Source organism: Pan troglodytes, chromosome 3 (assembly GCF_028858775.2).
Source record: "Pan troglodytes isolate AG18354 chromosome 3, NHGRI_mPanTro3-v2.0_pri, whole genome shotgun sequence".
Taxonomy (NCBI): domain Eukaryota; kingdom Metazoa; phylum Chordata; class Mammalia; order Primates; family Hominidae; genus Pan; species Pan troglodytes.
Genome location: NC_072401.2, coordinates 80,449,886 through 80,594,064, shown reverse-complemented (window position 1 = coordinate 80,594,064; position 144,179 = coordinate 80,449,886).

Here is a 144,179-nt window from a genome sequence, read left to right as displayed (position 1 = left end):
ACAGCAGTTTTGAAAGACTCTTTTTGTGTAATTTGCTTGTGGAGATTTCAAGCGATTTTAGTCCGTTCATAGAAAAGGATATATCTTCCAATAAAAACTAGACAGAATCATTCTCAGAAACTAATTTCTTATGTGTGCGTTCAACTCACAGACTTTAACCTTTCTTTTCACAGAGCAGTTTGGAAAAACTCTGTTTGTAAGGTCTGCAAGTGGATATTTGGACCTGTTTGAGGCCTTCGTTGGAAACGGGATTTCTTCATATAATGCTAGACAGAAGAATTCTCAGTAACTTCTTTGTGTTGTGTGTATTCAACTCACAGTGTTGAACCTTCCTTTAGACACAGCAGTTTTGAAAGACTCTTTTTGTGTAATTTGCTTGTGGAGATTTCAAGCGATTTGAGGCCGTTCATAGAAAAGGAAATATCTTCCAATAAAAACTAGACAGAATCCTTCTCAGAAACTAATTTCTTATGTGTGCGTTCAACTCACAGAGTTTAACCTTTCTTTTCATAGAGCAGTTTGGAAACACTCTGTTTGTAAAGTCTGCAAGTGGATATTTGGACCTCTTTGATGCCTTCTTTGGAAACGGGATTTCTTCATAGAATGCTAGACAGAAGAATTCTCAGTAACACTTTTGGGTTGTGTGTATTCAACTCACAGAGTTGAACTTTCTTTAGACAGAGCAGATTTGAAACTCTCTTTCTGTGGATTTTGCAAGTGGAGATTTCAAGCGCTTCGAGGTCAATGGTAGAAAAGGAAATATCTTCGTACAAAAACAAGACAGAATCATTCTGAGAAACTCCTTTGTGATGTGTGCATTCAGCTCACAGAGTTTAACCTTTCTTTTCATAGAGCACTTTGGAAACACTCTATTTCCAACGTCTGCAAGTGGATATTTGGACCTCTTTGAGGCATTCGTTGGAAACGGGATTTTTTCATATAATGCTAGACAGAAGAATTCTAAGTAACTTCTTTGTGTTGTGTGTATTCAACTCACAGAGTTGAACCATCTTTTAGACTGAACCGATTTGAATCACTCTTTTTCTGGAATTTGCGTGTGGAGATTTCAAGCGAATTGAGGCCAATGGTAGAAAAGGAAATATCTTCGTATAATAAGAAGACAGAATGATTCTGAGAAACTACTTTGTGATGTGTGCATTCAGCTCACGGAGTTTAACCTTTCTCTTAACAGAGCAGTTTGGAAACACATTGTTTGTAAAGTCTCCAAGTGGATATTTGGACCTCTTTGAGGCCTTCGTTGGAAACGGGATTTCTTCATATAATGCTAGACAGAAGAATTCTCAGTAACTTCTTTCTGTTCTGTTGATTCAACTCACAGAGTTGAACCATCTTTTAGACAGAGCCGATTTGAAACACTCTTTTTCTGGAATTTGCGTGTGGAGATTTCAAGCGAAATGAGGCCAATGGTAGAAAAGGAAATATCTTCGTATAAAAAGAAGACAGAATGATTCTGAGAAACCACATTGTGATGTGTGCATTCACCTCACGGAGTTTAACCTTACTCTTCATAGAGCAGTTTGCAAACACTCTGTTTGTAAAGGCTGCAAGTGGATATTTGGACCTCTTTGAGGCCTTCGTTGGAAACGGGATTTCTTCATAGAATGCTAGACAGAAGAATTCTCAGTAACTTCTTTGTGTTGTGTGTATTCAACTCACAGTGTTGAACCTTCCTTTAGACACAGCAGTTTTGAAAGACTCTTTTTGTGTAATTTGCTTGTGGAGATTTCAAGCGATTTGAGGCCATTCATAGAAAAGGAAATATCTTCCAATAAAAACTAGACAGAATCATTCTCAGAAACCAATTTCTTATGTGTGCGTTCAACTCACAGAGTTTAACCTTTCTTTTCATAGAGCAGTTTGGAAACACTCTGTTTGTAAAGTCTGCAAGTGGATATTTGGAACTGTTTGAGGCCTTCGTTGGAAACTGGGTTTCTTCATAGAATGCTAGACAGAAGACTTCTCAGTAACATTTTTGGGTTGTGTGTATTCAACTCACAGAGTTGAACTTTCTTTAGACAGAGCAGATTTGAAACTCTCTTTTTGTGCATTTTGGAAGTGGAGATATCAAGCGCTTCGAAGTCAATGGTAGAAAAGGAAATATCTTCGTATAAAAACAAGACAGAATCGTTCTGAGAAACTGCTTTGGGATGTGTGCATTCAGCTCACAGAGTTTAACCTTTCTTTTCATAGAGCAGTTTGAAAACACTCTGTTTCTAACGTCTGCAAGTGGATATTTGGATCTCTTTGAGGCCTTCATTGGAACGGGATTTTTTCATATAATGCTAGACAGAAGAATTCTCAGTATCTTCTTTCTGTTCTGTTTATTCAACTCACAGAGTTGAAGCATCTTTTAGACAGAGCCGATTTGAAACACTCTTTTTCTGGAATTTGCGTGTGGAGATTTCAAGCGAAATGAGGCCAATGGTAGAAAAGGAAATATCTTCGTATAAAAAGAAGACAGAATGACTCTGAGAAAACACATTGTGAAGTGTGCATTCACCTCACGGAATTTAACCTTACTCTTCATAGAGAAGTTTGGAAACACTCTGTTTGCAAAGTCTGCAAGTGGATATTTGGACCTCTTTGAGGCCTTCGTTGGAAACGGTATTTCTTCATAGAATGCTAGGCATAAGAATTCTCAGTAACTTCTTTGTGTTGTGCGTATTCAACTTACAATGTTGAACCTTGCTTTAGACACAGCAGTTTTGAAACACTCTTTTTGTGTAATTTGCTTGTGGTGATTTCAAGCGATTTGAGGCCGTTCATAGAAAAGGAAATATCTTCCAATAAAAACTAGACAGAATCATTCTCAGAAACTAATTTCTTATGTGTGCGTTCAACTCACAGAGTTTAACCTTTCTTTTCACAGAGCAGTTTGGAAAAACTCTGTTTGTAAGGTCTGCAAGTGGATATTTGGACCTGTTTGAGGCCTTCGTTGGAAACGGGATTTCTTCATATAATGCTAGACAGAAGAATTCTCAGCAAATTCTTTGTGTTGTGTGTATTCAACTCACAGTGTTGAACCTTCCTTTAGACACAGCAGTTTTGAAAGACTCTTTTTGCGTAATTTGCTTGTGGAGATTTCAAGCGATTTGAGGCCGTTCATAGAAAAGGAAATATCTTCCAATAAAAACTAGACAGAATCCTTCTCAGAAACTAATTTCTTATGTGTGCGTTCAACTCACAGAGTTTAACCTTTCTTTTCATAGAGCAGTTTGGAAACACTCAGTTTGTAAAGTCTGCAAGTGGATATTTGGACCTCTTTGAGGCCTTCGTTGGAAACGGGATTTCTTCATAGAATGCTAGACAGAAGAATTCTCAGTAACACTTTTGGGTTGTGTGTATTCAACTCACAGAGTTGAACTTTCTTTAGACAGAGCAGATTTGAAACTCTCTTTCTGTGGATTTTGCAAGTGGAGATTTCAAGCGCTTCGAGGTCAATGGTAGAAAAGGAAATATCTTCGTACAAAAACAAGACAGAATCATTCTGAGAAACTGCTTTGTGATGTGTGCATTCAGCTCACAGAGTTTAACCTTTCTTTTCATAGAGCAGTTTGGAAACACTCTGTTTCTAACGTCTGCAAGTGGATATTTGGACCTCTTTGAGGCATTCGTTGGAAACGGGATTTTTTCATATAATGCTAGACAGAAGAATTCTAAGTAACTTCTTTGTGTTCTGTTTATTCAACTCACAGAGTTGAAACATCTTTTAGACTGAACCGATTTGAATCACTCTTTTTCTGGAATTTGCGTGTGGAGATTTCAAGCGAATTGAGGCCAATGGTAGAAACGGAAATATCTTCGTATAATAAGAAGACAGAATGATTCTGAGAAACTACTTTGTGATGTGTGCATTCAGCTCACGGAGTTTAACCTTTCTCTTCACAAAGCAGTTCGGAAACACTCTGTTTGTAAAGTCTCCAAGTGGATATTTGGACCTCTTTGAGGCCTTCGTTGGAAACGGGATTTCTTCATAGAATGCTAGACAGAAGAATTCTCAGTAACTTCTTTGTGTTGTGTGTATTCAACTCACAGTGTTGAACCTTCCTTTAGACACAGCAGTTTTGAAAGACTCTTTTTGTGTAATTTGCTTGTGGAGATTTCAAGCGATTTGAGGCCGTTCATAGAAAAGGAAATATCTTCCAATAAAAACTAGACAGAATCATTCTCAGAAACCAATTTCTTATGTGTGCGTCCAACTCACAGAGTTTAACCTTTCTTTTCATAGAGCAGTTTGGAAACACTCTGTTTGTAAAGTCTGCAAGTGGATTTTTGGACCTGTTTGAGGCCTTCGTTGGAAACGGGATTTCTTCATAGAATGCTAGACAGAAGAATTCTCAGTAACATTTTTGGGTTGTGTGTATTCAACTCACAGAGTTGAACTTTCTTTAGACAGAGCAGATTTGAAACTCTCTTTTTGTGCATTTTGCAAGTGGAGATATCAAGCACTTCGAGGTCAATGGTAGAAAAGGAAATATCTTCGTATAAAAACAAGACAGAATCGTTCTGAGAAACTGCTTTGTGATGTGTGCATTCATCTCACAGAGTTTAACCTTTCTTTTCATAGAGCAGTTTGGAAACACTCTGTTTCTAACGTCTGCAAGTGGATATTTGGACCTCTTTGAGGCATTCGTTGGAAACGGGATTTTTTCATATAATGCTAGACAGAAAAATTCTAAGTAACTTCTTTGTGTTCTGTTTATTCAACTCACAGAGTTGAACCATCTTTTAGACTGAACCGATTTGAATCACTCTTTTTCTGGAATTTGCATGTGGAGATTTCAAGCGCTTCGAGGCCAATGGTAGAAAAGGAAATATCTTCGTATAATAAGAAGACAGAATGATTCTGAGAAACTACTTTGTGATGTGTGCATTCAGCTCATGGAGTTTAACCTTTCTCTTCACAAAGCAGTTCGGAAACACTCTGTTTGTAAAGTCTGCAAGTGGATATTTGGACCTCTTTGAGGCCTTCGTTGGAAACGGGATTTCTTCATAGAATGCTAGACAGAAGAATTCTCAGTAACTTCTTTGTGTTGTGTGTATTCAACTCACAGTGTTGAACATTCCTTTAGACACAGCAGTTTTGAAAGACTCTTTTTGTGTAATTTTCTTGTGGAGATTTCAAGCGATTTGAGTCCGTTCATAGAAAAGGAAATATCTTCCAATAAAAACTAGACAGAATCATTCTCAGAAACCAATTTCTTATGTGTGCGTCCAACTCACAGAGTTTAACCTTTCTTTTCATAGAGCAGTTTGGAAACACTCTGTTTGTAAAGTCTGCAAGTGGATTTTTGGACCTGTTTGAGGCCTTCGTTGGAAACGGGATTTCTTCATAGAATGCTAGACAGAAGAATTCTCAGTAACATTTTTGGGTTGTGTGTATTCAACTCACAGAGTTGAACTTTCTTTAGACAGAGCAGATTTGAAACTCTCTTTTTGTGCATTTTGCAAGTGGAGATATCAAGCACTTCGAGGTCAATGGTAGAAAAGGAAATATCTTCGTATAAAAACAAGACAGAATCGTTCTGAGAAACTGCTTTGTGATGTGTGCATTCATCTCACAGAGTTTAACCTTTCTTTTCATAGAGCAGTTTGGAAACACTCTGTTTCTAACGTCTGCAAGTGGATATTTGGACCTCTTTGAGGCATTCGTTGGAAACGGGATTTTTTCATATAATGCTAGACAGAAAAATTCTAAGTAACTTCTTTGTGTTCTGTTTATTCAACTCACAGAGTTGAACCATCTTTTAGACTGAACCGATTTGAATCACTCTTTTTCTGGAATTTGCATGTGGAGATTTCAAGCGCTTCGAGGCCAATGGTAGAAAAGGAAATATCTTCGTATAATAAGAAGACAGAATGATTCTGAGAAACTACTTTGTGATGTGTGCATTCAGCTCATGGAGTTTAACCTTTCTCTTCACAAAGCAGTTGGGAAACACTCTGTTTGTAAAGTCTGCAAGTGGATATTTGGACCTCTTTGAGGCCTTCGTTGGAAACGGGATTTCTTCATAGAATGCTAGACAGAAGAATTCTCAGTAACTTCTTTGTGTTGTGTGTATTCAACTCACAGTGTTGAACCTTCCTTTAGACACAGCAGTTTTGAAAGACTCTTTTTGTGCAATTTTCTTGTGGAGATTTCAAGCGATTTGAGTCCGTTCATAGAAAAGGAAATATCTTCCAATAAAAACTAGACAGAATCATTCTCAGAAACCAATTTCTTATGTGTGCGTTCAACTCACAGAGTTTAACCTTTCTTTTCATAGAGCAGTTTGGAAACACTCTGTTTGTAAAGTCTGCAAGTGGATTTTTGGACCTGTTTGAGGCCTTCGTTGGAAACGGGATTTCTTCATAGAATGCTAGACAGAAGAATTCTCAGTAACATTTTTGGGTTGTGTGTATTCAACTCACAGAGTTGAACTTTCTTTAGACAGAGCAGATTTGAAACTCTCTTTTTGTGCATTTTGCAAGTGGAGATATCAAGCACTTCGAGGTCAATGGTAGAAAAGGAAATATCTTCGTATAAAAACAAGACAGAATCGTTCTGAGAAACTGCTTTGTGATGTGTGCATTCATCTCACAGAGTTTAACCTTTCTTTTCATAGAGCAGTTTGAAAACACTCTGTTTCTAACGTCTGCAAGTGGATATTTGGATCTCTTTGAGGCCTTCATTGGAACGGGATTTTTTCATATAATGCTAGATAGAAGAATTCTCAGTACCTTCTTTCTGTTCTGTTTATTCAACTCACAGAGTTGAACCATCTTTTAGACAGAGCCGATTTGAAACACTCTTTTTCTGGAATTTGCGTGTGGAGATTTCAAGCGAAATGAGGCCAATGGTAGAAAAGGAAATATCTTCGTATAAAAAGAAGACAGAATGATTCTGAGAAAACGCATTGTGATGTGTGCATTCACCTAACGGAATTTAACCTTACTCTTCATAGAGCAGTTTGGAAACACTCTGTTTGCAAAGTCTGCAAGTGGATATTTGGACCTCTTTGAGGCCTTCGTTGGAAACGGGATTTCTTCATAGAATGCTAGACATAAGAATTCTCAGTAACTTCTTTGTGTTGTGCGTATTCAACTTACAATGTTGAACCTTGCTTTAGACACAGCAGTTTTGAAAGACTCTTTTTGTGTAATTTGCTTGTGGAGATTTCAAGCGATTTGAGGCCGTTCATAGAAAAGGAAATATCTTCCAATAAAAACTAGACAGAATCATTCTCAGAAACTAATTTCTTATGTGTGCGTTCAACTCACAGAGTTTAACCTTTCTTTTCACAGAGCAGTTTGGAAAAACTAAGTTTGTAAAGTCTGCAAGTGGATATTTGGACCTCTTTGAGGCCTTCGTTGGAAACGGGATTTCTTCATAGAATGCTAGACAGAAGAATTCTCAGTAACACTTTTGGGTTGTGTGTATTCAACTCACAGAGTTGAACTTTCTTTAGACAGAGCAGATTTGAAACTCTCTTTCTGTGGATTTTGCCAGTGGAGATTTCAAGCGCTTCGAGGTCAATGGTAGAAAAGGAAATATCTTCGTACAAAAACAAGACAGAATCATTCTGAGAAACTGCTTTGTGATGTGTGCATTCAGCTCACAGAGTTTAACCTTTCTTTTCATAGAGCAGTTTGGAAACACTCTGTTTCTAACGTCTGCAAGTGGATATTTGGACCTCTTTGAGGCATTCGTTGGAAACGGGATTTTTTCATATAATGCTAGACAGAAGAATTCTAAGTAACTTCTTTGTGTTCTGTTTATTCAACTCACAGAGTTGAACCATCTTTTAGACTGAACCGATTTGAATCACTCTTTTTCTGGAATTTGCATGAGGAGATTTCAAGCGAATTGAGGCCAATGGTAGAAAAGGAAATATCTTCGTATAATAAGAAGACAGAATGATTCTGAGAAACTACTTTGTGATGTGTGCATTCAGCTCATGGAGTTTAACCTTTCTCTTCACAAAGCAGTTCGGAAACACTCTGTTTGTAAAGTCTGCAAGTGGATATTTGGACCTCTTTGAGGCCTTCGTTGGAAACGGTATTTCTTCATAGAATGCTAGACAGAAGAATTCTCAGTAACTTCTTTGTGTTGTGCGTATTCAACTTACAATGTTGGACCTTGCTTTAGACACAGCAGTTTTGAAACACTCTTTTTGTGTAATTTGCTTGTGGAGATTTCAAGCGATTTGAGGCCGTTCATAGAAAAGGAAATATCTTCCAATAAAAACTAGACAGAATCATTCTCAGAAACTAATTTCTTATGTGTGCGTTCAACTCACAGAATTTAACCTTTCTTTTCACAGAGCAGTTGGAAACACTCTGTTTGTAATGTCTGCAAGTGGATATTTGGACCTGTTTGAGGCCTTCGATGGAAACGGGATTACTTCATATAATGCTAGACAGAAGAATTCTCAGTAACTTCTTTGTGTTGTGTGTATTCAACTCACAGTGTTGAACCTTCCTTTAGACACAGCAGTTTTGAAAGACTCTTTTTGTGTAATTTTCTTGTGGAGATTTCAAGCGATTTGAGTCCGTTCATAGAAAAGGAAATATCTTCCAATAAAAACTAGACAGAATCATTCTCAGAAACCAATTTCTTATGTGTGCGTTCAACTCACAGAGTTTAACCTTTCTTTTCATAGAGCAGTTTGGAAACACTCTGTTTGTAAAGTCTGCAAGTGGATTTTTGGACCTGTTTGAGGCCTTCGTTGGAAACGGGATTTCTTCATAGAATGCTAGACAGAAGAATTCTCAGTAACATTTTTGGGTTGTGTGTATTCAACTCACAGAGTTGAACTTTCTTTAGACAGAGCAGATTTGAAACTCTCTTTTTGTGCATTTTGCAAGTGGAGATATCAAGCACTTCGAGGTCAATGGTAGAAAAGGAAATATCTTCGTATAAAAACAAGACAGAATCGTTCTGAGAAACTGCTTTGTGATGTGTGCATTCATCTCACAGAGTTTAACCTTTCTTTTCATAGAGCAGTTTGAAAACACTCTGTTTCTAACGTCTGCAAGTGGATATTTGGATCTCTTTGAGGCCTTCATTGGAACGGGATTTTTTCATATAATGCTAGATAGAAGAATTCTCAGTACCTTCTTTCTGTTCTGTTCATTCAACTCACAGAGTTGAACCATCTTTTAGACAGAGCCGATTTGAAACACTCTTTTTCTGGAATTTGCGTGTGGAGATTTCAAGCGAAATGAGGCCAATGGTAGAAAAGGAAATATCTTCGTATAAAAAGAAGACAGAATGATTCTGAGAAAACGCATTGTGATGTGTGCATTCACCTAACGGAATTTAACCTTACTCTTCATAGAGCAGTTTGGAAACACTCTGTTTGCAAAGTCTGCAAGTGGATATTTGGACCTCTTTGAGGCCTTCGTTGGAAACGGGATTTCTTCATAGAATGCTAGACAGAAGAATTCTCAGTAACTTCTTTGTGTTGTGTGTATTCAACTCACAGTGTTGAACCTTCCTTTAGACACACCAGTTTTGAAAGACTCTTTTTGTGGAATTTGCTTGTGGAGATTTCAAGCGATTTTAGTCCGTTCATAGAAAAGGAAATATCTTCCAATAAAAACTAGACAGAATCATTCTCAGAAACTAATTTCTTATGTGTGCGTTCAACTCACAGAGTTTAACCTTTCTTTTCATAGAGCAGTTTGGAAACACTCTGTTTGTAAAGTCTGCAAGTGGATATTTGGAACTGGTTGAGGCCTTCTTTGGAAACGGGATTTCTTCATAGAATGCTAGACAGAAGAATTCTCAGTAACATTTTTGGGTTGTGTGTATTCAACTCACGGAGTTGAACTTTCTTTAGACAGAGCAGATTTGAAACTCTCTTTTTGTGGATTTTGCAAGTGGAGATATCAAGCGCTTCGAGGTCAATGGTAGAAAAGGAAATATCTTCGTATAAAAACAAGACAGAATCATTCTGAGAAACTGCTTTGTGATGTGTGCATTGATCTCACAGAGTTCAACCATTCTTTTCATAGAGCAGTTTGAAAACACTCTGTTTCTAACGTCTTCAAGTGGATATTTGGATCTCTTTGAGGCCTTCATTGGAAACGGGATTTTTTCATATAATGCTAGACAGAAGAATTCTCAGTAACTTCTTTCTGTTCTGTTTATTCAACTCACAGAGTTGAACCATCTTTTAGACAGAGCCGATTTGAAACACTCTTTTTCTGGAATTTGCGTGTGGAGATTTCAAGCGAAATGAGGCCAATGGTAGAAAAGGAAATATCTTCGTATAAAAAGAAGACAGAATGATTCTGAGAAAACACATTGTGATGTCTGCATTCACCTCACGGAATTTAACCTTACTCTTCATAGAGCAGTTTGGAAACACTCTGTTTGCAAAGTCTGCAAGTGGATATTTGGACCTCTTTGAGGCCTTCGTTGGAAACGGTATTTCTTCATAGAATGCTAGACAGAAGAATTCTCAGTAACTTCTTTGTGTTGTGCGTATTCAACTTACAATGTTGAACCTTGCTTTAGACACAGCAGTTTTGAAACACTCTTTTTGTGTAATTTGCTTGTGGAGATTTCAAGCGATTTGAGTCCGTTCATAGAAAAGGAAATATCTTCCAATAAAAACTAGACAGAATCATTCTCAGAAACTAATTTCTTATGTGAGCGTTCAACTCACAGAATTTAACCTTTCTTTTCACAGAGCAGTTTGGAAACACTCTGTTTGTAATGTCTGCAAGTGGATATTTGGACCTGTTTGAGGCCTTCGATGGAAACGGGATTACTTCATATAATGCTAGACAGAAGAATTCTCAGTAACTTCTTTGTGTTGTGTGTATTCAACTCACAGTGCTGAACCTTCCTTTAGACACAGCAGTTTTGAAAGACTCTTTTTGTGTAATTTGCTTGTGGAGATTTCAAGCGATTTCAGTCCGTTCATAGAAAAGGAGATATCTTCCAATAAAAACTAGACAGAATCATTCTCAGAAACCAATTCCTTATGTGTGCGTTCAACTCACAGAGTTTAACCTTTCTTTTCAGAGAGCAGTTTGGAAACACTCTGTTTGTAAAGTCTGCAAGTGGATATTTGGAACTGTTTGAGGCCTTCGTTGGAAACGGGATTTCTTCATAGAATGCTAGACAGAAGAATTCTCAGTAACATTTTCGGGTTGTGTGTATTCAACTCACAGAGTTGAACTTTCTTTAGACAGAGCAGATTTGAAACTCTCTTTTTGTGCATTTTGCAAGTGGAGATATCAAGCGCTTCGAGGTCAATGGTAGAAAAGGAAATATCTTCTTATAAAAACAAGACAGAATCGTTCTGAGAAACTGCTTTGTGATGTGTGCATTCATCTCACAGAGTTTAACCTTTCTTTTCATAGAGCAGTTTGAAAACACTCTGTTTCTAACGTCTGCAAGTGGATATTTCGACCTCTTTGAGGCATTCGTTGGAAACGGGATTTTTTCATATAATGCTAGACAGAAGAATTCTAAGTAACTTCTTTGTGTTCTGTTTATTCAACTCACAGAGTTGAACCATCTTTTAGACAGAGCCGATTTGAAACACTCTTTTTCTGGAATTTGCGTGGGGAGATTTCAAGCGAAATGAGGCCAATGGTAGAAAAGGAAATATCTTCGTATAAAAAGAAGACAGAAAGATTCTGAGAAACCACATTGTGATGTGTGAATTCACCTCACAGAGTTTAACCTTTCTCTTCATAGAGCAGTTTGGAAACACTCTGTTTGTAAAGTCTGCAAGTGGATATTTGGACCTGTTTGAGGCCTTCGTTGGAAACGGGATTTCTTCATATAATGCTAGACAGAAGAATTCTCAGTAACTTCTTTGTGTTGTGTGTATTCAACTCACAGTGTTTAACCTTCCTTTAGACACAGCAGTTTTGAAAGACTCTTTTTGTGTAATTTGCTTGTGGAGATTTCAAGCGATTTGAGGCCGTTCATAGAAAAGGAAATATCTTCCAATAAATACTAGACGGAATCATTCTCAGAAACTAATTTCTTATGTGTGCGTTCAACTCACAGAGTTTAACCTTTCTTTTCATAGAGCAGTTTGGAAACACCCTGTTTGTAAAGTCTGCAAGTGTATATTTGGACCTCTTTGAGGCCTTCGTTGGAAACGGTATTTCTTCATAGAATGGTAGACAGAAGAATTCTCAGTAACTTCTTTGTGTTGTGCGTATTCAACTTACAATGTTGAACCTTGCTTTAGACACAGCAGTTTTGAAACACTCTTTTTGTGTAATTTGCTTGTGGAGATTTCAAGCGATTTGAGTCCGTTCATAGAAAAGGAAATATCTTCCAATAAAAACTAGACAGAATCATTCTCAGAAACTAATTTCTTATGTGTGCGTTCAACTCACAGAATTTCACCTTTCTTTTCACAGAGCGGTTTGGAAACACTCTGTTTGTAATGTCTGCAAGTGGATATTTGGACCCGTTTGAGGCCTTCGATGGAAACGGGATTACTTCATATAATGCTAGACAGAAGAATTCTCAGTAACTTCTTTGTGTTGTGTGTATTCAACTCACAGTGTTGAACCTTCCTTTAGACACAGCAGTTTTGAAAGACTCTTTTTGTGTAATTTGCTTGTGGAGATTTCAAGCGATTTCAGTCCGTTCATAGAAAAGGAGATATCTTCCAATAAAAACTAGACAGAATCATTCTCAGAAACCAATTTCTTATGTGTGCGTTCAACTCACAGAGTTTAACCTTTCTTTTCATAGAGCAGTTTGGAAACACTCTGTTTGTAAAGTCTGCAAGTGGATATTTGGAACTGTTTGAGGCCTTCGTTGGAAACGGGATTTCTTCATAGAATGCTAGACAGAAGAATTCTCAGTAACATTTTCGGGTTGTGTGTATTCAACTCACAGAGTTGAACTTTCTTTAGACAGAGCAGATTTGAAACTCTCTTTTTGTGCATTTTGCAAGTGGAGATATCAAGCGCTTCGAGGTCAATGGTAGAAAAGGAAATATCTTCGTATAAAAACAAGACAGAATCGTTCTGAGAAACTGCTTTGTGATGTGTGCATTCATCTCACAGAGTTTAACCTTTCTTTTCATAGAGCAGTTTGAAAACACTCTGTTTCTAACGTCTGCAAGTGGATATTTCGACCTCTTTGAGGCATTCGTTGGAAACGGGATTTTTTCATATAATGCTAGACAGAAGAATTCTAAGTAACTTCTTTGTGTTCTGTTTATTCAACTCACAGAGTTGAACCATCTTTTAGACAGAGCCGATTTGAAACACTCTTTTTCTGGAATTTGCGTGGGGAGATTTCAAGCGAAATGAGGCCCATGGTAGAAAAGGAAATATCTTCGTATAAAAAGAAGACAGAATGATTCTGAGAAACCACATTGTGATGTGTGCATTCACCTCACAGAGTTTAACCTTTCTCTTCATAGAGCAGTTTGGAAACACTCTGTTTGTAAAGTCTGCAAGTGGATATTTGGACCTCTTTGAGGCCTTCGTTGGAAACGGGATTTCTTCATATAATGCTAGACAGAAGAATTCTCAGTAACTTCTTTGTGTTGTGTGTATTCAACTCACAGTGTTTAACCTTCCTTTAGACACAGCAGTTTTGAAAGACTCTTTTTGTGTAATTTGCTTGTGGAGATTTCAAGCGATTTGAGGCCGTTCATAGAAAAGGAAATATCTTCCAATAAAAACTAGACAGAATCATTCTCAGAAACTAATTTCTTATGTGTGCGTTCAACTCACAGAGTTTAACCTTTCTTTTCATAGAGCAGTTTGGAAACACTCTTTTTGTAAAGTGTGCAAGTGTATATTTGGACCTGTTTGAGGCCTTCGTTGGAAACAGGATTTCTTCATATAATGCTAGACAGAAGAATTCTCAGTAACTTCTTTGTGTTGTGTGTATTCAACTCACAGTGTTGAACCTTCCTTTAGACACAGCAGTTTTGAAAGACTCTTTTTGTGTAATTTGCTTGCGGAGATTTCAAGCGATTTGAGGCCGTTCATAGAAAAGGAAATATCTTCCAATAAATACTAGACGGAATCATTCTCAGAAACTAATTTCTTATGTGTGCGTTCAACTCACAGAGTTTAACCTTTCTTTTCATAGAACAGTTTGGAAACACTCAGTTTGTAAAGTCTGCAAGTGGATATTTGGACCTCTTTGAGGCCTTCGTTGGAAACGGTATTTCTTCATAGAATGCTAGACAGAAGAATTCTCAGTAACTTCTTTGTGTTGTGCGTATTCAACTTACAATGTTGAACCTTGCTTTAGACACAGCAGTTTTGAAACACTCTTTTTGTGTAATTTGCTTGTGGAGATTTCAAGCGATTTGAGGCCGTTCATAGAAAAGGAAATATCTTCCAATAAAAACTAGACAGAAACCTTTCTTTTCATAGAGCTGTTTGGAAACACACTGTTTGTAAAGTCTGCAAGTGGATATTTGGACCTGTTTGAGGCCTTCGTTGGAAACGGGATTTCTTCATATAATGCTAGACAGAAGAATTCTCAGTAACTTCTTTGTGTTGTGTGTATTCAACTCACAGTGTTGAACCTTCCTTTAGACACAGCAGTTTTGAAAGACTCTTTTTGTGTAATTTGCTTGTGGAGATTTCAAGCGATTTGAGGCCGTTCATAGAAAAGGAAATATCTTCCAATAAAAACTAGACAGAATCATTCTCAGAAACCAATTTCTTATGTGTGCGTTCAACTCACAGAGTTTAACCTTTCTTTTCATAGAGCAGTTTGGAAACACTCTGTTTGTAAAGTCTGCAAGTGGATATTTGGAAATGTTTGAGGCCTTCGTTGGAAACGGGATTTCTTCATAGAATGCTAGACAGAAGAATTCTCAGTAACACTTTTGGGTTGTGTGTATTCAACTCACAGAGTTGAACTTTCTATAGACAGAGCAGATTTGAAACTCTCTTTTTGTGGATTTTGCAAGTGGAGATTTCAAGCGCTTCGAGGTCAATGGTAGAAAAGGAAATATCTTCGTACAAAAACAAGACAGAATCATTCTGTGAAACTGCTTTGTGATGTGTGCATTCAGCTCACAGATTTTAACCTTTCTTTTCATAGAGCAGTTTGAAAACACTCTGTTTCTAACGTCTGCAAGTGGATATTTGGATCTCTTTGAGGCCTTCGTTGGAAACGGGATTTTTTCATATAATGCTAGACAGAAGAATTCTCAGTAACTTCTTTCTGTTCTGTTTATTCAACTCACAGAGTTGAACCATCTTTTAGACAGAGCCGATTTGAAACACTCTTTCTCTGGAATTTGCGTATGGAGATTTCAAGCGAAATGAGGCCAATGGTAGAAAAGGAAATATCTTCGTATAAAAAGAAGACAGAATGATTCTGAGAAACCACATTGTGATGTGTGCATTCACCTCACGGAGTTTAACCTTACTCTTCATAGAGCAGTTTGGAAACACTCTGTTTGTAAATTCTGCAAGTAGATATTTGGACCTCTTTGAGGCCTTCGTTGGAAACGGGATTTCTTCATAGTATGCTAGACATAAGAATTCTCAGTAACTTCTTTGTGTTGTGTGTATTCAACTCACAGTGTTTAACCTTCCTTTAGACACAGCAGTTTTGAAAGACTCTTTTTGTGTAATTTGCTTGTGGAGATTTCAAGCGATTTTAGTCCGTTCATAGAAAAGGAAATATCTTCCAATAAAAACTAGACAGAATCATTCTCAGAAACTAATTTCTTATGTGTGCATTCAACTCACAGAGTTTAACCTTTCTTTTCACAGAGCAGTTTGGAAAAACTCTGTTTGTAAGGTCTGCAAGTGGATATTTGGACCGGTTTGAGGCCTTCGTTGGAAACGGGATTTCTTCATAAAATGCTAGACAGAAGAATTCTCAGTAACTTCTTTGTGTTGTGTGTATTCAACTCACAGTGTTGAACCTTCCTTTAGACACAGCAGTTTTGAAAGACTCTTTTTGTGTAATTTGCTTGTGGAGATTTCAAGCGATTTGAGGCCGTTCATAGAAAAGGAGATATCTTCCAATAAAAACTAGACAGAATCATTCTCAGAAACTAATTTCTTATGTGTGCGTTCAACTCACAGAGTTTAACCTTTCTTTTCACAGAGCAGTTTGGAAACACTCAGTTTGTAAAGTCTGCAAGTGGATATTTGGACCTCTTTGAGGCCTTCGTTGGAAACGGGATTTCTTCATAGAATGCTAGACAGAAGAATTCTCAGTAACACTTTTGGGTTGTGTGTATTCAACTCACAGAGTTGAACTTTCTTTAGACAGAGCAGATTTGAAACTCTCTTTTTGTGGATTTTGCAAGTGGAGATTTCAAGCGCTTCGAGGTCAATGGTAGAAAAGGAAATATCTTCGTACAAAAACAAGACAGAATCATTCTGTGAAACTGCTTTGTGATGTGTGCATTCAGCTCACAGATTTTAACCTTTCTTTTCATAGAGCAGTTTGAAAACACTCTGTTTCTAACGTCTGCAAGAGGATATTTGGATCTCTTTGAGGCCTTCGTTGGAAACGGGATTTTTTCATATAATGCTAGACAGAAGACTTCTCAGTAACTTCTTTCTGTTCTGTTTATTAAACTCACAGAGTTGAACCATCTTTTAGACAGAGCCGATTTGAAACACTCTTTTTCTGGAATTTGCGTGTGGAGATTTCAAGCGAAATGAGGCCAATGGTAGAAAAGGAAATATCTTCGTATAAAAAGAAGACAGAATGATTCTGAGAAACCACATTGTGATGTGTGCATTCACCTCACGGAGTTTATCCTTACTCTTCATAGAGCAGTTTGGAAACACTCTGTTTGTAAAGTCTGCAAGTAGATATTTGGACCTCTTTGAGGCCTTGGTTGGAAAAGGGATTTCTTCATAGAATGCTAGACATAAGAATTCTCAGTAACTTCTTTGTGTTGTGTGTATTCAACTCACAGTGTTTAACCTTCCTTTAGACACAGCAGTTTTGAAACACTCTTTTTGTGTAATTTGCTTGTGGAGATTTCAAGCGATTTGAGGCCGTTCATAGAAAAGGAAATATCTTCCAATAAAAACTAAACAGAATCATTCTCAGAAACTAATTTCTTATGTGTGCGTTCAACTCACAGAGTTTAACCTTTCTTTTCACAGAGCAGTTTGGAAACACTCTGTTTGTAAGGTCTGCAAGTGGATATTTGGACCTGTTTGAGGCCTTCGTTGGAAACGGGATTACTTCATATAATGCTAGACAGAAGAATTCTCAGTAACTTCTTTGTGTTGTGTGTATTCAACTCACAGTGTTGAACCTTCCTTTAGACACAGCAGTTTTGAAAGGCTCTTTTTGTGTAATTTGCTTGTGGAGATTTCAAGCGATTTGAGGCCGTTCATAGAAAAGGAGATATCTTCCAATAAAAACTAGACAGAATCATTCTCAGAAACTAATTTCTTATGTGTGCGTTCAACTCACAGAGTTTAACCTTTCTTTTCATAGAGCAGTTTGGAAACACTAAGTTTGTAAAGTCTGCAAGTGGATATTTGGACCTCTTTGAGGCCTTCGTTGGAAACGGGATTTCTTCATAGAATGCTAGACATAAGAATTCTCAGTAACTTCTTTGTGTTGTGTGTATTCAACTCACAGTGTTGAACCTTCCTTTAGACACAGCAGTTTTGAAAGACTCTTTTTGTGTAATTTGCTTGTGGAGATTTCAAGCGATTTTAGTCCGTTCATAGAAAAGGAAATATCTTCAAATAAAAACTAGACAGAATCATTCTCAGAAACTAATTTCTTATGTGTGCGTTCAACTCACAGAGTTTAACCTTTCTTTTCACAGAGCAGTTTGGAAACACTCTGTTTGTAAGGTCTGCAAGTGGATATTTGGACCTGTTTGAGGCCTTCGATGGAAACGGGATTTCTTCATATAATGCTAGACAGAAGAATTCTCAGTAACTTCTTTGTGTTGTGTGTATTCAACTCACAGTGTTGAACCTTCCTTTAGACACAGCAGTTTTGAAAGACTCTTTTTGTGTAATTTGCTTGTGGAGATTTCAAGCGATTTGAGGCCGTTCATAGAAAAGGAGATATCTTCCAATAAAAACTAGACAGAATCCTTCTCAGAAACTAATTTCTTATGTGTGCGTTCAACTCATAGAGTTTAACCTTTCTTTTCATAGAGCAGTTTGGAAACACTCAGTTTGTAAAGTCTGCAAGTGGATATTTGGACCTCTTTGAGGCCTTCGTTGGAAACGGGATTTCTTCATAGAATGCTAGACAGAAGAATTCTCAGTAACACTTTTGGGTTGTGTGTATTCAACTCACAGAGTTGAACTTTCTTTAGAGAGAGCAGATTTGAAACTCTCTTTTTGTGGATTTTGCAAGTGGAGATTTCAAGCGCTTCGAGGTCAATGGTAGAAAAGGAAATATCTTCGTACAAAAACAAGACAGAATCATTCTGAGAAACTGCTTTGTGATGTGTGCATTCAGCTCACAGAGTTTAACCTTTCTTTTCATAGAGCAGTTTGGAAACACTCTGTTTCTAACGTCTGCAAGTGGATATTTGGACCTCTTTGAGGCATTCGTTGGAAACGGGATTTTTTCATATAATGCTAGACAGAAGAATTCTAAGTAACTTCTTTGTGTTCTGTTTATTCAACTCACAGAGTTGAACCATCTTTTAGAGTGAACCGATTTGAATCACTCTTTTTCTGGAATTTGCGTGTGGAGATTTCCAGCGAATTGAGGCCAATGGTAGAAAAGGAAATATCTTCGTATAATAAGAAGACAGAATGATTCTGAGAAACTACTTTGTGATGTGTCCATTCAGCTCATGGAGTTTAACCTTTCTCTTCACAGAGCAGTTTGGAAACACTCTGTTTGTAAAGTCTCCAAGTGGATATTTGGACCTCTTTGAGGCCTTCGTTGGAAACGGGATTTCTTCATAGAATGCTAGACAGAAGAATTCTCAGTTACTTCTTTGTGTTGTGTGTATTCAACTCACAGTGTTGAACCTTCCTTTAGACACAGCAGTTTTGAAAGACTCTTTTTGTGTAATTTGCTTGTGGAGATTTCAAGCGATTTTAGTCCGTTCATAGAAAAGGAAATATCTTCCAATAAAAACTAGACAGAATCATTCTCAGAAACTAATTTCTTATGTGTGCGTTCAACTCACAGAGTTTAACCTTTCTTTTCACAGAGCAGTTTGGAAAAAATCTGTTTGTAAGGTCTGCAAGTGGATATTTGGACCTGTTTGAGGCCTTCGTTGGAAACGGGATTTCTTCATATAATGCTAGACAGAAGAATTCTCAGTAACTTCTTTGTGTTGTGTGTATTCAACTCACAGTGTTGAACTTTCCTTTAGACACAGCAGTTGTGAAACACTCTTTTTGTGTAATTTGCTTGTGGAGATTTCAAGCGATTTGAGGCCGTTCATAGAAAAGGAAATATCTTCCAATAAAAACTAAACAGAATCATTCTCAGAAACTAATTTCTTATGTGTGCGTTCAACTCACAGAGTTTAACCTTTCTTTTCACAGAGCAGTTTGGAAACACTCTGTTTGTAAGGTCTGCAAGTGGATATTTGGACCTGTTTGAGGCCTTCGTTGGAAACGGGATTACTTCATATAATGCTAGACAGAAGAATTCTCAGTAACTTCTTTGTATTGTGTGTATTCAACTCACAGTGTTGAACCTTCCTTTAGACACAGCAGTTTTGAAAGACTCTTTTTGTGTAATTTGCTTGTGGAGATTTCAAGCGATTTGAGGCCGTTCATAGAAAAGGAGATATCTTCCAATAAAAACTAGACAGAATCATTCTCAGAAACTAATTTCTTATGTGTGCGTTCAACTCACAGAGTTTAACCTTTCTTTTCATAGAGCAGTTTGGAAACACTCAGTTTGTAAAGTCTGCAAGTGGATATTTGGACCTCTTTGAGGCCTTCGTTGGAAACGGGACTTCTTCATAGAATGCTAGACAGAAGAATTCTCAGTAACACTTTTGGGTTGTGTGTATTCAACTCACAGAGTTGAACTTTCTTTAGACAGAGCAGATTTGAAACTCTCTTTTTGTGGATTTTGCAAGTGGAGATTTCAAGCGCTTCGAGGTCAATGGTAGAAAAGGAAATATCTTCGTACAAAAACAAGACAGAATCATTCTGTGAAACTGCTTTGTGATGTGTGCATTCAGCTCACAGATTTTAACCTTTCTTTTCATAGAGCAGTTTGAAAACACTCTGTTTCTAACGTCTGCAAGTGGATATTTGGATCTATTTGAGGTCTTCGTTGGAAACGGGATTTTTTCATAGAATGCTAGACAGAAGAATTCTCAGTAACTTCTTTCTGTTCTGTTTATTCAACTCACAGAGTTGAACCATCTTTTAGACAGAGCCGATTTGAAACACTCTCTTTCTGGAATTTGCGTGTGGAGATTTCAAGCGAAATGAGGCCAATGGTAGAAAAGCAAATATCTTCGTATAAAAAGAAGACAGAATGATTCTGAGAAACCACATTGTGATGTGTGCATTCACCTCACGGAGTTTAACCTTACACTTCATAGAGCAGTTTGGAAACACTCTGTTTGTAAAGTCTGCAAGTGGATATTTGGACCTCTTTGAGGCCTTCGTTGGAAACGGGATTTCTTCATAGAATGCTAGACATAAGAATTCTCAGTAACTTCTTTGTGTTGTGTGTATTCAACTCACAGTGTTGAACCTTCCTTTAGACACAGCAGTTTTGAAAGACTCTTTTTGTGTAATTTGCTTGCGGAGATTTCAAGCGATTTTAGTCCGTTCATAGAAAAGGAAATATCTTCCAATAAAAACTAGACAGAATCATTCTCAGAAACTAATTTCTTATGTGTGCGTTCAACTCACAGAGTTTAACCTTTCTTTTCACAGAGCAGTTTGGAAACACTCTGTTTGTAAGGTCTGCAAGTGGATATTTGGACCTGTTTGAGGCCTTCGTTGGAAACGGGATTTCTTCATATAATGCTAGACAGAAGAATTCTCAGTAACTTCTTTGTGTTGTGTGTATTCAACTCACAGTGTTGAACCTTCCTTTAGACACAGCAGTTTTGAAAGACTCTTTTTGTGTAATTTGCTTGTGGAGATTTCAAGCGATTTGAGGCCGTTCATAGAAAAGGCGATATCTTCCAATAAAAACTAGACAGAATCCTTCTCAGAAACTAATTTCTTATGTGTGCGTTCAGCACACAGAGTTTAACCTTTCTTTTCATAGAGCAGTTTGGAAACACTCAGTTTGTAAAGTCTGCAAGTGGATATTTGGACCTCTTTGAGGCCTTCGTTGGAAACGGGATTTCTTCATAGAATGCTAGACAGAAGAATTCTCAGTAACACTTTTGGGTTGTGTGTATTCAACCCACAGAGTTGAACTTTCTTTAGACAGAGCAGATTTGAAACTCTCTTTTTGTGGATTTTGCAAGTGGAGATTTCAAGCGCTTCGAGGTCAATGGTAGAAAAGGAAATATCTTCGTACAAAAACAAGACAGAATCATTCTGTGAAACTGCTTTGTGATGTGTGCATTCAGCTCACAGAGTTTAACCTTTCTTTTCATAGAGCAGTTTGGAAACACTCTGTTTCCAACGTCTGCAAGTGGATATTTGGACCTCTTTGAGGCCTTCGTTGGAAACGGGATTTTTTCATATAATGCTAGACAGAAGAATTCTAAGTAACTTCTTTGTGTTCTGTTTATTCAACTCACAGAGTTGAACCATCTTTTAGACAGAGCCGATTTGAAACACTCTTTTTCTGGAATTTGCGTGTGGAGATTTCAAGCGAAATGAGGCCAATGGTAGAAAAGGAAATATCTTCGTATAAAAAGAAGACAGAATGATTCTGAGAAACCACATTGTGATGTGTGCATTCACCTCACGGAGTTTAACCTTACTCTTCATAGAGCAGTTTGGAAACACTCTGTTTGTAAAGTCTGCAAGTGGATATTTGGACCTCTTTGAGGCCTTCGTTGGAAACGGGATTTCTTCATAGAATGCTAGACATAAGAATTCTCAGTTACTTCTTTGTGTTGTGTGTATTCAACTCACAGTGTTTAACCTTCCTTTAGACACAGCAGTTTTGAAAGACTCTTTTTGTGTAATTTGCTTGTGGAGATTTCAAGCGATTTTAGTCCGTTCATAGAAAAGGAAATATCTTCAAATAAAAACTAGACAGAATCATTCTCAGAAACTAATTTCTTATGTGTGCGTTCAACTCACAGAGTTTAACCTTTCTTTTCACAGAGCAGTTGGAAACACTCTGTTTGTAAGGTCTGCAAGTGGATATTTGGACCTGTTTGAGGCCTTCGTTGGAAACGGGATTACTTCATATAATGCTAGACAGAAGAATTCTCAGTAACTTCTTTGTGTTTTGTGTATTCAACTCACAGTGTTGAACCTTCCTTTAGACACAGCAGTTTTGAAAGACTCTTTTTGTGTAATTTGCTTGTGGAGATTTCAAGCGATTTTAGTCCGTTCATAGAAAAGGAAATATCTTCCAATAAAAACTAGACAGAATCATTCTCAGAAACTAATTTCTTATGTGTGCGTTCGACTCACAGAGTTTAACCTTTCTTTTCACAGAGCAGTTTGGAAAAACTCTGTTTGTAAGGTCTGCAAGTGGATATTTGGACCTGTTTGAGGCCTTCGTTGGAAACGGGATTTCTTCATATAATGCTAGACAGAAGAATTCTCAGTAACTTCTTTGTGTTGTGTGTATTCAACTCACAGTGTTGAACCTTCCTTTAGACACAGCAGTTTTGAAAGAGTCTTTTTGTGTAATTTGCTTATGGAGATTTCAAGCGATTTGAGGCCGTTCATAGAAAAGGAAATATCTTCCAATAAAAACTAGACAGAATCATTCTCAGAAACTAATTTCTTATGTGTGCGTTCAACTCACAGAATTTAACCTTTCTTTTCACAGAGCAGTTTGGAAACACTCTGTTTGTAATGTCTGCAAGTGGATATTTGGACCTGTTTGAGGCCTTCGATGGAAACGGGATTACTTCATATAATGCTAGACAGAAGAATTCTCAGTAACTTCTTTGTGTTGTGTGTATTCAACTCACAGTGTTGAACCTTCCTTTAGACACAGCAGTTTTGAAAGACTCTTTTTGTGTAATTTTCTTGTGGAGATTTCAAGCGATTTGAGTCCGTTCATAGAAAAGGAAATATCTTCCAATAAAAACTAGACAGAATCATTCTCAGAAACCAATTTCTTATGTGTGCGTTCAACTCACAGAGTTTAACCTTTCTTTTCATAGAGCAGTTTGGAAACACTCTGTTTGTAAAGTCTGCAAGTGGATTTTTGGACCTGTTTGAGGCCTTCGTTGGAAACGGGATTTCTTCATAGAATGCTAGACAGAAGAATTCTCAGTAACATTTTTGGGTTGTGTGTATTCAACTCACAGAGTTGAACTTTCTTTAGACAGAGCAGATTTGAAACTCTCTTTTTGTGCATTTTGCAAGTGGAGATATCAAGCACTTCGAGGTCAATGGTAGAAAAGGAAATATCTTCGTATAAAAACAAGACAGAATCGTTCTGAGAAACTGCTTTGTGATGTGTGCATTCATCTCACAGAGTTTAACCTTTCTTTTCATAGAGCAGTTTGAAAACACTCTGTTTCTAACGTCTGCAAGTGGATATTTGGATCTCTTTGAGGCCTTCATTGGAACGGGATTTTTTCATATAATGCTAGATAGAAGAATTCTCAGTACCTTCTTTCTGTTCTGTTCATTCAACTCACAGAGTTGAACCATCTTTTAGACAGAGCCGATTTGAAACACTCTTTTTCTGGAATTTGCGTGTGGAGATTTCAAGCGAAATGAGGCCAATGGTAGAAAAGGAAATATCTTCGTATAAAAAGAAGACAGAATGATTCTGAGAAAACGCATTGTGATGTGTGCATTCACCTAACGGAATTTAACCTTACTCTTCATAGAGCAGTTTGGAAACACTCTGTTTGCAAAGTCTGCAAGTGGATATTTGGACCTCTTTGAGGCCTTCGTTGGAAACGGGATTTCTTCATAGAATGCTAGACAGAAGAATTCTCAGTAACTTCTTTGTGTTGTGTGTATTCAACTCACAGTGTTGAACCTTCCTTTAGACACACCAGTTTTGAAAGACTCTTTTTGTGGAATTTGCTTGTGGAGATTTCAAGCGATTTTAGTCCGTTCATAGAAAAGGAAATATCTTCCAATAAAAACTAGACAGAATCATTCTCAGAAACTAATTTCTTATGTGTGCGTTCAACTCACAGAGTTTAACCTTTCTTTTCATAGAGCAGTTTGGAAACACTCTGTTTGTAAAGTCTGCAAGTGGATATTTGGAACTGGTTGAGGCCTTCTTTGGAAACGGGATTTCTTCATAGAATGCTAGACAGAAGAATTCTCAGTAACATTTTTGGGTTGTGTGTATTCAACTCACGGAGTTGAACTTTCTTTAGACAGAGCAGATTTGAAACTCTCTTTTTGTGGATTTTGCAAGTGGAGATATCAAGCGCTTCGAGGTCAATGGTAGAAAAGGAAATATCTTCGTATAAAAACAAGACAGAATCATTCTGAGAAACTGCTTTGTGATGTGTGCATTGATCTCACAGAGTTCAACCATTCTTTTCATAGAGCAGTTTGAAAACACTCTGTTTCTAACGTCTTCAAGTGGATATTTGGATCTCTTTGAGGCCTTCATTGGAAACGGGATTTTTTCATATAATGCTAGACAGAAGAATTCTCAGTAACTTCTTTCTGTTCTGTTTATTCAACTCACAGAGTTGAACCATCTTTTAGACAGAGCCGATTTGAAACACTCTTTTTCTGGAATTTGCGTGTGGAGATTTCAAGCGAAATGAGGCCAATGGTAGAAAAGGAAATATCTTCGTATAAAAAGAAGACAGAATGATTCTGAGAAAACACATTGTGATGTCTGCATTCACCTCACGGAATTTAACCTTACTCTTCGTAGAGCAGTTTGGAAACACTCTGTTTCCAAAGTCTGCAAGTGGATATTTGGACCTCTTTGAGGCCTTCGTTGGAAACGGTATTTCTTCATAGAATGCTAGACAGAAGAATTCTCAGTAACTTCTTTGTGTTGTGCGTATTCAACTTACAATGTTGAACCTTGCTTTAGACACAGCAGTTTTGAAACACTCTTTTTGTGTAATTTGCTTGTGGAGATTTCAAGCGATTTGAGTCCGTTCATAGAAAAGGAAATATCTTCCAATAAAAACTAGACAGAATCATTCTCAGAAACTAATTTCTTATGTGAGCGTTCAACTCACACAATTTAACCTTTCTTTTCACAGAGCAGTTTGGAAACACTCTGTTTGTAATGTCTGCAAGTGGATATTTGGACCTGTTTGAGGCCTTCGATGGAAACGGGATTACTTCATATAATGCTAGACAGAAGAATTCTCAGTAACTTCTTTGTGTTGTGTGTATTCAACTCACAGTGCTGAACCTTCCTTTAGACACAGCAGTTTTGAAAGACTCTTTTTGTGTAATTTGCTTGTGGAGATTTCAAGCGATTTCAGTCCGTTCATAGAAAAGGAGATATCTTCCAATAAAAACTAGACAGAATCATTCTCAGAAACCAATTCCTTATGTGTGCGTTCAACTCACAGAGTTTAACCTTTCTTTTCATAGAGCAGTTTGGAAACACTCTGTTTGTAAAGTCTGCAAGTGGATATTTGGAACTGTTTGAGGCCTTCGTTGGAAACGGGATTTCTTCATAGAATGCTAGACAGAAGAATTCTCAGTAACATTTTCGGGTTGTGTGTATTCAACTCACAGAGTTGAACTTTCTTTAGACAGAGCAGATTTGAAACTCTCTTTTTGTGCATTTTGCAAGTGGAGATATCAAGCGCTTCGAGGTCAATGGTAGAAAAGGAAATATCTTCTTATAAAAACAAGACAGAATCGTTCTGAGAAACTGCTTTGTGATGTGTGCATTCATCTCACAGAGTTTAACCTTTCTTTTCATAGAGCAGTTTGAAAACACTCTGTTTCTAACGTCTGCAAGTGGATATTTCGACCTCTTTGAGGCATTCGTTGGAAACGGGATATTTTCATATAATGCTAGACAGAAGAATTCTAAGTAACTTCTTTGTGTTCTGTTTATTCAACTCACAGAGTTGAACCATCTTTTAGACAGAGCCGATTTGAAACACTCTTTTTCTGGAATTTGCGTGGGGAGATTTCAAGCGAAATGAGGCCAATGGTAGAAAAGGAAATATCTTCGTATAAAAAGAAGACAGAAAGATTCTGAGAAACCACATTGTGATGTGTGAATTCACCTCACAGAGTTTAACCTTTCTCTTCATAGAGCAGTTTGGAAACACTCTGTTTGTAAAGTCTGCAAGTGGATATTTGGACCTCTTTGAGGCCTTCGTTGGAAACGGGATTTCTTCATATAATGCTAGACAGAAGAATTCTCAGTAACTTCTTTGTGTTGTGTGTATTCAACTCACAGTGTTTAACCTTCCTTTAGACACAGCAGTTTTGAAAGACTCTTTTTGTGTAATTTGCTTGTGGAGATTTCAAGCGATTTGAGGCCGTTCATAGAAAAGGAAATATCTTCCAATAAAAACTAGACAGAATCATTCTCAGAAACTAATTTCTTATGTGTGCGTTCAACTCACAGAGTTTAACCTTTCTTTTCATAGAGCAGTTTGGAAACACTCAGTTTGTAAAGTCTGCAAGTGTATATTTGGACCTGTTTGAGGCCTTCGTTGGAAACAGGATTTCTTCATATAATGCTAGACAGAAGAATTCTCAGTAACTTCTTTGTGTTGTGTGTATTCAACTCACAGTGTTGAACCTTCCTTTAGACACAGCAGTTTTGAAAGACTCTTTTTGTGTAATTTGCTTGTGGAGATTTCAAGCGATTTGAGGCCGTTCATAGAAAAGGAAATATCTTCCAATAAATACTAGACGGAATCATTCTCAGAAACTAATTTCTTATGTGTGCGTTCAACTCACAGAGTTTAACCTTTCTTTTCATAGAGCAGTTTGGAAACACCCTGTTTGTAAAGTCTGCAAGTGTATATTTGGACCTCTTTGAGGCCTTCGTTGGAAACGGTATTTCTTCATAGAATGGTAGACAGAAGAATTCTCAGTAACTTCTTTGTGTTGTGCGTATTCAACTTACAATGTTGAACCTTGCTTTAGACACAGCAGTTTTGAAACACTCTTTTTGTGTAATTTGCTTGTGGAGATTTCAAGCGATTTGAGTCCGTTCATAGAAAAGGAAATATCTTCCAATAAAAACTAGACAGAATCATTCTCAGAAACTAATTTCTTATGTGTGCGTTCAACTCACAGAATTTCACCTTTCTTTTCACAGAGCGGTTTGGAAACACTCTGTTTGTAATGTCTGCAAGTGGATATTTGGACCCGTTTGAGGCCTTCGATGGAAACGGGATTACTTCATATAATGCTAGACAGAAGAATTCTCAGTAACTTCTTTGTGTTGTGTGTATTCAACTCACAGTGTTGAACCTTCCTTTAGACACAGCAGTTTTGAAAGACTCTTTTTGTGTAATTTGCTTGTGGAGATTTCAAGCGATTTCAGTCCGTTCATAGAAAAGGAGATATCTTCCAATAAAAACTAGACAGAATCATTCTCAGAAACCAATTTCTTATGTGTGCGTTCAACTCACAGAGTTTAACCTTTCTTTTCATAGAGCAGTTTGGAAACACTCTGTTTGTAAAGTCTGCAAGTGGATATTTGGAACTGTTTGAGGCCTTCGTTGGAAACGGGATTTCTTCATAGAATGCTAGACAGAAGAATTCTCAGTAACATTTTCGGGTTGTGTGTATTCAACTCACAGAGTTGAACTTTCTTTAGACAGAGCAGATTTGAAACTCTCTTTTTGTGCATTTTGCAAGTGGAGATATCAAGCGCTTCGAGGTCAATGGTAGAAAAGGAAATATCTTCGTATAAAAACAAGACAGAATCGTTCTGAGAAACTGCTTTGTGATGTGTGCATTCATCTCACAGAGTTTAACCTTTCTTTTCATAGAGCAGTTTGAAAACACTCTGTTTCTAACGTCTGCAAGTGGATATTTCGACCTCTTTGAGGCATTCGTTGGAAACGGGATTTTTTCATATAATGCTAGACAGAAGAATTCTAAGTAACTTCTTTGTGTTCTGTTTATTCAACTCACAGAGTTGAACCATCTTTTAGACAGAGCCGATTTGAAACACTCTTTTTCTGGAATTTGCGTGGGGAGATTTCAAGCGAAATGAGGCCCATGGTAGAAAAGGAAATATCTTCGTATAAAAAGAAGACAGAATGATTCTGAGAAACCACATTGTGATGTGTGCATTCACCTCACAGAGTTTAACCTTTCTCTTCATAGAGCAGTTTGGAAACACTCTGTTTGTAAAGTCTGCAAGTGGATATTTGGACCTCTTTGAGGCCTTCGTTGGAAACGGGATTTCTTCATATAATGCTAGACAGAAGAATTCTCAGTAACTTCTTTGTGTTGTGTGTATTCAACTCACAGTGTTTAACCTTCCTTTAGACACAGCAGTTTTGAAAGACTCTTTTTGTGTAATTTGCTTGTGGAGATTTCAAGCGATTTGAGGCCGTTCATAGAAAAGGAAATATCTTCCAATAAAAACTAGACAGAATCATTCTCAGAAACTAATTTCTTATGTGTGCGTTCAACTCACAGAGTTTAACCTTTCTTTTCATAGAGCAGTTTGGAAACACTCTTTTTGTAAAGTGTGCAAGTGTATATTTGGACCTGTTTGAGGCCTTCGTTGGAAACAGGATTTCTTCATATAATGCTAGACAGAAGAATTCTCAGTAACTTCTTTGTGTTGTGTGTATTCAACTCACAGTGTTGAACCTTCCTTTAGACACAGCAGTTTTGAAAGACTCTTTTTGTGTAATTTGCTTGCGGAGATTTCAAGCGATTTGAGGCCGTTCATAGAAAAGGAAATATCTTCCAATAAATACTAGACGGAATCATTCTCAGAAACTAATTTCTTATGTGTGCGTTCAACTCACAGAGTTTAACCTTTCTTTTCATAGAACAGTTTGGAAACACTCAGTTTGTAAAGTCTGCAAGTGGATATTTGGACCTCTTTGAGGCCTTCGTTGGAAACGGTATTTCTTCATAGAATGCTAGACAGAAGAATTCTCAGTAACTTCTTTGTGTTGTGCGTATTCAACTTACAATGTTGAACCTTGCTTTAGACACAGCAGTTTTGAAACACTGTTTTTGTGTAATTTGCTTGTGGAGATTTCAAGCGATTTGAGGCCGTTCATAGAAAAGGAAATATCTTCCAATAAAAACTAGACAGAATCATTCTCAGAAACTAATTTCTTATGTGTGCACTTAACTCACAGTGTTTAACCTTTCTTTTCATAGAGCTGTTTGGAAACACACTGTTTGTAAAGTCTGCAAGTGGATATTTGGACCTGTTTGAGGCCTTCGTTGGAAACGGGATTTCTTCATATAATGCTAGACAGAAGAATTCTCAGTAACTTCTTTGTGTTGTGTGTATTCAACTCACAGTGTTGAACCTTCCTTTAGACACAGCAGTTTTGAAAGACTCTTTTTGTGTAATTTGCTTGTGGAGATTTCAAGCGATTTGAGGCCGTTCATAGAAAAGGAAATATCTTCCAATAAATACTAGACGGAATCATTCTCAGAAACTAATTTCTTATGTGTGCGTTCAACTCACAGAGTTTAACCTTTCTTTTCATAGAGCAGTTTGGAAACACCCTGTTTGTAAAGTCTGCAAGTGTATATTTGGACCTCTTTGAGGCCTTCGTTGGAAACGGTATTTCTTCATAGAATGGTAGACAGAAGAATTCTCAGTAACTTCTTTGTGTTGTGCGTATTCAACTTACAATGTTGAACCTTGCTTTAGACACAGCAGTTTTGAAACACTCTTTTTGTGTAATTTGCTTGTGGAGATTTCAAGCGATTTGAGTCCGTTCATAGAAAAGGAAATATCTTCCAATAAAAACTAGACAGAATCATTCTCAGAAACTAATTTCTTATGTGTGCGTTCAACTCACAGAATTTCACCTTTCTTTTCACAGAGCGGTTTGGAAACACTCTGTTTGTAATGTCTGCAAGTGGATATTTGGACCCGTTTGAGGCCTTCGATGGAAACGGGATTACTTCATATAATGCTAGACAGAAGAATTCTCAGTAACTTCTTTGTGTTGTGTGTATTCAACTCACAGTGTTGAACCTTCCTTTAGACACAGCAGTTTTGAAAGACTCTTTTTGTGTAATTTGCTTGTGGAGATTTCAAGCGATTTCAGTCCGTTCATAGAAAAGGAGATATCTTCCAATAAAAACTAGACAGAATCATTCTCAGAAACCAATTTCTTATGTGTGCGTTCAACTCACAGAGTTTAACCTTTCTTTTCATAGAGCAGTTTGGAAACACTCTGTTTGTAAAGTCTGCAAGTGGATATTTGGAACTGTTTGAGGCCTTCGTTGGAAACGGGATTTCTTCATAGAATGCTAGACAGAAGAATTCTCAGTAACATTTTTGGGTTGTGTGTATTCAACTCACAGAGTTGAACTTTCTTTAGACAGAGCAGATTTGAAACTCTCTTTTTGTGCATTTTGCAAGTGGAGATATCAAGCGCTTCGAGGTCAATGGTAGAAAAGGAAATATCTTCGTATAAAAACAAGACAGAATCGTTCTGAGAAACTGCTTTGTGATGTGTGCATTCATCTCACAGAGTTTAACCTTTCTTTTCATAGAGCAGTTTGAAAACACTCTGTTTCTAACGTCTGCAAGTGGATATTTCGACCTCTTTGAGGCATTCGTTGGAAACGGGATTTTTTCATATAATGCTAGACAGAAGAATTCTAAGTAACTTCTTTGTGTTCTGTTTATTCAACTCACAGAGTTGAACCATCTTTTAGACAGAGCCGATTTGAAACACTCTTTTTCTGGAATTTGCGTGGGGAGATTTCAAGCGAAATGAGGCCCATGGTAGAAAAGGAAATATCTTCGTATAAAAAGAAGACAGAATGATTCTGAGAAACCACATTGTGATGTGTGCATTCACCTCACAGAGTTTAACCTTTCTCTTCATAGAGCAGTTTGGAAACACTCTGTTTGTAAAGTCTGCAAGTGGATATTTGGACCTCTTTGAGGCCTTCGTTGGAAACGGGATTTCTTCATATAATGCTAGACAGAAGAATTCTCAGTAACTTCTTTGTGTTGTGTGTATTCAACTCACAGTGTTTAACCTTCCTTTAGACACAGCAGTTTTGAAAGACTCTTTTTGTGTAATTTGCTTGTGGAGATTTCAAGCGATTTGAGGCCGTTCATAGAAAAGGAAATATCTTCCAATAAAAACTAGACAGAATCATTCTCAGAAACTAATTTCTTATGTGTGCGTTCAACTCACAGAGTTTAACCTTTCTTTTCATAGAGCAGTTTGGAAACACTCTTTTTGTAAAGTGTGCAAGTGTATATTTGGACCTGTTTGAGGCCTTCGTTGGAAACAGGATTTCTTCATATAATGCTAGACAGAAGAATTCTCAGTAACTTCTTTGTGTTGTGTGTATTCAACTCACAGTGTTGAACCTTCCTTTAGACACAGCAGTTTTGAAAGACTCTTTTTGTGTAATTTGCTTGCGGAGATTTCAAGCGATTTGAGGCCGTTCATAGAAAAGGAAATATCTTCCAATAAATACTAGACGGAATCATTCTCAGAAACTAATTTCTTATGTGTGCGTTCAACTCACAGAGTTTAACCTTTCTTTTCATAGAACAGTTTGGAAACACTCAGTTTGTAAAGTCTGCAAGTGGATATTTGGACCTCTTTGAGGCCTTCGTTGGAAACGGTATTTCTTCATAGAATGCTAGACAGAAGAATTCTCAGTAACTTCTTTGTGTTGTGCGTATTCAACTTACAATGTTGAACCTTGCTTTAGACACAGCAGTTTTGAAACACTGTTTTTGTGTAATTTGCTTGTGGAGATTTCAAGCGATTTGAGGCCGTTCATAGAAAAGGAAATATCTTCCAATAAAAACTAGACAGAATCATTCTCAGAAACTAATTTCTTATGTGTGCACTTAACTCACAGTGTTTAACCTTTCTTTTCATAGAGCTGTTTGGAAACACACTGTTTGTAAAGTCTGCAAGTGGATATTTGGACCTGTTTGAGGCCTTCGTTGGAAACGGGATTTCTTCATATAATGCTAGACAGAAGAATTCTCAGTAACTTCTTTGTGTTGTGTGTATTCAACTCACAGTGTTGAACCTTCCTTTAGACACAGCAGTTTTGAAAGACTCTTTTTGTGTAATTTGCTTGTGGAGATTTCAAGCGATTTGAGGCCGTTCATAGAAAAGGAAATATCTTCCAATAAAAACTAGACAGAATCATTCTCAGAAACCAATTTCTTATGTGTGCGTTCAACTCACAGAGTTTAACCTTTCTTTTCATAGAGCAGTTTGGAAACACTCTGTTTGTAAAGTCTGCAAGTGGATATTTGGAAATGTTTGAGGCCTTCGTTGGAAACGGGATTTCTTCATAGAATGCTAGACAGAAGAATTCTCAGTAACACTTTTGGGTTGTGTGTATTCAACTCACAGAGTTGAACTTTCTATAGACAGAGCAGATTTGAAACTCTCTTTTTGTGGATTTTGCAAGTGGAGATTTCAAGCGCTTCGAGGTCAATGGTAGAAAAGGAAATATCTTCGTACAAAAACAAGACAGAATCATTCTGTGAAACTGCTTTGTGATGTGTGCATTCAGCTCACAGATTTTAACCTTTCTTTTCATAGAGCAGTTTGAAAACACTCTGTTTCTATCGTCTGCAAGTGGATATTTGGATCTCTTTGAGGCCTTCGTTGGAAACGGGATTTTTTCATATAATGCTAGACAGAAGAATTCTCAGTAACTTCTTTCTGTTCTGTTTATTCAACTCACAGAGTTGAACCATCTTTTAGACAGAGCCGATTTGAAACACTCTTTCTCTGGAATTTGCGTATGGAGATTTCAAGCGAAATGAGGCCAATGGTAGAAAAGGAAATATCTTCGTATAAAAAGAAGACAGAATGATTCTGAGAAACCACATTGTGATGTGTGCATTCACCTCACGGAGTTTAACCTTACTCTTCATAGAGCAGTTTGGAAACACTCTGTTTGTAAAGTCTGCAAGTAGATATTTGGACCTCTTTGAGGCCTTCGTTGGAAACGGGATTTCTTCATAGAATGCTAGACATAAGAATTCTCAGTAACTTCTTTGTGTTGTGTGTATTCAACTCACAGTGTTTAACCTTCCTTTAGACACAGCAGTTTTGAAAGACTCTTTTTGTGTAATTTGCTTGTGGAGATTTCAAGCGATTTTAGTCCGTTCATAGAAAAGGAAATATCTTCCAATAAAAACTAGACAGAATCATTCTCAGAAACTAATTTCTTATGTGTGCGTTCAACTCACAGAGTTTAACCTTTCTTTTCACAGAGCAGTTTGGAAAAACTCTGTTTGTAAGGTCTGCAAGTGGATATTTGGACCGGTTTGAGGCCTTCGTTGGAAACGGGATTTCTTCATAAAATGCTAGACAGAAGAATTCTCAGTAACTTCTTTGTGTTGTGTGTATTCAACTCACAGTGTTGAACCTTCCTTTAGACACAGCAGTTTTGAAAGACTCTTTTTGTGTAATTTGCTTGTGGAGATTTCAAGCGATTTGAGGCCGTTCATAGAAAAGGAGATATCTTCCAATAAAAACTAGACAGAATCATTCTCAGAAACTAATTTCTTATGTGTGCGTTCAACTCACAGAGTTTAACCTTTCTTTTCACAGAGCAGTTTGGAAACACTCAGTTTGTAAAGTCTGCAAGTGGATATTTGGACCTCTTTGAGGCCTTCGTTGGAAACGGGATTTCTTCATAGAATGCTAGACAGAAGAATTCTCAGTAACACTTTTGGGTTGTGTGTATTCAACTCACAGAGTTGAACTTTCTTTAGACAGAGCAGATTTGAAACTCTCTTTTTGTGGATTTTGCAAGTGGAGATTTCAAGCGCTTCGAGGTCAATGGTAGAAAAGGAAATATCTTCGTACAAAAACAAGACAGAATCATTCTGTGAAACTGCTTTGTGGTGTGTGCATTCAGCTCACAGATTTTAACCTTTCTTTTCATAGAGCAGTTTGAAAACACTCTGTTTCTAACGTCTGCAAGTGGATATTTGGATCTCTTTGAGAACTTCCTTGGAAACGGGATATTTTCATATACTGCTAGGCAGAAGAATTCTCAGTAACTTCTTTCTGTTCTGTTTATTCAACTCACAGAGTTGAACCATCTTTTAGACAGAGCCGATTTGAAACACTCTTTTTCTGGAATTTGCGTGTGGAGATTTCAAGCGAAATGAGGCCAATGGTAGAAAAGGAAATATCTTCGTATAAAAAGAAGACAGAATGATTCTGAGAAACCACATTGTGATGTGTGCACTCACCTCACGGAGTTTAACCTTACTCTTCATAGAGCAGTTTGGAAACACTCTGTTTGTAAAGTCTGCAAGTGGATATTTCGACCTCTTTGAGGCCTTCGTTGGAAACGGGATTTCTTCATAGAATGCTAGACATAAGAATTCTCAGTAACTTCTTTGTGTTGTGTGCATTCATCTCACAGTGTTGAACCTTCCTTTAGACACAGCAGTTTTGAAAGACTCTTTTTGTGTAATTTGCATGTGGAGATTTCAAGCGATTTGAGGCCGTTCATAGAAAAGGAAATATCTTCCAATAAAAACTAGACAGAATCCTTCTCAGAAACTAATTTCTTATGTGTGCGTTCAACTCACAGAGTTTAACCTTTCTTTTCATAGAGCAGTTTGGAAACACTCAGTTTGTAAAGTCTGCAAGTGGATATTTGGACCTCTTTGAGGCCTTCGTTGGAAACGGGATTTCTTCATAGAATGCTAGACAGAAGAATTTTCAGTAACACTTTTGGGTTGTGTGTATTCAACTCACAGAGTTGAACTTTCTTTAGACAGAGCAGATTTGAAACTCTCTTTCTGTGGATTTTGTAAGTGGAGATTTCAAGCGCTTCGAGGTCAATGGTAGAAAAGGAAATATCTTCGTACAAAAACAAGACAGAATCATTCTGAGAAACTGCTTTGTGATGTGTGCATTCAGCTCACAGAGTTTAACCTTTCTTTTCATAGAGCAGTTTGGAAACACTCTGTTTCTAACGTCTGCAAGTGGATATTTGGACCTCTTTGAGGCATTCGTTGGAAACGGGATTTTTTCATATAATGCTAGACAGAAGAATTCTAAGTAACTTCTTTGTGTTCTGTTTATTCAACTCACAGAGTTGAACCATCTTTTAGAGTGAACCGATTTGAATCACTCTTTTTCTGGAATTTGCGTGTGGAGATTTCCAGCGAATTGAGGCCAATGGTAGAAAAGGAAATATCTTCGTATAATAAGAAGACAGAATGATTCTGAGAAACTACTTTGTGATGTGTCCATTCAGCTCATGGAGTTTAACCTTTCTCTTCACAGAGCAGTTTGGAAACACTCTGTTTGTAAAGTCTCCAAGTGGATATTTGGACCTCTTTGAGGCCTTCGTTGGAAACGGGATTTCTTCATAGAATGCTAGACAGAAGAATTCTCAGTTACTTCTTTGTGTTGTGTGTATTCAACTCACAGTGTTTAACCTTCCTTTAGACACAGCAGTTTTGAAAGACTCTTTTTGTGTAATTTGCTTGTGGAGATTTCAAGCGATTTTAGTCCGTTCATAGAAAAGGAAATATCTTCCAATAAAAACTAGACAGAATCATTCTCAGAAACTAATTTCTTATGTGTGCGTTCAACTCACAGAGTTTAACCTTTCTTTTCACAGAGCAGTTTGGAAAAACTCTGTTTGTAAGGTCTGCAAGTGGATATTTGGACCTGTTTGAGGCCTTCGTTGGAAACGGGATTTCTTCATATAATGCTAGACAGAAGAATTCTCAGTAACTTCTTTGTGTTGTGTGTATTCAACTCACAGTGTTGAACTTTCCTTTAGACACAGCAGTTGTGAAACACTCTTTTTGTGTAATTTGCTTGTGGAGATTTCAAGCGATTTGAGGCCGTTCATAGAAAAGGAAATATCTTCCAATAAAAACTAAACAGAATCATTCTCAGAAACTAATTTCTTATGTGTGCGTTCAACTCACAGAGTTTAACCTTTCTTTTCACAGAGCAGTTTGGAAACACTCTGTTTGTAAGGTCTGCAAGTGGATATTTGGACCTGTTTGAGGCCTTCGTTGGAAACGGGATTACTTCATATAATGCTAGACAGAAGAATTCTCAGTAACTTCTTTGTATTGTGTGTATTCAACTCACAGTGTTGAACCTTCCTTTAGACACAGCAGTTTTGAAAGACTCTTTTTGTGTAATTTGCTTGTGGAGATTTCAAGCGATTTGAGGCCGTTCATAGAAAAGGAGATATCTTCCAATAAAAACTAGACAGAATCATTCTCAGAAACTAATTTCTTATGTGTGCGTTCAACTCACAGAGTTTAACCTTTCTTTTCATAGAGCAGTTTGGAAACACTCAGTTTGTAAAGTCTGCAAGTGGATATTTGGACCTCTTTGAGGCCTTCGTTGGAAACGGGACTTCTTCATAGAATGCTAGACAGAAGAATTCTCAGTAACACTTTTGGGTTGTGTGTATTCAACTCACAGAGTTGAACTTTCTTTAGACAGAGCAGATTTGAAACTCTCTTTTTGTGGATTTTGCAAGTGGAGATTTCAAGCGCTTCGAGGTCAATGGTAGAAAAGGAAATATCTTCGTACAAAAACAAGACAGAATCATTCTGTGAAACTGCTTTGTGATGTGTGCATTCAGCTCACAGATTTTAACCTTTCTTTTCATAGAGCAGTTTGAAAACACTCTGTTTCTAACGTCTGCAAGTGGATATTTGGATCTATTTGAGGTCTTCGTTGGAAACGGGATTTTTTCATAGAATGCTAGACAGAAGAATTCTCAGTAACTTCTTTCTGTTCTGTTTATTCAACTCACAGAGTTGAACCATCTTTTAGACAGAGCCGATTTGAAACACTCTCTTTCTGGAATTTGCGTGTGGAGATTTCAAGCGAAATGAGGCCAATGGTAGAAAAGCAAATATCTTCGTATAAAAAGAAGACAGAATGATTCTGAGAAACCACATTGTGATGTGTGCATTCACCTCACGGAGTTTAACCTTACACTTCATAGAGCAGTTTGGAAACACTCTGTTTGTAAAGTCTGCAAGTGGATATTTGGACCTCTTTGAGGCCTTCGTTGGAAACGGGATTTCTTCATAGAATGCTAGACAGAAGAATTCTCAGTAACTTCTTTGTGTTGTGTGTATTCAACTCACAGTGTTGAACCTTCCTTTAGACACAGCAGTTTTGAAAGAGTCTTTTTGTGTAATTTGCTTATGGAGATTTCAAGCGATTTGAGGCCGTTCATAGAAAAGGAAATATCTTCCAATAAAAACTAGACAGAATCATTCTCAGAAACTTATTTCTTATGTGTGCGTTCAACTCACAGAATTTAACCTTTCTTTTCACAGAGCAGTTTGGAAACACTCTGTTTGTAATGTCTGCAAGTGGATATTTGGACCTGTTTGAGGCCTTCGATGGAAAAGGGATTACTTCATATAATGCTAGACAGAAGAATTCTCAGTAACTTCTTTGTGTTGTGTGTATTCAACTCACAGTGTTGAACCTTCCTTTAGACACAGCAGTTTTGAAAGACTCTTTTTGTGTAATTTTCTTGTGGAGATTTCAAGCGATTTGAGTCCGTTCATAGAAAAGGAAATATCTTCCAATAAAAACTAGACAGAATCATTCTCAGAAACCAATTTCTTATGTGTGCGTTCAACTCACAGAGTTTAACCTTTCTTTTCATAGAGCAGTTTGGAAACACTCTGTTTGTAAAGTCTGCAAGTGGATTTTTGGACCTGTTTGAGGCCTTCGTTGGAAACGGGATTTCTTCATAGAATGCTAGACAGAAGAATTCTCAGTAACATTTTTGGGTTGTGTGTATTCAACTCACAGAGTTGAACTTTCTTTAGACAGAGCAGATTTGAAACTCTCTTTTTGTGCATTTTGCAAGTGGAGATATCAAGCACTTCGAGGTCAATGGTAGAAAAGGAAATATCTTCGTATAAAAACAAGACAGAATCGTTCTGAGAAACTGCTTTGTGATGTGTGCATTCATCTCACAGAGTTTAACCTTTCTTTTCATAGAGCAGTTTGAAAACACTCTGTTTCTAACGTCTGCAAGTGGATATTTGGATCTCTTTGAGGCCTTCATTGGAAACGGGATTTTTTCATATAATGCTAGACAGAAGAATTCTCAGTAACTTCTTTCTGTTCTGTTTATTCAACTCACAGAGTTGAACCATCTTTTAGACAGAGCCGATTTGAAACACTCTTTTTCTGGAATTTGCGTGTGGAGATTTCAAGCGAAATGAGGCCAATGGTAGAAAAGGAAATATCTTCGTATAAAAAGAAGACAGAATGATTCTGAGAAAACACATTGTGATGTCTGCATTCACCTCACGGAATTTAACCTTACTCTTCGTAGAGCAGTTTGGAAACACTCTGTTTGCAAAGTCTGCAAGTGGATATTTGGACCTCTTTGAGGCCTTCGTTGGAAACGGTATTTCTTCATAGAATGCTAGACAGAAGAATTCTCAGTAACTTCTTTGTGTTGTGCGTATTCAACTTACAATGTTGAACCTTGCTTTAGACACAGCAGTTTTGAAACACTCTTTTTGTGTAATTTGCTTGTGGAGATTTCAAGCGATTTGAGTCCGTTCATAGAAAAGGAAATATCTTCCAATAAAAACTAGACAGAATCATTCTCAGAAACTAATTTCTTATGTGAGCGTTCAACTCACAGAATTTAACCTTTCTTTTCACAGAGCAGTTTGGAAACACTCTGTTTGTAATGTCTGCAAGTGGATATTTGGACCTGTTTGAGGCCTTCGATGGAAACGGGATTACTTCATATAATGCTAGACAGAAGAATTCTCAGTAACTTCTTTGTGTTGTGTGTATTCAACTCACAGTGCTGAACCTTCCTTTAGACACAGCAGTTTTGAAAGACTCTTTTTGTGTAATTTGCTTGTGGAGATTTCAAGCGATTTCAGTCCGTTCATAGAAAAGGAGATATCTTCCAATAAAAACTAGACAGAATCATTCTCAGAAACCAATTCCTTATGTGTGCGTTCAACTCACAGAGTTTAACCTTTCTTTTCATAGAGCAGTTTGGAAACACTCTGTTTGTAAAGTCTGCAAGTGGATATTTGGAACTGTTTGAGGCCTTCGTTGGAAACGGGATTTCTTCATAGAATGCTAGACAGAAGAATTCTCAGTAACATTTTCGGGTTGTGTGTATTCAACTCACAGAGTTGAACTTTCTTTAGACAGAGCAGATTTGAAACTCTCTTTTTGTGCATTTTGCAAGTGGAGATATCAAGCGCTTCGAGGTCAATGGTAGAAAAGGAAATATCTTCTTATAAAAACAAGACAGAATCGTTCTGAGAAACTGCTTTGTGATGTGTGCATTCATCTCACAGAGTTTAACCTTTCTTTTCATAGAGCAGTTTGAAAACACTCTGTTTCTAACGTCTGCAAGTGGATATTTCGACCTCTTTGAGGCATTCGTTGGAAACGGGATTTTTTCATATAATGCTAGACAGAAGAATTCTAAGTAACTTCTTTGTGTTCTGTTTATTCAACTCACAGAGTTGAACCATCTTTTAGACAGAGCCGATTTGAAACACTCTTTTTCTGGAATTTGCGTGGGGAGATTTCAAGCGAAATGAGGCCAATGGTAGAAAAGGAAATATCTTCGTATAAAAAGAAGACAGAAAGATTCTGAGAAACCACATTGTGATGTGTGAATTCACCTCACAGAGTTTAACCTTTCTCTTCATAGAGCAGTTTGGAAACACTCTGTTTGTAAAGTCTGCAAGTGGATATTTGGACCTCTTTGAGGCCTTCGTTGGAAACGGGATTTCTTCATATAATGCTAGACAGAAGAATTCTCAGTAACTTCTTTGTGTTGTGTGTATTCAACTCACAGTGTTTAACCTTCCTTTAGACACAGCAGTTTTGAAAGACTCTTTTTGTGTAATTTGCTTGTGGAGATTTCAAGCGATTTGAGGCCGTTCATAGAAAAGGAAATATCTTCCAATAAAAACTAGACAGAATCATTCTCAGAAACTAATTTCTTATGTGTGCGTTCAACTCACAGAGTTTAACCTTTCTTTTCATAGAGCAGTTTGGAAACACTCAGTTTGTAAAGTCTGCAAGTGTATATTTGGACCTGTTTGAGGCCTTCGTTGGAAACAGGATTTCTTCATATAATGCTAGACAGAAGAATTCTCAGTAACTTCTTTGTGTTGTGTGTATTCAACTCACAGTGTTGAACCTTCCTTTAGACACAGCAGTTTTGAAAGACTCTTTTTGTGTAATTTGCTTGTGGAGATTTCAAGCGATTTGAGGCCGTTCATAGAAAAGGAAATATCTTCCAATAAATACTAGACGGAATCATTCTCAGAAACTAATTTCTTATGTGTGCGTTCAACTCACAGAGTTTAACCTTTCTTTTCATAGAGCAGTTTGGAAACACCCTGTTTGTAAAGTCTGCAAGTGTATATTTGGACCTCTTTGAGGCCTTCGTTGGAAACGGTATTTCTTCATAGAATGGTAGACAGAAGAATTCTCAGTAACTTCTTTGTGTTGTGCGTATTCAACTTACAATGTTGAACCTTGCTTTAGACACAGCAGTTTTGAAACACTCTTTTTGTGTAATTTGCTTGTGGAGATTTCAAGCGATTTGAGTCCGTTCATAGAAAAGGAAATATCTTCCAATAAAAACTAGACAGAATCATTCTCAGAAACTAATTTCTTATGTGTGCGTTCAACTCACAGAATTTCACCTTTCTTTTCACAGAGCGGTTTGGAAACACTCTGTTTGTAATGTCTGCAAGTGGATATTTGGACCCGTTTGAGGCCTTCGATGGAAACGGGATTACTTCATATAATGCTAGACAGAAGAATTCTCAGTAACTTCTTTGTGTTGTGTGTATTCAACTCACAGTGTTGAACCTTCCTTTAGACACAGCAGTTTTGAAAGACTCTTTTTGTGTAATTTGCTTGTGGAGATTTCAAGCGATTTCAGTCCGTTCATAGAAAAGGAGATATCTTCCAATAAAAACTAGACAGAATCATTCTCAGAAACCAATTTCTTATGTGTGCGTTCAACTCACAGAGTTTAACCTTTCTTTTCATAGAGCAGTTTGGAAACACTCTGTTTGTAAAGTCTGCAAGTGGATATTTGGAACTGTTTGAGGCCTTCGTTGGAAACGTGATTTCTTCATAGAATGCTAGACAGAAGAATTCTCAGTAACATTTTCGGGTTGTGTGTATTCAACTCACAGAGTTGAACTTTCTTTAGACAGAGCAGATTTGAAACTCTCTTTTTGTGCATTTTGCAAGTGGAGATATCAAGCGCTTCGAGGTCAATGGTAGAAAAGGAAATATCTTCTTATAAAAACAAGACAGAATCGTTCTGAGAAACTGCTTTGTGATGTGTGCATTCATCTCACAGAGTTTAACCTTTCTTTTCATAGAGCAGTTTGAAAACACTCTGTTTCTAACGTCTGCAAGTGGATATTTCGACCTCTTTGAGGCATTCGTTGGAAACGGGATTTTTTCATATAATGCTAGACAGAAGAATTCTAAGTAACTTCTTTGTGTTCTGTTTATTCAACTCACAGAGTTGAACCATCTTTTAGACAGAGCCGATTTGAAACACTCTTTTTCTGGAATTTGCGTGGGGAGATTTCAAGCGAAATGAGGCCAATGGTAGAAAAGGAAATATCTTCGTATAAAAAGAAGACAGAAAGATTCTGAGAAACCACATTGTGATGTGTGAATTCACCTCACAGAGTTTAACCTTTCTCTTCATAGAGCAGTTTGGAAACACTCTGTTTGTAAAGTCTGCAAGTGGATATTTGGACCTCTTTGAGGCCTTCGTTGGAAACGGGATTTCTTCATATAATGCTAGACAGAAGAATTCTCAGTAACTTCTTTGTGTTGTGTGTATTCAACTCACAGTGTTTAACCTTCCTTTAGACACAGCAGTTTTGAAAGACTCTTTTTGTGTAATTTGCTTGTGGAGATTTCAAGCGATTTGAGGCCGTTCATAGAAAAGGAAATATCTTCCAATAAAAACTAGACAGAATCATTCTCAGAAACTAATTTCTTATGTGTGCGTTCAACTCACAGAGTTTAACCTTTCTTTTCATAGAGCAGTTTGGAAACACTCAGTTTGTAAAGTCTGCAAGTGTATATTTGGACCTGTTTGAGGCCTTCGTTGGAAACAGGATTTCTTCATATAATGCTAGACAGAAGAATTCTCAGTAACTTCTTTGTGTTGTGTGTATTCAACTCACAGTGTTGAACCTTCCTTTAGACACAGCAGTTTTGAAAGACTCTTTTTGTGTAATTTGCTTGTGGAGATTTCAAGCGATTTGAGGCCGTTCATAGAAAAGGAAATATCTTCCAATAAATACTAGACGGAATCATTCTCAGAAACTAATTTCTTATGTGTGCGTTCAACTCACAGAGTTTAACCTTTCTTTTCATAGAGCAGTTTGGAAACACCCTGTTTGTAAAGTCTGCAAGTGTATATTTGGACCTCTTTGAGGCCTTCGTTGGAAACGGTATTTCTTCATAGAATGGTAGACAGAAGAATTCTCAGTAACTTCTTTGTGTTGTGCGTATTCAACTTACAATGTTGAACCTTGCTTTAGACACAGCAGTTTTGAAACACTCTTTTTGTGTAATTTGCTTGTGGAGATTTCAAGCGATTTGAGTCCGTTCATAGAAAAGGAAATATCTTCCAATAAAAACTAGACAGAATCATTCTCAGAAACTAATTTCTTATGTGTGCGTTCAACTCACAGAATTTCACCTTTCTTTTCACAGAGCGGTTTGGAAACACTCTGTTTGTAATGTCTGCAAGTGGATATTTGGACCCGTTTGAGGCCTTCGATGGAAACGGGATTACTTCATATAATGCTAGACAGAAGAATTCTCAGTAACTTCTTTGTGTTGTGTGTATTCAACTCACAGTGTTGAACCTTCCTTTAGACACAGCAGTTTTGAAAGACTCTTTTTGTGTAATTTGCTTGCGGAGATTTCAAGCGATTTGAGGCCGTTCATAGAAAAGGAAATATCTTCCAATAAATACTAGACGGAATCATTCTCAGAAACTAATTTCTTATGTGTGCGTTCAACTCACAGAGTTTAACCTTTCTTTTCATAGAACAGTTTGGAAACACTCAGTTTGTAAAGTCTGCAAGTGGATATTTGGACCTCTTTGAGGCCTTCGTTGGAAACGGTATTTCTTCATAGAATGCTAGACAGAAGAATTCTCAGTAACTTCTTTGTGTTGTGCGTATTCAACTTACAATGTTGAACCTTGCTTTAGACACAGCAGTTTTGAAACACTCTTTTTGTGTAATTTGCTTGTGGAGATTTCAAGCGATTTGAGGCCGTTCATAGAAAAGGAAATATCTTCCAATAAAAACTAGACAGAATCATTCTCAGAAACTAATTTCTTATGTGTGCACTTAACTCACAGTGTTTAACCTTTCTTTTCATAGAGCTGTTTGGAAACACACTGTTTGTAAAGTCTGCAAGTGGATATTTGGACCTGTTTGAGGCCTTCGTTGGAAACGGGATTTCTTCATATAATGCTAGACAGAAGAATTCTCAGTAACTTCTTTGTGTTGTGTGTATTCAACTCACAGTGTTGAACCTTCCTTTAGACACAGCAGTTTTGAAAGACTCTTTTTGTGTAATTTGCTTGTGGAGATTTCAAGCGATTTGAGGCCGTTCATAGAAAAGGAAATATCTTCCAATAAAAACTAGACAGAATCATTCTCAGAAACCAATTTCTTATGTGTGCGTTCAACTCACAGAGTTTAACCTTTCTTTTCATAGAGCAGTTTGGAAACACTCTGTTTGTAAAGTCTGCAAGTGGATATTTGGAAATGTTTGAGGCCTTCGTTGGAAACGGGATTTCTTCATAGAATGCTAGACAGAAGAATTCTCAGTAACACTTTTGGGTTGTGTGTATTCAACTCACAGAGTTGAACTTTCTATAGACAGAGCAGATTTGAAACTCTCTTTTTGTGGATTTTGCAAGTGGAGATTTCAAGCGCTTCGAGGTCAATGGTAGAAAAGGAAATATCTTCGTACAAAAACAAGACAGAATCATTCTGTGAAACTGCTTTGTGATGTGTGCATTCAGCTCACAGATTTTAACCTTTCTTTTCATAGAGCAGTTTGAAAACACTCTGTTTCTAACGTCTGCAAGTGGATATTTGGATCTCTTTGAGGCCTTCGTTGGAAACGGGATTTTTTCATATAATGCTAGACAGAAGAATTCTCAGTAACTTCTTTCTGTTCTGTTTATTCAACTCACAGAGTTGAACCATCTTTTAGACAGAGCCGATTTGAAACACTCTTTCTCTGGAATTTGCGTATGGAGATTTCAAGCGAAATGAGGCCAATGGTAGAAAAGGAAATATCTTCGTATAAAAAGAAGACAGAATGATTCTGAGAAACCACATTGTGATGTGTGCATTCACCTCACGGAGTTTAACCTTACTCTTCATAGAGCAGTTTGGAAACACTCTGTTTGTAAAGTCTGCAAGTAGATATTTGGACCTCTTTGAGGCCTTCGTTGGAAACGGGATTTCTTCATAGAATGCTAGACATAAGAATTCTCAGTAACTTCTTTGTGTTGTGTGTATTCAACTCACAGTGTTTAACCTTCCTTTAGACACAGCAGTTTTGAAAGACTCTTTTTGTGTAATTTGCTTGTGGAGATTTCAAGCGATTTTAGTCCGTTCATAGAAAAGGAAATATCTTCCAATAAAAACTAGACAGAATCATTCTCAGAAACTAATTTCTTATGTGTGCGTTCAACTCACAGAGTTTAACCTTTCTTTTCACAGAGCAGTTTGGAAAAACTCTGTTTGTAAGGTCTGCAAGTGGATATTTGGACCGGTTTGAGGCCTTCGTTGGAAACGGGATTTCTTCATAAAATGCTAGACAGAAGAATTCTCAGTAACTTCTTTGTGTTGTGTGTATTCAACTCACAGTGTTGAACCTTCCTTTAGACACAGCAGTTTTGAAAGACTCTTTTTGTGTAATTTGCTTGTGGAGATTTCAAGCGATTTGAGGCCGTTCATAGAAAAGGAGATATCTTCCAATAAAAACTAGACAGAATCATTCTCAGAAACTAATTTCTTATGTGTGCGTTCAACTCACAGAGTTTAACCTTTCTTTTCACAGAGCAGTTTGGAAACACTCAGTTTGTAAAGTCTGCAAGTGGATATTTGGACCTCTTTGAGGCCTTCGTTGGAAACGGGATTTCTTCATAGAATGCTAGACAGAAGAATTCTCAGTAACACTTTTGGGTTGTGTGTATTCAACTCACAGAGTTGAACTTTCTTTAGACAGAGCAGATTTGAAACTCTCTTTTTGTGGATTTTGCAAGTGGAGATTTCAAGCGCTTCGAGGTCAATGGTAGAAAAGGAAATATCTTCGTACAAAAACAAGACAGAATCATTCTGTGAAACTGCTTTGTGATGTGTGCATTCAGCTCACAGATTTTAACCTTTCTTTTCATAGAGCAGTTTGAAAACACTCTGTTTCTAACGTCTGCAAGAGGATATTTGGATCTCTTTGAGGCCTTCGTTGGAAACGGGATTTTTTCATATAATGCTAGACAGAAGACTTCTCAGTAACTTCTTTCTGTTCTGTTTATTAAACTCACAGAGTTGAACCATCTTTTAGACAGAGCCGATTTGAAACACTCTTTTTCTGGAATTTGCGTGTGGAGATTTCAAGCGAAATGAGGCCAATGGTAGAAAAGGAAATATCTTCGTATAAAAAGAAGACAGAATGATTCTGAGAAACCACATTGTGATGTGTGCATTCACCTCACGGAGTTTATCCTTACTCTTCATAGAGCAGTTTGGAAACACTCTGTTTGTAAAGTCTGCAAGTAGATATTTGGACCTCTTTGAGGCCTTGGTTGGAAAAGGGATTTCTTCATAGAATGCTAGACATAAGAATTCTCAGTAACTTCTTTGTGTTGTGTGTATTCAACTCACAGTGTTTAACCTTCCTTTAGACACAGCAGTTTTGAAACACTCTTTTTGTGTAATTTGCTTGTGGAGATTTCAAGCGATTTGAGGCCGTTCATAGAAAAGGAAATATCTTCCAATAAAAACTAAACAGAATCATTCTCAGAAACTAATTTCTTATGTGTGCGTTCAACTCACAGAGTTTAACCTTTCTTTTCACAGAGCAGTTTGGAAACACTCTGTTTGTAAGGTCTGCAAGTGGATATTTGGACCTGTTTGAGGCCTTCGTTGGAAACGGGATTACTTCATATAATGCTAGACAGAAGAATTCTCAGTAACTTCTTTGTGTTGTGTGTATTCAACTCACAGTGTTGAACCTTCCTTTAGACACAGCAGTTTTGAAAGGCTCTTTTTGTGTAATTTGCTTGTGGAGATTTCAAGCGATTTGAGGCCGTTCATAGAAAAGGAGATATCTTCCAATAAAAACTAGACAGAATCATTCTCAGAAACTAATTTCTTATGTGTGCGTTCAACTCACAGAGTTTAACCTTTCTTTTCATAGAGCAGTTTGGAAACACTCAGTTTGTAAAGTCTGCAAGTGGATATTTGGACCTCTTTGAGGCCTTCGTTGGAAACGGGATTTCTTCATAGAATGCTAGACATAAGAATTCTCAGTAACTTCTTTGTGTTGTGTGTATTCAACTCACAGTGTTGAACCTTCCTTTAGACACAGCAGTTTTGAAAGACTCTTTTTGTGTAATTTGCTTGTGGAGATTTCAAGCGATTTTAGTCCGTTCATAGAAAAGGAAATATCTTCAAATAAAAACTAGACAGAATCATTCTCAGAAACTAATTTCTTATGTGTGCGTTCAACTCACAGAGTTTAACCTTTCTTTTCACAGAGCAGTTTGGAAACACTCTGTTTGTAAGGTCTGCAAGTGGATATTTGGACCTGTTTGAGGCCTTCGATGGAAACGGGATTTCTTCATATAATGCTAGACAGAAGAATTCTCAGTAACTTCTTTGTGTTGTGTGTATTCAACTCACAGTGTTGAACCTTCCTTTAGACACAGCAGTTTTGAAAGACTCTTTTTGTGTAATTTGCTTGTGGAGATTTCAAGCGATTTGAGGCCGTTCATAGAAAAGGAGATATCTTCCAATAAAAACTAGACAGAATCCTTCTCAGAAACTAATTTCTTATGTGTGCGTTCAACTCACAGAGTTGAACTTTCTTTAGACAGAGCAGATTTGAAACTCTCTTTTTGTGGATTTTGCAAGTGGAGATTTCAAGCGCTTCGAGGTCAATGGTAGAAAAGGAAATATCTTCGTACAAAAACAAGACAGAATCATTCTGTGAAACTGCTTTGTGGTGTGTGCATTCAGCTCACAGATTTTAACCTTTCTTTTCATAGAGCAGTTTGAAAACACTCTGTTTCTAACGTCTGCAAGTGGATATTTGGATCTCTTTGAGAACTTCCTTGGAAACGGGATATTTTCATATACTGCTAGACAGAAGAATTCTCAGTAACTTCTTTCTGTTCTGTTTATTCAACTCACAGAGTTGAACCATCTTTTAGACAGAGCCGATTTGAAACACTCTTTTTCTGGAATTTGCGTGTGGAGATTTCAAGCGAAATGAGGCCAATGGTAGAAAAGGAAATATCTTCGTATAAAAAGAAGACAGAATGATTCTGAGAAACCACATTGTGATGTGTGCACTCACCTCACGGAGTTTAACCTTACTCTTCATAGAGCAGTTTGGAAACACTCTGTTTGTAAAGTCTGCAAGTGGATATTTCGACCTCTTTGAGGCCTTCGTTGGAAACGGGATTTCTTCATAGAATGCTAGACATAAGAATTCTCAGTAACTTCTTTGTGTTGTGTGCATTCATCTCACAGTGTTGAACCTTCCTTTAGACACAGCAGTTTTGAAAGACTCTTTTTGTGTAATTTGCATGTGGAGATTTCAAGCGATTTGAGGCCGTTCATAGAAAAGGAAATATCTTCCAATAAAAACTAGACAGAATCCTTCTCAGAAACTAATTTCTTATGTGTGCGTTCAACTCACAGAGTTTAACCTTTCTTTTCATAGAGCAGTTTGGAAACACTCAGTTTGTAAAGTCTGCAAGTGGATATTTGGACCTCTTTGAGGCCTTCGTTGGAAACGGGATTTCTTCATAGAATGCTAGACAGAAGAATTTTCAGTAACACTTTTGGGTTGTGTGTATTCAACTCACAGAGTTGAACTTTCTTTAGACAGAGCAGATTTGAAACTCTCTTTCTGTGGATTTTGTAAGTGGAGATTTCAAGCGCTTCGAGGTCAATGGTAGAAAAGGAAATATCTTCGTACAAAAACAAGACAGAATCATTCTGAGAAACTGCTTTGTGATGTGTGCATTCAGCTCACAGAGTTTACCCTTTCTTTTCATAGAGCAGTTTGGAAACACTCTGTTTCTAACGTCTGCAAGTGGATATTTGCACCTCTTTGAGGCATTCGTTGGAAACGGGATTTTTTCATATAATGCTAGACAGAAGAATTCTAAGTAACTTCTTTGTGTTCTGTTTATTCAACTCACAGAGTTGAACCATCTTTTAGAGTGAACCGATTTGAATCACTCTTTTTCTGGAATTTGCGTGTGGAGATTTCCAGCGAATTGAGGCCAATGGTAGAAAAGGAAATATCTTCGTATAATAAGAAGACAGAATGATTCTGAGAAACTACTTTGTGATGTGTCCATTCAGCTCATGGAGTTTAACCTTTCTCTTCACAGAGCAGTTTGGAAACACTCTGTTTGTAAAGTCTCCAAGTGGATATTTGGACCTCTTTGAGGCCTTCGTTGGAAACGGGATTTCTTCATAGAATGCTAGACAGAAGAATTCTCAGTTACTTCTTTGTGTTGTGTGTATTCAACTCACAGTGTTTAACCTTCCTTTAGACACAGCAGTTTTGAAAGACTCTTTTTGTGTAATTTGCTTGTGGAGATTTCAAGCGATTTTAGTCCGTTCATAGAAAAGGAAATATCTTCCAATAAAAACTAGACAGAATCATTCTCAGAAACTAATTTCTTATGTGTGCGTTCAACTCACAGAGTTTAACCTTTCTTTTCACAGAGCAGTTTGGAAAAACTCTGTTTGCAAGGTCTGCAAGTGGATATTTGGACCTGTTTGAGGCCTTCGTTGGAAACGGGATTTCTTCATATAATGCTAGACAGAAGAATTCTCAGTAACTTCTTTGTGTTGTGTGTATTCAACTCACAGTGTTGAACTTTCCTTTAGACACAGCAGTTGTGAAACACTCTTTTTGTGTAATTTGCTTGTGGAGATTTCAAGCGATTTGAGGCCGTTCATAGAAAAGGAAATATCTTCCAATAAAAACTAAACAGAATCATTCTCAGAAACTAATTTCTTATGTGTGCGTTCAACTCACAGAGTTTAACCTTTCTTTTCACAGAGCAGTTTGGAAACACTCTGTTTGTAAGGTCTGCAAGTGGATATTTGGACCTGTTTGAGGCCTTCGTTGGAAACGGGATTACTTCATATAATGCTAGACAGAAGAATTCTCAGTAACTTCTTTGTGTTGTGTGTATTCAACTCACAGTGTTGAACCTTCCTTTAGACACAGCAGTTTTGAAAGACTCTTTTTGTGTAATTTGCTTGTGGAGATTTCAAGCGATTTCAGTCCGTTCATAGAAAAGGAGATATCTTCCAATAAAAACTAGACAGAATCATTCTCAGAAACCAATTTCTTATGTGTGCGTTCAACTCACAGAGTTTAACCTTTCTTTTCATAGAGCAGTTTGGAAACACTCTGTTTGTAAAGTCTGCAAGTGGATATTTGGAACTGTTTGAGGCCTTCGTTGGAAACGTGATTTCTTCATAGAATGCTAGACAGAAGAATTCTCAGTAACATTTTCGGGTTGTGTGTATTCAACTCACAGAGTTGAACTTTCTTTAGACAGAGCAGATTTGAAACTCTCTTTTTGTGCATTTTGCAAGTGGAGATATCAAGCGCTTCGAGGTCAATGGTAGAAAAGGAAATATCTTCTTATAAAAACAAGACAGAATCGTTCTGAGAAACTGCTTTGTGATGTGTGCATTCATCTCACAGAGTTTAACCTTTCTTTTCATAGAGCAGTTTGAAAACACTCTGTTTCTAACGTCTGCAAGTGGATATTTCGACCTCTTTGAGGCATTCGTTGGAAACGGGATTTTTTCATATAATGCTAGACAGAAGAATTCTAAGTAACTTCTTTGTGTTCTGTTTATTCAACTCACAGAGTTGAACCATCTTTTAGACAGAGCCGATTTGAAACACTCTTTTTCTGGAATTTGCGTGGGGAGATTTCAAGCGAAATGAGGCCAATGGTAGAAAAGGAAATATCTTCGTATAAAAAGAAGACAGAAAGATTCTGAGAAACCACATTGTGATGTGTGAATTCACCTCACAGAGTTTAACCTTTCTCTTCATAGAGCAGTTTGGAAACACTCTGTTTGTAAAGTCTGCAAGTGGATATTTGGACCTCTTTGAGGCCTTCGTTGGAAACGGGATTTCTTCATATAATGCTAGACAGAAGAATTCTCAGTAACTTCTTTCTGTTGTGTGTATTCAACTCACAGTGTTTAACCTTCCTTTAGACACAGCAGTTTTGAAAGACTCTTTTTGTGTAATTTGCTTGTGGAGATTTCAAGCGATTTGAGGCCGTTCATAGAAAAGGAAATATCTTCCAATAAAAACTAGACAGAATCATTCTCAGAAACTAATTTCTTATGTGTGCGTTCAACTCACAGAGTTTAACCTTTCTTTTCATAGAGCAGTTTGGAAACACTCAGTTTGTAAAGTCTGCAAGTGTATATTTGGACCTGTTTGAGGCCTTCGTTGGAAACAGGATTTCTTCATATAATGCTAGACAGAAGAATTCTCAGTAACTTCTTTGTGTTGTGTGTATTCAACTCACAGTGTTGAACCTTCCTTTAGACACAGCAGTTTTGAAAGACTCTTTTTGTGTAATTTGCTTGTGGAGATTTCAAGCGATTTGAGGCCGTTCATAGAAAAGGAAATATCTTCCAATAAATACTAGACGGAATCATTCTCAGAAACTAATTTCTTATGTGTGCGTTCAACTCACAGAGTTTAACCTTTCTTTTCATAGAGCAGTTTGGAAACACCCTGTTTGTAAAGTCTGCAAGTGTATATTTGGACCTCTTTGAGGCCTTCGTTGGAAACGGTATTTCTTCATAGAATGGTAGACAGAAGAATTCTCAGTAACTTCTTTGTGTTGTGCGTATTCAACTTACAATGTTGAACCTTGCTTTAGACACAGCAGTTTTGAAACACTCTTTTTGTGTAATTTGCTTGTGGAGATTTCAAGCGATTTGAGTCCGTTCATAGAAAAGGAAATATCTTCCAATAAAAACTAGACAGAATCATTCTCAGAAACTAATTTCTTATGTGTGCGTTCAACTCACAGAATTTCACCTTTCTTTTCACAGAGCGGTTTGGAAACACTCTGTTTGTAATGTCTGCAAGTGGATATTTGGACCCGTTTGAGGCCTTCGATGGAAACGGGATTACTTCATATAATGCTAGACAGAAGAATTCTCAGTAACTTCTTTGTGTTGTGTGTATTCAACTCACAGTGTTGAACCTTCCTTTAGACACAGCAGTTTTGAAAGACTCTTTTTGTGTAATTTGCTTGCGGAGATTTCAAGCGATTTGAGGCCGTTCATAGAAAAGGAAATATCTTCCAATAAATACTAGACGGAATCATTCTCAGAAACTAATTTCTTATGTGTGCGTTCAACTCACAGAGTTTAACCTTTCTTTTCATAGAACAGTTTGGAAACACTCAGTTTGTAAAGTCTGCAAGTGGATATTTGGACCTCTTTGAGGCCTTCGTTGGAAACGGTATTTCTTCATAGAATGCTAGACAGAAGAATTCTCAGTAACTTCTTTGTGTTGTGCGTATTCAACTTACAATGTTGAACCTTGCTTTAGACACAGCAGTTTTGAAACACTCTTTTTGTGTAATTTGCTTGTGGAGATTTCAAGCGATTTGAGGCCGTTCATAGAAAAGGAAATATCTTCCAATAAAAACTAGACAGAATCATTCTCAGAAACTAATTTCTTATGTGTGCACTTAACTCACAGTGTTTAACCTTTCTTTTCATAGAGCTGTTTGGAAACACACTGTTTGTAAAGTCTGCAAGTGGATATTTGGACCTGTTTGAGGCCTTCGTTGGAAACGGGATTTCTTCATATAATGCTAGACAGAAGAATTCTCAGTAACTTCTTTGTGTTGTGTGTATTCAACTCACAGTGTTGAACCTTCCTTTAGACACAGCAGTTTTGAAAGACTCTTTTTGTGTAATTTGCTTGTGGAGATTTCAAGCGATTTGAGGCCGTTCATAGAAAAGGAAATATCTTCCAATAAAAACTAGACAGAATCATTCTCAGAAACCAATTTCTTATGTGTGCGTTCAACTCACAGAGTTTAACCTTTCTTTTCATAGAGCAGTTTGGAAACACTCTGTTTGTAAAGTCTGCAAGTGGATATTTGGAAATGTTTGAGGCCTTCGTTGGAAACGGGATTTCTTCATAGAATGCTAGACAGAAGAATTCTCAGTAACACTTTTGGGTTGTGTGTATTCAACTCACAGAGTTGAACTTTCTATAGACAGAGCAGATTTGAAACTCTCTTTTTGTGGATTTTGCAAGTGGAGATTTCAAGCGCTTCGAGGTCAATGGTAGAAAAGGAAATATCTTCGTACAAAAACAAGACAGAATCATTCTGTGAAACTGCTTTGTGATGTGTGCATTCAGCTCACAGATTTTAACCTTTCTTTTCATAGAGCAGTTTGAAAACACTCTGTTTCTAACGTCTGCAAGTGGATATTTGGATCTCTTTGAGGCCTTCGTTGGAAACGGGATTTTTTCATATAATGCTAGACAGAAGAATTCTCAGTAACTTCTTTCTGTTCTGTTTATTCAACTCACAGAGTTGAACCATCTTTTAGACAGAGCCGATTTGAAACACTCTTTCTCTGGAATTTGCGTATGGAGATTTCAAGCGAAATGAGGCCAATGGTAGAAAAGGAAATATCTTCGTATAAAAAGAAGACAGAATGATTCTGAGAAACCACATTGTGATGTGTGCATTCACCTCACGGAGTTTAACCTTACTCTTCATAGAGCAGTTTGGAAACACTCTGTTTGTAAAGTCTGCAAGTAGATATTTGGACCTCTTTGAGGCCTTCGTTGGAAACGGGATTTCTTCATAGAATGCTAGACATAAGAATTCTCAGTAACTTCTTTGTGTTGTGTGTATTCAACTCACAGTGTTTAACCTTCCTTTAGACACAGCAGTTTTGAAAGACTCTTTTTGTGTAATTTGCTTGTGGAGATTTCAAGCGATTTTAGTCCGTTCATAGAAAAGGAAATATCTTCCAATAAAAACTAGACAGAATCATTCTCAGAAACTAATTTCTTATGTGTGCGTTCAACTCACAGAGTTTAACCTTTCTTTTCACAGAGCAGTTTGGAAAAACTCTGTTTGTAAGGTCTGCAAGTGGATATTTGGACCGGTTTGAGGCCTTCGTTGGAAACGGGATTTCTTCATAAAATGCTAGACAGAAGAATTCTCAGTAACTTCTTTGTGTTGTGTGTATTCAACTCACAGTGTTGAACCTTCCTTTAGACACAGCAGTTTTGAAAGACTCTTTTTGTGTAATTTGCTTGTGGAGATTTCAAGCGATTTGAGGCCGTTCATAGAAAAGGAGATATCTTCCAATAAAAACTAGACAGAATCATTCTCAGAAACTAATTTCTTATGTGTGCGTTCAACTCACAGAGTTTAACCTTTCTTTTCACAGAGCAGTTTGGAAACACTCAGTTTGTAAAGTCTGCAAGTGGATATTTGGACCTCTTTGAGGCCTTCGTTGGAAACGGGATTTCTTCATAGAATGCTAGACAGAAGAATTCTCAGTAACACTTTTGGGTTGTGTGTATTCAACTCACAGAGTTGAACTTTCTTTAGACAGAGCAGATTTGAAACTCTCTTTTTGTGGATTTTGCAAGTGGAGATTTCAAGCGCTTCGAGGTCAATGGTAGAAAAGGAAATATCTTCGTACAAAAACAAGACAGAATCATTCTGTGAAACTGCTTTGTGATGTGTGCATTCAGCTCAGAGATTTTAACCTTTCTTTTCATAGAGCAGTTTGAAAACACTCTGTTTCTAACGTCTGCAAGAGGATATTTGGATCTCTTTGAGGCCTTCGTTGGAAACGGGATTTTTTCATATAATGCTAGACAGAAGACTTCTCAGTAACTTCTTTCTGTTCTGTTTATTAAACTCACAGAGTTGAACCATCTTTTAGACAGAGCCGATTTGAAACACTCTTTTTCTGGAATTTGCGTGTGGAGATTTCAAGCGAAATGAGGCCAATGGTAGAAAAGGAAATATCTTCGTATAAAAAGAAGACAGAATGATTCTGAGAAACCACATTGTGATGTGTGCATTCACCTCACGGAGTTTATCCTTACTCTTCATAGAGCAGTTTGGAAACACTCTGTTTGTAAAGTCTGCAAGTAGATATTTGGACCTCTTTGAGGCCTTGGTTGGAAAAGGGATTTCTTCATAGAATGCTAGACATAAGAATTCTCAGTAACTTCTTTGTGTTGTGTGTATTCAACTCACAGTGTTTAACCTTCCTTTAGACACAGCAGTTTTGAAACACTCTTTTTGTGTAATTTGCTTGTGGAGATTTCAAGCGATTTGAGGCCGTTCATAGAAAAGGAAATATCTTCCAATAAAAACTAAACAGAATCATTCTCAGAAACTAATTTCTTATGTGTGCGTTCAACTCACAGAGTTTAACCTTTCTTTTCACAGAGCAGTTTGGAAACACTCTGTTTGTAAGGTCTGCAAGTGGATATTTGGACCTGTTTGAGGCCTTCGTTGGAAACGGGATTACTTCATATAATGCTAGACAGAAGAATTCTCAGTAACTTCTTTGTGTTGTGTGTATTCAACTCACAGTGTTGAACCTTCCTTTAGACACAGCAGTTTTGAAAGGCTCTTTTTGTGTAATTTGCTTGTGGAGATTTCAAGCGATTTGAGGCCGTTCATAGAAAAGGAGATATCTTCCAATAAAAACTAGACAGAATCATTCTCAGAAACTAATTTCTTATGTGTGCGTTCAACTCACAGAGTTTAACCTTTCTTTTCATAGAGCAGTTTGGAAACACTCAGTTTGTAAAGTCTGCAAGTGGATATTTGGACCTCTTTGAGGCCTTCGTTGGAAACGGGATTTCTTCATAGAATGCTAGACATAAGAATTCTCAGTAACTTCTTTGTGTTGTGTGTATTCAACTCACAGTGTTGAACCTTCCTTTAGACACAGCAGTTTTGAAAGACTCTTTTTGTGTAATTTGCTTGTGGAGATTTCAAGCGATTTTAGTCCGTTCATAGAAAAGGAAATATCTTCAAATAAAAACTAGACAGAATCATTCTCAGAAACTAATTTCTTATGTGTGCGTTCAACTCACAGAGTTTAACCTTTCTTTTCACAGAGCAGTTTGGAAACACTCTGTTTGTAAGGTCTGCAAGTGGATATTTGGACCTGTTTGAGGCCTTCGATGGAAACGGGATTTCTTCATATAATGCTAGACAGAAGAATTCTCAGTAACTTCTTTGTGTTGTGTGTATTCAACTCACAGTGTTGAACCTTCCTTTAGACACAGCAGTTTTGAAAGACTCTTTTTGTGTAATTTGCTTGTGGAGATTTCAAGCGATTTGAGGCCGTTCATAGAAAAGGAGATATCTTCCAATAAAAACTAGACAGAATCCTTCTCAGAAACTAATTTCTTATGTGTGCGTTCAACTCATAGAGTTTAACCTTTCTTTTCATAGAGCAGTTTGGAAACACTCAGTTTGTAAAGTCTGCAAGTGGATATTTGGACCTCTTTGAGGCCTTCGTTGGAAACGGGATTTCTTCATAGAATGCTAGACAGAAGAATTCTCAGTAACACTTTTGGGTTGTGTGTATTCAACTCACAGAGTTGAACTTTCTTTAGAGAGAGCAGATTTGAAACTCTCTTTTTGTGGATTTTGCAAGTGGAGATTTCAAGCGCTTCGAGGTCAATGGTAGAAAAGGAAATATCTTCGTACAAAAACAAGACAGAATCATTCTGTGAAACTGCTTTGTGATGTGTGCATTCAGCTCACAGATTTTAACCTTTCTTTTCATAGAGCAGTTTGAAAACACTGTTTCTAACGTCTGCAAGTGGATATTTGGATCTCTTTGAGGCCTTCGTTGGAAACGGGATTTTTTCATATAATGCTAGACAGAAGAATTCTCAGTAACTTCTTTCTGTTCTGTTTATTCAACTCACAGAGTTGAACCATCTTTTAGACAGAGCCGATTTGAAACACTCTTTTTCTGGAATTTGCGTGTGGAGATTTCAAGCGAAATGAGGCCAATGGTAGAAAAGGAAATATCTTCGTATAAAAAGAAGACAGAATGATTCTGAGAAACCACATTGTGATGTGTGCATTCACCTCACGGAGTTTAACCTTACTCTTCATAGAGCAGTTTGGAAACACTCTGTTTGTAAAGTCTGCAAGTGGATATTTGGACCTCTTTGAGGCCTTCGTTGGAAACGGGATTTCTTCATAGAATGCTAGACATAAGAATTCTCAGTAACTTCTTTGTGTTGTGTGTATTCAACTCACAGTGTTTAACCTTCCTTTAGACACAGCAGTTTTGAAAGACTCTTTTTGTGTAATTTGCTTGTGGAGATTTCAAGCGATTTGAGGCCGTTCATAGAAAAGGAGATATCTTCCAATAAAAACTAGACAGAATCATTCTCAGAAACTAATTTCTTATGTGTGCGTTCAACTCACAGAGTTTAACCTTTCTTTTCATAGAGCAGTTTGGAAACACTCAGTTTGTAAAGTCTGCAAGTGGATATTTGGACCTCTTTGAGGCCTTCGTTGGAAACGGGATTTCTTCATAGAATGCTAGACAGAAGAATTCTCAGTAACACTTTTGGGTTGTGTGTATTCAACTCACAGAGTTGAACTTTCTTTAGACAGAGCAGATTTGAAACTCTCTTTTTGTGGATTTTGCAAGTGGAGATTTCAAGCGCTTCGAGGTCAATGGTAGAAAAGGAAATATCTTCGTACAAAAACAAGACAGAATCATTCTGTGAAACTGCTTTGTGGTGTGTGCATTCAGCTCACAGATTTTAACCTTTCTTTTCATAGAGCAGTTTGAAAACACTCTGTTTCTAACGTCTGCAAGTGGATATTTGGATCTCTTTGAGAACTTCCTTGGAAACGGGATATTTTCATATACTGCTAGACAGAAGAATTCTCAGTAACTTCTTTCTGTTCTGTTTATTCAACTCACAGAGTTGAACCATCTTTTAGACAGAGCCGATTTGAAACACTCTTTTTCTGGAATTTGCGTGTGGAGATTTCAAGCGAAATGAGGCCAATGGTAGAAAAGGAAATATCTTCGTATAAAAAGAAGACAGAATGATTCTGAGAAACCACATTGTGATGTGTGCACTCACCTCACGGAGTTTAACCTTACTCTTCATAGAGCAGTTTGGAAACACTCTGTTTGTAAAGTCTGCAAGTGGATATTTCGACCTCTTTGAGGCCTTCGTTGGAAACGGGATTTCTTCATAGAATGCTAGACATAAGAATTCTCAGTAACTTCTTTGTGTTGTGTGCATTCATCTCACAGTGTTGAACCTTCCTTTAGACACAGCAGTTTTGAAAGACTCTTTTTGTGTAATTTGCATGTGGAGATTTCAAGCGATTTGAGGCCATTCATAGAAAAGGAAATATCTTCCAATAAAAACTAGACAGAATCCTTCTCAGAAACTAATTTCTTATGTGTGCGTTCAACTCACAGAGTTTAACCTTTCTTTTCATAGAGCAGTTTGGAAACACTCAGTGTGTAAAGTCTGCAAGTGGATATTTGGACCTCTTTGAGGCCTTCGTTGGAAACGGGATTTCTTCATAGAATGCTAGACAGAAGAATTTTCAGTAACACTTTTGGGTTGTGTGTATTCAACTCACAGAGTTGAACTTTCTTTAGACAGAGCAGATTTGAAACTCTCTTTCTGTGGATTTTGTAAGTGGAGATTTCAAGCGCTTCGAGGTCAATGGTAGAAAAGGAAATATCTTCGTACAAAAACAAGACAGAATCATTCTGAGAAACTGCTTTGTGATGTGTGCATTCAGCTCACAGAGTTTACCCTTTCTTTTCATAGAGCAGTTTGGAAACACTCTGTTTCTAACGTCTGCAAGTGGATATTTGCACCTCTTTGAGGCATTCGTTGGAAACGGGATTTTTTCATATAATGCTAGACAGAAGAATTCTAAGTAACTTCTTTGTGTTCTGTTTATTCAACTCACAGAGTTGAACCATCTTTTAGAGTGAACCGATTTGAATCACTCTTTTTCTGGAATTTGCGTGTGGAGATTTCCAGCGAATTGAGGCCAATGGTAGAAAAGGAAATATCTTCGTATAATAAGAAGACAGAATGATTCTGAGAAACTACTTTGTGATGTGTCCATTCAGCTCATGGAGTTTAACCTTTCTCTTCACAGAGCAGTTTGGAAACACTCTGTTTGTAAAGTCTCCAAGTGGATATTTGGACCTCTTTGAGGCCTTCGTTGGAAACGGGATTTCTTCATAGAATGCTAGACAGAAGAATTCTCAGTTACTTCTTTGTGTTGTGTGTATTCAACTCACAGTGTTTAACCTTCCTTTAGACACAGCAGTTTTGAAAGACTCTTTTTGTGTAATTTGCTTGTGGAGATTTCAAGCGATTTTAGTCCGTTCATAGAAAAGGAAATATCTTCCAATAAAAACTAGACAGAATCATTCTCAGAAACTAATTTCTTATGTGTGCGTTCAACTCACAGAGTTTAACCTTTCTTTTCACAGAGCAGTTTGGAAAAACTCTGTTTGTAAGGTCTGCAAGTGGATATTTGGACCTGTTTGAGGCCTTCGTTGGAAACGGGATTTCTTCATATAATGCTAGACAGAAGAATTCTCAGTAACTTCTTTGTGTTGTGTGTATTCAACTCACAGTGTTGAACTTTCCTTTAGACACAGCAGTTGTGAAACACTCTTTTTCTGTAATTTGCTTGTGGAGATTTCAAGCGATTTGAGGCCGTTCATAGAAAAGGAAATATCTTCCAATAAAAACTAAACAGAATCATTCTCAGAAACTAATTTCTTATGTGTGCGTTCAACTCACAGAGTTTAACCTTTCTTTTCACAGAGCAGTTTGGAAACACTCTGTTTGTAAGGTCTGCAAATGGATATTTGGACCTGTTTGAGGCCTTCGTTGGAAACGGGATTACTTCATATAATGCTAGACAGAAGAATTCTCAGTAACTTCTTTGTATTGTGTGTATTCAACTCACAGTGTTGAACCTTCCTTTAGACACAGCAGTTTTGAAAGACTCTTTTTGTGTAATTTGCTTGTGGAGATTTCAAGCGATTTGAGGCCGTTCATAGAAAAGGAGATATCTTCCAATAAAAACTAGACAGAATCATTCTCAGAAACTAATTTCTTATGTGTGCGTTCAACTCACAGAGTTTAACCTTTCTTTTCATAGAGCAGTTTGGAAACACTCAGTTTGTAAAGTCTGCAAGTGGATATTTGGACCTCTTTGAGGCCTTCGTTGGAAACGGGACTTCTTCATAGAATGCTAGACAGAAGAATTCTCAGTAACACTTTTGGGTTGTGTGTATTCAACTCACAGAGTTGAACTTTCTTTAGACAGAGCAGATTTGAAACTCTCTTTTTGTGGATTTTGCAAGTGGAGATTTCAAGCGCTTCGAGGTCAATGGTAGAAAAGGAAATATCTTCGTACAAAAACAAGACAGAATCATTCTGTGAAACTGCTTTGTGATGTGTGCATTCAGCTCACAGATTTTAACCTTTCTTTTCATAGAGCAGTTTGAAAACACTCTGTTTCTAACGTCTGCAAGTGGATATTTGGATCTATTTGAGGTCTTCGTTGGAAACGGGATTTTTTCATAGAATGCTAGACAGAAGAATTCTCAGTAACTTCTTTCTGTTCTGTTTATTCAACTCACAGAGTTGAACCATCTTTTAGACAGAGCCGATTTGAAACACTCTCTTTCTGGAATTTGCGTGTGGAGATTTCAAGCGAAATGAGGCCAATGGTAGAAAAGCAAATATCTTCGTATAAAAAGAAGACAGAATGATTCTGAGAAACCACATTGTGATGTGTGCATTCACCTCACGGAGTTTAACCTTACACTTCATAGAGCAGTTTGGAAACACTCTGTTTGTAAAGTCTGCAAGTGGATATTTGGACCTCTTTGAGGCCTTCGTTGGAAACGGGATTTCTTCATAGAATGCTAGACATAAGAATTCTCAGTAACTTCTTTGTGTTGTGTGTATTCAACTCACAGTGTTGAACCTTCCTTTAGACACAGCAGTTTTGAAAGACTCTTTTTGTGTAATTTGCTTGCGGAGATTTCAAGCGATTTTAGTCCGTTCATAGAAAAGGAAATATCTTCCAATAAAAACTAGACAGAATCATTCTCAGAAACTAATTTCTTATGTGTGCGTTCAACTCACAGAGTTTAACCTTTCTTTTCACAGAGCAGTTTGGAAACACTCTGTTTGTAAGGTCTGCAAGTGGATATTTGGACCTGTTTGAGGCCTTCGTTGGAAACGGGATTTCTTCATATAATGCTAGACAGAAGAATTCTCAGTAACTTCTTTGTGTTGTGTGTATTCAACTCACAGTGTTGAACCTTCCTTTAGACACAGCAGTTTTGAAAGACTCTTTTTGTGTAATTTGCTTGTGGAGATTTCAAGCGATTTGAGGCCGTTCATAGAAAAGGCGATATCTTCCAATAAAAACTAGACAGAATCCTTCTCAGAAACTAATTTCTTATGTGTGCGTTCAGCACACAGAGTTTAACCTTTCTTTTCATAGAGCAGTTTGGAAACACTCAGTTTGTAAAGTCTGCAAGTGGATATTTGGACCTCTTTGAGGCCTTCGTTGGAAACGGGATTTCTTCATAGAATGCTAGACAGAAGAATTCTCAGTAACACTTTTGGGTTGTGTGTATTCAACCCACAGAGTTGAACTTTCTTTAGACAGAGCAGATTTGAAACTCTCTTTTTGTGGATTTTGCAAGTGGAGATTTCAAGCGCTTCGAGGTCAATGGTAGAAAAGGAAATATCTTCGTACAAAAACAAGACAGAATCATTCTGTGAAACTGCTTTGTGATGTGTGCATTCAGCTCACAGAGTTTAACCTTTCTTTTCATAGAGCAGTTTGGAAACACTCTGTTTCCAACGTCTGCAAGTGGATATTTGGACCTCTTTGAGGCCTTCGTTGGAAACGGGATTTTTTCATATAATGCTAGACAGAAGAATTCTAAGTAACTTCTTTGTGTTCTGTTTATTCAGCTCACAGAGTTGAACCATCTTTTAGACAGAGCCGATTTGAAACACTCTTTTTCTGGAATTTGCGTGTGGAGATTTCAAGCGAAATGAGGCCAATGGTAGAAAAGGAAATATCTCCGTATAAAAAGAAGACAGAATGATTCTGAGAAACCACATTGTGATGTGTGCATTCACCTCACGGAGTTTAACCTTACTCTTCATAGAGCAGTTTGGAAACACTCTGTTTGTAAAGTCTGCAAGTGGATATTTGGACCTCTTTGAGGCCTTCGTTGGAAACGGGATTTCTTCATAGAATGCTAGACATAAGAATTCTCAGTTACTTCTTTGTGTTGTGTGTATTCAACTCACAGTGTTTAACCTTCCTTTAGACACAGCAGTTTTGAAAGACTCTTTTTGTGTAATTTGCTTGTGGAGATTTCAAGCGATTTTAGTCCGTTCATAGAAAAGGAAATATCTTCAAATAAAAACTAGACAGAATCATTCTCAGAAACTAATTTCTTATGTGTGCGTTCAACTCACAGAGTTTAACCTTTCTTTTCACAGAGCAGTTGGAAACACTCTGTTTGTAAGGTCTGCAAGTGGATATTTGGACCTGTTTGAGGCCTTCGTTGGAAACGGGATTACTTCATATAATGCTAGACAGAAGAATTCTCAGTAACTTCTTTGTGTTTTGTGTATTCAACTCACAGTGTTGAACCTTCCTTTAGACACAGCAGTTTTGAAAGACTCTTTTTGTGTAATTTGCTTGTGGAGATTTCAAGCGATTTTAGTCCGTTCATAGAAAAGGAAATATCTTCCAATAAAAACTAGACAGAATCATTCTCAGAAACTAATTTCTTATGTGTGCGTTCGACTCACAGAGTTTAACCTTTCTTTTCACAGAGCAGTTTGGAAAAACTCTGTTTGTAAGGTCTGCAAGTGGATATTTCGACCTGTTTGAGGCCTTCGTTGGAAACGGGATTTCTTCATATAATGCTAGACAGAAGAATTCTCAGTAACTTCTTTGTGTTGTGTGTATTCAACTCACAGTGTTGAACCTTCCTTTAGACACAGCAGTTTTGAAAGAGTCTTTTTGTGTAATTTGCTTATGGAGATTTCAAGCGATTTGAGGCCGTTCATAGAAAAGGAAATATCTTCCAATAAAAACTAGAGAGAATCATTCTCAGAAACTAATTTCTTATGTGTGCGTTCATCTCACAGAGTTTAACCTTTCTCTTCATAGAGCAGTTTGGAAACACTCTGTTTGTAAAGTCTGCAAGTGCATATTTGGACCTCTTTGAGGCCTTCGTTGGAAACAGGGTTTCTTCATAAAATGCTAGACAGAAGAATTCTCAGTAACTTCTTTGTGTTGTGTGCATTCATCTCACAGTGTTGAACCTTCCTTTAGACACAGCAGTTTTGAAAGACTCTTTTTGTGTAATTTGCTTGTGGAGATTTCAAGCGATTTGAGGCCGTTCATAGAAAAGGAGATATCTTCCAATAAAAACTAGACAGAATCATTCTCAGAAACTAATTTCTTATGTGTGCGTTCAACTCACAGAGTTTAACCTTTCTTTTCATAGAGCAGTTTGGAAACACTCAGTTTGTAAAGTCTGCAAGTGGATATTTGGACCTCTTTGAGGCCTTCGTTGGAAACGGGATTTCTTCATAGAATGCTAGACAGAAGAATTCTCAGTAACACTTTTGGGTTGTGTGTATTCAACTCACAGAGTTGAACTTTCTTTAGACAGAGCAGATTTGAAACTCTCTTTTTGTGGATTTTGCAAGTGGAGATTTCAAGCGCTTCGAGGTCAATGGTAGAAAAGGAAATATCTTCGTACAAAAACAAGACAGAATCATTCTGTGAAACTGCTTTGTGGTGTGTGCATTCAGCTCACAGATTTTAACCTTTCTTTTCATAGAGCAGTTTGAAAACACTCTGTTTCTAACGTCTGCAAGTGGATATTTGGATCTCTTTGAGAACTTCCTTGGAAACGGGATATTTTCATATAATGCTAGACAGAAGAATTCTCAGTAACTTCTTTCTGTTCTGTTTATTCAACTCACAGAGTTGAACCATCTTTTAGACAGAGCCGATTTGAAACACTCTTTTTCTGGAATTTGCGTGTGGAGATTTCAAGCGAAATGAGGCCAATGGTAGAAAAGGAAATATCTTCGTATAAAAAGAAGACAGAATGATTCTGAGAAACCACATTGTGATGTGTGCATTCACCTCACGGAGTTTAACCTTACTCTTCATAGAGCAGTTTGGAAACACTCTGTTTGTAAAGTCTGCAAGTGGATATTTGGACCTCTTTGAGGCCTTCGTTGGAAACGGGATTTCTTCATAGAATGCTAGACATAAGAATTCTCAGTTACTTCTTTGTGTTGTGTGTATTCAACTCACAGTGTTTAACCTTCCTTTAGACACAGCAGTTTTGAAAGACTCTTTTTGTGTAATTTGCTTGTGGAGATTTCAAGCGATTTTAGTCCGTTCATAGAAAAGGAAATATCTTCCAATAAAAACTAGACAGAATCCTTCTCAGAAACTAATTTCTTATGTGTGCGTTCAACTCACAGAGTTTAACCTTTCTTTTCATAGAACAGTTTGGAAACACTCAGTTTGTAAAGTCTGCAAGTGGATATTTGGACCTCTTTGAGGCCTTCGTTGGAAACGGGATTTCTTCATAGAATGCTAGACAGAAGAATTCTCAGTAACACTTTTGGGTTGTGTGTATTCAACTCACAGAGTTGAACTTTCTTTAGACAGAGCAGATTTGAAACTCTCTTTCTGTGGATTTTGCAAGTGGAGATTTCAAGCGCTTCGAGGTCAATGGTAGAAAAGGAAATATCTTCGTACAAAAACAAGACAGAATCATTCTGAGAAACTGCTTTGTGATGTGTGCATTCAGCTCACAGAGTTTAACCTTTCTTTTCATAGAGCAGTTTGGAAACACTCTGTTTCCAACGTCTGCAAGTGGATATTTGGACCTCTTTGAGGCATTCGTTGGAAACGGGATTTTTTCGTATAATGCTAGACAGAAGAATTCTAAGTAACTTCTTTGTGTTCTGTTTATTCAACTCACAGAGTTGAACCATCTTTTAGACAGAGCCGATTTGAAACACTCTTTTTCTGGAATTTGCGTGTGGAGATTTCAAGCGAAATGAGGCCAATGGTAGAAAAGGAAATATCTTCGTATAAAAAGAAGACAGAATGATTCTGAGAAACCACATTGTGATGTGTGCATTCACCTCACGGAGTTTAACCTTACTCTTCATAGAGCAGTTTGGAAACACTCTGTTTGTAAAGTCTGCAAGTGGATATTTGGACCTCTTTGAGGCCTTCGTTGGAAACGGGATTTCTTCATAGAATGCTAGACATAAGAATTCTCAGTTACTTCTTTGTGTTGTGTGTATTCAACTCACAGTGTTGAACCTTCCTTTAGACACAGCAGTTTTGAAAGACTCTTTTTGTGTAATTTGCTTGTGGAGATTTCAAGCGATTTTAGTCCGTTCATAGAAAAGGAAATATCTTCAAATAAAAACTAGACAGAATCATTCTCAGAAACTAATTTCTTATGTGTGCGTTCAACTCACAGAGTTTAACCTTTCTTTTCACAGAGCAGTTGGAAACACTCTGTTTGTAAGGTCTGCAAGTGGATATTTGGACCTGTTTGAGGCCTTCGTTGGAAACGGGATTACTTCATATAATGCTAGACAGAAGAATTCTCAGTAACTTCTTTGTGTTGTGTGTATTCAACTCACAGTGTTGAACCTTCCTTTAGACACAGCAGTTTTGAAAGACTCTTTTTGTGTAATTTGCTTGTGGAGATTTCAAGCGATTTGAGGCCGTTCATAGAAAAGGAAATATCTTCCAATAAAAACTAGAGAGAATCATTCTCAGAAACTAATTTCTTATGTGTGCGTTCATCTCACAGAGTTTAACCTTTCTCTTCATAGAGCAGTTTGGAAACACTCTGTTTGTAAAGTCTGCAAGTGGATATTTGGACCTCTTTGAGGCCTTCGTTGGAAACAGGGTTTCTTCATAAAATGCTAGACAGAAGAATTCTCAGTAACTTCTTTGTGTTGTGTGCATTCATCTCACAGTGTTGAACCTTCCTTTAGACACAGCAGTTTTGAAAGACTCTTTTTGTGTAATTTGCTTGTGGAGATTTCAAGCGATTTGAGGCCGTTCATAGAAAAGGAGATATCTTCCAATAAAAACTAGACAGAATCATTCTCAGAAACTAATTTCTTATGTGTGCGTTCAACTCACAGAGTTTAACCTTTCTTTTCATAGAGCAGTTTGGAAACACTCAGTTTGTAAAGTCCGCAAGTGGATATTTGGACCTATTTGAGGCCTTCGTTGGAAACGGGATTTCTTCATAGAATGCTAGACAGAAGAATTCTCAGTAACACTTTTGGGTTGTGTGTATTCAACTCACAGAGTTGAACTTTCTTTAGACAGAGCAGATTTGAAACTCTCTTTCTGTGGATTTTGCAAGTGGAGATTTCAAGCGCTTCGAGGTCAATGGTAGAAAAGGAAATATCTTCGTACAAAAACAAGACAGAATCATTCTGAGAAACTGCTTTGTGATGTGTGCATTCAGCTCACAGAGTTTAACCTTTCTTTTCATAGAGCAGTTTGGAAACACTCTGTTTCCAACGTCTGCAAGTGGATATTTGGACCTCTTTGAGGCATTCGTTGGAAACGGGATTTTTTCATATAATGCTAGACAGAAGAATTCTAAGTAACTTCTTTGTGTTCTGTTTATTCAACTCACAGAGTTGAACCATCTTTTAGACAGAGCCGATTTGAAACACTCTTTTTCTGGAATTTGCGTGTGGAGATTTCAAGCGAAATGAGGCCAATGGTAGAAAAGGAAATATCTTCGTATAAAAAGAAGACAGAATGATTCTGAGAAACCACATTGTGATGTGTGCATTCACCTCACGGAGTTTAACCTTACTCTTCATAGAGCAGTTTGGAAACACTCTGTTTGTAAAGTCTGCAAGTGGATATTTGGACCTCTTTGAGGCCTTCGTTGGAAACGGGATTTCTTCATAGAATGCTAGACATAAGAATTCTCAGTTACTTCTTTGTGTTGTGTGTATTCAACTCACAGTGTTTAACCTTCCTTTAGACACAGCAGTTTTGAAAGACTCTTTTTGTGTAATTTGCTTGTGGAGATTTCAAGCGATTTTAGTCCGTTCATAGAAAAGGAAATATCTTCAAATAAAAACTAGACAGAATCATTCTCAGAAACTAATTTCTTATGTGTGCGTTCAACTCACAGAGTTTAACCTTTCTTTTCACAGAGCAGTTGGAAACACTCTGTTTGTAAGGTCTGCAAGTGGATATTTGGACCTGTTTGAGGCCTTCGTTGGAAACGGGATTACTTCATATAATGCTAGACAGAAGAATTCTCAGTAACTTCTTTGTGTTGTGTGTATTCAACTCACAGTGTTGAACCTTCCTTTAGACACAGCAGTTTTGAAAGACTCTTTTTGTGTAATTTGCTTGTGGAGATTTCAAGCGATTTGAGGCCGTTCATAGAAAAGGAGATATCTTCCAATAAAAACTAGACAGAATCATTCTCAGAAACTAATTTCTTATGTGTGCGTTCAACTCACAGAGTTTAACCTTTCTTTTCATAGAGCAGTTTGGAAACACTCAGTTTGTAAAGTCTGCAAGTGGATATTTGGACCTCTTTGAGGCCTTCGTTGGAAACGGGATTTCTTCATAGAATGCTAGACAGAAGAATTCTCAGTAACACTTTTGGGTTGTGTGTATTCAACTCACAGAGTTGAACTTTCTTTAGACAGAGCAGATTTGAAACTCTCTTTTTGTGGATTTTGCAAGTGGAGATTTCAAGCGCTTCGAGGTCAATGGTAGAAAAGGAAATATCTTCGTACAAAAACAAGACAGAATCATTCTGTGAAACTGCTTTGTGGTGTGTGCATTCAGCTCACAGATTTTAACCTTTCTTTTCATAGAGCAGTTTGAAAACACTCTGTTTCTAACGTCTGCAAGTGGATATTTGGATCTCTTTGAGAACTTCCTTGGAAACGGGATATTTTCATATAATGCTAGACAGAAGAATTCTCAGTAACTTCTTTCTGTTCTGTTTATTCAACTCACAGAGTTGAACCATCTTTTAGACAGAGCCGATTTGAAACACTCTTTTTCTGGAATTTGCGTGTGGAGATTTCAAGAGAAATGAGGCCAATGGTAGAAAAGGAAATATCTTCGTATAAAAAGAAGACAGAATGATTCTGAGAAACCACATTGTGATGTGTGCATTCACCTCACGGAGTTTAACCTTACTCTTCATAGAGCAGTTTGGAAACACTCTGTTTGTAAAGTCTGCAAGTGGATATTTGGACCTCTTTGAGGCCTTCGTTGGAAACGGGATTTCTTCATAGAATGCTAGACATAAGAATTCTCAGTTACTTCTTTGTGTTGTGTGTATTCAACTCACAGTGTTTAACCTTCCTTTAGACACAGCAGTTTTGAAAGACTCTTTTTGTGTAATTTGCTTGTGGAGATTTCAAGCGATTTTAGTCCGTTCATAGAAAAGGAAATATCTTCCAATAAAAACTAGACAGAATCATTCTCAGAAACTAATTTCTTATGTGTGCGTTCAACTCACAGAGTTTAACCTTTCTTTTCACAGAGCAGTTTGGAAAAACTCTGTTTGTAAGGTCTGCAAGTGGATATTTGGACCTGTTTGAGGCCTTCGTTGGAAACGGGATTTCTTCATATAATGCTAGACAGAAGAATTCTCAGTAACTTCTTTGTGTTGTGTGTATTCAACTCACAGTGTTGAACCTTCCTTTAGACACAGCAGTTTTGAAAGACTCTTTTTGTGTAATTTGCTTGTGGAGATTTCAAGCGATTTGAGGCCGTTCATAGAAAAGGAGATATCTTCCAATAAAAACTAGAGAGAATCATTCTCAGAAACTAATTTCTTATGTGTGCGTTCAACTCACAGAGTTTAACCTTTCTTTTCATAGAGCAGTTTGGAAACACTCAGTTTGTAAAGTCTGCAAGTGGATATTTGGAACTCTTTGAGGCCTTCGTTGGAAACGGGATTTCTTCATAGAATGCTAGACAGAAGAATTCTCAGTAACACTTTTGGGTTGTGTGTATTCAACTCACAGAGTTGAACTTTCTTTAGACAGAGCAGATTTGAAACTCTCTTTCTGTGGATTTTGCAAGTGGAGATTTCAAGCGCTTCGAGGTCAATGGTAGAAAAGGAAATATCTTCGTACAAAAACAAGACAGAATCATTCTGAGAAACTGCTTTGTGATGTGTGCATTCAGCTCACAGAGTTTAACCTTTCTTTTCATAGAGCAGTTTGGAAACACTCTGTTTCCAACGTCTGCAAGTGGATATTTGGACCTCTTTGAGGCATTCGTTGGAAACGGGATTTTTTCATATAATGCTAGACAGAAGAATTCTAAGTAACTTCTTTGTGTTCTGTTTATTCAACTCACAGAGTTGAACCATCTTTTAGACAGAGCCGATTTGAAACACTCTTTTTCTGGAATTTGCGTGTGGAGATTTCAAGCGAAATGAGGCCAATGGTAGAAAAGGAAATATCTTCGTATAAAAAGAAGACAGAATGATTCTGAGAAACCACATTGTGATGTGTGCATTCACCTCACGGAGTTTAACCTTACTCTTCATAGAGCAGTTTGGAAACACTCTGTTTGTAAAGTCTGCAAGTGGATATTTGGACCTCTTTGAGGCCTTCGTTGGAAACGGGATTTCTTCATAGAATGCTAGACATAAGAATTCTCAGTTACTTCTTTGTGTTGTGTGTATTCAACTCACAGTGTTTAACCTTCCTTTAGACACAGCAGTTTTGAAAGACTCTTTTTGTGTAATTTGCTTGTGGAGATTTCAAGCGATTTTAGTCCGTTCATAGAAAAGGAAATATCTTCAAATAAAAACTAGACAGAATCATTCTCAGAAACTAATTTCTTATGTGTGCGTTCAACTCACAGAGTTTAACCTCTCTTTTCACAGAGCAGTTGGAAACACTCTGTTTGTAAGGTCTGCAAGTGGATATTTGGACCTCTTTGAGGCCTTCGTTGGAAACGGGATTACTTCATATAATGCTAGACAGAAGAATTCTCAGTAACTTCTTTGTGTTGTGTGTATTCAACTCACAGTGTTGAACCTTCCTTTAGACACAGCAGTTTTGAAAGACTCTTTTTGTGTAATTTGCTTGTGGAGATTTCAAGCGATTTGAGGCCGTTCATAGAAAAGGAGATATCTTCCAATAAAAACTAGACAGAATCATTCTCAGAAACTAATTTCTTATGTGTGCGTTCAACTCACAGAGTTTAACCTTTCTTTTCATAGAGCAGTTTGGAAACACTCAGTTTGTAAAGTCTGCAAGTGGATATTTGGACCTCTTTGAGGCCTTCGTTGGAAACGGGATTTCTTCATAGAATGCTAGACAGAGGAATTCTCAGTAACACTTTTGGGTTGTGTGTATTCAACTCACAGAGTTGAACTTTCTTTAGACAGAGCAGATTTGAAACTCTCTTTTTGTGGATTTTGCAAGTGGAGATTTCAAGCGCTTCGAGGTCAATGGTAGAAAAGGAAATATCTTCGTACAAAAACAAGACAGAATCATTCTGTGAAACTGCTTTGTGGTGTGTGCATTCAGCTCACAGATTTTAACCTTTCTTTTCATAGAGCAGTTTGAAAACACTCTGTTTCTAACGTCTGCAAGTGGATATTTGGATCTCTTTGAGAACTTCCTTGGAAACGGGATATTTTCATATAATGCTAGACAGAAGAATTCTCAGTAACTTCTTTCTGTTCTGTTTATTCAACTCACAGAGTTGAACCATCTTTTAGACAGAGCCGATTTGAAACACTCTTTTTCTGGAATTTGCGTGTGGAGATTTCAAGCGAAATGAGGCCAATGGTAGAAAAGGAAATATCTTCGTATAAAAAGAAGACAGAATGATTCTGAGAAACCACATTGTGATGTGTGCATTCACCTCACGGAGTTTAACCTTACTCTTCATAGAGCAGTTTGGAAACACTCTGTTTGTAAAGTCTGCAAGTGGATATTTGGACCTCTTTGAGGCCTTCGTTGGAAACGGGATTTCTTCATAGAATGCTAGACATAAGAATTCTCAGTTACTTCTTTGTGTTGTGTGTATTCAACTCACAGTGTTTAACCTTCCTTTAGACACAGCAGTTTTGAAAGACTCTTTTTGTGTAATTTGCTTGTGGAGATTTCAAGCGATTTTAGTCCGTTCATAGAAAAGGAAATATCTTCCAATAAAAACTAGACAGAATCATTCTCAGAAACTAATTTCTTATGTGTGCGTTCAACTCACAGAGTTTAACCTTTCTTTTCACAGAGCAGTTTGGAAAAACTCTGTTTGTAAGGTCTGCAAGTGGATATTTGGACCTGTTTGAGGCCTTCGTTGGAAACGGGATTTCTTCATATAATGCTAGACAGAAGAATTCTCAGTAACTTCTTTGTGTTGTGTGTATTCAACTCACAGTGTTGAACCTTCCTTTAGACACAGCAGTTTTGAAAGACTCTTTTTGTGTAATTTGCTTGTGGAGATTTCAAGCGATTTGAGGCCGTTCATAGAAAAGGAAATATCTTCCAATAAAAACTAGACAGAATCCTTCTCAGAAACTAATTTCTTATGTGTGCGTTCAACTCACAGAGTTTAACCTTTCTTTTCATAGAGCAGTTTGGAAACACTCAGTTTGTAAAGTCTGCAAGTGGATATTTGGACCTCTTTGAGGCCTTCGTTGGAAACGGGATTTCTTCATAGAATGCTAGACAGAAGAATTCTCAGTAACACTTTTGGGTTGTGTGTATTCAACTCACAGAGTTGAACTTTCTTTAGACAGAGCAGATTTGAAACTCTCTTTCTGTGGATTTTGCAAGTGGAGATTTCAAGCGCTTCGAGGTCAATGGTAGAAAAGGAAATATCTTCGTACAAAAACAAGACAGAATCATTCTGAGAAACTGCTTTGTGATGTGTGCATTCAGCTCACAGAGTTTAACCTTTCTTTTCATAGAGCAGTTTGGAAACACTCTGTTTCCAACGTCTGCAAGTGGATATTTGGACCTCTTTGAGGCATTCGTTGGAAACGGGATTTTTTCATATAATGCTAGACAGAAGAATTCTAAGTAACTTCTTTGTGTTCTGTTTATTCAACTCACAGAGTTGAACCATCTTTTAGACAGAGCCGATTTGAAACACTCTTTTTCTGGAATTTGCGTGTGGAGATTTCAAGCGAAATGAGGCCAATGGTAGAAAAGGAAATATCTTCGTATAAAAAGAAGACAGAATGATTCTGAGAAACCACATTGTGATGTGTGCATTCACCTCACGGAGTTTAACCTTACTCTTCATAGAGCAGTTTGGAAACACTCTGTTTGTAAAGTCTGCAAGTGGATATTTGGACCTCTTTGAGGCCTTCGTTGGAAACGGGATTTCTTCATAGAATGCTAGACATAAGAATTCTCAGTTACTTCTTTGTGTTGTGTGTATTCAACTCACAGTGTTTAACCTTCCTTTAGACACAGCAGTTTTGAAAGACTCTTTTTGTGTAATTTGCTTGTGGAGATTTCAAGCGATTTTAGTCCGTTCATAGAAAAGGAAATATCTTCAAATAAAAACTAGACAGAATCATTCTCAGAAACTAATTTCTTATGTGTGCGTTCAACTCACAGAGTTTAACCTTTCTTTTCACAGAGCAGTTGGAAACACTCTGTTTGTAAGGTCTGCAAGTGGATATTTGGACCTGTTTGAGGCCTTCGTTGGAAACGGGATTACTTCATATAATGCTAGACAGAAGAATTCTCAGTAACTTCTTTGTGTTGTGTGTATTCAACTCACAGTGTTGAACCTTCCTTTAGACACAGCAGTTTTGAAAGACTCTTTTTGTGTAATTTGCTTGTGGAGATTTCAAGCGATTTGAGGCCGTTCATAGAAAAGGAAATATCTTCCAATAAAAACTAGAGAGAATCATTCTCAGAAACTAATTTCTTATGTGTGCGTTCATCTCACAGAGTTTAACCTTTCTCTTCATAGAGCAGTTTGGAAACACTCTGTTTGTAAAGTCTGCAAGTGGATATTTGGACCTCTTTGAGGCCTTCGTTGGAAACAGGGTTTCTTCATAAAATGCTAGACAGAAGAATTCTCAGTAACTTCTTTGTGTTGTGTGCATTCATCTCACAGTGTTGAACCTTCCTTTAGACACAGCAGTTTTGAAAGACTCTTTTTGTGTAATTTGCTTGTGGAGATTTCAAGCGATTTGAGGCCGTTCATAGAAAAGGAGATATCTTCCAATAAAAACTAGACAGAATCATTCTCAGAAACTAATTTCTTATGTGTGCGTTCAACTCACAGAGTTTAACCTTTCTTTTCATAGAGCAGTTTGGAAGCACTGCAAGTGGATATTTGGACCTCTTTGAGGCCTTCGTTGGAAACGGGATTTCTTCATAGAATGCTAGACAGAAGAATTCTCAGTAACACTTTTGGGTTGTGTGTATTCAACTCACAGAGTTGAACTTTCTTTAGACAGAGCAGATTTGAAACTCTCTTTTTGTGGATTTTGCAAGTGGAGATTTCAAGCGCTTCGAGGTCAATGGTAGAAAAGGAAATATCTTCGTACAAAAACAAGACAGAATCATTCTGTGAAACTGCTTTGTGGTGTGTGCATTCAGCTCACAGATTTTAACCTTTCTTTTCATAGAGCAGTTTGAAAACACTCTGTTTCTAACGTCTGCAAGTGGATATTTGGATCTCTTTGAGAACTTCCTTGGAAACGGGATATTTTCATATAATGCTAGACAGAAGAATTCTCAGTAACTTCTTTCTGTTCTGTTTATTCAACTCACAGAGTTGAACCATCTTTTAGACAGAGCCGATTTGAAACACTCTTTTTCTGGAATTTGCGTGTGGAGATTTCAAGCGAAATGAGGCCAATGGTAGAAAAGGAAATATCTTCGTATAAAAAGAAGACAGAATGATTCTGAGAAACCACATTGTGATGTGTGCACTCACCTCACGGAGTTTAACCTTACTCTTCATAGAGCAGTTTGGAAACACTCTGTTTGTAAAGTCTGCAAGTGGATATTTCGACCTCTTTGAGGCCTTCGTTGGAAACGGGATTTCTTCATAGAATGCTAGACATAAGAATTCTCAGTAACTTCTTTGTGTTGTGTGTATTCAACTCACAGTGTTTAACCTTCCTTTAGACACAGCAGTTTTGAAACACTCTTTTTGTGTAATTTGCTTGTGGAGATTTCAAGCGATTTGAGGCCGTTCATAGAAAAGGAAATATCTTCCAATAAAAACTAGACAGAATCATTCTCAGAAACTAATTTCTTATGTGTGCGTTCGACTCACAGAGTTTAACCTTTCTTTTCACAGAGCAGTTTGGAAAAACTCTGTTTGTAAGGTCTGCAAGTGGATATTTGGACCTGTTTGAGGCCTTCGTTGGAAACGGGATTACTTCATATAATGCTAGACAGAAGAATTCTCAGTAACTTCTTTGTGTTGTGTGTATTCAACTCACAGTGTTGAACCTTCCTTTAGACACAGCAGTTTTGAAAGACTCTTTTTGTGTAATTTGCTTGTGGAGATTTCAAGCGATTTGAGGCCGTTCATAGAAAAGGAAATATCTTCCAATAAAAACTAGAGAGAATCATTCTCAGAAACTAATTTCTTATGTGTGCGTTCATCTCACAGAGTTTAACCTTTCTCTTCATAGAGCAGTTTGGAAACACTCTGTTTGTAAAGTCTGCAAGTGGATATTTGGACCTCTTTGAGGCCTTCGTTGGAAACAGGGTTTCTTCATAAAATGCTAGACAGAAGAATTCTCAGTAACTTCTTTGTGTTGTGTGCATTCATCTCACAGTGTTGAACCTTCCTTTAGACACAGCAGTTTTGAAAGACTCTTTTTGTGTAATTTGCTTGTGGAGATTTCAAGCGATTTGAGGCCGTTCATAGAAAAGGAGATATCTTCCAATAAAAACTAGACAGAATCATTCTCAGAAACTAATTTCTTATGTGTGCGTTCAACTCACAGAGTTTAACCTTTCTTTTCATAGAGCAGTTTGGAAGCACTGCAAGTGGATATTTGGACCTCTTTGAGGCCTTCGTTGGAAACGGGATTTCTTCATAGAATGCTAGACAGAAGAATTCTCAGTAACACTTTTGGGTTGTGTGTATTCAACTCACAGAGTTGAACTTTCTTTAGACAGAGCAGATTTGAAACTCTCTTTTTGTGGATTTTGCAAGTGGAGATTTCAAGCGCTTCGAGGTCAATGGTAGAAAAGGAAATATCTTCGTACAAAAACAAGACAGAATCATTCTGTGAAACTGCTTTGTGGTGTGTGCATTCAGCTCACAGATTTTAACCTTTCTTTTCATAGAGCAGTTTGAAAACACTCTGTTTCTAACGTCTGCAAGTGGATATTTGGATCTCTTTGAGAACTTCCTTGGAAACGGGATATTTTCATATAATGCTAGACAGAAGAATTCTCAGTAACTTCTTTCTGTTCTGTTTATTCAACTCACAGAGTTGAACCATCTTTTAGACAGAGCCGATTTGAAACACTCTTTTTCTGGAATTTGCGTGTGGAGATTTCAAGCGAAATGAGGCCAATGGTAGAAAAGGAAATATCTTCGTATAAAAAGAAGACAGAATGATTCTGAGAAACCACATTGTGATGTGTGCACTCACCTCACGGAGTTTAACCTTACTCTTCATAGAGCAGTTTGGAAACACTCTGTTTGTAAAGTCTGCAAGTGGATATTTCGACCTCTTTGAGGCCTTCGTTGGAAACGGGATTTCTTCATAGAATGCTAGACATAAGAATTCTCAGTAACTTCTTTGTGTTGTGTGTATTCAACTCACAGTGTTTAACCTTCCTTTAGACACAGCAGTTTTGAAACACTCTTTTTGTGTAATTTGCTTGTGGAGATTTCAAGCGATTTGAGGCCGTTCATAGAAAAGGAAATATCTTCCAATAAAAACTAGACAGAATCATTCTCAGAAACTAATTTCTTATGTGTGCGTTCGACTCACAGAGTTTAACCTTTCTTTTCACAGAGCAGTTTGGAAAAACTCTGTTTGTAAGGTCTGCAAGTGGATATTTGGACCTGTTTGAGGCCTTCGTTGGAAACGGGATTTCTTCATATAATGCTAGACAGAAGAATTCTCAGTAACTTCTTTGTGTTGTGTGTATTCAACTCACAGTGTTGAACCTTCCTTTAGACACAGCAGTTTTGAAAGACTCTTTTTGTGTAATTTGCTTATGGAGATTTCAAGCGATTTGAGGCCGTTCATAGAAAAGGAAATATCTTCCAATAAAAACTAGAGAGAATCATTCTCAGAAACTAATTTCTTATGTGTGCGTTCATCTCACAGAGTTTAACCTTTCTCTTCATAGAGCAGTTTGGAAACACTCTGTTTGTAAAGTCTGCAAGTGGATATTTGGACCTCTTTGAGGCCTTCGTTGGAAACAGGGTTTCTTCATAAAATGCTAGACAGAAGAATTCTCAGTAACTTCTTTGTGTTGTGTGCATTCATCTCACAGTGTTGAACCTTCCTTTAGACACAGCAGTTTTGAAAGACTCTTTTTGTGTAATTTGCATGTGGAGATTTCAAGCGATTTGAGGCCGTTCATAGAAAAGGAAATATCTTCCAATAAAAACTAGACAGAATCCTTCTCAGAAACTAATTTCTTATGTGTGCGTTCAACTCACAGAGTTTAACCTTTCTTTTCATAGAGCAGTTTGGAAACACTCAGTTTGTAAAGTCTGCAAGTGGATATTTGGACCTCTTTGAGGCCTTCGTTGGAAACGGGATTTCTTCATAGAATGCTAGACAGAAGAATTCTCAGTAACACTTTTGGGTTGTGTGTATTCAACTCACAGAGTTGAACTTTCTTTAGACAGAGCAGATTTGAAACTCTCTTTCTGTGGATTTTGCAAGTGGAGATTTCAAGCGCTTCGAGGTCAATGGTAGAAAAGGAAATATCTTCGTACAAAAACAAGACAGAATCATTCTGAGAAACTGCTTTGTGATGTGTGCATTCAGCTCACAGAGTTTAACCTTTCTTTTCATAGAGCAGTTTGGAAACACTCTGTTTCCAACGTCTGCAAGTGGATATTTGGACCTCTTTGAGGCATTCGTTGGAAACGGGATTTTTTCGTATAATGCTAGACAGAAGAATTCTAAGTAACTTCTTTGTGTTCTGTTTATTCAACTCACAGAGTTGAACCATCTTTTAGACAGAGCCGATTTGAAACACTCTTTTTCTGGAATTTGCGTGTGGAGATTTCAAGCGAAATGAGGCCAATGGTAGAAAAGGAAATATCTTCGTATAAAAAGAAGACAGAATGATTCTGAGAAACCACATTGTGATGTGTGCATTCACCTCACGGAGTTTAACCTTACTCTTCATAGAGCAGTTTGGAAACACTCTGTTTGTAAAGTCTGCAAGTGGATATTTGGACCTCTTTGAGGCCTTCGTTGGAAACGGGATTTCTTCATAGAATGCTAGACATAAGAATTCTCAGTTACTTCTTTGTGTTGTGTGTATTCAACTCACAGTGTTGAACCTTCCTTTAGACACAGCAGTTTTGAAAGACTCTTTTTGTGTAATTTGCTTGTGGAGATTTCAAGCGATTTTAGTCCGTTCATAGAAAAGGAAATATCTTCAAATAAAAACTAGACAGAATCATTCTCAGAAACTAATTTCTTATGTGTGCGTTCAACTCACAGAGTTTAACCTTTCTTTTCACAGAGCAGTTGGAAACACTCTGTTTGTAAGGTCTGCAAGTGGATATTTGGACCTGTTTGAGGCCTTCGTTGGAAACGGGATTACTTCATATAATGCTAGACAGAAGAATTCTCAGTAACTTCTTTGTGTTGTGTGTATTCAACTCACAGTGTTGAACCTTCCTTTAGACACAGCAGTTTTGAAAGACTCTTTTTGTGTAATTTGCTTGTGGAGATTTCAAGCGATTTGAGGCCGTTCATAGAAAAGGAAATATCTTCCAATAAAAACTAGAGAGAATCATTCTCAGAAACTAATTTCTTATGTGTGCGTTCATCTCACAGAGTTTAACCTTTCTCTTCATAGAGCAGTTTGGAAACACTCTGTTTGTAAAGTCTGCAAGTGGATATTTGGACCTCTTTGAGGCCTTCGTTGGAAACAGGGTTTCTTCATAAAATGCTAGACAGAAGAATTCTCAGTAACTTCTTTGTGTTGTGTGCATTCATCTCACAGTGTTGAACCTTCCTTTAGACACAGCAGTTTTGAAAGACTCTTTTTGTGTAATTTGCTTGTGGAGATTTCAAGCGATTTGAGGCCGTTCATAGAAAAGGAGATATCTTCCAATAAAAACTAGACAGAATCATTCTCAGAAACTAATTTCTTATGTGTGCGTTCAACTCACAGAGTTTAACCTTTCTTTTCATAGAGCAGTTTGGAAACACTCAGTTTGTAAAGTCTGCAAGTGGATATTTGGACCTATTTGAGGCCTTCGTTGGAAACGGGATTTCTTCATAGAATGCTAGACAGAAGAATTCTCAGTAACACTTTTGGGTTGTGTGTATTCAACTCACAGAGTTGAACTTTCTTTAGACAGAGCAGATTTGAAACTCTCTTTCTGTGGATTTTGCAAGTGGAGATTTCAAGCGCTTCGAGGTCAATGGTAGAAAAGGAAATATCTTCGTACAAAAACAAGACAGAATCATTCTGAGAAACTGCTTTGTGATGTGTGCATTCAGCTCACAGAGTTTAACCTTTCTTTTCATAGAGCAGTTTGGAAACACTCTGTTTCCAACGTCTGCAAGTGGATATTTGGACCTCTTTGAGGCATTCGTTGGAAACGGGATTTTTTCATATAATGCTAGACAGAAGAATTCTAAGTAACTTCTTTGTGTTCTGTTTATTCAACTCACAGAGTTGAACCATCTTTTAGACAGAGCCGATTTGAAACACTCTTTTTCTGGAATTTGCGTGTGGAGATTTCAAGCGAAATGAGGCCAATGGTAGAAAAGGAAATATCTTCGTATAAAAAGAAGACAGAATGATTCTGAGAAACCACATTGTGATGTGTGCATTCACCTCACGGAGTTTAACCTTACTCTTCATAGAGCAGTTTGGAAACACTCTGTTTGTAAAGTCTGCAAGTGGATATTTGGACCTCTTTGAGGCCTTCGTTGGAAACGGGATTTCTTCATAGAATGCTAGACATAAGAATTCTCAGTTACTTCTTTGTGTTGTGTGTATTCAACTCACAGTGTTTAACCTTCCTTTAGACACAGCAGTTTTGAAAGACTCTTTTTGTGTAATTTGCTTGTGGAGATTTCAAGCGATTTTAGTCCGTTCATAGAAAAGGAAATATCTTCAAATAAAAACTAGACAGAATCATTCTCAGAAACTAATTTCTTATGTGTGCGTTCAACTCACAGAGTTTAACCTTTCTTTTCACAGAGCAGTTGGAAACACTCTGTTTGTAAGGTCTGCAAGTGGATATTTGGACCTGTTTGAGGCCTTCGTTGGAAACGGGATTACTTCATATAATGCTAGACAGAAGAATTCTCAGTAACTTCTTTGTGTTGTGTGTATTCAACTCACAGTGTTGAACCTTCCTTTAGACACAGCAGTTTTGAAAGACTCTTTTTGTGTAATTTGCTTGTGGAGATTTCAAGCGATTTGAGGCCGTTCATAGAAAAGGAGATATCTTCCAATAAAAACTAGACAGAATCATTCTCAGAAACTAATTTCTTATGTGTGCGTTCAACTCACAGAGTTTAACCTTTCTTTTCATAGAGCAGTTTGGAAACACTCAGTTTGTAAAGTCTGCAAGTGGATATTTGGACCTCTTTGAGGCCTTCGTTGGAAACGGGATTTCTTCATAGAATGCTAGACAGAAGAATTCTCAGTAACACTTTTGGGTTGTGTGTATTCAACTCACAGAGTTGAACTTTCTTTAGACAGAGCAGATTTGAAACTCTCTTTTTGTGGATTTTGCAAGTGGAGATTTCAAGCGCTTCGAGGTCAATGGTAGAAAAGGAAATATCTTCGTACAAAAACAAGACAGAATCATTCTGTGAAACTGCTTTGTGGTGTGTGCATTCAGCTCACAGATTTTAACCTTTCTTTTCATAGAGCAGTTTGAAAACACTCTGTTTCTAACGTCTGCAAGTGGATATTTGGATCTCTTTGAGAACTTCCTTGGAAACGGGATATTTTCATATAATGCTAGACAGAAGAATTCTCAGTAACTTCTTTCTGTTCTGTTTATTCAACTCACAGAGTTGAACCATCTTTTAGACAGAGCCGATTTGAAACACTCTTTTTCTGGAATTTGCGTGTGGAGATTTCAAGCGAAATGAGGCCAATGGTAGAAAAGGAAATATCTTCGTATAAAAAGAAGACAGAATGATTCTGAGAAACCACATTGTGATGTGTGCATTCACCTCACGGAGTTTAACCTTACTCTTCATAGAGCAGTTTGGAAACACTCTGTTTGTAAAGTCTGCAAGTGGATATTTGGACCTCTTTGAGGCCTTCGTTGGAAACGGGATTTCTTCATAGAATGCTAGACATAAGAATTCTCAGTTACTTCTTTGTGTTGTGTGTATTCAACTCACAGTGTTTAACCTTCCTTTAGACACAGCAGTTTTGAAAGACTCTTTTTGTGTAATTTGCTTGTGGAGATTTCAAGCGATTTTAGTCCGTTCATAGAAAAGGAAATATCTTCCAATAAAAACTAGACAGAATCATTCTCAGAAACTAATTTCTTATGTGTGCGTTCAACTCACAGAGTTTAACCTTTCTTTTCACAGAGCAGTTTGGAAAAACTCTGTTTGTAAGGTCTGCAAGTGGATATTTGGACCTGTTTGAGGCCTTCGTTGGAAACGGGATTTCTTCATATAATGCTAGACAGAAGAATTCTCAGTAACTTCTTTGTGTTGTGTGTATTCAACTCACAGTGTTGAACCTTCCTTTAGACACAGCAGTTTTGAAAGACTCTTTTTGTGTAATTTGCTTGTGGAGATTTCAAGCGATTTGAGGCCGTTCATAGAAAAGGAGATATCTTCCAATAAAAACTAGAGAGAATCATTCTCAGAAACTAATTTCTTATGTGTGCGTTCAACTCACAGAGTTTAACCTTTCTTTTCATAGAGCAGTTTGGAAACACTCAGTTTGTAAAGTCTGCAAGTGGATATTTGGACCTCTTTGAGGCCTTCGTTGGAAACGGGATTTCTTCATAGAATGCTAGACAGAAGAATTCTCAGTAACACTTTTGGGTTGTGTGTATTCAACTCACAGAGTTGAACTTTCTTTAGACAGAGCAGATTTGAAACTCTCTTTCTGTGGATTTTGCAAGTGGAGATTTCAAGCGCTTCGAGGTCAATGGTAGAAAAGGAAATATCTTCGTACAAAAACAAGACAGAATCATTCTGAGAAACTGCTTTGTGATGTGTGCATTCAGCTCACAGAGTTTAACCTTTCTTTTCATAGAGCAGTTTGGAAACACTCTGTTTCCAACGTCTGCAAGTGGATATTTGGACCTCTTTGAGGCATTCGTTGGAAACGGGATTTTTTCATATAATGCTAGACAGAAGAATTCTAAGTAACTTCTTTGTGTTCTGTTTATTCAACTCACAGAGTTGAACCATCTTTTAGACAGAGCCGATTTGAAACACTCTTTTTCTGGAATTTGCGTGTGGAGATTTCAAGCGAAATGAGGCCAATGGTAGAAAAGGAAATATCTTCGTATAAAAAGAAGACAGAATGATTCTGAGAAACCACATTGTGATGTGTGCATTCACCTCACGGAGTTTAACCTTACTCTTCATAGAGCAGTTTGGAAACACTCTGTTTGTAAAGTCTGCAAGTGGATATTTGGACCTCTTTGAGGCCTTCGTTGGAAACGGGATTTCTTCATAGAATGCTAGACATAAGAATTCTCAGTTACTTCTTTGTGTTGTGTGTATTCAACTCACAGTGTTTAACCTTCCTTTAGACACAGCAGTTTTGAAAGACTCTTTTTGTGTAATTTGCTTGTGGAGATTTCAAGCGATTTTAGTCCGTTCATAGAAAAGGAAATATCTTCAAATAAAAACTAGACAGAATCATTCTCAGAAACTAATTTCTTATGTGTGCGTTCAACTCACAGAGTTTAACCTCTCTTTTCACAGAGCAGTTGGAAACACTCTGTTTGTAAGGTCTGCAAGTGGATATTTGGACCTCTTTGAGGCCTTCGTTGGAAACGGGATTACTTCATATAATGCTAGACAGAAGAATTCTCAGTAACTTCTTTGTGTTGTGTGTATTCAACTCACAGTGTTGAACCTTCCTTTAGACACAGCAGTTTTGAAAGACTCTTTTTGTGTAATTTGCTTGTGGAGATTTCAAGCGATTTGAGGCCGTTCATAGAAAAGGAGATATCTTCCAATAAAAACTAGACAGAATCATTCTCAGAAACTAATTTCTTATGTGTGCGTTCAACTCACAGAGTTTAACCTTTCTTTTCATAGAGCAGTTTGGAAACACTCAGTTTGTAAAGTCTGCAAGTGGATATTTGGACCTCTTTGAGGCCTTCGTTGGAAACGGGATTTCTTCATAGAATGCTAGACAGAGGAATTCTCAGTAACACTTTTGGGTTGTGTGTATTCAACTCACAGAGTTGAACTTTCTTTAGACAGAGCAGATTTGAAACTCTCTTTTTGTGGATTTTGCAAGTGGAGATTTCAAGCGCTTCGAGGTCAATGGTAGAAAAGGAAATATCTTCGTACAAAAACAAGACAGAATCATTCTGTGAAACTGCTTTGTGGTGTGTGCATTCAGCTCACAGATTTTAACCTTTCTTTTCATAGAGCAGTTTGAAAACACTCTGTTTCTAACGTCTGCAAGTGGATATTTGGATCTCTTTGAGAACTTCCTTGGAAACGGGATATTTTCATATAATGCTAGACAGAAGAATTCTCAGTAACTTCTTTCTGTTCTGTTTATTCAACTCACAGAGTTGAACCATCTTTTAGACAGAGCCGATTTGAAACACTCTTTTTCTGGAATTTGCGTGTGGAGATTTCAAGCGAAATGAGGCCAATGGTAGAAAAGGAAATATCTTCGTATAAAAAGAAGACAGAATGATTCTGAGAAACCACATTGTGATGTGTGCATTCACCTCACGGAGTTTAACCTTACTCTTCATAGAGCAGTTTGGAAACACTCTGTTTGTAAAGTCTGCAAGTGGATATTTGGACCTCTTTGAGGCCTTCGTTGGAAACGGGATTTCTTCATAGAATGCTAGACATAAGAATTCTCAGTTACTTCTTTGTGTTGTGTGTATTCAACTCACAGTGTTTAACCTTCCTTTAGACACAGCAGTTTTGAAAGACTCTTTTTGTGTAATTTGCTTGTGGAGATTTCAAGCGATTTTAGTCCGTTCATAGAAAAGGAAATATCTTCCAATAAAAACTAGACAGAATCATTCTCAGAAACTAATTTCTTATGTGTGCGTTCAACTCACAGAGTTTAACCTTTCTTTTCACAGAGCAGTTTGGAAAAACTCTGTTTGTAAGGTCTGCAAGTGGATATTTGGACCTGTTTGAGGCCTTCGTTGGAAACGGGATTTCTTCATATAATGCTAGACAGAAGAATTCTCAGTAACTTCTTTGTGTTGTGTGTATTCAACTCACAGTGTTGAACCTTCCTTTAGACACAGCAGTTTTGAAAGACTCTTTTTGTGTAATTTGCTTGTGGAGATTTCAAGCGATTTGAGGCCGTTCATAGAAAAGGAGATATCTTCCAATAAAAACTAGAGAGAATCATTCTCAGAAACTAATTTCTTATGTGTGCGTTCAACTCACAGAGTTTAACCTTTCTTTTCATAGAGCAGTTTGGAAACACTCAGTTTGTAAAGTCTGCAAGTGGATATTTGGACCTCTTTGAGGCCTTCGTTGGAAACGGGATTTCTTCATAGAATGCTAGACAGAAGAATTCTCAGTAACACTTTTGGGTTGTGTGTATTCAACTCACAGAGTTGAACTTTCTTTAGACAGAGCAGATTTGAAACTCTCTTTCTGTGGATTTTGCAAGTGGAGATTTCAAGCGCTTCGAGGTCAATGGTAGAAAAGGAAATATCTTCGTACAAAAACAAGACAGAATCATTCTGAGAAACTGCTTTGTGATGTGTGCATTCAGCTCACAGAGTTTAACCTTTCTTTTCATAGAGCAGTTTGGAAACACTCTGTTTCCAACGTCTGCAAGTGGATATTTGGACCTCTTTGAGGCATTCGTTGGAAACGGGATTTTTTCATATAATGCTAGACAGAAGAATTCTAAGTAACTTCTTTGTGTTCTGTTTATTCAACTCACAGAGTTGAACCATCTTTTAGACAGAGCCGATTTGAAACACTCTTTTTCTGGAATTTGCGTGTGGAGATTTCAAGCGAAATGAGGCCAATGGTAGAAAAGGAAATATCTTCGTATAAAAAGAAGACAGAATGATTCTGAGAAACCACATTGTGATGTGTGCATTCACCTCACGGAGTTTAACCTTACTCTTCATAGAGCAGTTTGGAAACACTCTGTTTGTAAAGTCTGCAAGTGGATATTTGGACCTCTTTGAGGCCTTCGTTGGAAACGGGATTTCTTCATAGAATGCTAGACATAAGAATTCTCAGTTACTTCTTTGTGTTGTGTGTATTCAACTCACAGTGTTTAACCTTCCTTTAGACACAGCAGTTTTGAAAGACTCTTTTTGTGTAATTTGCTTGTGGAGATTTCAAGCGATTTTAGTCCGTTCATAGAAAAGGAAATATCTTCAAATAAAAACTAGACAGAATCATTCTCAGAAACTAATTTCTTATGTGTGCGTTCAACTCACAGAGTTTAACCTCTCTTTTCACAGAGCAGTTGGAAACACTCTGTTTGTAAGGTCTGCAAGTGGATATTTGGACCTCTTTGAGGCCTTCGTTGGAAACGGGATTACTTCATATAATGCTAGACAGAAGAATTCTCAGTAACTTCTTTGTGTTGTGTGTATTCAACTCACAGTGTTGAACCTTCCTTTAGACACAGCAGTTTTGAAAGACTCTTTTTGTGTAATTTGCTTGTGGAGATTTCAAGCGATTTGAGGCCGTTCATAGAAAAGGAGATATCTTCCAATAAAAACTAGACAGAATCATTCTCAGAAACTAATTTCTTATGTGTGCGTTCAACTCACAGAGTTTAACCTTTCTTTTCATAGAGCAGTTTGGAAACACTCAGTTTGTAAAGTCTGCAAGTGGATATTTGGACCTCTTTGAGGCCTTCGTTGGAAACGGGATTTCTTCATAGAATGCTAGACAGAGGAATTCTCAGTAACACTTTTGGGTTGTGTGTATTCAACTCACAGAGTTGAACTTTCTTTAGACAGAGCAGATTTGAAACTCTCTTTTTGTGGATTTTGCAAGTGGAGATTTCAAGCGCTTCGAGGTCAATGGTAGAAAAGGAAATATCTTCGTACAAAAACAAGACAGAATCATTCTGTGAAACTGCTTTGTGGTGTGTGCATTCAGCTCACAGATTTTAACCTTTCTTTTCATAGAGCAGTTTGAAAACACTCTGTTTCTAACGTCTGCAAGTGGATATTTGGATCTCTTTGAGAACTTCCTTGGAAACGGGATATTTTCATATAATGCTAGACAGAAGAATTCTCAGTAACTTCTTTCTGTTCTGTTTATTCAACTCACAGAGTTGAACCATCTTTTAGACAGAGCCGATTTGAAACACTCTTTTTCTGGAATTTGCGTGTGGAGATTTCAAGCGAAATGAGGCCAATGGTAGAAAAGGAAATATCTTCGTATAAAAAGAAGACAGAATGATTCTGAGAAACCACATTGTGATGTGTGCATTCACCTCACGGAGTTTAACCTTACTCTTCATAGAGCAGTTTGGAAACACTCTGTTTGTAAAGTCTGCAAGTGGATATTTGGACCTCTTTGAGGCCTTCGTTGGAAACGGGATTTCTTCATAGAATGCTAGACATAAGAATTCTCAGTTACTTCTTTGTGTTGTGTGTATTCAACTCACAGTGTTTAACCTTCCTTTAGACACAGCAGTTTTGAAAGACTCTTTTTGTGTAATTTGCTTGTGGAGATTTCAAGCGATTTTAGTCCGTTCATAGAAAAGGAAATATCTTCCAATAAAAACTAGACAGAATCATTCTCAGAAACTAATTTCTTATGTGTGCGTTCAACTCACAGAGTTTAACCTTTCTTTTCACAGAGCAGTTTGGAAAAACTCTGTTTGTAAGGTCTGCAAGTGGATATTTGGACCTGTTTGAGGCCTTCGTTGGAAACGGGATTTCTTCATATAATGCTAGACAGAAGAATTCTCAGTAACTTCTTTGTGTTGTGTGTATTCAACTCACAGTGTTGAACCTTCCTTTAGACACAGCAGTTTTGAAAGACTCTTTTTGTGTAATTTGCTTGTGGAGATTTCAAGCGATTTGAGGCCGTTCATAGAAAAGGAAATATCTTCCAATAAAAACTAGACAGAATCCTTCTCAGAAACTAATTTCTTATGTGTGCGTTCAACTCACAGAGTTTAACCTTTCTTTTCATAGAGCAGTTTGGAAACACTCAGTTTGTAAAGTCTGCAAGTGGATATTTGGACCTCTTTGAGGCCTTCGTTGGAAACGGGATTTCTTCATAGAATGCTAGACAGAAGAATTCTCAGTAACACTTTTGGGTTGTGTGTATTCAACTCACAGAGTTGAACTTTCTTTAGACAGAGCAGATTTGAAACTCTCTTTCTGTGGATTTTGCAAGTGGAGATTTCAAGCGCTTCGAGGTCAATGGTAGAAAAGGAAATATCTTCGTACAAAAACAAGACAGAATCATTCTGAGAAACTGCTTTGTGATGTGTGCATTCAGCTCACAGAGTTTAACCTTTCTTTTCATAGAGCAGTTTGGAAACACTCTGTTTCCAACGTCTGCAAGTGGATATTTGGACCTCTTTGAGGCATTCGTTGGAAACGGGATTTTTTCATATAATGCTAGACAGAAGAATTCTAAGTAACTTCTTTGTGTTCTGTTTATTCAACTCACAGAGTTGAACCATCTTTTAGACAGAGCCGATTTGAAACACTCTTTTTCTGGAATTTGCGTGTGGAGATTTCAAGCGAAATGAGGCCAATGGTAGAAAAGGAAATATCTTCGTATAAAAAGAAGACAGAATGATTCTGAGAAACCACATTGTGATGTGTGCATTCACCTCACGGAGTTTAACCTTACTCTTCATAGAGCAGTTTGGAAACACTCTGTTTGTAAAGTCTGCAAGTGGATATTTGGACCTCTTTGAGGCCTTCGTTGGAAACGGGATTTCTTCATAGAATGCTAGACATAAGAATTCTCAGTTACTTCTTTGTGTTGTGTGTATTCAACTCACAGTGTTTAACCTTCCTTTAGACACAGCAGTTTTGAAAGACTCTTTTTGTGTAATTTGCTTGTGGAGATTTCAAGCGATTTTAGTCCGTTCATAGAAAAGGAAATATCTTCAAATAAAAACTAGACAGAATCATTCTCAGAAACTAATTTCTTATGTGTGCGTTCAACTCACAGAGTTTAACCTTTCTTTTCACAGAGCAGTTGGAAACACTCTGTTTGTAAGGTCTGCAAGTGGATATTTGGACCTGTTTGAGGCCTTCGTTGGAAACGGGATTACTTCATATAATGCTAGACAGAAGAATTCTCAGTAACTTCTTTGTGTTGTGTGTATTCAACTCACAGTGTTGAACCTTCCTTTAGACACAGCAGTTTTGAAAGACTCTTTTTGTGTAATTTGCTTGTGGAGATTTCAAGCGATTTGAGGCCGTTCATAGAAAAGGAAATATCTTCCAATAAAAACTAGAGAGAATCATTCTCAGAAACTAATTTCTTATGTGTGCGTTCATCTCACAGAGTTTAACCTTTCTCTTCATAGAGCAGTTTGGAAACACTCTGTTTGTAAAGTCTGCAAGTGGATATTTGGACCTCTTTGAGGCCTTCGTTGGAAACAGGGTTTCTTCATAAAATGCTAGACAGAAGAATTCTCAGTAACTTCTTTGTGTTGTGTGCATTCATCTCACAGTGTTGAACCTTCCTTTAGACACAGCAGTTTTGAAAGACTCTTTTTGTGTAATTTGCTTGTGGAGATTTCAAGCGATTTGAGGCCGTTCATAGAAAAGGAGATATCTTCCAATAAAAACTAGACAGAATCATTCTCAGAAACTAATTTCTTATGTGTGCGTTCAACTCACAGAGTTTAACCTTTCTTTTCATAGAGCAGTTTGGAAGCACTGCAAGTGGATATTTGGACCTCTTTGAGGCCTTCGTTGGAAACGGGATTTCTTCATAGAATGCTAGACAGAAGAATTCTCAGTAACACTTTTGGGTTGTGTGTATTCAACTCACAGAGTTGAACTTTCTTTAGACAGAGCAGATTTGAAACTCTCTTTTTGTGGATTTTGCAAGTGGAGATTTCAAGCGCTTCGAGGTCAATGGTAGAAAAGGAAATATCTTCGTACAAAAACAAGACAGAATCATTCTGTGAAACTGCTTTGTGGTGTGTGCATTCAGCTCACAGATTTTAACCTTTCTTTTCATAGAGCAGTTTGAAAACACTCTGTTTCTAACGTCTGCAAGTGGATATTTGGATCTCTTTGAGAACTTCCTTGGAAACGGGATATTTTCATATAATGCTAGACAGAAGAATTCTCAGTAACTTCTTTCTGTTCTGTTTATTCAACTCACAGAGTTGAACCATCTTTTAGACAGAGCCGATTTGAAACACTCTTTTTCTGGAATTTGCGTGTGGAGATTTCAAGCGAAATGAGGCCAATGGTAGAAAAGGAAATATCTTCGTATAAAAAGAAGACAGAATGATTCTGAGAAACCACATTGTGATGTGTGCACTCACCTCACGGAGTTTAACCTTACTCTTCATAGAGCAGTTTGGAAACACTCTGTTTGTAAAGTCTGCAAGTGGATATTTCGACCTCTTTGAGGCCTTCGTTGGAAACGGGATTTCTTCATAGAATGCTAGACATAAGAATTCTCAGTAACTTCTTTGTGTTGTGTGTATTCAACTCACAGTGTTTAACCTTCCTTTAGACACAGCAGTTTTGAAACACTCTTTTTGTGTAATTTGCTTGTGGAGATTTCAAGCGATTTGAGGCCGTTCATAGAAAAGGAAATATCTTCCAATAAAAACTAGACAGAATCATTCTCAGAAACTAATTTCTTATGTGTGCGTTCGACTCACAGAGTTTAACCTTTCTTTTCACAGAGCAGTTTGTAAAAACTCTGTTTGTAAGGTCTGCAAGTGGATATTTGGACCTGTTTGAGGCCTTCGTTGGAAACGGGATTACTTCATATAATGCTAGACAGAAGAATTCTCAGTAACTTCTTTGTGTTGTGTGTATTCAACTCACAGTGTTGAACCTTCCTTTAGACACAGCAGTTTTGAAAGACTCTTTTTGTGTAATTTGCTTGTGGAGATTTCAAGCGATTTGAGGCCGTTCATAGAAAAGGAAATATCTTCCAATAAAAACTAGAGAGAATCATTCTCAGAAACTAATTTCTTATGTGTGCGTTCATCTCACAGAGTTTAACCTTTCTCTTCATAGAGCAGTTTGGAAACACTCTGTTTGTAAAGTCTGCAAGTGGATATTTGGACCTCTTTGAGGCCTTCGTTGGAAACAGGGTTTCTTCATAAAATGCTAGACAGAAGAATTCTCAGTAACTTCTTTGTGTTGTGTGCATTCATCTCACAGTGTTGAACCTTCCTTTAGACACAGCAGTTTTGAAAGACTCTTTTTGTGTAATTTGCTTGTGGAGATTTCAAGCGATTTGAGGCCGTTCATAGAAAAGGAGATATCTTCCAATAAAAACTAGACAGAATCATTCTCAGAAACTAATTTCTTATGTGTGCGTTCAACTCACAGAGTTTAACCTTTCTTTTCATAGAGCAGTTTGGAAGCACTGCAAGTGGATATTTGGACCTCTTTGAGGCCTTCGTTGGAAACGGGATTTCTTCATAGAATGCTAGACAGAAGAATTCTCAGTAACACTTTTGGGTTGTGTGTATTCAACTCACAGAGTTGAACTTTCTTTAGACAGAGCAGATTTGAAACTCTCTTTTTGTGGATTTTGCAAGTGGAGATTTCAAGCGCTTCGAGGTCAATGGTAGAAAAGGAAATATCTTCGTACAAAAACAAGACAGAATCATTCTGTGAAACTGCTTTGTGGTGTGTGCATTCAGCTCACAGATTTTAACCTTTCTTTTCATAGAGCAGTTTGAAAACACTCTGTTTCTAACGTCTGCAAGTGGATATTTGGATCTCTTTGAGAACTTCCTTGGAAACGGGATATTTTCATATAATGCTAGACAGAAGAATTCTCAGTAACTTCTTTCTGTTCTGTTTATTCAACTCACAGAGTTGAACCATCTTTTAGACAGAGCCGATTTGAAACACTCTTTTTCTGGAATTTGCGTGTGGAGATTTCAAGCGAAATGAGGCCAATGGTAGAAAAGGAAATATCTTCGTATAAAAAGAAGACAGAATGATTCTGAGAAACCACATTGTGATGTGTGCACTCACCTCACGGAGTTTAACCTTACTCTTCATAGAGCAGTTTGGAAACACTCTGTTTGTAAAGTCTGCAAGTGGATATTTCGACCTCTTTGAGGCCTTCGTTGGAAACGGGATTTCTTCATAGAATGCTAGACATAAGAATTCTCAGTAACTTCTTTGTGTTGTGTGTATTCAACTCACAGTGTTTAACCTTCCTTTAGACACAGCAGTTTTGAAACACTCTTTTTGTGTAATTTGCTTGTGGAGATTTCAAGCGATTTGAGGCCGTTCATAGAAAAGGAAATATCTTCCAATAAAAACTAGACAGAATCATTCTCAGAAACTAATTTCTTATGTGTGCGTTCGACTCACAGAGTTTAACCTTTCTTTTCACAGAGCAGTTTGGAAAAACTCTGTTTGTAAGGTCTGCAAGTGGATATTTGGACCTGTTTGAGGCCTTCGTTGGAAACGGGATTTCTTCATATAATGCTAGACAGAAGAATTCTCAGTAACTTCTTTGTGTTGTGTGTATTCAACTCACAGTGTTGAACCTTCCTTTAGACACAGCAGTTTTGAAAGACTCTTTTTGTGTAATTTGCTTATGGAGATTTCAAGCGATTTGAGGCCGTTCATAGAAAAGGAAATATCTTCCAATAAAAACTAGAGAGAATCATTCTCAGAAACTAATTTCTTATGTGTGCGTTCATCTCACAGAGTTTAACCTTTCTCTTCATAGAGCAGTTTGGAAACACTCTGTTTGTAAAGTCTGCAAGTGGATATTTGGACCTCTTTGAGGCCTTCGTTGGAAACAGGGTTTCTTCATAAAATGCTAGACAGAAGAATTCTCAGTAACTTCTTTGTGTTGTGTGCATTCATCTCACAGTGTTGAACCTTCCTTTAGACACAGCAGTTTTGAAAGACTCTTTTTGTGTAATTTGCATGTGGAGATTTCAAGCGATTTGAGGCCGTTCATAGAAAAGGAAATATCTTCCAATAAAAACTAGACAGAATCCTTCTCAGAAACTAATTTCTTATGTGTGCGTTCAACTCACAGAGTTTAACCATTCTTTTCATAGAGCAGTTTGGAAACACTCAGTTTGTAAAGTCTGCAAGTGGATATTTGGACCTCTTTGAGGCCTTCGTTGGAAACGGGATTTCTTCATAGAATGCTAGACAGAAGAATTCTCCGTAACACTTTTGGGTTGTGTGTATTCAACTCACAGAGTTGAACTTTCTTTAGACAGAGCAGATTTGAAACTCTCTTTCTGTGGATTTTGTAAGTGGAGATTTCAAGCGCTTCGAGGTCAATGGTAGAAAAGGAAATATCTTCGTACAAAAACAAGACAGAATCATTCTGAGAAACTGCTTTGTGATGTGTGCATTCAGCTCACAGAGTTTAACCTTTCTTTTCATAGAGCAGTTTGGAAACACTCTGTTTCTAACGTCTGCAAGTGGATATTTGGACCTCTTTGAGGCATTCGTTGGAAACGGGATTTTTTCATATAATGCTAGACAGAAGAATTCTAAGTAACTTCTTTGTGTTCTGTTTATTCAACTCACAGAGTTGAACCATCTTTTAGAGTGAACCGATTTGAATCACTCTTTTTCTGGAATTTGCGTGTGGAGATTTCCAGCGAATTGAGGCCAATGGTAGAAAAGGAAATATCTTCGTATAATAAGAAGACAGAATGATTCTGAGAAACTACTTTGTGATGTGTCCATTCAGCTCATGGAGTTTAACCTTTCTCTTCACAGAGCAGTTTGGAAACACTCTGTTTGTAAAGTCTCCAAGTGGATATTTGGACCTCTTTGAGGCCTTCGTTGGAAACGGGATTTCTTCATAGAATGCTAGACAGAAGAATTCTCTGTAACATCTTTGTGTTGTGTGTATTCAACTCACAGTGTTTAACCTTCCTTTAGACAGAGCAGTTTTGAAAGACTCTTTTTGTGTAATTTGCTTGTGGAGATTTCAAGCGATTTTAGTCCGTTCATAGAAAAGGAAATATCTTCCAATAAAAACTAGACAGAATCATTCTCAGAAACTAATTTCTTATGTGTGCGTTCAACTCACAGAGTTTAACCTTTCTTTTCATAGAGCAGTTTGGAAAAACTCTGTTTGTAAGGTCTGCAAGTGGATATTTGGACCTGTTTGAGGCCTTCGTTGGAAACGGGATTTCTTCATATAATGCTAGACAGAAGAATTCTCAGTAACTTCTTTGTGTTGTGTGTATTCAACTCACAGTGTTGAACTTTCCTTTAGACACAGCAGTTGTGAAACACTCTTTTTGTGTAATTTGCTTGTGGAGAATTCAAGCAATTTGAGGCCGTTCATAGAAAAGGAAATATCTTCCAATAAAAACTAAACAGAATCATTCTCAGAAACTAATTTCTTATGTGTGCGTTCAACTCACAGAGTTTAACCTTTCTTTTCACAGAGCAGTTTGGAAACACTCTGTTTGTAAGGTCTGCAAGTGGATATTTGGACCTGTTTGAGGCCTTCGTTGGAAACGGGATTACTTCATATAATGCTAGACAGAAGAATTCTCAGTAACTTCTTTGTATTGTGTGTATTCAACTCACAGTGTTGAACCTTCCTTTAGACACAGCAGTTTTGAAAGACTCTTTTTGTGTAATTTGCTTGTGGAGATTTCAAGCGATTTGAGGCCGTTCATAGAAAAGGAGATATCTTCCAATAAAAACTAGACAGAATCATTCTCAGAAACTAATTTCTTATGTGTGCGTTCAACTCACAGAGTTTAACCTTTCTTTTCATAGAGCAGTTTGGAAACACTCAGTTTGTAAAGTCTGCAAGTGGATATTTGGACCTCTTTGAGGCCTTCGTTGGAAACGGGACTTCTTCATAGAATGCTAGACAGAAGAATTCTCAGTAACAGTTTTGGGTTGTGTGTATTCAACTCACAGAGTTGAACTTTCTTTAGACAGAGCAGATTTGAAACTCTCTTTTTGTGGATTTTGCAAGTGGAGATTTCAAGCGCTTCGAGGTCAATGGTAGAAAAGGAAATATCTTCGTACAAAAACAAGACAGAATCATTCTGTGAAACTGCTTTGTGATGTGTGCATTCAGCTCACAGATTTTAACCTTTCTTTTCATAGAGCAGTTTGAAAACACTCTGTTTCTAACGTCTGCAAGTGGATATTTGGATCTATTTGAGGCCTTCTTTGGAAACGGGATTTTTTCATAGAATGCTAGACAGAAGAATTCTCAGTAACTTCTTTCTGTTCTGTTTATTCAACTCACAGAGTTGAACCATCTTTTAGACAGAGCCGATTTGAAACACTCTTTTTCTGGAATTTGCGTGTGGAGATTTCAAGCGAAATGAGGCCAATGGTAGAAAAGCAAATATCTTCGTATAAAAAGAAGACAGAATGATTCTGAGAAACCACATTGTGATGTGTGCATTCACCTCACGGAGTTTAACCTTACACTTCATAGAGCAGTTTGGAAACACTCTTTTTGTAAAGTCTGCAAGTGGATATTTGGACCTCTTTGAGGCCTTCGTTGGAAACGGGATTTCTTCATAGAATGCTAGACATAAGAATTCTCAGTAACTTCTTTGTGTTGTGTGTATTCAACTCACAGTGTTGAACCTTCCTTTAGACACAGCAGTTTTGAAAGACTCTTTTTGTGTAATTTGCTTGCGGAGATTTCAAGCGATTTTAGTCCGTTCATAGAAAAGGAAATATCTTCCAATAAAAACTAGACAGAATCATTCTCAGAAACTAATTTCTTATGTGTGCGTTCAACTCACAGAGTTTAACCTTTCTTTTCACAGAGCAGTTTGGAAACACTCTGTTTGTAAGGTCTGCAAGTGGATATTTGGACCTGTTTGAGGCCTTCGTTGGAAACGGGATTTCTTCATATAATGCTAGACAGAAGAATTCTCAGTAACTTCTTTGTGTTGTGTGTATTCAACTCACAGTGTTGAACCTTCCTTTAGACACAGCAGTTTTGAAAGACTCTTTTTGTGTAATTTGCTTGTGGAGATTTCAAGCGATTTGAGGCCGTTCATAGAAAAGGCGATATCTTCCAATAAAAACTAGACAGAATCCTTCTCAGAAACTAATTTCTTATGTGTGCGTTCAGCACACAGAGTTTAACCTTTCTTTTCATAGAGCAGTTTGGAAACACTCAGTTTGTAAAGTCTGCAAGTGGATATTTGGACCTCTTTGAGGCCTTCGTTGGAAACGGGATTTCTTCATAGAATGCTAGACAGAAGAATTCTCAGTAACACTTTTGGGTTGTGTGTATTCAACTCACAGAGTTGAACTTTCTTTAGACAGAGCAGATTTGAAACTCTCTTTTTGTGGATTTTGCAAGTGGAGATTTCAAGCGCTTCGAGGTCAATGGTAGAAAAGGAAATATCTTCGTACAAAAACAAGACAGAATCATTCTGTGAAACTGCTTTGTGATGTGTGCATTCAGCTCACAGAGTTTAACCTTTCTTTTCATAGAGCAGTTTGGAAACACTCTGTTTCCAACGTCTGCAAGTGGATATTTGGACCTCTTTGAGGCCTTCGTTGGAAACGGGATTTTTTCATATAATGCTAGACAGAAGAATTCTAAGTAACTTCTTTGTGTTCTGTTTATTCAACTCACAGAGTTGAACCATCTTTTAGACAGAGCCGATTTGAAACACTCTTTTTCTGGAATTTGCGTGTGGAGATTTCAAGCGAAATGAGGCCAATGGTAGAAAAGGAAATATCTTCGTATAAAAAGAAGACAGAATGATTCTGAGAAACCACATTGTGATGTGTGCATTCACCTCACGGAGTTTAACCTTACTCTTCATAGAGCAGTTTGGAAACACTCTGTTTGTAAAGTCTGCAAGTGGATATTTGGACCTCTTTGAGGCCTTCGTTGGAAACGGGATTTCTTCATAGAATGCTAGACATAAGAATTCTCAGTTACTTCTTTGTGTTGTGTGTATTCAACTCACAGTGTTTAACCTTCCTTTAGACACAGCAGTTTTGAAAGACTCTTTTTGTGTAATTTGCTTGTGGAGATTTCAAGCGATTTTAGTCCGTTCATAGAAAAGGAAATATCTTCAAATAAAAACTAGACAGAATCATTCTCAGAAACTAATTTCTTATGTGTGCGTTCAACTCACAGAGTTTAACCTTTCTTTTCACAGAGCAGTTGGAAACACTCTGTTTGTAAGGTCTGCAAGTGGATATTTGGACCTGTTTGAGGCCTTCGTTGGAAACGGGATTACTTCATATAATGCTAGACAGAAGAATTCTCAGTAACTTCTTTGTGTTTTGTGTATTCAACTCACAGTGTTGAACCTTCCTTTAGACACAGCAGTTTTGAAAGACTCTTTTTGTGTAATTTGCTTGTGGAGATTTCAAGCGATTTTAGTCCGTTCATAGAAAAGGAAATATCTTCCAATAAAAACTAGACAGAATCATTCTCAGAAACTAATTTCTTATGTGTGCGTTCGACTCACAGAGTTTAACCTTTCTTTTCACAGAGCAGTTTGGAAAAACTCTGTTTGTAAGGTCTGCAAGTGGATATTTGGACCTGTTTGAGGCCTTCGTTGGAAACGGGATTTCTTCATATAATGCTAGACAGAAGAATTCTCAGTAACTTCTTTGTGTTGTGTGTATTCAACTCACAGTGTTGAACCTTCCTTTAGACACAGCAGTTTTGAAAGAGTCTTTTTGTGTAATTTGCTTATGGAGATTTCAAGCGATTTGAGGCCGTTCATAGAAAAGGAAATATCTTCCAATAAAAACTAGAGAGAATCATTCTCAGAAACTAATTTCTTATGTGTGCGTTCATCTCACAGAGTTTAACCTTTCTCTTCATAGAGCAGTTTGGAAACACTCTGTTTGTAAAGTCTGCAAGTGGATATTTGGACCTCTTTGAGGCCTTCGTTGGAAACAGGGTTTCTTCATAAAATGCTAGACAGAAGAATTCTCAGTAACTTCTTTGTGTTGTGTGCATTCATCTCACAGTGTTGAACCTTCCTTTAGACACAGCAGTTTTGAAAGACTCTTTTTGTGTAATTTGCTTGTGGAGATTTCAAGCGATTTGAGGCCGTTCATAGAAAAGGAGATATCTTCCAATAAAAACTAGACAGAATCATTCTCAGAAACTAATTTCTTATGTGTGCGTTCAACTCACAGAGTTTAACCTTTCTTTTCATAGAGCAGTTTGGAAACACTCAGTTTGTAAAGTCTGCAAGTGGATATTTGGACCTCTTTGAGGCCTTCGTTGGAAACGGGATTTCTTCATAGAATGCTAGACAGAAGAATTCTCAGTAACACTTTTGGGTTGTGTGTATTCAACTCACAGAGTTGAACTTTCTTTAGACAGAGCAGATTTGAAACTCTCTTTTTGTGGATTTTGCAAGTGGAGATTTCAAGCGCTTCGAGGTCAATGGTAGAAAAGGAAATATCTTCGTACAAAAACAAGACAGAATCATTCTGTGAAACTGCTTTGTGGTGTGTGCATTCAGCTCACAGATTTTAACCTTTCTTTTCATAGAGCAGTTTGAAAACACTCTGTTTCTAACGTCTGCAAGTGGATATTTGGATCTCTTTGAGAACTTCCTTGGAAACGGGATATTTTCATATAATGCTAGACAGAAGAATTCTCAGTAACTTCTTTCTGTTCTGTTTATTCAACTCACAGAGTTGAACCATCTTTTAGACAGAGCCGATTTGAAACACTCTTTTTCTGGAATTTGCGTGTGGAGATTTCAAGCGAAATGAGGCCAATGGTAGAAAAGGAAATATCTTCGTATAAAAAGAAGACAGAATGATTCTGAGAAACCACATTGTGATGTGTGCATTCACCTCACGGAGTTTAACCTTACTCTTCATAGAGCAGTTTGGAAACACTCTGTTTGTAAAGTCTGCAAGTGGATATTTGGACCTCTTTGAGGCCTTCGTTGGAAACGGGATTTCTTCATAGAATGCTAGACATAAGAATTCTCAGTTACTTCTTTGTGTTGTGTGTATTCAACTCACAGTGTTTAACCTTCCTTTAGACACAGCAGTTTTGAAAGACTCTTTTTGTGTAATTTGCTTGTGGAGATTTCAAGCGATTTTAGTCCGTTCATAGAAAAGGAAATATCTTCCAATAAAAACTAGACAGAATCATTCTCAGAAACTAATTTCTTATGTGTGCATTCAACTCACAGAGTTTAACCTTTCTTTTCACAGAGCAGTTTGGAAAAACTCTGTTTGTAAGGTCTGCAAGTGGATATTTGGACCTGTTTGAGGCCTTCGTTGGAAACGGGATTTCTTCATATAATGCTAGACAGAAGAATTCTCAGTAACTTCTTTGTGTTGTGTGTATTCAACTCACAGTGTTGAACCTTCCTTTAGACACAGCAGTTTTGAAAGACTCTTTTTGTGTAATTTGCTTGTGGAGATTTCAAGCGATTTGAGGCCGTTCATAGAAAAGGAAATATCTTCCAATAAAAACTAGACAGAATCCTTCTCAGAAACTAATTTCTTATGTGTGCGTTCAACTCACAGAGTTTAACCTTTCTTTTCATAGAGCAGTTTGGAAACACTCAGTTTGTAAAGTCTGCAAGTGGATATTTGGACCTCTTTGAGGCCTTCGTTGGAAACGGGATTTCTTCATAGAATGCTAGACAGAAGAATTCTCAGTAACACTTTTGGGTTGTGTGTATTCAACTCACAGAGTTGAACTTTCTTTAGACAGAGCAGATTTGAAACTCTCTTTCTGTGGATTTTGCAAGTGGAGATTTCAAGCGCTTCGAGGTCAATGGTAGAAAAGGAAATATCTTCGTACAAAAACAAGACAGAATCATTCTGAGAAACTGCTTTGTGATGTGTGCATTCAGCTCACAGAGTTTAACCTTTCTTTTCATAGAGCAGTTTGGAAACACTCTGTTTCCAACGTCTGCAAGTGGATATTTGTACCTCTTTGAGGCATTCGTAGGAAACGGGATTTTTTCATATAATGCTAGACAGAAGAATTCTAAGTAACTTCTTTGTGTTCTGTTTATTCAACTCACAGAGTTGAACCATCTTTTAGACAGAGCCGATTTGAAACACTCTTTTTCTGGAATTTGCGTGTGGAGATTTCAAGCGAAATGAGGCCAATGGTAGAAAAGGAAATATCTTCGTATAAAAAGAAGACAGAATGATTCTGAGAAACCACATTGTGATGTGTGCATTCACCTCACGGAGTTTAACCTTACTCTTCATAGAGCAGTTTGGAAACACTCTGTTTGTAAAGTCTGCAAGTGGATATTTGGACCTCTTTGAGGCCTTCGTTGGAAACGGGATTTCTTCATAGAATGCTAGACATAAGAATTCTCAGTTACTTCTTTGTGTTGTGTGTATTCAACTCACAGTGTTTAACCTTCCTTTAGACACAGCAGTTTTGAAAGACTCTTTTTGTGTAATTTGCTTGTGGAGATTTCAAGCGATTTTAGTCCGTTCATAGAAAAGGAAATATCTTCAAATAAAAACTAGACAGAATCATTCTCAGAAACTAATTTCTTATGTGTGCGTTCAACTCACAGAGTTTAACCTTTCTTTTCACAGAGCAGTTGGAAACACTCTGTTTGTAAGGTCTGCAAGTGGATATTTGGACCTGTTTGAGGCCTTCGTTGGAAACGGGATTTCTTCATATAATGCTAGACAGAAGAATTCTCAGTAACTTCTTTGTGTTGTGTGTATTCAACTCACAGTGTTGAACCTTCCTTTAGACACAGCAGTTTTGAAAGACTCTTTTTGTGTAATTTGCTTGTGGAGATTTCAAGCGATTTGAGGCCGTTCATAGAAAAGGAGATATCTTCCAATAAAAACTAGACAGAATCATTCTCAGAAACTAATTTCTTATGTGTGCGTTCAACTCACAGAGTTTAACCTTTCTTTTCATAGAGCAGTTTGGAAACACTCAGTTTGTAAAGTCTGCAAGTGGATATTTGGACCTCTTTGAGGCCTTCGTTGGAAACGGGATTTCTTCATAGAATGCTAGACAGAAGAATTCTCAGTAACACTTTTGGGTTGTGTGTATTCAACTCACAGAGTTGAACTTTCTTTAGACAGAGCAGATTTGAAACTCTCTTTTTGTGGATTTTGCAAGTGGAGATTTCAAGCGCTTCGAGGTCAATGGTAGAAAAGGAAATATCTTCGTACAAAAACAAGACAGAATCATTCTGTGAAACTGCTTTGTGGTGTGTGCATTCAGCTCACAGATTTTAACCTTTCTTTTCATAGAGCAGTTTGAAAACACTCTGTTTCTAACGTCTGCAAGTGGATATTTGGATCTCTTTGAGGCCTTCCTTGGAAACGGGATTTTTTCATATAATGCTAGACAGAAGAATTCTCAGTAACTTCTTTCTGTTCTGTTTATTCAACTCTCAGAGTTGAACCATCTTTTAGACAGAGCCGATTTGAAACACTCTTTTTCTGGAATTTGCGTGTGGAGATTTCAAGCGAAATGAGGCCAATGGTAGAAAAGGAAATATCTTCGTATAAAAAGAAGACAGAATGATTCTGAGAAACCACATTGTGATGTGTGCATTCACCTCACGGAGTTTAACCTTACTCTTCATAGAGCAGTTTGGAAACACTCTGTTTGTAAAGTCTGCAAGTGGATATTTCGACCTCTTTGAGGCCTTCGTTGGAAACGGGATTTCTTCATAGAATGCTAGACATAAGAATTCTCAGTAACTTCTTTGTGTTGTGTGTATTCAACTCACAGTGTTTAACCTTCCTTTAGACACAGCAGTTTTGAAAGACTCTTTTTGTGTAATTTGCTTGTGGAGATTTCAAGCGATTTGAGGCCGTTCATAGAAAAGGAAATATCTTCCAATAAAAACTAGACAGAATCATTCTCAGAAACTAATTTCTTATGTGTGCGTTCGACTCACAGAGTTTAACCTTTCTTTTCACAGAGCAGTTTGGAAAAACTCTGTTTGTAAGGTCTGCAAGTGGATATTTGGACCTGTTTGAGGCCTTCGTTGGAAACGGGATTTCTTCATATAATGCTAGACAGAAGAATTCTCAGTAACTTCTTTGTGTTGTGTGTATTCAACTCACAGTGTTGAACCTTCCTTTAGACACAGCAGTTTTGAAAGAGTCTTTTTGTGTAATTTGCTTATGGAGATTTCAAGCGATTTGAGGCCGTTCATAGAAAAGGAAATATCTTCCAATAAAAACTAGAGAGAATCATTCTCAGAAACTAATTTCTTATGTGTGCGTTCATCTCACAGAGTTTAACCTTTCTCTTCATAGAGCAGTTTGGAAACACTCTGTTTGTAAAGTCTGCAAGTGGATATTTGGACCTCTTTGAGGCCTTCGTTGGAAACAGGGTTTCTTCATAAAATGCTAGACAGAAGAATTCTCAGTAACTTCTTTGTGTTGTGTGCATTCATCTCACAGTGTTGAACCTTCCTTTAGACACAGCAGTTTTGAAAGACTCTTTTTGTGTAATTTGCTTGTGGAGATTTCAAGCGATTTGAGGCCGTTCATAGAAAAGGAGATATCTTCCAATAAAAACTAGACAGAATCATTCTCAGAAACTAATTTCTTATGTGTGCGTTCAACTCACAGAGTTTAACCTTTCTTTTCATAGAGCAGTTTGGAAACACTCAGTTTGTAAAGTCTGCAAGTGGATATTTGGACCTCTTTGAGGCCTTCGTTGGAAACGGGATTTCTTCATAGAATGCTAGACAGAAGAATTCTCAGTAACACTTTTGGGTTGTGTGTATTCAACTCACAGAGTTGAACTTTCTTTAGACAGAGCAGATTTGAAACTCTCTTTTTGTGGATTTTGCAAGTGGAGATTTCAAGCGCTTCGAGGTCAATGGTAGAAAAGGAAATATCTTCGTACAAAAACAAGACAGAATCATTCTGTGAAACTGCTTTGTGGTGTGTGCATTCAGCTCACAGATTTTAACCTTTCTTTTCATAGAGCAGTTTGAAAACACTCTGTTTCTAACGTCTGCAAGTGGATATTTGGATCTCTTTGAGAACTTCCTTGGAAACGGGATATTTTCATATAATGCTAGACAGAAGAATTCTCAGTAACTTCTTTCTGTTCTGTTTATTCAACTCACAGAGTTGAACCATCTTTTAGACAGAGCCGATTTGAAACACTCTTTTTCTGGAATTTGCGTGTGGAGATTTCAAGCGAAATGAGGCCAATGGTAGAAAAGGAAATATCTTCGTATAAAAAGAAGACAGAATGATTCTGAGAAACCACATTGTGATGTGTGCATTCACCTCACGGAGTTTAACCTTACTCTTCATAGAGCAGTTTGGAAACACTCTGTTTGTAAAGTCTGCAAGTGGATATTTGGACCTCTTTGAGGCCTTCGTTGGAAACGGGATTTCTTCATAGAATGCTAGACATAAGAATTCTCAGTAACTTCTTTGTGTTGTGTGTATTCAACTCACAGTGTTGAACCTTCCTTTAGACACAGCAGTTTTGAAAGACTCTTTTTGTGTAATTTGCTTGTGGAGATTTCAAGCGATTTGAGGCCGTTCATAGAAAAGGAAATATCTTCCAATAAAAACTAGACAGAATCATTCTCAGAAACTAATTTCTTATGTGTGCGTTCGACTCACAGAGTTTAACCTTTCTTTTCACAGAGCAGTTTGGAAAAACTCTGTTTGTAAGGTCTGCAAGTGGATATTTGGACCTGTTTGAGGCCTTCGTTGGAAACGGGATTTCTTCATATAATGCTAGACAGAAGAATTCTCAGTAACTTCTTTGTGTTGTGTGTATTCAACTCACAGTGTTGAACCTTCCTTTAGACACAGCAGCTTTGAAAGAGTCTTTTTGTGTAATTTGCTTATGGAGATTTCAAGCGATTTGAGGCCGTTCATAGAAAAGGAAATATCTTCCAATAAAAACTAGAGAGAATCATTCTCAGAAACTAATTTCTTATGTGTGCATTCATCTCACAGAGTTTAACCTTTCTCTTCATAGAGCAGTTTGGAAACACTCTGTTTGTAAAGTCTGCAAGTGGATATTTGGACCTCTTTGAGGCCTTCGTTGGAAACAGGGTTTCTTCATAAAATGCTAGACAGAAGAATTCTCAGTAACTTCTTTGTGTTGTGTGCATTCATCTCACAGTGTTGAACCTTCCTTTAGACACAGCAGTTTTGAAAGACTCTTTTTGTGTAATTTGCTTGTGGAGATTTCAAGCGATTTGAGGCCGTTCATAGAAAAGGAGATATCTTCCAATAAAAACTAGACAGAATCATTCTCAGAAACTAATTTCTTATGTGTGCGTTCAACTCACAGAGTTTAACCTTTCTTTTCATAGAGCAGTTTGGAAACACTCAGTTTGTAAAGTCTGCAAGTGGATATTTGGACCTCTTTGAGGCCTTCGTTGGAAACGGGATTTCTTCATAGAATGCTAGACAGAAGAATTCTCAGTAACACTTTTGGGTTGTGTGTATTCAACTCACAGAGTTGAACTTTCTTTAGACAGAGCAGATTTGAAACTCTCTTTTTGTGGATTTTGCAAGTGGAGATTTCAAGCGCTTCGAGGTCAATGGTAGAAAAGGAAATATCTTCGTACAAAAACAAGACAGAATCATTCTGTGAAACTGCTTTGTGGTGTGTGCATTCAGCTCACAGATTTTAACCTTTCTTTTCATAGAGCAGTTTGAAAACACTCTGTTTCTAACGTCTGCAAGTGGATATTTGGATCTCTTTGAGAACTTCCTTGGAAACGGGATATTTTCATATAATGCTAGACAGAAGAATTCTCAGTAACTTCTTTCTGTTCTGTTTATTCAACTCACAGAGTTGAACCATCTTTTAGACAGAGCCGATTTGAAACACTCTTTTTCTGGAATTTGCGTGTGGAGATTTCAAGCGAAATGAGGCCAATGGTAGAAAAGGAAATATCTTCGTATAAAAAGAAGACAGAATGATTCTGAGAAACCACATTGTGATGTGTGCATTCACCTCACGGAGTTTAACCTTACTCTTCATAGAGCAGTTTGGAAACACTCTGTTTGTAAAGTCTGCAAGTGGATATTTGGACCTCTTTGAGGCCTTCGTTGGAAACGGGATTTCTTCATAGAATGCTAGACATAATAATTCTCAGTTACTTCTTTGTGTTGTGTGTATTCAACTCACAGTGTTTAACCTTCCTTTAGACACAGCAGTTTTGAAAGACTCTTTTTGTGTAATTTGCTTGTGGAGATTTCAAGCGATTTTAGTCCGTTCATAGAAAAGGAAATATCTTCCAATAAAAACTAGACAGAATCATTCTCAGAAACTAATTTCTTATGTGTGCGTTCAACTCACAGAGTTTAACCTTTCTTTTCACAGAGCAGTTTGGAAAAACTCTGTTTGTAAGGTCTGCAAGTGGATATTTGGACCTGTTTGAGGCCTTCGTTGGAAACGGGATTTCTTCATATAATGCTAGACAGAAGAATTCTCAGTAACTTCTTTGTGTTGTGTGTATTCAACTCACAGTGTTGAACCTTCCTTTAGACACAGCAGTTTTGAAAGACTCTTTTTGTGTAATTTGCTTGTGGAGATTTCAAGCGATTTGAGGCCGTTCATAGAAAAGGAGATATCTTCCAATAAAAACTAGACAGAATCATTCTCAGAAACTAATTTCTTATGTGTGCGTTCAACTCACAGAGTTTAACCTTTCTTTTCATAGAGCAGTTTGGAAAAACTCAGTTTGTAAAGTCTGCAAGTGGATATTTGGACCTCTTTGAGGCCTTCGTTGGAAACGGGATTTCTTCATAGAATGCTAGACAGAAGAATTCTCAGTAACACTTTTGGGTTGTGTGTATTCAACTCACAGAGTTGAACTTTCTTTAGACAGAGCAGATTTGAAACTCTCTTTTTGTGGATTTTGCAAGTGGAGATTTCAAGCGCTTCGAGGTCAATGGTAGAAAAGGAAATATCTTCGTACAAAAACAAGACAGAATCATTCTGTGAAACTGCTTTGTGGTGTGTGCATTCAGCTCACAGATTTTAACCTTTCTTTTCATAGAGCAGTTTGAAAACACTCTGTTTCTAACGTCTGCAAGTGGATATTTGGATCTCTTTATGGCCTTCCTTGGAAACGGGATTTTTTCATATAATGCTAGACAGAAGAATTCTCAGTAACTTCTTTCTGTTCTGTTTATTCAACTCTCAGAGTTGAACCATCTTTTAGACAGAGCCGATTTGAAACACTCTTTTTCTGGAATTTGCGTGTGGAGATTTCAAGCGAAATGAGGCCAATGGTAGAAAAGGAAATATCTTCGTATAAAAAGAAGACAGAATGATTCTGAGAAACCACATTGTGATGTGTGCATTCACCTCACGGAGTTTAACCTTACTCTTCATAGAGCAGTTTGGAAACACTCTGTAAAGTCTGCAAGTGGATATTTCGACCTCTTTGAGGCCTTCGTTGGAAACGGGATTTCTTCATAGAATGCTAGACATAAGAATTCTCAGTAACTTCTTTGTGTTGTGTGTATTCAACTCACAGTGTTTAACCTTCCTTTAGACACAGCAGTTTTGAAAGACTCTTTTTGTGTAATTTGCTTGTGGAGATTTCAAGCGATTTGAGGCCGTTCATAGAAAAGGAAATATCTTCCAATAAAAACTAGACAGAATCATTCTCAGAAACTAATTTCTTATGTGTGCGTTCGACTCACAGAGTTTAACCTTTCTTTTCACAGAGCAGTTTGGAAAAACTCTGTTTGTAAGGTCTGCAAGTGGATATTTGGACCTGTTTGAGGCCTTCGTTGGAAACGGGATTTCTTCATATAATGCTAGACAGAAGAATTCTCAGTAACTTCTTTGTGTTGTGTGTATTCAACTCACAGTGTTGAACCTTCCTTTAGACACAGCAGCTTTGAAAGAGTCTTTTTGTGTAATTTGCTTATGGAGATTTCAAGCGATTTGAGGCCGTTCATAGAAAAGGAAATATCTTCCAATAAAAACTAGAGAGAATCATTCTCAGAAACTAATTTCTTATGTGTGCATTCATCTCACAGAGTTTAACCTTTCTCTTCATAGAGCAGTTTGGAAACACTCTGTTTGTAAAGTCTGCAAGTGGATATTTGGACCTCTTTGAGGCCTTCGTTGGAAACAGGGTTTCTTCATAAAATGCTAGACAGAAGAATTCTCAGTAACTTCTTTGTGTTGTGTGCATTCATCTCACAGTGTTGAACCTTCCTTTAGACACAGCAGTTTTGAAAGACTCTTTTTGTGTAATTTGCTTGTGGAGATTTCAAGCGATTTGAGGCCGTTCATAGAAAAGGAGATATCTTCCAATAAAAACTAGACAGAATCATTCTCAGAAACTAATTTCTTATGTGTGCGTTCAACTCACAGAGTTTAACCTTTCTTTTCATAGAGCAGTTTGGAAACACTCAGTTTGTAAAGTCTGCAAGTGGATATTTGGACCTCTTTGAGGCCTTCGTTGGAAACGGGATTTCTTCATAGAATGCTAGACAGAAGAATTCTCAGTAACACTTTTGGGTTGTGTGTATTCAACTCACAGAGTTGAACTTTCTTTAGACAGAGCAGATTTGAAACTCTCTTTTTGTGGATTTTGCAAGTGGAGATTTCAAGCGCTTCGAGGTCAATGGTAGAAAAGGAAATATCTTCGTACAAAAACAAGACAGAATCATTCTGTGAAACTGCTTTGTGGTGTGTGCATTCAGCTCACAGATTTTAACCTTTCTTTTCATAGAGCAGTTTGAAAACACTCTGTTTCTAACGTCTGCAAGTGGATATTTGGATCTCTTTGAGAACTTCCTTGGAAACGGGATATTTTCATATAATGCTAGACAGAAGAATTCTCAGTAACTTCTTTCTGTTCTGTTTATTCAACTCACAGAGTTGAACCATCTTTTAGACAGAGCCGATTTGAAACACTCTTTTTCTGGAATTTGCGTGTGGAGATTTCAAGCGAAATGAGGCCAATGGTAGAAAAGGAAATATCTTCGTATAAAAAGAAGACAGAATGATTCTGAGAAACCACATTGTGATGTGTGCATTCACCTCACGGAGTTTAACCTTACTCTTCATAGAGCAGTTTGGAAACACTCTGTTTGTAAAGTCTGCAAGTGGATATTTGGACCTCTTTGAGGCCTTCGTTGGAAACGGGATTTCTTCATAGAATGCTAGACATAAGAATTCTCAGTAACTTCTTTGTGTTGTGTGTATTCAACTCACAGTGTTTAACCTTCCTTTAGACACAGCAGTTTTGAAAGACTCTTTTTGTGTAATTTGCTTGTGGAGATTTCAAGCGATTTTAGTCCGTTCATAGAAAAGGAAATATCTTCCAATAAAAACTAGACAGAATCATTCTCAGAAACTAATTTCTTATGTGTGCGTTCAACTCACAGAGTTTAACCTTTCTTTTCACAGAGCAGTTTGGAAAAACTCTGTTTGTAAGGTCTGCAAGTGGATATTTGGACCTGTTTGAGGCCTTCGTTGGAAACGGGATTTCTTCATATAATGCTAGACAGAAGAATTCTCAGTAACTTCTTTGTGTTGTGTGTATTCAACTCACAGTGTTGAACCTTCCTTTAGACACAGCAGTTTTGAAAGACTCTTTTTGTGTAATTTGCTTGTGGAGATTTCAAGCGATTTGAGGCCGTTCATAGAAAAGGAGATATCTTCCAATAAAAACTAGACAGAATCATTCTCAGAAACTAATTTCTTATGTGTGCGTTCAACTCACAGAGTTTAACCTTTCTTTTCATAGAGCAGTTTGGAAACACTCAGTTTGTAAAGTCTGCAAGTGGATATTTGGACCTCTTTGAGGCCTTCGTTGGAAACGGGATTTCTTCATAGAATGCTAGACAGAAGAATTCTCAGTAACACTTTTGGGTTGTGTGTATTCAACTCACAGAGTTGAACTTTCTTTAGACAGAGCAGATTTGAAACTCTCTTTTTGTGGATTTTGCAAGTGGAGATTTCAAGCGCTTCGAGGTCAATGGTAGAAAAGGAAATATCTTCGTACAAAAACAAGACAGAATCATTCTGTGAAACTGCTTTGTGGTGTGTGCATTCAGCTCACAGATTTTAACCTTTCTTTTCATAGAGCAGTTTGAAAACACTCTGTTTCTAACGTCTGCAAGTGGATATTTGGATCTCTTTATGGCCTTCCTTGGAAACGGGATTTTTTCATATAATGCTAGACAGAAGAATTCTCAGTAACTTCTTTCTGTTCTGTTTATTCAACTCTCAGAGTTGAACCATCTTTTAGACAGAGCCGATTTGAAACACTCTTTTTCTGGAATTTGCGTGTGGAGATTTCAAGCGAAATGAGGCCAATGGTAGAAAAGGAAATATCTTCGTATAAAAAGAAGACAGAATGATTCTGAGAAACCACATTGTGATGTGTGCATTCACCTCACGGAGTTTAACCTTACTCTTCATAGAGCAGTTTGGAAACACTCTGTTTGTAAAGTCTGCAAGTGGATATTTCGACCTCTTGGAGGCCTTCGTTGGAAACGGGATTTCTTCATAGAATGCTAGACATAAGAATTCTCAGTAACTTCTTTGTGTTGTGTGTATTCAACTCACAGTGTTTAACCTTCCTTTAGACACAGCAGTTTTGAAAGACTCTTTTTGTGTAATTTGCTTGTGGAGATTTCAAGCGATTTGAGGCCGTTCATACAAAAGGAAATATCTTCCAATAAAAACTAGACAGAATCATTCTCAGAAACTAATTTCTTATGTGTGCGTTCGACTCACAGAGTTTAACCTTTCTTTTCACAGAGCAGTTTGGAAAAACTCTGTTTGTAAGGTCTGCAAGTGGATATTTGGACCTGTTTGAGGCCTTCGTTGGAAACGGGATTTCTTCATATAATGCTAGACAGAAGAATTCTCAGTAACTTCTTTGTGTTGTGTGTATTCAACTCACAGTGTTGAACCTTCCTTTAGACACAGCAGTTTTGAAAGAGTCTTTTTGTGTAATTTGCTTATGGAGATTTCAAGCGATTTGAGGCCGTTCATAGAAAAGGAAATATCTTCCAATAAAAACTAGAGAGAATCATTCTCAGAAACTAATTTCTTATGTGTGCGTTCATCTCACAGAGTTTAACCTTTCTCTTCATAGAGCAGTTTGGAAACACTCTGTTTGTAAAGTCTGCAAGTGGATATTTGGACCTCTTTGAGGCCTTCGTTGGAAACAGGGTTTCTTCATAAAATGCTAGACAGAAGAATTCTCAGTAACTTCTTCGTGTTGTGTGCATTCATCTCACAGTGTTGAACCTTCCTTTAGACACAGCAGTTTTGAAAGACTCTTTTTGTGTAATTTGCTTGTGGAGATTTCAAGCGATTTGAGGCCGTTCATAGAAAAGGAGATATCTTCCAATAAAAACTAGACAGAATCATTCTCAGAAACTAATTTCTTATGTGTGCGTTCAACTCACAGAGTTTAACCTTTCTTTTCATAGAGCAGTTTGGAAACACTCAGTTTGTAAAGTCTGCAAGTGGATATTTGGACCTCTTTGAGGCCTTCGTTGGAAACGGGATTTCTTCATAGAATGCTAGACAGAAGAATTCTCAGTAACACTTTTGGGTTGTGTGTATTCAACTCACAGAGTTGAACTTTCTTTAGACAGAGCAGATTTGAAACTCTCTTTTTGTGGATTTTGCAAGTGGAGATTTCAAGCGCTTCGAGGTCAATGGTAGAAAAGGAAATATCTTCGTACAAAAACAAGACAGAATCATTCTGTGAAACTGCTTTGTGGTGTGTGCATTCAGCTCACAGATTTTAACCTTTCTTTTCATAGAGCAGTTTGAAAACACTCTGTTTCTAACGTCTGCAAGTGGATATTTGGATCTCTTTGAGAACTTCCTTGGAAACGGCATATTTTCATATAATGCTAGACAGAAGAATTCTCAGTAACTTCTTTCTGTTCTGTTTATTCAACTCACAGAGTTGAACCATCTTTTAGACAGAGCCGATTTGAAACACTCTTTTTCTGGAATTTGCGTGTGGAGATTTCAAGCGAAATGAGGCCAATGGTAGAAAAGGAAATATCTTCGTATAAAAAGAAGACAGAATGATTCTGAGAAACCACATTGTGATGTGTGCATTCACCTCACGGAGTTTAACCTTACTCTTCATAGAGCAGTTTGGAAACACTCTGTTTGTAAAGTCTGCAAGTGGATATTTGGACCTCTTTGAGGCCTTCGTTGGAAACGGGATTTCTTCATAGAATGCTAGACATAAGAATTCTCAGTTACTTCTTTGTGTTGTGTGTATTCAACTCACAGTGTTTAACCTTCCTTTAGACACAGCAGTTTTGAAAGACTCTTTTTGTGTAATTTGCTTGTGGAGATTTCAAGCGATTTTAGTCCGTTCATAGAAAAGGAAATATCTTCCAATAAAAACTAGACAGAATCATTCTCAGAAACTAATTTCTTATGTGTGCGTTCAACTCACAGAGTTTAACCTTTCTTTTCACAGAGCAGTTTGGAAAAACTCTGTTTGTAAGGTCTGCAAGTGGATATTTGGACCTGTTTGAGGCCTTCGTTGGAAACGGGATTTCTTCATATAATGCTAGACAGAAGAATTCTCAGTAACTTCTTTGTGTTGTGTGTATTCAACTCACAGTGTTGAACCTTCCTTTAGACACAGCAGTTTTGAAAGACTCTTTTTGTGTAATTTGCTTGTGGAGATTTCAAGCGATTTGAGGCCGTTCATAGAAAAGGAAATATCTTCCAATAAAAACTAGACAGAATCCTTCTCAGAAACTAATTTCTTATGTGTGCGTTCAACTCACAGAGTTTAACCTTTCTTTTCATAGAGCAGTTTGGAAACACTCAGTTTGTAAAGTCTGCAAGTGGATATTTGGACCTCTTTGAGGCCTTCGTTGGAAACGGGATTTCTTCATAGAATGCTAGACAGAAGAATTCTCAGTAACACTTTTGGGTTGTGTGTATTCAACTCACAGAGTTGAACTTTCTTTAGACAGAGCAGATTTGAAACTCTCTTTCTGTGGATTTTGCAAGTGGAGATTTCAAGCGCTTCGAGGTCAATGGTAGAAAAGGAAATATCTTCGTACAAAAACAAGACAGAATCATTCTGAGAAACTGCTTTGTGATGTGTGCATTCAGCTCACAGAGTTTAACCTTTCTTTTCATAGAGCAGTTTGGAAACACTCTGTTTCCAACGTCTGCAAGTGGATATTTGGACCTCTTTGAGGCATTCGTTGGAAACGGGATTTTTTCATATAATGCTAGACAGAAGAATTCTAAGTAACTTCTTTGTGTTCTGTTTATTCAACTCACAGAGTTGAACCATCTTTTAGACAGAGCCGATTTGAAACACTCTTTTTCTGGAATTTGCGTGTGGAGATTTCAAGCGAAATGAGGCCAATGGTAGAAAAGGAAATATCTTCGTATAAAAAGAAGACAGAATGATTCTGAGAAACCACATTGTGATGTGTGCATTCACCTCACGGAGTTTAACCTTACTCTTCATAGAGCAGTTTGGAAACACTCTGTTTGTAAAGTCTGCAAGTGGATATTTGGACCTCTTTGAGGCCTTCGTTGGAAACGGGATTTCTTCATAGAATGCTAGACATAAGAATTCTCAGTTACTTCTTTGTGTTGTGTGTATTCAACTCACAGTGTTTAACCTTCCTTTAGACACAGCAGTTTTGAAAGACTCTTTTTGTGTAATTTGCTTGTGGAGATTTCAAGCGATTTTAGTCCGTTCATAGAAAAGGAAATATCTTCAAATAAAAACTAGACAGAATCATTCTCAGAAACTAATTTCTTATGTGTGCGTTCAACTCACAGAGTTTAACCTTTCTTTTCACAGAGCAGTTGGAAACACTCTGTTTGTAAGGTCTGCAAGTGGATATTTGGACCTGTTTGAGGCCTTCGTTGGAAACGGGATTACTTCATATAATGCTAGACAGAAGAATTCTCAGTAACTTCTTTGTGTTGTGTGTATTCAACTCACAGTGTTGAACCTTCCTTTAGACACAGCAGTTTTGAAAGACTCTTTTTGTGTAATTTGCTTGTGGAGATTTCAAGCGATTTGAGGCCGTTCATAGAAAAGGAAATATCTTCCAATAAAAACTAGAGAGAATCATTGTCAGAAACTAATTTCTTATGTGTGCGTTCATCTCACAGAGTTTAACCTTTCTCTTCATAGAGCAGTTTGGAAACACTCTGTTTGTAAAGTCTGCAAGTGGATATTTGGACCTCTTTGAGGCCTTCGTTGGAAACAGGGTTTCTTCATAAAATGCTAGACAGAAGAATTCTCAGTAACTTCTTTGTGTTGTGTGCATTCATCTCACAGTGTTGAACCTTCCTTTAGACACAGCAGTTTTGAAAGACTCTTTTTGTGTAATTTGCTTGTGGAGATTTCAAGCGATTTGAGGCCGTTCATAGAAAAGGAGATATCTTCCAATAAAAACTAGACAGAATCATTCTCAGAAACTAATTTCTTATGTGTGCGTTCAACTCACAGAGTTTAACCTTTCTTTTCATAGAGCAGTTTGGAAGCACTGCAAGTGGATATTTGGACCTCTTTGAGGCCTTCGTTGGAAACGGGATTTCTTCATAGAATGCTAGACAGAAGAATTCTCAGTAACACTTTTGGGTTGTGTGTATTCAACTCACAGAGTTGAACTTTCTTTAGACAGAGCAGATTTGAAACTCTCTTTTTGTGGATTTTGCAAGTGGAGATTTCAAGCGCTTCGAGGTCAATGGTAGAAAAGGAAATATCTTCGTACAAAAACAAGACAGAATCATTCTGTGAAACTGCTTTGTGGTGTGTGCATTCAGCTCACAGATTTTAACCTTTCTTTTCATAGAGCAGTTTGAAAACACTCTGTTTCTAACGTCTGCAAGTGGATATTTGGATCTCTTTGAGAACTTCCTTGGAAACGGGATATTTTCATATAATGCTAGACAGAAGAATTCTCAGTAACTTCTTTCTGTTCTGTTTATTCAACTCACAGAGTTGAACCATCTTTTAGACAGAGCCAATTTGAAACACTCTTTTTCTGGAATTTGCGTGTGGAGATTTCAAGCGAAATGAGGCCAATGGTAGAAAAGGAAATATCTTCGTATAAAAAGAAGACAGAATGATTCTGAGAAACCACATTGTGATGTGTGCACTCACCTCACGGAGTTTAACCTTACTCTTCATAGAGCAGTTTGGAAACACTCTGTTTGTAAAGTCTGCAAGTGGATATTTCGACCTCTTTGAGGCCTTCGTTGGAAACGGGATTTCTTCATAGAATGCTAGACATAAGAATTCTCAGTAACTTCTTTGTGTTGTGTGTATTCAACTCACAGTGTTTAACCTTCCTTTAGACACAGCAGTTTTGAAACACTCTTTTTGTGTAATTTGCTTGTGGAGATTTCAAGCGATTTGAGGCCGTTCATAGAAAAGGAAATATCTTCCAATAAAAACTAGACAGAATCATTCTCAGAAACTAATTTCTTATGTGTGCGTTCGACTCACAGAGTTTAACCTTTCTTTTCACAGAGCAGTTTGGAAAAACTCTGTTTGTAAGGTCTGCAAGTGGATATTTGGACCTGTTTGAGGCCTTCGTTGGAAACGGGATTACTTCATATAATGCTAGACAGAAGAATTCTCAGTAACTTCTTTGTGTTGTGTGTATTCAACTCACAGTGTTGAACCTTCCTTTAGACACAGCAGTTTTGAAAGACTCTTTTTGTGTAATTTGCTTGTGGAGATTTCAAGCGATTTGAGGCCGTTCATAGAAAAGGAAATATCTTCCAATAAAAACTAGAGAGAATCATTCTCAGAAACTAATTTCTTATGTGTGCGTTCATCTCACAGAGTTTAACCTTTCTCTTCATAGAGCAGTTTGGAAACACTCTGTTTGTAAAGTCTGCAAGTGGATATTTGGACCTCTTTGAGGCCTTCGTTGGAAACAGGGTTTCTTCATAAAATGCTAGACAGAAGAATTCTCAGTAACTTCTTTGTGTTGTGTGCATTCATCTCACAGTGTTGAACCTTCCTTTAGACACAGCAGTTTTGAAAGACTCTTTTTGTGTAATTTGCTTGTGGAGATTTCAAGCGATTTGAGGCCGTTCATAGAAAAGGAGATATCTTCCAATAAAAACTAGACAGAATCATTCTCAGAAACTAATTTCTTATGTGTGCGTTCAACTCACAGAGTTTAACCTTTCTTTTCATAGAGCAGTTTGGAAGCACTGCAAGTGGATATTTGGACCTCTTTGAGGCCTTCGTTGGAAACGGGATTTCTTCATAGAATGCTAGACAGAAGAATTCTCAGTAACACTTTTGGGTTGTGTGTATTCAACTCACAGAGTTGAACTTTCTTTAGACAGAGCAGATTTGAAACTCTCTTTTTGTGGATTTTGCAAGTGGAGATTTCAAGCGCTTCGAGGTCAATGGTAGAAAAGGAAATATCTTCGTACAAAAACAAGACAGAATCATTCTGTGAAACTGCTTTGTGGTGTGTGCATTCAGCTCACAGATTTTAACCTTTCTTTTCATAGAGCAGTTTGAAAACACTCTGTTTCTAACGTCTGCAAGTGGATATTTGGATCTCTTTGAGAACTTCCTTGGAAACGGGATATTTTCATATAATGCTAGACAGAAGAATTCTCAGTAACTTCTTTCTGTTCTGTTTATTCAACTCACAGAGTTGAACCATCTTTTAGACAGAGCCGATTTGAAACACTCTTTTTCTGGAATTTGCGTGTGGAGATTTCAAGCGAAATGAGGCCAATGGTAGAAAAGGAAATATCTTCGTATAAAAAGAAGACAGAATGATTCTGAGAAACCACATTGTGATGTGTGCACTCACCTCACGGAGTTTAACCTTACTCTTCATAGAGCAGTTTGGAAACACTCTGTTTGTAAAGTCTGCAAGTGGATATTTCGACCTCTTTGAGGCCTTCGTTGGAAACGGGATTTCTTCATAGAATGCTAGACATAAGAATTCTCAGTAACTTCTTTGTGTTGTGTGTATTCAACTCACAGTGTTTAACCTTCCTTTAGACACAGCAGTTTTGAAACACTCTTTTTGTGTAATTTGCTTGTGGAGATTTCAAGCGATTTGAGGCCGTTCATAGAAAAGGAAATATCTTCCAATAAAAACTAGACAGAATCATTCTCAGAAACTAATTTCTTATGTGTGCGTTCGACTCACAGAGTTTAACCTTTCTTTTCACAGAGCAGTTTGGAAAAACTCTGTTTGTAAGGTCTGCAAGTGGATATTTGGACCTGTTTGAGGCCTTCGTTGGAAACGGGATTTCTTCATATAATGCTAGACAGAAGAATTCTCAGTAACTTCTTTGTGTTGTGTGTATTCAACTCACAGTGTTGAACCTTCCTTTAGACACAGCAGTTTTGAAAGAGTCTTTTTGTGTAATTTGCTTATGGAGATTTCAAGCGATTTGAGGCCGTTCATAGAAAAGGAAATATCTTCCAATAAAAACTAGAGAGAATCATTCTCAGAAACTAATTTCTTATGTGTGCGTTCATCTCACAGAGTTTAACCTTTCTCTTCATAGAGCAGTTTGGAAACACTCTGTTTGTAAAGTCTGCAAGTGGATATTTGGACCTCTTTGAGGCCTTCGTTGGAAACAGGGTTTCTTCATAAAATGCTAGACAGAAGAATTCTCAGTAACTTCTTTGTGTTGTGTGCATTCATCTCACAGTGTTGAACCTTCCTTTAGACACAGCAGTTTTGAAAGACTCTTTTTGTGTAATTTGCATGTGGAGATTTCAAGCGATTTGAGGCCGTTCATAGAAAAGGAAATATCTTCCAATAAAAACTAGACAGAATCCTTCTCAGAAACTAATTTCTTATGTGTGCGTTCAACTCACAGAGTTTAACCTTTCTTTTCATAGAGCAGTTTGGAAACACTCAGTTTGTAAAGTCTGCAAGTGGATATTTGGACCTCTTTGAGGCCTTCGTTGGAAACGGGATTTCTTCATAGAATGCTAGACAGAAGAATTCTCCGTAACACTTTTGGGTTGTGTGTATTCAACTCACAGAGTTGAACTTTCTTTAGACAGAGCAGATTTGAAACTCTCTTTCTGTGGATTGTGTAAGTGGAGATTTCAAGCGCTTCGAGGTCAATGGTAGAAAAGGAAATATCTTCGTACAAAAACAAGACAGAATCATTCTGAGAAACTGCTTTGTGATGTGTGCATTCAGCTCACAGAGTTTAACCTTTCTTTTCATAGAGCAGTTTGGAAACACTCTGTTTCTAACGTCTGCAAGTGGATATTTGGACCTCTTTGAGGCATTCGTTGGAAACGGGATTTTTTCATATAATGCTAGACAGAAGAATTCTAAGTAACTTCTTTTTGTTCTGTTTATTCAACTCACAGAGTTGAACCATCTTTTAGAGTGAACCGATTTGAATCACTCTTTTTCTGGAATTTGCGTGTGGAGATTTCCAGCGAATTGAGGCCAATGGTAGAAAAGGAAATATCTTCGTATAATAAGAAGACAGAATGATTCTGAGAAACTACATTGTGATGTGTCCATTCAGCTCATGGAGTTTAACCTTTCTCTTCACAGAGCAGTTTGGAAACACTCTGTTTGTAAAGTCTCCAAGTGGATATTTGGACCTCTTTGAGGCCTTCGTTGGAAACGGGATTTCTTCATAGAATGCTAGACAGAAGAATTCTCTGTAACTTCTTTGTGTTGTGTGTATTCAACTCACAGTGTTTAACCTTCCTTTAGACAGAGCAGTTTTGAAAGACTCTTTTTGTGTAATTTGCTTGTGGAGATTTCAAGCGATTTTAGTCCGTTCATAGAAAAGGAAATATCTTCCAATAAAAACTAGACAGAATCATTCTCAGAAACTAATTTCTTATGTGTGCGTTCAACTCACAGAGTTTAACCTTTCTTTTCACAGAGCAGTTTGGAAAAACTCTGTTTGTAAGGTCTGCAAGTGGATATTTGGACCTGTTTGAGGCCTTCGTTGGAAACGGGATTTCTTCATATAATGCTAGACAGAAGAATTCTCAGTAACTTCTTTGTGTTGTGTGTATTCAACTCACAGTGTTGAACTTTCCTTTAGACACAGCAGTTGTGAAACACTCTTTTTGTGTAATTTGCTTGTGGAGAATTCAAGCAATTTGAGGCCGTTCATAGAAAAGGAAATATCTTCCAATAAAAACTAAACAGAATCATTCTCAGAAACTAATTTCTTATGTGTGCGTTCAACTCACAGAGTTTAACCTTTCTTTTCACAGAGCAGTTTGGAAACACTCTGTTTGTAAGGTCTGCAAGTGGATATTTGGACCTGTTTGAGGCCTTCGTTGGAAACGGGATTACTTCATATAATGCTAGACAGAAGAATTCTCAGTAACTTCTTTGTATTGTGTGTATTCAACTCACAGTGTTGAACCTTCCTTTAGACACAGCAGTTTTGAAAGACTCTTTTTGTGTAATTTGCTTGTGGAGATTTCAAGCGATTTGAGGCCGTTCATAGAAAAGGAGATATCTTCCAATAAAAACTAGACAGAATCATTCTCAGAAACTAATTTCTTATGTGTGCGTTCAACTCACAGAGTTTAACCTTTCTTTTCATAGAGCAGTTTGGAAACACTCAGTTTGTAAAGTCTGCAAGTGGATATTTGGACCTCTTTGAGGCCTTCGTTGGAAACGGGACTTCTTCATAGAATGCTAGACAGAAGAATTCTCAGTAACACTTTTGGGTTGTGTGTATTCAACTCACAGAGTTGAACTTTCTTTAGACAGAGCAGATTTGAAACTCTCTTTTTGTGGATTTTGCAAGTGGAGATTTCAAGCGCTTCGAGGTCAATGGTAGAAAAGGAAATATCTTCGTACAAAAACAAGACAGAATCATTCTGTGAAACTGCTTTGTGATGTGTGCATTCAGCTCACAGATTTTAACCTTTCTTTTCATAGAGCAGTTTGAAAACACTCTGTTTCTAACGTCTGCAAGTGGATATTTGGATCTATTTGAGGCCTTCGTTGGAAACGGGATTTTTTCATATAATGCTAGACAGAAGAATTCTCAGTAACTTCTTTCTGTTCTGTTTATTCAACTCACAGAGTTGAACCATCTTTTAGACAGAGCCGATTTGAAACACTCTTTTTCTGGAATTTGCGTGTGGAGATTTCAAGCGAAATGAGGCCAATGGTAGAAAAGCAAATATCTTCGTATAAAAAGAAGACAGAATGATTCTGAGAAACCACATTGTGATGTGTGCATTCACCTCACGGAGTTTAACCTTACACTTCATAGAGCAGTTTGGAAACACTCTGTTTGTAAAGTCTGCAAGTGGATATTTGGACCTCTTTGAGGCCTTCGTTGGAAACGGGATTTCTTCATAGAATGCTAGACATAAGAATTCTCAGTAACTTCTTTGTGTTGTGTGTATTCAACTCACAGTGTTGAACCTTCCTTTAGACACAGCAGTTTTGAAAGACTCTTTTTGTGTAATTTGCTTGCGGAGATTTCAAGCGATTTTAGTCCGTTCATAGAAAAGGAAATATCTTCCAATAAAAACTAGACAGAATCATTCTCAGAAACTAATTTCTTATGTGTGCGTTCAACTCACAGAGTTTAACCTTTCTTTTCACAGAGCAGTTTGGAAACACTCTGTTTGTAAGGTCTGCAAGTGGATATTTGGACCTGTTTGAGGCCTTCGTTGGAAACGGGATTTCTTCATATAATGCTAGACAGAAGAATTCTCAGTAACTTCTTTGTGTTGTGTGTATTCAACTCACAGTGTTGAACCTTCCTTTAGACACAGCAGTTTTGAAAGACTCTTTTTGTGTAATTTGCTTGTGGAGATTTCAAGCGATTTGAGGCCGTTCATAGAAAAGGCGATATCTTCCAATAAAAACTAGACAGAATCCTTCTCAGAAACTAATTTCTTATGTGTGCGTTCAGCACACAGAGTTTAACCTTTCTTTTCATAGAGCAGTTTGGAAACACTCAGTTTGTAAAGTCTGCAAGTGGATATTTGGACCTCTTTGAGGCCTTCGTTGGAAACGGGATTTCTTCATAGAATGCTAGACAGAAGAATTCTCAGTAACACTTTTGGGTTGTGTGTATTCAACCCACAGAGTTGAACTTTCTTTAGACAGAGCAGATTTGAAACTCTCTTTTTGTGGATTTTGCAAGTGGAGATTTCAAGCGCTTCGAGGTCAATGGTAGAAAAGGAAATATCTTCGTACAAAAACAAGACAGAATCATTCTGTGAAACTGCTTTGTGATGTGTGCATTCAGCTCACAGAGTTTAACCTTTCTTTTCATAGAGCAGTTTGGAAACACTCTGTTTCCAACGTCTGCAAGTGGATATTTGGACCTCTTTGAGGCCTTCGTTGGAAACGGGATTTTTTCATATAATGCTAGACAGAAGAATTCTAAGTAACTTCTTTGTGTTCTGTTTATTCAACTCACAGAGTTGAACCATCTTTTAGACAGAGCCGATTTGAAACACTCTTTTTCTGGAATTTGCGTGTGGAGATTTCAAGCGAAATGAGGCCAATGGTAGAAAAGGAAATATCTTCGTATAAAAAGAAGACAGAATGATTCTGAGAAACCACATTGTGATGTGTGCATTCACCTCACGGAGTTTAACCTTACTCTTCATAGAGCAGTTTGGAAACACTCTGTTTGTAAAGTCTGCAAGTGGATATTTGGACCTCTTTGAGGCCTTCGTTGGAAACGGGATTTCTTCATAGAATGCTAGACATAAGAATTCTCAGTTACTTCTTTGTGTTGTGTGTATTCAACTCACAGTGTTTAACCTTCCTTTAGACACAGCAGTTTTGAAAGACTCTTTTTGTGTAATTTGCTTGTGGAGATTTCAAGCGATTTTAGTCCGTTCATAGAAAAGGAAATATCTTCAAATAAAAACTAGACAGAATCATTCTCAGAAACTAATTTCTTATGTGTGCGTTCAACTCACAGAGTTTAACCTTTCTTTTCACAGAGCAGTTGGAAACACTCTGTTTGTAAGGTCTGCAAGTGGATATTTGGACCTGTTTGAGGCCTTCGTTGGAAACGGGATTACTTCATATAATGCTAGACAGAAGAATTCTCAGTAACTTCTTTGTGTTTTGTGTATTCAACTCACAGTGTTGAACCTTCCTTTAGACACAGCAGTTTTGAAAGACTCTTTTTGTGTAATTTGCTTGTGGAGATTTCAAGCGATTTTAGTCCGTTCATAGAAAAGGAAATATCTTCCAATAAAAACTAGACAGAATCATTCTCAGAAACTAATTTCTTATGTGTGCGTTCGACTCACAGAGTTTAACCTTTCTTTTCACAGAGCAGTTTGGAAAAACTCTGTTTGTAAGGTCTGCAAGTGGATATTTGGACCTGTTTGAGGCCTTCGTTGGAAACGGGATTTCTTCATATAATGCTAGACAGAAGAATTCTCAGTAACTTCTTTGTGTTGTGTGTATTCAACTCACAGTGTTGAACCTTCCTTTAGACACAGCAGTTTTGAAAGAGTCTTTTTGTGTAATTTGCTTATGGAGATTTCAAGCGATTTGAGGCCGTTCATAGAAAAGGAAATATCTTCCAATAAAAACTAGAGAGAATCATTCTCAGAAACTAATTTCTTATGTGTGCGTTCATCTCACAGAGTTTAACCTTTCTCTTCATAGAGCAGTTTGGAAACACTCTGTTTGTAAAGTCTGCAAGTGGATATTTGGACCTCTTTGAGGCCTTCGTTGGAAACAGGGTTTCTTCATAAAATGCTAGACAGAAGAATTCTCAGTAACTTCTTTGTGTTGTGTGCATTCATCTCACAGTGTTGAACCTTCCTTTAGACACAGCAGTTTTGAAAGACTCTTTTTGTGTAATTTGCTTGTGGAGATTTCAAGCGATTTGAGGCCGTTCATAGAAAAGGAGATATCTTCCAATAAAAACTAGACAGAATCATTCTCAGAAACTAATTTCTTATGTGTGCGTTCAACTCACAGAGTTTAACCTTTCTTTTCATAGAGCAGTTTGGAAACACTCAGTTTGTAAAGTCTGCAAGTGGATATTTGGACCTCTTTGAGGCCTTCGTTGGAAACGGGATTTCTTCATAGAATGCTAGACAGAAGAATTCTCAGTAACACTTTTGGGTTGTGTGTATTCAACTCACAGAGTTGAACTTTCTTTAGACAGAGCAGATTTGAAACTCTCTTTTTGTGGATTTTGCAAGTGGAGATTTCAAGCGCTTCGAGGTCAATGGTAGAAAAGGAAATATCTTCGTACAAAAACAAGACAGAATCATTCTGTGAAACTGCTTTGTGGTGTGTGCATTCAGCTCACAGATTTTAACCTTTCTTTTCATAGAGCAGTTTGAAAACACTCTGTTTCTAACGTCTGCAAGTGGATATTTGGATCTCTTTGAGAACTTCCTTGGAAACGGGATATTTTCATATAATGCTAGACAGAAGAATTCTCAGTAACTTCTTTCTGTTCTGTTTATTCAACTCACAGAGTTGAACCATCTTTTAGACAGAGCCGATTTGAAACACTCTTTTTCTGGAATTTGCGTGTGGAGATTTCAAGCGAAATGAGGCCAATGGTAGAAAAGGAAATATCTTCGTATAAAAAGAAGACAGAATGATTCTGAGAAACCACATTGTGATGTGTGCATTCACCTCACGGAGTTTAACCTTACTCTTCATAGAGCAGTTTGGAAACACTCTGTTTGTAAAGTCTGCAAGTGGATATTTGGACCTCTTTGAGGCCTTCGTTGGAAACGGGATTTCTTCATAGAATGCTAGACATAAGAATTCTCAGTTACTTCTTTGTGTTGTGTGTATTCAACTCACAGTGTTTAACCTTCCTTTAGACACAGCAGTTTTGAAAGACTCTTTTTGTGTAATTTGCTTGTGGAGATTTCAAGCGATTTTAGTCCGTTCATAGAAAAGGAAATATCTTCCAATAAAAACTAGACAGAATCATTCTCAGAAACTAATTTCTTATGTGTGCATTCAACTCACAGAGTTTAACCTTTCTTTTCACAGAGCAGTTTGGAAAAACTCTGTTTGTAAGGTCTGCAAGTGGATATTTGGACCTGTTTGAGGCCTTCGTTGGAAACGGGATTTCTTCATATAATGCTAGACAGAAGAATTCTCAGTAACTTCTTTGTGTTGTGTGTATTCAACTCACAGTGTTGAACCTTCCTTTAGACACAGCAGTTTTGAAAGACTCTTTTTGTGTAATTTGCTTGTGGAGATTTCAAGCGATTTGAGGCCGTTCATAGAAAAGGAAATATCTTCCAATAAAAACTAGACAGAATCCTTCTCAGAAACTAATTTCTTATGTGTGCGTTCAACTCACAGAGTTTAACCTTTCTTTTCATAGAGCAGTTTGGAAACACTCAGTTTGTAAAGTCTGCAAGTGGATATTTGGACCTCTTTGAGGCCTTCGTTGGAAACGGGATTTCTTCATAGAATGCTAGACAGAAGAATTCTCAGTAACACTTTTGGGTTGTGTGTATTCAACTCACAGAGTTGAACTTTCTTTAGACAGAGCAGATTTGAAACTCTCTTTCTGTGGATTTTGCAAGTGGAGATTTCAAGCGCTTCGAGGTCAATGGTAGAAAAGGAAATATCTTCGTACAAAAACAAGACAGAATCATTCTGAGAAACTGCTTTGTGATGTGTGCATTCAGCTCACAGAGTTTAACCTTTCTTTTCATAGAGCAGTTTGGAAACACTCTGTTTCCAACGTCTGCAAGTGGATATTTGTACCTCTTTGAGGCATTCGTAGGAAACGGGATTTTTTCATATAATGCTAGACAGAAGAATTCTAAGTAACTTCTTTGTGTTCTGTTTATTCAACTCACAGAGTTGAACCATCTTTTAGACAGAGCCGATTTGAAACACTCTTTTTCTGGAATTTGCGTGTGGAGATTTCAAGCGAAATGAGGCCAATGGTAGAAAAGGAAATATCTTCGTATAAAAAGAAGACAGAATGATTCTGAGAAACCACATTGTGATGTGTGCATTCACCTCACGGAGTTTAACCTTACTCTTCATAGAGCAGTTTGGAAACACTCTGTTTGTAAAGTCTGCAAGTGGATATTTGGACCTCTTTGAGGCCTTCGTTGGAAACGGGATTTCTTCATAGAATGCTAGACATAAGAATTCTCAGTTACTTCTTTGTGTTGTGTGTATTCAACTCACAGTGTTTAACCTTCCTTTAGACACAGCAGTTTTGAAAGACTCTTTTTGTGTAATTTGCTTGTGGAGATTTCAAGCGATTTTAGTCCGTTCATAGAAAAGGAAATATCTTCCAATAAAAACTAGACAGAATCATTCTCAGAAACTAATTTCTTATGTGTGCGTTCAACTCACAGAGTTTAACCTTTCTTTTCACAGAGCAGTTGGAAACACTCTGTTTGTAAGGTCTGCAAGTGGATATTTGGACCTGTTTGAGGCCTTCGTTGGAAACGGGATTTCTTCATATAATGCTAGACAGAAGAATTCTCAGTAACTTCTTTGTGTTGTGTGTATTCAACTCACAGTGTTGAACCTTCCTTTAGACACAGCAGTTTTGAAAGACTCTTTTTGTGTAATTTGCTTGTGGAGATTTCAAGCGATTTGAGGCCGTTCATAGAAAAGGAGATATCTTCCAATAAAAACTAGACAGAATCATTCTCAGAAACTAATTTCTTATGTGTGCGTTCAACTCACAGAGTTTAACCTTTCTTTTCATAGAGCAGTTTGGAAACACTCAGTTTGTAAAGTCTGCAAGTGGATATTTGGACCTCTTTGAGGCCTTCGTTGGAAACGGGATTTCTTCATAGAATGCTAGACAGAAGAATTCTCAGTAACACTTTTGGGTTGTGTGTATTCAACTCACAGAGTTGAACTTTCTTTAGACAGAGCAGATTTGAAACTCTCTTTTTGTGGATTTTGCAAGTGGAGATTTCAAGCGCTTCGAGGTCAATGGTAGAAAAGGAAATATCTTCGTACAAAAACAAGACAGAATCATTCTGTGAAACTGCTTTGTGGTGTGTGCATTCAGCTCACAGATTTTAACCTTTCTTTTCATAGAGCAGTTTGAAAACACTCTGTTTCTAACGTCTGCAAGTGGATATTTGGATCTCTTTGAGGCCTTCCTTGGAAACGGGATTTTTTCATATAATGCTAGACAGAAGAATTCTCAGTAACTTCTTTCTGTTCTGTTTATTCAACTCTCAGAGTTGAACCATCTTTTAGACAGAGCCGATTTGAAACACTCTTTTTCTGGAATTTGCGTGTGGAGATTTCAAGCGAAATGAGGCCAATGGTAGAAAAGGAAATATCTTCGTATAAAAAGAAGACAGAATGATTCTGAGAAACCACATTGTGATGTGTGCATTCACCTCACGGAGTTTAACCTTACTCTTCATAGAGCAGTTTGGAAACACTCTGTTTGTAAAGTCTGCAAGTGGATATTTCGACCTCTTTGAGGCCTTCGTTGGAAACGGGATTTCTTCATAGAATGCTAGACATAAGAATTCTCAGTAACTTCTTTGTGTTGTGTGTATTCAACTCACAGTGTTTAACCTTCCTTTAGACACAGCAGTTTTGAAAGACTCTTTTTGTGTAATTTGCTTGTGGAGATTTCAAGCGATTTGAGGCCGTTCATAGAAAAGGAAATATCTTCCAATAAAAACTAGACAGAATCATTCTCAGAAACTAATTTCTTATGTGTGCGTTCGACTCACAGAGTTTAACCTTTCTTTTCACAGAGCAGTTTGGAAAAACTCTGTTTGTAAGGTCTGCAAGTGGATATTTGGACCTGTTTGAGGCCTTCGTTGGAAACGGGATTTCTTCATATAATGCTAGACAGAAGAATTCTCAGTAACTTCTTTGTGTTGTGTGTATTCAACTCACAGTGTTGAACCTTCCTTTAGACACAGCAGTTTTGAAAGAGTCTTTTTGTGTAATTTGCTTATGGAGATTTCAAGCGATTTGAGGCCGTTCATAGAAAAGGAAATATCTTCCAATAAAAACTAGAGAGAATCATTCTCAGAAACTAATTTCTTATGTGTGCGTTCATCTCACAGAGTTTAACCTTTCTCTTCATAGAGCAGTTTGGAAACACTCTGTTTGTAAAGTCTGCAAGTGGATATTTGGACCTCTTTGAGGCCTTCGTTGGAAACAGGGTTTCTTCATAAAATGCTAGACAGAAGAATTCTCAGTAACTTCTTTGTGTTGTGTGCATTCATCTCACAGTGTTGAACCTTCCTTTAGACACAGCAGTTTTGAAAGACTCTTTTTGTGTAATTTGCTTGTGGAGATTTCAAGCGATTTGAGGCCGTTCATAGAAAAGGAGATATCTTCCAATAAAAACTAGACAGAATCATTCTCAGAAACTAATTTCTTATGTGTGCGTTCAACTCACAGAGTTTAACCTTTCTTTTCATAGAGCAGTTTGGAAACACTCAGTTTGTAAAGTCTGCAAGTGGATATTTGGACCTCTTTGAGGCCTTCGTTGGAAACGGGATTTCTTCATAGAATGCTAGACAGAAGAATTCTCAGTAACACTTTTGGGTTGTGTGTATTCAACTCTCAGAGTTGAACTTTCTTTAGACAGAGCAGATTTGAAACTCCCTTTTTGTGGATTTTGCAAGTGGAGATTTCAAGCGCTTCGAGGTCAATGGTAGAAAAGGAAATATCTTCGTACAAAAACAAGACAGAATCATTCTGTGAAACTGCTTTGTGGTGTGTGCATTCAGCTCACAGATTTTAACCTTTCTTTTCATAGAGCAGTTTGAAAACACTCTGTTTCTAACGTCTGCAAGTGGATATTTGGATCTCTTTGAGAACTTCCTTGGAAACGGGATATTTTCATATAATGCTAGACAGAAGAATTCTCAGTAACTTCTTTCTGTTCTGTTTATTCAACTCACAGAGTTGAACCATCTTTTAGACAGAGCCGATTTGAAACACTCTTTTTCTGGAATTTGCGTGTGGAGATTTCAAGCGAAATGAGGCCAATGGTAGAAAAGGAAATATCTTCGTATAAAAAGAAGACAGAATGATTCTGAGAAACCACATTGTGATGTGTGCATTCACCTCACGGAGTTTAACCTTACTCTTCATAGAGCAGTTTGGAAACACTCTGTTTGTAAAGTCTGCAAGTGGATATTTGGACCTCTTTGAGGCCTTCGTTGGAAACGGGATTTCTTCATAGAATGCTAGACATAAGAATTCTCAGTAACTTCTTTGTGTTGTGTGTATTCAACTCACAGTGTTTAACCTTCCTTTAGACACAGCAGTTTTGAAAGACTCTTTTTGTGTAATTTGCTTGTGGAGATTTCAAGCGATTTGAGGCCGTTCATAGAAAAGGAAATATCTTCCAATAAAAACTAGACAGAATCATTCTCAGAAACTAATTTCTTATGTGTGCGTTCGACTCACAGAGTTTAACCTTTCTTTTCACAGAGCAGTTTGGAAAAACTCTGTTTGTAAGGTCTGCAAGTGGATATTTGGACCTGTTTGAGGCCTTCGTTGGAAACGGGATTTCTTCATATAATGCTAGACAGAAGAATTCTCAGTAACTTCTTTGTGTTGTGTGTATTCAACTCACAGTGTTGAACCTTCCTTTAGACACAGCAGCTTTGAAAGAGTCTTTTTGTGTAATTTGCTTATGGAGATTTCAAGCGATTTGAGGCCGTTCATAGAAAAGGAAATATCTTCCAATAAAAACTAGAGAGAATCATTCTCAGAAACTAATTTCTTATGTGTGCATTCATCTCACAGAGTTTAACCTTTCTCTTCATAGAGCAGTTTGGAAACACTCTGTTTGTAAAGTCTGCAAGTGGATATTTGGACCTCTTTGAGGCCTTCGTTGGAAACAGGGTTTCTTCATAAAATGCTAGACAGAAGAATTCTCAGTAACTTCTTTGTGTTGTGTGCATTCATCTCACAGTGTTGAACCTTCCTTTAGACACAGCAGTTTTGAAAGACTCTTTTTGTGTAATTTGCTTGTGGAGATTTCAAGCGATTTGAGGCCGTTCATAGAAAAGGAGATATCTTCCAATAAAAACTAGACAGAATCATTCTCAGAAACTAATTTCTTATGTGTGCGTTCAACTCACAGAGTTTAACCTTTCTTTTCATAGAGCAGTTTGGAAACACTCAGTTTGTAAAGTCTGCAAGTGGATATTTGGACCTCTTTGAGGCCTTCGTTGGAAACGGGATTTCTTCATAGAATGCTAGACAGAAGAATTCTCAGTAACACTTTTGGGTTGTGTGTATTCAACTCACAGAGTTGAACTTTCTTTAGACAGAGCAGATTTGAAACTCTCTTTTTGTGGATTTTGCAAGTGGAGATTTCAAGCGCTTCGAGGTCAATGGTAGAAAAGGAAATATCTTCGTACAAAAACAAGACAGAATCATTCTGTGAAACTGCTTTGTGGTGTGTGCATTCAGCTCACAGATTTTAACCTTTCTTTTCATAGAGCAGTTTGAAAACACTCTGTTTCTAACGTCTGCAAGTGGATATTTGGATCTCTTTGAGAACTTCCTTGGAAACGGGATATTTTCATATAATGCTAGACAGAAGAATTCTCAGTAACTTCTTTCTGTTCTGTTTATTCAACTCACAGAGTTGAACCATCTTTTAGACAGAGCCGATTTGAAACACTCTTTTTCTGGAATTTGCGTGTGGAGATTTCAAGCGAAATGAGGCCAATGGTAGAAAAGGAAATATCTTCGTATAAAAAGAAGACAGAATGATTCTGAGAAACCACATTGTGATGTGTGCATTCACCTCACGGAGTTTAACCTTACTCTTCATAGAGCAGTTTGGAAACACTCTGTTTGTAAAGTCTGCAAGTGGATATTTGGACCTCTTTGAGGCCTTCGTTGGAAACGGGATTTCTTCATAGAATGCTAGACATAATAATTCTCAGTTACTTCTTTGTGTTGTGTGTATTCAACTCACAGTGTTTAACCTTCCTTTAGACACAGCAGTTTTGAAAGACTCTTTTTGTGTAATTTGCTTGTGGAGATTTCAAGCGATTTTAGTCCGTTCATAGAAAAGGAAATATCTTCCAATAAAAACTAGACAGAATCATTCTCAGAAACTAATTTCTTATGTGTGCGTTCAACTCACAGAGTTTAACCTTTCTTTTCACAGAGCAGTTTGGAAAAACTCTGTTTGTAAGGTCTGCAAGTGGATATTTGGACCTGTTTGAGGCCTTCGTTGGAAACGGGATTTCTTCATATAATGCTAGACAGAAGAATTCTCAGTAACTTCTTTGTGTTGTGTGTATTCAACTCACAGTGTTGAACCTTCCTTTAGACACAGCAGTTTTGAAAGACTCTTTTTGTGTAATTTGCTTGTGGAGATTTCAAGCGATTTGAGGCCGTTCATAGAAAAGGAGATATCTTCCAATAAAAACTAGACAGAATCATTCTCAGAAACTAATTTCTTATGTGTGCGTTCAACTCACAGAGTTTAACCTTTCTTTTCATAGAGCAGTTTGGAAACACTCAGTTTGTAAAGTCTGCAAGTGGATATTTGGACCTCTTTGAGGCCTTCGTTGGAAACGGGACTTCTTCATAGAATGCTAGACAGAAGAATTCTCAGTAACACTTTTGGGTTGTGTGTATTCAACTCACAGAGTTGAACTTTCTTTAGACAGAGCAGATTTGAAACTCTCTTTTTGTGGATTTTGCAAGTGGAGATTTCAAGCGCTTCGAGGTCAATGGTAGAAAAGGAAATATCTTCGTACAAAAACAAGACAGAATCATTCTGTGAAACTGCTTTGTGGTGTGTGCATTCAGCTCACAGATTTTAACCTTTCTTTTCATAGAGCAGTTTGAAAACACTCTGTTTCTAACGTCTGCAAGTGGATATTTGGATCTCTTTATGGCCTTCCTTGGAAACGGGATTTTTTCATATAATGCTAGACAGAAGAATTCTCAGTAACTTCTTTCTGTTCTGTTTATTCAACTCTCAGAGTTGAACCATCTTTTAGACAGAGCCGATTTGAAACACTCTTTTTCTGGAATTTGCGTGTGGAGATTTCAAGCGAAATGAGGCCAATGGTAGAAAAGGAAATATCTTCGTATAAAAAGAAGACAGAATGATTCTGAGAAACCACATTGTGATGTGTGCATTCACCTCACGGAGTTTAACCTTACTCTTCATAGAGCAGTTTGGAAACACTCTGTTTGTAAAGTCTGCAAGTGGATATTTCGACCTCTTTGAGGCCTTCGTTGGAAACGGGATTTCTTCATAGAATGCTAGACATAAGAATTCTCAGTAACTTCTTTGTGTTGTGTGTATTCAACTCACAGTGTTTAACCTTCCTTTAGACACAGCAGTTTTGAAAGACTCTTTTTGTGTAATTTGCTTGTGGAGATTTCAAGCGATTTGAGGCCGTTCATAGAAAAGGAAATATCTTCCAATAAAAACTAGACAGAATCATTCTCAGAAACTAATTTCTTATGTGTGCGTTCGACTCACAGAGTTTAACCTTTCTTTTCACAGAGCAGTTTGGAAAAACTCTGTTTGTAAGGTCTGCAAGTGGATATTTGGACCTGTTTGAGGCCTTCGTTGGAAACGGGATTTCTTCATATAATGCTAGACAGAAGAATTCTCAGTAACTTCTTTGTGTTGTGTGTATTCAACTCACAGTGTTGAACCTTCCTTTAGACACAGCAGCTTTGAAAGAGTCTTTTTGTGTAATTTGCTTATGGAGATTTCAAGCGATTTGAGGCCGTTCATAGAAAAGGAAATATCTTCCAATAAAAACTAGAGAGAATCATTCTCAGAAACTAATTTCTTATGTGTGCATTCATCTCACAGAGTTTAACCTTTCTCTTCATAGAGCAGTTTGGAAACACTCTGTTTGTAAAGTCTGCAAGTGGATATTTGGACCTCTTTGAGGCCTTCGTTGGAAACAGGGTTTCTTCATAAAATGCTAGACAGAAGAATTCTCAGTAACTTCTTTGTGTTGTGTGCATTCATCTCACAGTGTTGAACCTTCCTTTAGACACAGCAGTTTTGAAAGACTCTTTTTGTGTAATTTGCTTGTGGAGATTTCAAGCGATTTGAGGCCGTTCATAGAAAAGGAGATATCTTCCAATAAAAACTAGACAGAATCATTCTCAGAAACTAATTTCTTATGTGTGCGTTCAACTCACAGAGTTTAACCTTTCTTTTCATAGAGCAGTTTGGAAACACTCAGTTTGTAAAGTCTGCAAGTGGATATTTGGACCTCTTTGAGGCCTTCGTTGGAAACGGGATTTCTTCATAGAATGCTAGACAGAAGAATTCTCAGTAACACTTTTGGGTTGTGTGTATTCAACTCACAGAGTTGAACTTTCTTTAGACAGAGCAGATTTGAAACTCTCTTTTTGTGGATTTTGCAAGTGGAGATTTCAAGCGCTTCGAGGTCAATGGTAGAAAAGGAAATATCTTCGTACAAAAACAAGACAGAATCATTCTGTGAAACTGCTTTGTGGTGTGTGCATTCAGCTCACAGATTTTAACCTTTCTTTTCATAGAGCAGTTTGAAAACACTCTGTTTCTAACGTCTGCAAGTGGATATTTGGATCTCTTTGAGAACTTCCTTGGAAACGGGATATTTTCATATAATGCTAGACAGAAGAATTCTCAGTAACTTCTTTCTGTTCTGTTTATTCAACTCACAGAGTTGAACCATCTTTTAGACAGAGCCGATTTGAAACACTCTTTTTCTGGAATTTGCGTGTGGAGATTTCAAGCGAAATGAGGCCAATGGTAGAAAAGGAAATATCTTCGTATAAAAAGAAGACAGAATGATTCTGAGAAACCACATTGTGATGTGTGCATTCACCTCACGGAGTTTAACCTTACTCTTCATAGAGCAGTTTGGAAACACTCTGTTTGTAAAGTCTGCAAGTGGATATTTGGACCTCTTTGAGGCCTTCGTTGGAAACGGGATTTCTTCATAGAATGCTAGACATAATAATTCTCAGTTACTTCTTTGTGTTGTGTGTATTCAACTCACAGTGTTTAACCTTCCTTTAGACACAGCAGTTTTGAAAGACTCTTTTTGTGTAATTTGCTTGTGGAGATTTCAAGCGATTTTAGTCCGTTCATAGAAAAGGAAATATCTTCCAATAAAAACTAGACAGAATCATTCTCAGAAACTAATTTCTTATGTGTGCGTTCAACTCACAGAGTTTAACCTTTCTTTTCACAGAGCAGTTTGGAAAAACTCTGTTTGTAAGGTCTGCAAGTGGATATTTGGACCTGTTTGAGGCCTTCGTTGGAAACGGGATTTCTTCATATAATGCTAGACAGAAGAATTCTCAGTAACTTCTTTGTGTTGTGTGTATTCAACTCACAGTGTTGAACCTTCCTTTAGACACAGCAGTTTTGAAAGACTCTTTTTGTGTAATTTGCTTGTGGAGATTTCAAGCGATTTGAGGCCGTTCATAGAAAAGGAGATATCTTCCAATAAAAACTAGACAGAATCATTCTCAGAAACTAATTTCTTATGTGTGCGTTCAACTCACAGAGTTTAACCTTTCTTTTCATAGAGCAGTTTGGAAACACTCAGTTTGTAAAGTCTGCAAGTGGATATTTGGACCTCTTTGAGGCCTTCGTTGGAAACGGGATTTCTTCATAGAATGCTAGACAGAAGAATTCTCAGTAACACTTTTGGGTTGTGTGTATTCAACTCACAGAGTTGAACTTTCTTTAGACAGAGCAGATTTGAAACTCTCTTTTTGTGGATTTTGCAAGTGGAGATTTCAAGCGCTTCGAGGTCAATGGTAGAAAAGGAAATATCTTCGTACAAAAACAAGACAGAATCATTCTGTGAAACTGCTTTGTGGTGTGTGCATTCAGCTCACAGATTTTAACCTTTCTTTTCATAGAGCAGTTTGAAAACACTCTGTTTCTAACGTCTGCAAGTGGATATTTGGATCTCTTTATGGCCTTCCTTGGAAACGGGATTTTTTCATATAATGCTAGACAGAAGAATTCTCAGTAACTTCTTTCTGTTCTGTTTATTCAACTCTCAGAGTTGAACCATCTTTTAGACAGAGCCGATTTGAAACACTCTTTTTCTGGAATTTGCGTGTGGAGATTTCAAGCGAAATGAGGCCAATGGTAGAAAAGGAAATATCTTCGTATAAAAAGAAGACAGAATGATTCTGAGAAACCACATTGTGATGTGTGCATTCACCTCACGGAGTTTAACCTTACTCTTCATAGAGCAGTTTGGAAACACTCTGTTTGTAAAGTCTGCAAGTGGATATTTCGACCTCTTTGAGGCCTTCGTTGGAAACGGGATTTCTTCATAGAATGCTAGACATAAGAATTCTCAGTAACTTCTTTGTGTTGTGTGTATTCAACTCACAGTGTTTAACCTTCCTTTAGACACAGCAGTTTTGAAAGACTCTTTTTGTGTAATTTGCTTGTGGAGATTTCAAGCGATTTGAGGCCGTTCATAGAAAAGGAAATATCTTCCAATAAAAACTAGACAGAATCATTCTCAGAAACTAATTTCTTATGTGTGCGTTCGACTCACAGAGTTTAACCTTTCTTTTCACAGAGCAGTTTGGAAAAACTCTGTTTGTAAGGTCTGCAAGTGGATATTTGGACCTGTTTGAGGCCTTCGTTGGAAACGGGATTTCTTCATATAATGCTAGACAGAAGAATTCTCAGTAACTTCTTTGTGTTGTGTGTATTCAACTCACAGTGTTGAACCTTCCTTTAGACACAGCAGTTTTGAAAGAGTCTTTTTGTGTAATTTGCTTATGGAGATTTCAAGCGATTTGAGGCCGTTCATAGAAAAGGAAATATCTTCCAATAAAAACTAGAGAGAATCATTCTCAGAAACTAATTTCTTATGTGTGCGTTCATCTCACAGAGTTTAACCTTTCTCTTCATAGAGCAGTTTGGAAACACTCTGTTTGTAAAGTCTGCAAGTGGATATTTGGACCTCTTTGAGGCCTTCGTTGGAAACAGGGTTTCTTCATAAAATGCTAGACAGAAGAATTCTCAGTAACTTCTTTGTGTTGTGTGCATTCATCTCACAGTGTTGAACCTTCCTTTAGACACAGCAGTTTTGAAAGACTCTTTTTGTGTAATTTGCTTGTGGAGATTTCAAGCGATTTGAGGCCGTTCATAGAAAAGGAGATATCTTCCAATAAAAACTAGACAGAATCATTCTCAGAAACTAATTTCTTATGTGTGCGTTCAACTCACAGAGTTTAACCTTTCTTTTCATAGAGCAGTTTGGAAACACTCAGTTTGTAAAGTCTGCAAGTGGATATTTGGACCTCTTTGAGGCCTTCGTTGGAAACGGGATTTCTTCATAGAATGCTAGACAGAAGAATTCTCAGTAACACTTTTGGGTTGTGTGTATTCAACTCACAGAGTTGAACTTTCTTTAGACAGAGCAGATTTGAAACTCTCTTTTTGTGGATTTTGCAAGTGGAGATTTCAAGCGCTTCGAGGTCAATGGTAGAAAAGGAAATATCTTCGTACAAAAACAAGACAGAATCATTCTGTGAAACTGCTTTGTGGTGTGTGCATTCAGCTCACAGATTTTAACCTTTCTTTTCATAGAGCAGTTTGAAAACACTCTGTTTCTAACGTCTGCAAGTGGATATTTGGATCTCTTTGAGAACTTCCTTGGAAACGGGATATTTTCATATAATGCTAGACAGAAGAATTCTCAGTAACTTCTTTCTGTTCTGTTTATTCAACTCACAGAGTTGAACCATCTTTTAGACAGAGCCGATTTGAAACACTCTTTTTCTGGAATTTGCGTGTGGAGATTTCAAGCGAAATGAGGCCAATGGTAGAAAAGGAAATATCTTCGTATAAAAAGAAGACAGAATGATTCTGAGAAACCACATTGTGATGTGTGCATTCACCTCACGGAGTTTAACCTTACTCTTCATAGAGCAGTTTGGAAACACTCTGTTTGTAAAGTCTGCAAGTGGATATTTGGACCTCTTTGAGGCCTTCGTTGGAAACGGGATTTCTTCATAGAATGCTAGACATAATAATTCTCAGTTACTTCTTTGTGTTGTGTGTATTCAACTCACAGTGTTTAACCTTCCTTTAGACACAGCAGTTTTGAAAGACTCTTTTTGTGTAATTTGCTTGTGGAGATTTCAAGCGATTTTAGTCCGTTCATAGAAAAGGAAATATCTTCCAATAAAAACTAGACAGAATCATTCTCAGAAACTAATTTCTTATGTGTGCGTTCAACTCACAGAGTTTAACCTTTCTTTTCACAGAGCAGTTTGGAAAAACTCTGTTTGTAAGGTCTGCAAGTGGATATTTGGACCTGTTTGAGGCCTTCGTTGGAAACGGGATTTCTTCATATAATGCTAGACAGAAGAATTCTCAGTAACTTCTTTGTGTTGTGTGTATTCAACTCACAGTGTTGAACCTTCCTTTAGACACAGCAGTTTTGAAAGACTCTTTTTGTGTAATTTGCTTGTGGAGATTTCAAGCGATTTGAGGCCGTTCATAGAAAAGGAAATATCTTCCAATAAAAACTAGACAGAATCCTTCTCAGAAACTAATTTCTTATGTGTGCGTTCAACTCACAGAGTTTAACCTTTCTTTTCATAGAGCGGTTTGGAAACACTCAGTTTGTAAAGTCTGCAAGTGGATATTTGGACCTCTTTGAGGCCTTCGTTGGAAACGGGATTTCTTCATAGAATGCTAGACAGAAGAATTCTCAGTAACACTTTTGGGTTGTGTGTATTCAACTCACAGAGTTGAACTTTCTTTAGACAGAGCAGATTTGAAACTCTCTTTCTGTGGATTTTGCAAGTGGAGATTTCAAGCGCTTCGAGGTCAATGGTAGAAAAGGAAATATCTTCGTACAAAAACAAGACAGAATCATTCTGAGAAACTGCTTTGTGATGTGTGCATTCAGCTCACAGAGTTTAACCTTTCTTTTCATAGAGCAGTTTGGAAACACTCTGTTTCCAACGTCTGCAAGTGGATATTTGGACCTCTTTGAGGCATTCGTTGGAAACGGGATTTTTTCATATAATGCTAGACAGAAGAATTCTAAGTAACTTCTTTGTGTTCTGTTTATTCAACTCACAGAGTTGAACCATCTTTTAGACAGAGCCGATTTGAAACACTCTTTTTCTGGAATTTGCGTGTGGAGATTTCAAGCGAAATGAGGCCAATGGTAGAAAAGGAAATATCTTCGTATAAAAAGAAGACAGAATGATTCTGAGAAACCACATTGTGATGTGTGCATTCACCTCACGGAGTTTAACCTTACTCTTCATAGAGCAGTTTGGAAACACTCTGTTTGTAAAGTCTGCAAGTGGATATTTGGACCTCTTTGAGGCCTTCGTTGGAAACGGGATTTCTTCATAGAATGCTAGACATAAGAATTCTCAGTTACTTCTTTGTGTTGTGTGTATTCAACTCACAGTGTTTAACCTTCCTTTAGACACAGCAGTTTTGAAAGACTCTTTTTGTGTAATTTGCTTGTGGAGATTTCAAGCGATTTTAGTCCGTTCATAGAAAAGGAAATATCTTCAAATAAAAACTAGACAGAATCATTCTCAGAAACTAATTTCTTATGTGTGCGTTCAACTCACAGAGTTTAACCTTTCTTTTCACAGAGCAGTTGGAAACACTCTGTTTGTAAGGTCTGCAAGTGGATATTTGGACCTGTTTGAGGCCTTCGTTGGAAACGGGATTTCTTCATATAATGCTAGACAGAAGAATTCTCAGTAACTTCTTTGTGTTGTGTGCATTCATCTCACAGTGTTGAACCTTCCTTTAGACACAGCAGTTTTGAAAGACTCTTTTTGTGTAATTTGCTTGTGGAGATTTCAAGCGATTTGAGGCCGTTCATAGAAAAGGAGATATCTTCCAATAAAAACTAGACAGAATCATTCTCAGAAACTAATTTCTTATGTGTGCGTTCAACTCACAGAGTTTAACCTTTCTTTTCATAGAGCAGTTTGGAAACACTCAGTTTGTAAAGTCTGCAAGTGGATATTTGGACCTCTTTGAGGCCTTCGTTGGAAACGGGATTTCTTCATAGAATGCTAGACAGAAGAATTCTCAGTAACACTTTTGGGTTGTGTGTATTCAACTCACAGAGTTGAACTTTCTTTAGACAGAGCAGATTTGAAACTCTCTTTTTGTGGATTTTGCAAGTGGAGATTTCAAGCGCTTCGAGGTCAATGGTAGAAAAGGAAATATCTTCGTACAAAAACAAGACAGAATCATTCTGTGAAACTGCTTTGTGGTGTGTGCATTCAGCTCACAGATTTTAACCTTTCTTTTCATAGAGCAGTTTGAAAACACTCTGTTTCTAACGTCTGCAAGTGGATATTTGGATCTCTTTGAGAACTTCCTTGGAAACGGGATATTTTCATATAATGCTAGACAGAAGAATTCTCAGTAACTTCTTTCTGGTCTGTTTATTCAACTCACAGAGTTGAACCATCTTTTAGACAGAGCCGATTTGAAACACTCTTTTTCTGGAATTTGCGTGTGGAGATTTCAAGCGAAATGAGGCCAATGGTAGAAAAGGAAATATCTTCGTATAAAAAGAAGACAGAATGATTCTGAGAAACCACATTGTGATGTGTGCATTCACCTCACGGAGTTTAACCTTACTCTTCATAGAGCAGTTTGGAAACACTCTGTTTGTAAAGTCTGCAAGTGGATATTTGGACCTCTTTGAGGCCTTCGTTGGAAACGGGATTTCTTCATAGAATGCTAGACATAAGAATTCTCAGTTACTTCTTTGTGTTGTGTGTATTCAACTCACAGTGTTTAACCTTCCTTTAGACACAGCAGTTTTGAAAGACTCTTTTTGTGTAATTTGCTTGTGGAGATTTCAAGCGATTTTAGTCCGTTCATAGAAAAGGAAATATCTTCCAATAAAAACTAGACAGAATCATTCTCAGAAACTAATTTCTTATGTGTGCATTCAACTCACAGAGTTTAACCTTTCTTTTCACAGAGCAGTTTGGAAAAACTCTGTTTGTAAGGTCTGCAAGTGGATATTTGGACCTGTTTGAGGCCTTCGTTGGAAACGGGATTTCTTCATATAATGCTAGACAGAAGAATTCTCAGTAACTTCTTTGTGTTGTGTGTATTCAACTCACAGTGTTGAACCTTCCTTTAGACACAGCAGTTTTGAAAGACTCTTTTTGTGTAATTTGCTTGTGGAGATTTCAAGCGATTTGAGGCCGTTCATAGAAAAGGAAATATCTTCCAATAAAAACTAGACAGAATCCTTCTCAGAAACTAATTTCTTATGTGTGCGTTCAACTCACAGAGTTTAACCTTTCTTTTCATAGAGCAGTTTGGAAACACTCAGTTTGTAAAGTCTGCAAGTGGATATTTGGACCTCTTTGAGGCCTTCGTTGGAAACGGGATTTCTTCATAGAATGCTAGACAGAAGAATTCTCAGTAACACTTTTGGGTTGTGTGTATTCAACTCACAGAGTTGAACTTTCTTTAGACAGAGCAGATTTGAAACTCTCTTTCTGTGGATTTTGCAAGTGGAGATTTCAAGCGCTTCGAGGTCAATGGTAGAAAAGGAAATATCTTCGTACAAAAACAAGACAGAATCATTCTGAGAAACTGCTTTGTGATGTGTGCATTCAGCTCACAGAGTTTAACCTTTCTTTTCATAGAGCAGTTTGGAAACACTCTGTTTCCAACGTCTGCAAGTGGATATTTGTACCTCTTTGAGGCATTCGTAGGAAACGGGATTTTTTCATATAATGCTAGACAGAAGAATTCTAAGTAACTTCTTTGTGTTCTGTTTATTCAACTCACAGAGTTGAACCATCTTTTAGACAGAGCCGATTTGAAACACTCTTTTTCTGGAATTTGCGTGTGGAGATTTCAAGCGAAATGAGGCCAATGGTAGAAAAGGAAATATCTTCGTATAAAAAGAAGACAGAATGATTCTGAGAAACCACATTGTGATGTGTGCATTCACCTCACGGAGTTTAACCTTACTCTTCATAGAGCAGTTTGGAAACACTCTGTTTGTAAAGTCTGCAAGTGGATATTTGGACCTCTTTGAGGCCTTCGTTGGAAACGGGATTTCTTCATAGAATGCTAGACATAAGAATTCTCAGTTACTTCTTTGTGTTGTGTGTATTCAACTCACAGTGTTTAACCTTCCTTTAGACACAGCAGTTTTGAAAGACTCTTTTTGTGTAATTTGCTTGTGGAGATTTCAAGCGATTTTAGTCCGTTCATAGAAAAGGAAATATCTTCAAATAAAAACTAGACAGAATCATTCTCAGAAACTAATTTCTTATGTGTGCGTTCAACTCACAGAGTTTAACCTTTCTTTTCACAGAGCAGTTGGAAACACTCTGTTTGTAAGGTCTGCAAGTGGATATTTGGACCTGTTTGAGGCCTTCGTTGGAAACGGGATTTCTTCATATAATGCTAGACAGAAGAATTCTCAGTAACTTCTTTGTGTTGTGTGTATTCAACTCACAGTGTTGAACCTTCCTTTAGACACAGCAGTTTTGAAAGACTCTTTTTGTGTAATTTGCTTGTGGAGATTTCAAGCGATTTGAGGCCGTTCATAGAAAAGGAGATATCTTCCAATAAAAACTAGACAGAATCATTCTCAGAAACTAATTTCTTATGTGTGCGTTCAACTCACAGAGTTTAACCTTTCTTTTCATAGAGCAGTTTGAAAACACTCTGTTTCTAACGTCTGCAAGTGGATATTTGGATCTCTTTGAGGCCTTCCTTGGAAACGGGATTTTTTCATATAATGCTAGACAGAAGAATTCTCAGTAACTTCTTTCTGTTCTGTTTATTCAACTCTCAGAGTTGAACCATCTTTTAGACAGAGCCGATTTGAAACACTCTTTTTCTGGAATTTGCGTGTGGAGATTTCAAGCGAAATGAGGCCAATGGTAGAAAAGGAAATATCTTCGTATAAAAAGAAGACAGAATGATTCTGAGAAACCACATTGTGATGTGTGCATTCACCTCACGGAGTTTAACCTTACTCTTCATAGAGCAGTTTGGAAACACTCTGTTTGTAAAGTCTGCAAGTGGATATTTCGACCTCTTTGAGGCCTTCGTTGGAAACGGGATTTCTTCATAGAATGCTAGACATAAGAATTCTCAGTAACTTCTTTGTGTTGTGTGTATTCAACTCACAGTGTTTAACCTTCCTTTAGACACAGCAGTTTTGAAAGACTCTTTTTGTGTAATTTGCTTGTGGAGATTTCAAGCGATTTGAGGCCGTTCATAGAAAAGGAAATATCTTCCAATAAAAACTAGACAGAATCATTCTCAGAAACTAATTTCTTATGTGTGCGTTCATCTCACAGAGTTTAACCTTTCTTTTCACAGAGCAGTTTGGAAAAACTCTGTTTGTAAGGTCTGCAAGTGGATATTTGGACCTGTTTGAGGCCTTCGTTGGAAACGGGATTTCTTCATATAATGCTAGACAGAAGAATTCTCAGTAACTTCTTTGTGTTGTGTGTATTCAACTCACAGTGTTGAACCTTCCTTTAGACACAGCAGTTTTGAAAGAGTCTTTTTGTGTAATTTGCTTATGGAGATTTCAAGCGATTTGAGGCCGTTCATAGAAAAGGAAATATCTTCCAATAAAAACTAGAGAGAATCATTCTCAGAAACTAATTTCTTATGTGTGCGTTCATCTCACAGAGTTTAACCTTTCTCTTCATAGAGCAGTTTGGAAACACTCTGTTTGTAAAGTCTGCAAGTGGATATTTGGACCTCTTTGAGGCCTTCGTTGGAAACAGGGTTTCTTCATAAAATGCTAGACAGAAGAATTCTCAGTAACTTCTTTGTGTTGTGTGCATTCAACTCACAGTGTTGAACCTTCCTTTAGACACAGCAGTTTTGAAAGACTCTTTTTGTGTAATTTGCTTGTGGAGATTTCAAGCGATTTGAGGCCGTTCATAGAAAAGGAGATATCTTCCAATAAAAACTAGACAGAATCATTCTCAGAAACTAATTTCTTATGTGTGCGTTCAACTCACAGAGTTTAACCTTTCTTTTCATAGAGCAGTTTGGAAACACTCAGTTTGTAAAGTCTGCAAGTGGATATTTGGACCTCTTTGAGGCCTTCGTTGGAAACGGGATTTCTTCATAGAATGCTAGACAGAAGAATTCTCAGTAACACTTTTGGGTTGTGTGTATTCAACTCACAGAGTTGAACTTTCTTTAGACAGAGCAGATTTGAAACTCTCTTTTTGTGGATTTTGCAAGTGGAGATTTCAAGCGCTTCGAGGTCAATGGTAGAAAAGGAAATATCTTCGTACAAAAACAAGACAGAATCATTCTGTGAAACTGCTTTGTGGTGTGTGCATTCAGCTCACAGATTTTAACCTTTCTTTTCATAGAGCAGTTTGAAAACACTCTGTTTCTAACGTCTGCAAGTGGATATTTGGATCTCTTTGAGAACTTCCTTGGAAACGGGATATTTTCATATAATGCTAGACAGAAGAATTCTCAGTAACTTCTTTCTGTTCTGTTTATTCAACTCACAGAGTTGAACCATCTTTTAGACAGAGCCGATTTGAAAAACTCTTTTTCTGGAATTTGCGTGTGGAGATTTCAAGCGAAATGAGGCCAATGGTAGAAAAGGAAATATCTTCGTATAAAAAGAAGACAGAATGATTCTGAGAAACCACATTGTGATGTGTGCATTCACCTCACGGAGTTTAACCTTACTCTTCATAGAGCAGTTTGGAAACACTCTGTTTGTAAAGTCTGCAAGTGGATATTTGGACCTCTTTGAGGCCTTCGTTGGAAACGGGATTTCTTCATAGAATGCTAGACATAAGAATTCTCAGTAACTTCTTTGTGTTGTGTGTATTCAACTCACAGTGTTTAACCTTCCTTTAGACACAGCAGTTTTGAAAGACTCTTTTTGTGTAATTTGCTTGTGGAGATTTCAAGCGATTTGAGGCCGTTCATAGAAAAGGAAATATCTTCCAATAAAAACTAGACAGAATCATTCTCAGAAACTAATTTCTTATGTGTGCGTTCGACTCACAGAGTTTAACCTTTCTTTTCACAGAGCAGTTTGGAAAAACTCTGTTTGTAAGGTCTGCAAGTGGATATTTGGACCTGTTTGAGGCCTTCGTTGGAAACGGGATTTCTTCATATAATGCTAGACAGAAGAATTCTCAGTAACTTCTTTGTGTTGTGTGTATTCAACTCACAGTGTTGAACCTTCCTTTAGACACAGCAGCTTTGAAAGAGTCTTTTTGTGTAATTTGCTTATGGAGATTTCAAGCGATTTGAGGCCGTTCATAGAAAAGGAAATATCTTCCAATAAAAACTAGAGAGAATCATTCTCAGAAACTAATTTCTTATGTGTGCATTCATCTCACAGAGTTTAACCTTTCTCTTCATAGAGCAGTTTGGAAACACTCTGTTTGTAAAGTCTGCAAGTGGATATTTGGACCTCTTTGAGGCCTTCGTTGGAAACAGGGTTTCTTCATAAAATGCTAGACAGAAGAATTCTCAGTAACTTCTTTGTGTTGTGTGCATTCATCTCACAGTGTTGAACCTTCCTTTAGACACAGCAGTTTTGAAAGACTCTTTTTGTGTAATTTGCTTGTGGAGATTTCAAGCGATTTGAGGCCGTTCATAGAAAAGGAGATATCTTCCAATAAAAACTAGACAGAATCATTCTCAGAAACTAATTTCTTATGTGTGCGTTCAACTCACAGAGTTTAACCTTTCTTTTCATAGAGCAGTTTGGAAACACTCAGTTTGTAAAGTCTGCAAGTGGATATTTGGACCTCTTTGAGGCCTTCGTTGGAAACGGGATTTCTTCATAGAATGCTAGACAGAAGAATTCTCAGTAACACTTTTGGGTTGTGTGTATTCAACTCACAGAGTTGAACTTTCTTTAGACAGAGCAGATTTGAAACTCTCTTTTTGTGGATTTTGCAAGTGGAGATTTCAAGCGCTTCGAGGTCAATGGTAGAAAAGGAAATATCTTCGTACAAAAACAAGACAGAATCATTCTGTGAAACTGCTTTGTGGTGTGTGCATTCAGCTCACAGATTTTAACCTTTCTTTTCATAGAGCAGTTTGAAAACACTCTGTTTCTAACGTCTGCAAGTGGATATTTGGATCTCTTTGAGAACTTCCTTGGAAACGGGATATTTTCATATAATGCTAGACAGAAGAATTCTCAGTAACTTCTTTCTGTTCTGTTTATTCAACTCACAGAGTTGAACCATCTTTTAGACAGAGCCGATTTGAAACACTCTTTTTCTGGAATTTGCGTGTGGAGATTTCAAGCGAAATGAGGCCAATGGTAGAAAAGGAAATATCTTCGTATAAAAAGAAGACAGAATGATTCTGAGAAACCACATTGTGATGTGTGCATTCACCTCACGGAGTTTAACCTTACTCTTCATAGAGCAGTTTGGAAACACTCTGTTTGTAAAGTCTGCAAGTGGATATTTGGACCTCTTTGAGGCCTTCGTTGGAAACGGGATTTCTTCATAGAATGCTAGACATAATAATTCTCAGTTACTTCTTTGTGTTGTGTGTATTCAACTCACAGTGTTTAACCTTCCTTTAGACACAGCAGTTTTGAAAGACTCTTTTTGTGTAATTTGCTTGTGGAGATTTCAAGCGATTTTAGTCCGTTCATAGAAAAGGAAATATCTTCCAATAAAAACTAGACAGAATCATTCTCAGAAACTAATTTCTTATGTGTGCGTTCAACTCACAGAGTTTAACCTTTCTTTTCACAGAGCAGTTTGGAAAAACTCTGTTTGTAAGGTCTGCAAGTGGATATTTGGACCTGTTTGAGGCCTTCGTTGGAAACGGGATTTCTTCATATAATGCTAGACAGAAGAATTCTCAGTAACTTCTTTGTGTTGTGTGTATTCAACTCACAGTGTTGAACCTTCCTTTAGACACAGCAGTTTTGAAAGACTCTTTTTGTGTAATTTGCTTGTGGAGATTTCAAGCGATTTGAGGCCGTTCATAGAAAAGGAGATATCTTCCAATAAAAACTAGACAGAATCATTCTCAGAAACTAATTTCTTATGTGTGCGTTCAACTCACAGAGTTTAACCTTTCTTTTCATAGAGCAGTTTGGAAACACTCAGTTTGTAAAGTCTGCAAGTGGATATTTGGACCTCTTTGAGGCCTTCGTTGGAAACGGGATTTCTTCATAGAATGCTAGACAGAAGAATTCTCAGTAACACTTTTGGGTTGTGTGTATTCAACTCACAGAGTTGAACTTTCTTTAGACAGAGCAGATTTGAAACTCTCTTTTTGTGGATTTTGCAAGTGGAGATTTCAAGCGCTTCGAGGTCAATGGTAGAAAAGGAAATATCTTCGTACAAAAACAAGACAGAATCATTCTGTGAAACTGCTTTGTGGTGTCTGCATTCAGCTCACAGATTTTAACCTTTCTTTTCATAGAGCAGTTTGAAAACACTCTGTTTCTAACGTCTGCAAGTGGATATTTGGATCTCTTTATGGCCTTCCTTGGAAACGGGATTTTTTCATATAATGCTAGACAGAAGAATTCTCAGTAACTTCTTTCTGTTCTGTTTATTCAACTCTCAGAGTTGAACCATCTTTTAGACAGAGCCGATTTGAAACACTCTTTTTCTGGAATTTGCGTGTGGAGATTTCAAGCGAAATGAGGCCAATGGTAGAAAAGGAAATATCTTCGTATAAAAAGAAGACAGAATGATTCTGAGAAACCACATTGTGATGTGTGCATTCACCTCACGGAGTTTAACCTTACTCTTCATAGAGCAGTTTGGAAACACTCTGTTTGTAAAGTCTGCAAGTGGATATTTGGACCTCTTTGAGGCCTTCGTTGGAAACGGGATTTCTTCATAGAAGGCTAGACATAAGAATTCTCAGTAACTTCTTTGTGTTGTGTGTATTCAACTCACAGTGTTTAACCTTCCTTTAGACACAGCAGTTTTGAAAGACTCTTTTTGTGTAATTTGCTTGTGGAGATTTCAAGCGATTTGAGGCCGTTCATAGAAAAGGAAATATCTTCCAATAAAAACTAGACAGAATCATTCTCAGAAACTAATTTCTTATGTGTGCGTTCGACTCACAGAGTTTAACCTTTCTTTTCACAGAGCAGTTTGGAAAAACTCTGTTTGTAAGGTCTGCAAGTGGATATTTGGACCTGTTTGAGGCCTTCGTTGGAAACGGGATTTCTTCATATAATGCTAGACAGAAGAATTCTCAGTAACTTCTTTGTGTTGTGTGTATTCAACTCACAGTGTTGAACCTTCCTTTAGACACAGCAGCTTTGAAAGAGTCTTTTTGTGTAATTTGCTTATGGAGATTTCAAGCGATTTGAGGCCGTTCATAGAAAAGGAAATATCTTCCAATAAAAACTAGAGAGAATCATTCTCAGAAACTAATTTCTTATGTGTGCATTCATCTCACAGAGTTTAACCTTTCTCTTCATAGAGCAGTTTGGAAACACTCTGTTTGTAAAGTCTGCAAGTGGATATTTGGACCTCTTTGAGGCCTTCGTTGGAAACAGGGTTTCTTCATAAAATGCTAGACAGAAGAATTCTCAGTAACTTCTTTGTGTTGTGTGCATTCATCTCACAGTGTTGAACCTTCCTTTAGACACAGCAGTTTTGAAAGACTCTTTTTGTGTAATTTGCTTGTGGAGATTTCAAGCGATTTGAGGCCGTTCATAGAAAAGGAGATATCTTCCAATAAAAACTAGACAGAATCATTCTCAGAAACTAATTTCTTATGTGTGCGTTCAACTCACAGAGTTTAACCTTTCTTTTCATAGAGCAGTTTGGAAACACTCAGTTTGTAAAGTCTGCAAGTGGATATTTGGACCTCTTTGAGGCCTTCGTTGGAAACGGGATTTCTTCATAGAATGCTAGACAGAAGAATTCTCAGTAACACTTTTGGGTTGTGTGTATTCAACTCACAGAGTTGAACTTTCTTTAGACAGAGCAGATTTGAAACTCTCTTTTTGTGGATTTTGCAAGTGGAGATTTCAAGCGCTTCGAGGTCAATGGTAGAAAAGGAAATATCTTCGTACAAAAACAAGACAGAATCA